The 144,179-nt window shown below is 32.2% G+C and overlaps 1 protein-coding gene across 1 annotated transcript; it reads left to right on the top strand.

Moving 5' to 3' along the window:
• Positions 1-48,398: 48,398 nt before the first annotated feature.
• Positions 48,399-130,735, top strand: LOC125065809. The gene is made up of 9 exons (XM_047673643.1): positions 48,399-48,457; positions 60,246-60,434; positions 99,002-99,219; positions 107,458-107,596; positions 109,063-109,212; positions 110,121-110,264; positions 119,220-119,312; positions 128,430-128,582; positions 129,710-130,735. The coding sequence occupies exons 2-9, from the start codon at positions 60,362-60,364 to the stop codon at positions 130,231-130,233; spliced, it is 1,494 nt and encodes a 497-aa protein (XP_047529599.1). The 5' UTR covers positions 48,399-48,457; positions 60,246-60,361; the 3' UTR covers positions 130,234-130,735.
• Positions 130,736-144,179: the final 13,444 nt, after the last annotated feature.

Below are 144,179 nucleotides of genomic sequence, written 5' to 3'. Positions count from 1 at the left end.
TTAAGACTTGCTACATTGGATCTTTCATTCTCCAAATCAAAACACAATACTACTAAGTATAGTTGCATTTGTTCTTCATCCAATCAAATAGTTGATGTAAAAAAGACAATTTTCTTTATGGTGACTATTTAAAATCTATATTTATATATTTTATCAATTGTCTATAATGTGACAATACGGCAGCTCCTTATTTAACCATAGGAGAATTTTCTCGAAGAAAGAACTTAATCTTACCTACCTACCTATAACAATTTAAAAAAATCAACGAATACTAACTCCATATTCTTTATCAGCTAAAATTTATTAAGGCATGTTAGCCTTAGTTGTTCAGAAGAATTCAAATCTGAGCCTAAAATTTTAGGTGAAAACCTGTGCAAGGAACTGATTTTCATACGCTTAATCTATGTTGATAATATATCTCACGCCTTGTTATGAAATAAATATCGTGAGGTAGCCTGCGTTATTGGATTGAAATCTACCACGTATGTATACACCAATAAGAATTGGTGCAGCATGGTGGAACAGTTACTAAATCTCCTCTAATGAAGAAGACGCCTCAACTCGGTATTAGGATATTTACAACGTGTTACTTCTTTTTAATTATAATATATGTATATAATATGTGGTAGGCCTCTGTGCAAGTCCGCATGGTTAAGTACCATCTACGTACGAGGTATTCTACCGCCAAAAAACACCTTGTATTTGAATATATGGAAAATATAAGTAATATTTTCCTGGAATATCAAATGTTTGTTTTGTAATAATCAGATATATTTCGAACTCCACAAACAGCTTCCGTAACATTATCCACCCTAAAGTGTTACTAGGATCAGTTTTCGTATATCAGGACATTAATGGCCTTCCTCCTGTGACTGTTACGTCAATCAGACATATTTTATTTTATATGTATAATATAATCCTTGTTTCGTATTGTATTAGTATAATTAATGACCATCTGATAGTAGTTGTTTGTTAATTTTATATCAAATCAATGATCGATGCCATACTTGAATTAAAATTAGCTTATCGCTCAAAATAGTCGTCTACATAAATATTTACTACTACAATAATTCGTAAAGAATAATGGCATATTCCTATCAACCCATCAACATTTTTTGTTCGAGATAACTATAAAAATATACATTTAATGACACACAGAAACACGCAATTCACTTATATCAAGTCAATAGTTTAAATTTAAAGCGAAAAAATCTACTATTATCCACCTACATAACGGTCTTCTCCGTGACGCGTTTAACGCAATATTTTAGTTAGACATAACAAAAAATATCACCAAACTTATAAGGATGGCTTTTATTATTCTGATATATTATTACTGTCAGAGGTATCCAATCAAAGCCAGCCTTATGTTAATATTCCATTATATTCTCATTCATATAAAATATGTTGAGATTTGCATCAATGTTCTACGTTGTCTGATGTACCAGTTCTATACAAATTACTTGGTTATATGGTTTTGTGCAAGGCCATCAGGGTATCACTCAATTATAAAATATTCTACCGCTAAACAGTAATACTTAGAAATGTTGTATTTTAAGAGTGAGTAAGCACAAGGGACATAACATCATGGTTCCCAAGGGTTGTGACGCATTGGTGATGTAAGGAATGGCTAATATTTATTACTTCAACGTAAATAGGCGATAGTGACCACTTACCATCAGGTAGCCCATTTGCTCGTCCGCCTAGCTATATCGTAAATATATATACGTATATTACGTCTATACTAGTATTTAAAGTTAATAATTCTTACGTAAATTCTAAAATTATACCATTCGATTAAGTGATTGAAGCCGCGAAAATTCAATTCCGTAAGTACGTCCATTACCAATCATTAAACTTCGTCAGTTAAACTCTCAACTAAGTGAATTATACGTTAAAGCCTCACGCGTTCTAAATGCCATCTTGTCTTAGGCTCCCAAATCTATTCCAACGAAGTTTGATTAATAGCATTGAATGGGAATTTTTAAATATTACAAGAAACGCTTATAACGAACATTATGAAGTAAGTATAACAATCTTATTTTGTAGATGGAGGGTAAATAATAATAAATGTTATTTAGTCAATTTTAAAATTTCGTCAAAATTCGTTCGTTTTTCAAATTTCGTCGTTAACTACGAGATTGAAGATGTAGTGTCCTTCTTGCCATTAGTTCACTCTCATTTCAAATCGAAACAAGTATGTTTTGCTCTTAGGCGGTAGAACAAATTACGAGTAAAATGTATCTACTTTTTATTAGTAATAAGTTAAGTTTTATTGTATGCAAAAACCCAGTAGAACACCTAAATCTTAATCGAAGATTTTGGGTTCAAATTGAATTTTTAAGTAATTAATTTGGCGCTAAAAGAAATTGCACGTGTAGCATAAAATCTGCCACAAACGTATCCATCAAATCACAATCAGCATTGTAGATACGTTCCACAATTTCTACTCAAAATGAGAGTAGGCCTTAGGCCAGCAGTGGAATATTAAACAGATTTATGTCGAATGGATATTATTCAATACCTTAAATACTTAATCAGCCGATTTTTTTTTTAGTTTTTTATCATAAGTTTAGATAACTTTTAAAGAGTTAATTTTATCAGTTTATTACAATTATTAATTAATTAATATAAAAATTTTACAAAGCCAATATTTATATGTATAGTTGTGAATATAAGGCAAACTATTTTCATCACCATTGGTTTGTCTATTAATACAATAATATCCTGTACGTATGTATGTATGTATGTACGTATGTATGGATATTGTGTAAGAAAAGCCGAAACTCAACGCTGGAGACGATTGTGAAATGTCAGAAAGTGTAATGGGACACCAACGATAGCAATCTATACTAATAATATAAATACAAAAGTAACTCTGCCTGTCTATCTATCTATCTATGTGATACTCCATCACAGCCAAATAAAATATTCATGAAATTTGGTATTAAACAAGTTTGAACCTCAAGAATATATATAGAACGACTAGGCCCTAACACGCAAGCAAAGCGGCGGGCGATAACTAGTTTTAGATAAAATAATACTAAAATAAATAAACGTAACTTTAAGCCGCTTGAATGAATTACAAAGAGAGCTCTTACGTAACAGCACTATTGTATCCATAATAAACAAACACAAATGCAACATTGATTGTGAGAGACTAGCAATAATATTAATAAAAGTGTAATTTTTATATATTGACTTTATTAGATTTAGGGTTATCTATTTCAAATAGCACCATCAACAAAGCATTTAACGTAACTCTACAACACTATTAATGGACATATAAACGACATTAATGGTGTTAAAATAAACATTTCGAAACGCCCCTCACAGGTACGCCAAGTCAACGGTGAGACTTAAAAATTCCAAAATGTCCAAATTATATATGGGCATCTTAGGGAGTGTCATCAGTCAGCCTCGAGTATTTTATTTCAGTAAAAGAAGCTTCGCATCGTCTCTTCTCTTAATTATTTCTATCCATTTTGTCAGAAAAAAACACCGACGCGTTTAAGCATCAGATTTTTGTGATAAATTTAGCACCCCTCTGACTTTTTGACTACTAAAAAAGATCGAAGCTCTATAATTAACGCCTGTCTTTGGTCATACAAAGGAATACATTTTAAAAGATAAAAATAACTTTTCGCTTGAATCTATTGGCCTTATTTAAAAATAGAATCATTTTAAAAAATGTTTTTGTCTTTTCCAGATCGATAATTTTATAAAGGTAAAATTAACTAACCAGTTTTAATTCAATCCGATAATGTTTAATGTTGTAATTTGATTTTGTTGTATTGTTTGGGAATTTTGTTTTATACCTTTTTTTGAGTGCAAAAATTATTATAGATTTTCAAAAGTGTGATATTTGCTTTAAGTTTCTTTGAATTTGGGTTCAGTATGAATTGCTGTTGCGTAGTAGCATGAAGTATTTCGAGTTTTTAAAGATGTAGAAAGTTATAAAATTTTCGCGACCGTAATTATTTCAAGAGAATGTTTTTTTTTTCAAGTATTTATGAACAGATCGACGTATTTACTCCAAAATCTAATCTAATTATTTCGTGGTAGATCGTATGACTTGATAAAAAATATATTTACACACACATACACACGGCTGGAAGCCAGATGTAAATAGTTAAAGTGCCTTGATTTTTGGATATAGAGATGAAAACAATAACTAACTAATAATATAATAATATTAACTCTTTTGAACTCGGTTATAAACCGCGCATACGTTGTAATTTCAAAGCACACCAAAATGAATCATTCAGTGTCACAATGCAATTCATTCATTTAATTTTAACAAAAATAATTTATTTATATTGATCAAATGTATCCAAATAAATTCACGTTCGGTATAAATCTAATAATTCAAATGACCGAAACGTTGCGCCACCTGTGTACAGTGTAACAATAAAGAGTATTAGGTGAAGCATTTGGTATTTCGGTTATGGATTGCCTTGGATTTTGTGTATTACATGATTTTTTACTAACTACCCACATACTTTATCATATTAAAAACGTAGACGGTTTTAGCAACTTAATTTCTTACTTAAAATAGCGGTGGTATTGAAATATTACGGTTATTTGTCATTATTTCAGAGATTATTATGACAGAGAGCCGAGATGGCCCAATGGTTAGAACGCGTGCATCTTAACCGATGATTTCGGGTTCAAACCCAGGCAGGCACCACTGAATTTTCATGTGCTTAATTTGTGTTTATAATTCATGTCGTGCTCGGCGGTGAAGGAAAACATCGTGAGGAAACCTGCATTTGTTTAATTTCAACGAAATTCTGCTACATGTGTATTCCACCAACCCGTATTGGAGCAGCGTGAATATGCTCCAAACCTTCTCCTCAAAGGGAGAGGAGGCCTTTAGTCCAGCAGTGGGAAAATTTACAGGCTGATAATGCTAAAAATTTCATTATTTATATAAATATTACTACTTTGTTTTGTTGTAGATATTTACATTTACAGTTCGAATGCCGTTCACGACAATCCATAATATTTATTTATGAAAACATCTTGCACAATAGGAGGGCTTAATGCCTTTCCATTCTCTTAGGTACAAGAAAATATTTATAGTAGGTTAGTAGGCGGTGGAACGAAAGAAATATATTTTATTTTGCTGTTTAAAGATCACACAAGTCATAATTTTCATACGATATACAAAATTTAATTAAATTTTTAAAAAATAACAAAACATTTATCTCATTGGTTAAAAATCTCTTAATTTTGTTGATATAATTAAACAGATGGGAATTCGTAAAATTATTTGTATTCGTAAATGATAGTTATGTTAAATTCCAATTATAAAAAGTACTTTTTAATATTTGTTCGGTTCAGTAATTGTATTTAATTTCAAGCTATGTTGTAACAATAACTGTTTATGAATTACGAGTACAAATTTATTGAAACACTCATTAATATTATTAACGGTTCGAACAATTGTTGGACATTCGTATGACTATTGGTTTTAGTTAATAAATTACATAAATACGTTTTAGTTACACTGAGTTGATTCGTTCAATAAAAAGTATTTTATGTGATGTCATTGACCTTTCCTTAATTAGGTGTACTGAGCTGAATTTGCTCTTCTTTTGTTTTGAGGAGATGGTTTCGAGCTTCTTCCAGCATGCTACACCATTGTGTTATTGATTACACATACATAAAGGAGATATATACCTTGCCCAGATTTGAACTCGCGTTCTTCGGTTCTGATTCACACATTCTAACTGAACCACCTCGATTTATGCCTCGCCTTAATTATCTATGTATACATACATTAGCAGCCTGTAAATTTCCCACTGCTGGGCTAAGGCCTCCTCTCCCTTTGAGGAGAAGGTTTGGAGCATATTCACGCTGCTCCAATACGGGTTGGTGGAATACACATGTAGCAGAATTTCGTTGAAATTAAACAAATGCAGGTTTCCTCACGATGTTTTCCTTCACCGCCGAGCACGACATGAATTATAAACACAAATTAAGCACATGAAAATTCAGTGGTGGCTGCTTGGGTTTGAACCCGAAATCATCTGTTAAGTTGCACGCGTGCAACCCAGCATGCAAACCCAGTGGAAAGAATGAGTGGTGCTCAACTGGGTTCTAGCAAGAATTGCTAAGTAATCATGTTTCTAATTTATGTATGCAAAATTATAAATAATGTCGACCGACAATGTAAACGTCGCGAAGAAACCTTGTGCCTTTGAACAAACAAATAATTTCCTCTTTCTTTTGAAGTCAGTCAAAACCTGTCACTCTTGTGCACTATTCCTGGTTGAAAAGCCGGCTCACACCCCGGCCCATATATTATTTCGTGGCGATAAATTACTTCGATCCGTTTCTCCTTTGTGGCGTGAAAAAAGACTTACCAATAACCACATTATCACATTTTTAATATTTGAAAAGTAAGATATTTATCCCATATTTTATTTATAAACATTGTAAACAATGATGTATAAGCATTCGCCCGTCATGTACTGACGTACAGAGCCAGGGCTTATTTTCTCATGCGTTATTGACGAAATATTTTTCTGTTTTTTTGATGATAGTTTGGGCAGCATTCATTTCTATAGAGCCCCAACCGACAATTTTCCCCGCAACTATGTTGACATAATGAGCTATAATCATATACTATATGTAGCCTGTATCCACCCTAAATCTATAAAATTAAATATATTAATAAAATAATATTGAAATTCCATACCAATCGGAGTAGTATTTTATCGTGGAAACGAAAAAAAAAAAATTTGACTGGTAATAATATGAGTACAAGAAGAGTTTAGCGTATTCAGACATACAGACAGACGCGGCCGGGGATAACGATTAAATATACATAGTGATATTTAATACATTTGAAAAAGATTATACAAATTAAAACGAACAATCGTTTTGTCGGCAATAATAAAAAAAAATGTTAATTCTGTACAGTGATGAAACTGATTTAATAAAAGCCATCGTTCATTCGATGTCAAATCCGATTCATCGGAAGCATTTCGACTCATTACCATAACGCTTTCGTTAGTAACGCATAATATTAAAAACAAAAAACAATATCTTTACATAAAGATTAATTAAAAATATAATCATTTGTTTTGAAAATTTTATTAATTCAAATTTTGTAGTTTATTCGGATATGTATTTACTTTCCAAACTAACCAAGATATAAAGTTAATTTTACTTACATTTTCCCCATGAGAAAATTCTTCAATTACTTTACGTAGAAGGTATATGTGTGTGGCACGTGACTGTGCCTTTTTTCTGACGTTTCTAAAAATGACAACATTTTCATAATGTCCGCTTTGAGCCAATTTCATTTGACGCTTAATCCTGTTACAAACATTTGATTATGTTGTCACCAAATTCAATTAAACAGTTCTCTTTAAAGTTTTAGGAGGCAAATATAAATCAATTATGTTTTTTTTAACTTGTTTTCATAGTTAGTTTCTGTGGAATGGGCCACCTGAGGGTCACAGTCACTACTGTCCATAGCAATTGGTACTGTTCGTTCGTTCGTTACACTGGCTCACTCATCCTTCAAAACGGAACACAACAATAGTAAGTACTGTTGTTTGGCGGAAGAATATCTGATGAATGGGTAGTACCTATCCACACGGACTTGCACAAAGCCCTACCACCAAGAAACTTATTTATCGTAACAACATAATAAAATAAATTTAGCGTCTAATATTTTTGGTAATAGGATAAAAAATGTATAGGTCTGAAACAAATTATTATAATATATCCTCTTTCATAATATTCAGAAAATTTGCTTTGAAATTCAACGTGGCCAAAAATATAACTGATAAGCTGTACTTAAGTTAATTAAATTCAAAATCGCTGTCTAATTTAGTACCCTCATAAAGTTTGGGTCACGCTGACTTATTGCTGAGGCCACACCTCGCGAAATTCCCAATATCGTTAAGAATGGTCGGTCATTATATTCCCTTTGTTTCACGCCCCAGGATATTACTTCCGGTCATGCCATGCTGAAATATTATCATTTTATCGCGCTAATAAAATTAATAGGAGAAACCTTTCCCGTCGCATTACACCTGCTGTAATTGATGACTTTTGTCTCGATAATATTTTTATCTCTAACGTTTCTTTTGCTTCGTATAAAATGCGTACAGCGAGAATTTTACTTCGTTTTTAATCTACAAGACAGTAAGATATAATTTGTATTTGTACTCAAAGTAATTATTTTGTATCACGTATGAGAAATCTTGCTCGCTTGGGAAGCTTGCCTTAACTTGTTGGCACATAAATAACAGGTCCTCGAGGAATTAAAAGAGACTGATGCCCAAAAAGTTACATAAAGCTTCTCATAACATGGCAACTCATAGCGTCGCCTAGCATACGCCGCCTGGTGTACACGCGGTGCAGTGCTCTTTAACCTACACTGCCATTTGTCAGATGTGCGCTGAACTTAGAGAAATATAATACGTAAGTCATGGACCAAAGCTGTTAAATAAATTACATTAGAACAACAACAACTTTATAACGCAAATCATTTAATTTACGTCATAAATTGTTATTGATTTCTTCAACTTCTCAATGTAAGAATGACTCATTCATTGTTTTAAAATTAATTGAAATATGAATACAGAGTATTTATGATCTGTCATGAATCGAATTTTATCACCTATTGACATCCCTTAAAAGGTTGACTAGATTTCGTCGGCCAGATTAAATTGGATTTAGATGGGCCAATGTCGCTTCAAAAGATACGGGCCCTATTGAACAAAGTTTGTATGTGAAACGGTGTGTTTGAATTTACTCGGTTTGCTTCATATTATAATATAATATAATTATGCGTGATCTTCTTGATTTGTTTATTATTATTTAAACATCAATTATTATATAAATGACAAATATGTTTTTAATCAGTAGATAGATAAACGTTAAATTTGTTTTAATATTTATACGAACAAAATGCTTGACAGTAGTATAAATTGACGATATACAAGTTTTTGTTTTTGTTATGATATTATTTTTTCACTTTAAGAAAAGTAGTTTACATTTTTTATTGTACTTTTATATTCTCAAAACATCACTCGTTTATATTTTTTGTTTTATTTATATGCTCCAAGCCTTCTCCTCAAAGAAAGAGGAGGCCTTAGCCCAGCAGTGGGAAATTTTACAGGCAGTTAATGTAAAATGTAATGTTATAAACTTTACGTAAACGCAAATAGTTCTATATATTTTAAGCGAGTTACGGAACCCTAATCCCACGAATATGCTGACGTACCAAACTGATGGAAGCTTCCCAGCCGACCACCTCACGAGTGTCCCGTATTGGCTGACTTTTGTTTTAAATTCAAATTTTATTAATTGTAATATTATTTTAATCACTCTTTATTCCCGCTTCGAATAAAGCCGTCGTTAGTTATAAGACAATTATTGTATTAATATAATATTAATAATACCTAATTAATAAATTAATAAAGACCTCCTGACCGCTGCGAACGTAATTAGCGCCTACACTTCTTCAAATCAAACTATACCAAAACATAAAATATAACAATACAACTATACTATATACTACACGGAAACGTTTTCCTGGTCAACTAGTTTACTCATATAAATATATGTATAAATAAATAAAATAAATAAATAAATAAATAAATATTGGACAACATCACATACATTAATCTGATCCCAATGTAAGTAGCTAAAGCACTTGTTTATGGAAAATCAGAAGTAACGACGGTACCACAAACACCCAGACCCAAGGCAATATAAAATTAATGAACTTTTTCTACATCGACTCGGCCGAGTGGCGTACCCATGAAATCCGGTGTACACACTACTCGACCACGGAGGTCGTCAAATAGGACGACCTCCGTGGTCGAGTGTATAAATCTATGTTATGTTAAATAAATTTACACAGATAAAATATTTTTATGGCGACGTTAATGTACACAAAAATATAATAAAATATTTACGTTAATAAGTTTAAAAATGTCTGCCATATTTTTGTTATTATGAATCGGTTGATAAATAATTAGCACACGTGTTTTAATATCGCATATAAAATATATTTTCAATAAAATCATTTGTTTGGTGTTGTAATGTAATATTTAATTAATAATGGCACGAAAATCAATTAATGCAGTTTACTCATATAATATTTTATGTGTTTTTATTTAAAGGACTTTTTCAATGTTGAATAATTATTTGTTTACTTGAAATTGATAGGCTGATTGGAATATAGCTATTGATAAGTGGACACTACTGCTAATGGGCATAATGGAAATATTAAGCTTATCATACATTGCCAATGTGGTACCAATCTTGAGAAATGGTTCTAGGTAAAATCTGGGTAGGTACTAACCAATCATCAAAATCAAAATATACTTTATTCAAGAAGGCTTTTACAAGCACTTTTGAATCGTCATTTAACAAACTATTTTAAGGACAGCTACCACCGGTTCGGTATGTAGATATCGAGAAGAACCGGCAAGAAACTCAGTAGTTACTCTTTTTCAACATCTAAAAATACAGCCATATTAGTTAAATAGAATTATATATGTATGTTTTGTCTCCTGCCTGGAAGTCAACAAGCATTAACTCCACGCTTTTTTATCATAAATTTTACCGCCAATCAGCTGTACTCAGTATTGCTGTGATCTGGTTCGAAGGCTGAGTGAATAGTAAGCCCGCATAACTACAGGCACAAAGGACATCTTAGTTCCCAAGGTTGGTGGCGATGTTAGGAATGGTTAAGTCTATAGGCGGTGGTGACCACTTACCATCAGATGGTCCGCCTCACTAAATTATAAAAAAACCTGTGTAAAATAAAAGAGTTTGTATATAATCTTTGATTTATTATCTTTAGACATAATTCATATATTTCCAGAGGCTTGATTAAGTTTACTATATTAATCTCTACTTAGTATAAAACTAATAATAACAGTGAAAAAGTAGTAGCTTCCGTCCGTCTGTACGCTTAGCTTTCTTACCTTTTAAGCAACGCAAGGGATTTTAATGCGGTTTTCATCAATGAACAAAGGAATTCAAGAGGAAGGCCTATATAACAATGCATGTATATTATTTAATTAATTTAAATTTTCATCATATCTAATTAAAAAACTTCTTTATACGCATCATATAATATATATATATATATATATACAGAAATTCAAATTGGTATTTTCGAAACTTTTTTTTAAATGTGCCATATTTGTCCAGTCCATAAATTAAAATATTATAAATAAAAAAATAAACATAAATCGAATTTTTCGAATCGAAATTTAAGTCAATACAGAAATTCGAATATATTCGAAATTCAAAATGTAACCGAATATTCCTATTTCAAGTAACTGCAGGCGATGATAGAGTAGTACGGATTTCGTGTGGTAACTAAACGCATAATACGTCGTGCGATTTCTATATTTGAGGTCGAATACGAAACATTTTAGGATATGTTTAATGGTCATATCGTAAAAATATTCTTTCCTTTTAATTTACGAAACGAAGTGGGATAACCGACTGCAACTTTTTTTTTTAAATTATGTATTAAATTAATGAAGTAGATTAACATTTGGATACCAAACGTTAACGAAAATGAAAATGAAGGAATAGCCTTTTATTATTAAACAAACTTAACCAGTAGTACAGTATTCAATCTTAGACATGATTGGCTTGTGGTAACTAAAGTAGGACACATATTATGTTTGTGGTTAATGCTGAAACACAGGAAACATTACAGCGAAAGTGTCGTGAAGATCAAAATCTAGCACGTATATAATGTCTAATCAAGAAATAGAATAATGAATAAACTCATGGAGGATATAAAACCTTACTAGCCTTTGTGGAAGAGGCTATCTTTGCTTAAGATCCATGTTCAAACGGCTGGATAATATCAGACTATAAGCTCATAGCAGCAGTAATAGTATTCATTACGATCAATGGTCATACAGATATTTACGGTCTTGACAAAATTTTTGAATCAATGAGCATATCTTCAGCTCGGGTTTTGACTTTAGTTCTGAGCCGCCATTTACCGCCATTCTACCGCCAAATAACAGTACTCTGTGTTGTTGTGTTCCGGTTGGAAGGGTGAGTGAGCCAGTGTAATCACAGGCACAAGGGACATAACATCTCAGTTCCCAAGGTTGGTGGCGCAAAGCTGGTGTAAGGAATGGTTAATATTTTTTACAGCGCCTTTGTCTATGGGCGGTGGTGACCACTTACCATTAAGTGGCCCATGCGCTCGTCCGCCAAGCAATGCCATAAAAAAAGCTTTCGTTCTACACAAATGTTTTTATTTGAATTAAATTTAACATGACAATAGTCATATTTATATAAATATACTGGCGTATACTAATCAGAAGTAAAATTGAACTAGTATAATAATGCTAGATGACCTTTTAGACAAGATCACGTCATGAATATAAAGTAAGGTTTGGGTTTTTGTATATTAGTAAATATCGTGCAGAAATATTTTTGTGCAAAATAGTGCAAATTGAAATATTATATTTTTATTGATTACGACATCAATAAAAATACGTAATAAATTTTCGTCTTATCTATTTTTATTGACTTGATTTTACAAATAAAGAAGCGCTTTAAAGCGCTATATTTTTGACGACTGAATAGAGACAAATTATATTTAAATGGAAATAAGTTAAAATAAAATAAATACAAAGAGTTAAAGAGGTTAATGAACTTCTGTTAGATACTTATTGATTTTTATATTCGTTCTGCTAATTGAATTAGATCGGAAAGCCAGTAGTCTCCATTAAACAAAAGATAAATTGCGAAGATTCACGCTTTACACCAGTAAATTCTTCTACAAGTTATGAGCTGTAAATTATTGGAGTTGTTCTTTTGAAAATTACTGTTAATTTCCTTTCAGAAGTCGAGTAGCTCCTTCGTTAATTGGATCGACTTATCGACTGTAGCTAATTTCTGGCGTTGTTTTGTTATTTCTAGTAAATTTTACAATAAGATTAAAGAATCGCAAGGTTATGTACCATATTATATCGCTTAGTATAACTTTATGGTATTTTATTTAGTTAATCAAACATTATTGCTTTAAGGAACCCTCGTTTAGTTTGAAATATAATTGCCGGGCCAATGTGACAACTCTGATCTCATAGTTGGCGGTGAATTGATAGAATTAACTTATGTATGCATCAGAGGCAGCTCTTGATCGAGGAACACCTACATTCATGGAACACCTTTGAGAAACTCTCAAAGGCTAAGGCGCGCGCCTCGTTTAATTTACATATGTATTCGATCATAAATTTATCTCTGTATTAGCAGATATTTCCATGTATCAACGCTACTAAAAAAATCAATTCATTAGTTACTTTCGAATGTTTTAGAATTTGAAACACCGTTATTATTGATATTTTTCTATATAGTTCAAAATTTGGCTGTTTATGTTTCTTTTTAACTAAATTGTGTATAAGAATAAAGGCACTAGCTTTTGTTACATTTGACGCCATATTGGGTGGCGTATAAAATGGCGAGCAAATAGGTTGAACAGCCTCAGACGTCGGCCGTGCGTGGCGAGTCGGTTCAACCTCGAGCAGACTCTTAACCTTACAAACCCTGAGGAATATTTGAATTTGGAAATTACTCAACGATTCCGTTTATGGTTATATATAAAGCAGACAGATGCGAATTAAATGGTAACGTTAGCATTTTATTTTATTATTTAGGCATTATAGAAATGAGCCTTGGATTTAATATCACCATCTTCTCATTATATGGCACACAAAAAAAAAATACAAACATTATATCAATTTTATAAACTCAGCACACACATGTGGTTTTTCCATATTTTGAATTTAGAAATGATTGAATATGGGGTGCATGGCATCAAGATTTTTAAATTGTATAAAGAAAATTCAATACTAGACATAATATTATATTTCCTGTATTACGTGTATTCGTTTTACCATATCTTCGATTCATATTGGCCGTAGCGTGTATCAGGACGAGCAATATTCCCAAATACTCAACCATTTGGTTACACCACCTGCAATATTATCTAATCCCAAATTATATACAATAAAATAATGTTTACCTTTCGTTTGTATTTTCCATTTGAAGAGAATATTCCATATCGGATTGAAGAGCTCTCATTTCGGGTGGTACGTTTTATTTCCAGTATTTGTCTCTTCTGATTTAAATATGTTTAAGTTTTTATATCAGATGTTTGGTAATACTTTAGATTATGGTGACACAAAATGCTTCAATAACTAAAAATCGAAGGCATACAAACGACAGTGTACTTCTAGTATGTTTTCTTATAGTGGTTCGGTATGTTGTATAATAATTATCGTCTGTCTTTTGTCTCTTTAGAATTACTTATAATAACGAAAAAAAAAAAACGATAAGCCACTTATGTGGATTATCGTTTTTCTTTTCGTTTTCATTTACACTTTTGATATGCATTTTTTTCGGTTTCAATAAATGATTTCGAATTGAATGGACCATATTTTTTTATATAGTTTTGTAGTGTTTATTTGTATTGAATAGTTGCGAAACTATGTACTGCGATAATACTGTCAGCGTCATGATTAATTTTTAATTACTATCCACTAGACTAAGAAATACACAAGATAGATTAAAAAGACTTTGGCCAGAGTTGTTATTATTATAGTTATCTGTTATTTCTTAATGCTGAACCGATTATGATAAAATTTTGTTCGAAGATAGTTTGAGTCCCGGAGAAGGATATAGGTTACATTTTTTTTAATTCACCTCTCGAGGGTAAAAAGGCGGTTACGGTTTGTTTAGATAGCACAAAATATTTTTAATAAGTTTACCTTTCGATATGAATTACGGTAAACTCGACACTGGTTTAATTTCTGCTATATTTGAACTAAAGCTGTGTTGTAAACAGGTCCTTTTTGGTTTATAAAGGTTCACGGTAAATTATACATTATTGCAGGCATATAAATATTAAAATCCTTTCAACAGAGCGTCCTCTGAAGCCCGTGCTGCTTAACAGGCACATTTTATAATAAGTCCGTGCTTTATTACCATGAGAAAGTTATTCCGGTAATGGACACGTCGAGTTTGCATCTTATGTACTAAGAACATGAACAATATTACAAGTGACGTAAATACATTTTAATAACCTTATATTGTTTCTATACAAAAGAAAAAAAAATATTTATGACTTTTTTTAAATATTATATAAAATATATTGAAGAGGCCGTGAAGAGGAGGTCGTGCTATGTTCTTCTTTAGACTGATTGATATAGTTTTTTTTATACAATAATTTATATTGATGTTAGTTAGGTTTCAATTTGTTGTTGTTACAAGCTTAGAAAACACGTAGTAAAAAAATAAAGGCGAATTATGACACTTCATTTTTAAAGGATAATAATTTATTAAGACTAAAGAGATGTTACTTGTTTTTTAAATGAGTACTGCGTATTAGTATTATTCACTTAAAAGAAAATATTTAGTCTGAAATATTAATTACTTAAAACCTTCTCCTTAACACGAATATTATTCTTACTTTTTTTTTATTTAAATAACGTTTAATAGGAATCCCCCAAATTAATAAAGGAATTACTAATATTCATTATCACACTTGTGTTAGAAGTGGGGACGATACTAGCCCAAGAGGTCAGGATCGATCCTGAGACCTTCATACTGACCCGTAAAACATCGCGCTATTGAGGCTTCCAAAAAAATATTAATTCCAAAACAATCTATAAATTGATTAATAAATTATTAATAAAGAAGATTTACTTTGTAAATTTCGTAATAAAATGGAAAAGATTTATTACAAAGAATTTCTTTTTAAAATGAACAATTTTTCTTTTTGGAACATTTAACTCAGATATTGAAAACCTCTCGTACCGCACGTATGAGGGATATAAAGGTATTCAGTAGGTAAATGCATTCTTGATAGTATTCCTATCCTCCTTCAAGCTCACGTTGTTGGTTTAGTACACACGGAGTTATTACTGAATTGATGCGCTCGCATTAAGAGATTAGTAGTTAGGCAAGTAAATTAAATATATTAACATCTTATATTTCTATAAATTTTAAAAAATATGTAAAATATACAGTAATAAATAAGTTTATTATTTAATAAAGATATAAATATATCGAGTTGGTTAGTACATGTTTAGTGAATCTTAACTGACGATGGCAGGCTAATTGTCTTATAGTAATATTTAGTATTGTTGTGTTGTGAAGGACTTCTTTTTAATGGCGCCGGTAGGTGGACGAGCAAATGGGTCACCTGATGGTAAGTGGTCACCAACGCCCATAGACAATGGCGCTGTAAGAAATATTAACCATTCCTAACATCACCAATGCGTCACCAACCTCGGGAACTAAGATGTTATGTCCCTTGTGCCTGTAGTTACACTGGCTTACTCACCCTACAAACGGAATGGGCGAATGAAGCATTATGATTACAGGTACAGGGAAATGACATCTTAGTTGGTGGCACATTGGTGTTATGAATGGTGATTGATATCTCTTATAGCACTAATGTATAATCAGGTCATTAATTTGCTAGTACACCTAAAAATGACAAAAATAGTACAGATTTTTAAAGTGTTTAATTTATTTTTGTAATTCCTTCATGCTCTTAAAATTTTATGTGTCGGATGGAAATCTGCCACAAGTATATCTACCAATTCATTGCCCAACAGTGAGACATTTACAGTCCACTTTTTTAAATACTTTACTGACCACCACAAAGTACATGGAACAAAAGGCGGACTTAATGCCTGAAGGCATTCTCTGTCAGTCAACCTGTAGGTCAAACAGAAAACCATGAAGGAGGTTATTAATAATTCATTAACAATACATAACAATATAATATGTACATATAAATATATATATATATAACTATTAAAATAACATATACATACATACCCATATAGTATCTACAAAATAAATATTGATCTATACTGTATTTATAGTAATAGTTTTTTGCTTCTAAAGATATTTTATGCATTATTTTTTAATTTAAATCTAAATTTTCTTTATTAAATTAGGCTCTTATAAGAATGTTTAAATAATTATGTAACTGGATTGAATCACCGGCAAGAAAATTAATAGTTACTAATTCACAACGATCAAATTAAATGAATAAATAAAAAGAAAAACGTTTTCGAATTCGATTGAAATGTCATCGCATTTCAAACAACCGTTGCCGGAAGCTTGGAAATTAATTGCTTATGTTCTATAACCGTTGTAAAAATACTGATGACTTTTTTTATCCTATCTGATATACCCGGTGTGGAATAGAATGAATAAATCGGAATTTGTATATTTTGACAAAGATGAAAATGTTTTTCATTTTCTATATATTGAAAAAGAAGCCAATTGGTTTAAATGGTGGTTTCGTAATCAGTCAATCAATTTATATAAAATAAAAGTTATATGGAACGCCCGCAACATTAAAATTAATCAATAAAAGCTACTATAAAATCAAAAGCGAATACGTCATACCCCAAAACTGTGCACACAAACAAAACCTTTTCCAAATTCATATAACTTTACATATTATTCTTATAACTATGATTTTATTCTTTAAAGAGTGGCGTTGTTCTTATCAAAAATATGTCATTCTCATGAAATTATTGTATTTCTGGTTAGCAACGTATTTTATGTCAAATATTTCTGGCTGTATCTGGCTTGACAGCGATTTATAGACTTTAATAATAGTAATAAAACAACTTATATCCCAGAAAATGATCAGAAATGAAGTTTTTTTATTTCCGTGTATATTTTTATATAAGTATTTTGTTTGTTCGTTATATAACTTTACTATAACATATGATTTTGTATTGCTGATTGTAGCCCGATTAATTAAAATGACAATAAAAATAATGGTGATTGGTCATTGGTCATTAAAAGCCGATAAAACAATAGACGACCAATGGGTGTTTAGTATTTAATGAGAATAGTGAATCTAACTTATTTCATAAGTATAGATATAGATAATTGTATATGTACGTATAGTAACGTACATAGAGAAAAACAATCAAAAGTCGGACTGTCCATGAAATATTTATTAGTCAGTAGGTACAATCCGCCACAGCATTTTTTTAATCTAAAACGGTTAGAGGTTTATTTTTGTGAGAAATAGTTGGATCAGAATAGATTCGGGGACGAATCGTTATCGTTAAATATTAGTAGATTTTATGTTTTTATACATTTCACAAATAATAATAATTAGTTTTTAATAACAATAATCATCGCTACGTCCACATAAGTTATGTTATATACAATGACAGAATTAAATAAACATTAGCCGAGGTGACCCAGTGGTTAGAAGGAGTAAATTTAAACATGCAAGTATCACTGAATTTCCATGTGCTTAATTTGAGTTTATAATTCATCTCGTGGGCGGTGGTGAAGGAAAAGATCTGGACGAAACCTGGATGTGTCTAATTACAATGAAATTTTGCCACATACGTATCCACTAATCCCCCATACGATGTATCCACCAATAGCAACAGCGTGATGGAATAATCTCCAAACCGTCTCCTGAAAGGAGGCCTTATTCCAGCAGTGGAACACTCACAGGCCGTTACTTTAGTATTTATTTTAGACTAAAAACAGAAATAATTAACTATGCGGCAGGAACGGCATCTTGCGGGCCGGCATGGCGAGGGCAGCTAGTGCAGTTCATTCTTCCTGATTGTACTGGCCGTCTTCGCGTTTGAAATCCACTGCCACTTACCATCAGGTGGTGTGAAGTCATATTATGCCCACCCGTAAAATATAAAAAAATAAATGAGAAGTAAAATTAATAAAAACTTATTTAACCCTTCGAAGTCTGCACTGGGAGCTGGTATTATATAAACAAGTGATCATACAATACTAGCCTTCCGTCCGATAATTGGGTGCGGTTGGAAAATTTCTGAACATTCATCCTCTTAAATAAACTTGGTGTAAATATAATGTTTCTAGATATTATGCTTGTATGGGTATGACGATGTTTATCAAAATGAACAATGCTGTAATATTGTTTGATTTACTACTAATACAGTGGGCGATACAAATGATTCCGACTGACAGTGATTGAGCGATTTTAATGCTAGTCATCTATTCGGTATTAATTTCTACAATAACACATTACCACTCGGATAAATTTCATGGAAATGGGAATTAGGACGTCCTATAAATATTTAACTACGATTTAATATTGTGCTTTGTACGCGACTATTATTCTTAATTATTTTAGTATATATTTTTTTTAATCTACTTATGCGTATATATTTAACTCTATCAAAAAGTTTTCTATCTGTGGCAAAGAAAAAAGGAAACGATACTTTCACTGATGTAATTATAAGCAGAAGTTGGTCAAATCCTTACAAATTCCGAAAAAAAAATATCTTTAGTCAATATAGAACCTAATAAAACATAAACCTCATAAGCGAAGAGAAGCGATAGCTTGCTTTGATTTAAAATAGTAATATATTTTTGATCTAAGCGATCATTTAAAAATTATATCATTTATATTTGATAGTTTTGGAATAGAGTTTAGTAAAAAATAAATAATAATTGTAAACAATTTTAAAGCTATAAGCTGATAAAAGGCCTATTATGGTGTTGTAAATTCAGTCATACAAATTTGGTGGAGTTTTTAGGCTTTTATGAATGATAATTACCGTTCAACATTATACAAATTTTATCGAAGCCTGGAAAAAAATCAATTATTTTATAAAACATCATCAAATTAAATCTGTCCGTTTTACTCACAACCGTCACAACTAATTATTCATGGCTACCGTTACCATTGGCTATTTTGTATGATTTCTATTGATTTTGTTTATATATCCCCTTAACCGAGGGCTGCTATGTACTTATGAAAATTGTTCACATAACTTATTTCCAAGGGATTCGTATCATATGATCTGCTGTTTACGACGACAATTTCGGGATACGATTCATTTATTTACCACACTGGGAAGACCCACAAGCATAATGTTTGTCGTCTGCAACATGTGATGCCAATACGACGACTCGCGTTCTTACAATGAAATTTTTCACGGTAAATACAAGATTGAAATATTCAGGTTTGATTTGTATATCGAAACTGGTGACCAAGCCGATAAGGTCGCCAAAATTGTACGCTTCTTTTATTTGGACTGTATCCATATTTTAATTATTAATTTTCACTTTGTGGGGTACAGTAAAGTAGAAAGTAAAGTAAAGCATTTAGAAGTAAATAAATACATGTCGAGAAGACAATATGATGTAATAGTAAATAATGTACATTTACGTAAACAAGAATTTAGAATAAAACTAGTTTTTTAACGGATTTAATCGCGTATATTAATTATTTTATTTTAACATCCCGACGTTTCGAGCACTTTGCAGTGTTCGTGACCACGAACACTGCTAGTTTTATTTCAATGTGTAATAATCGCGAAAATCTAAGACAACATTAAGAATTTAGAAGATTCTTAACCAGAGATTGAGGGTTCAATCCGGTCAAACATCACTAAATTTTTTTGTTCTTGATTTGTGCTTATAATATCCATCTCGTGGTCGGCGATGAATCTTTGACGTGAGGAACAACTTATTTGCCTTAGAGCAATGTGGAATTAGCTGTTGGATATTTACAGGCGGTTGCTTAATACATTGCGTTCACTATACTGTTTAGTTACTCAATACTCAACGCAGATATGATTGCAAATACACCAGAAAATTTTCAACGACATAAAAAACAGAAAATTTTCAGTTAAAAAAATATAACTAATCTGAGTAACATTTCACGGAAACAAAGTTAAATAAAACGGAATAAAAAATGATGGAATTCATTAAGGGAATTGAAAGAAAAATATTATTAAAGCTATTTGTCTACTTAGCCGTTACTCGGACGAAAACATTCCTTGAATAAAAATATCCGAGAAACTCGCTGAGATAAGCTTTGGAAGAGATGCATCGAGTTCATTCATTATATTTTCAAAGGGGAGTGAGGTTTGATCTTGCTATTACAAACCCATTATGATTTGACAGTTTCATGAATACATATCTCGGTATAAATTAATTAGTTCGCTTCGGGTATTTATATTACGGATCGGAGGTGAATCATTTGTATGTTTTCGAGTGATTCTTGAGCCATTTCGCCAACGACAGCCATTCTCAAGGGAGTAGCTTCTGCGTAGAAAATATTATAGTGTACAAATATTTGTGCAAATACCAGCTCATAGTTCATTCTCTATTCCCCTTATTCTCATAATACCATAGAAAGGCAAAACTGATGCGACTAGATAGGGTTAAGGTGCAAGGTTTTAAGCATTTTCCGAAGCACGGGAGTGTAAACACTGCCAATTTTCAGACTCCGAGCTATTTCTGAGAATTTTTCAACAGAAAATGCGAAAAATTTTTACTGGTCCGATTCAAAGTTTGTTGCATAAACTCGCCATCTTTTTTTCAATGGAAACTATCAGAGAGTGAGTTTTCGAGGAGAAACTGGATTTCTGTGGAATTCTTGTCTAATACATTCAATACAATGGCCATCTTCAGCAAGGTAGAGAGGGTACGGAATCGCGTTGATCACAAACTAACCACTAGATCAACGAGGCAGTCAATACACCTACACAAATTGGTACATAATATATTCATATAAATAATCATTATTAAATTTGATTAAATTTGTTAAGCGAACTAAGCCTATCTAATCATTTGAAGCACTAAAATATACTGTGCCCTGAAGCCATTTTCATATCAAATATTAAGCCCAACGGCATTATCGTTTAGCACTAGAATAATAACTGATTAGTATATTTATTATGCATCACCATTATGATATAATCTCTCTCTTCAACAATATTTAAAAAAAAAAATGATAATTTTCCATATCAAAATGCAACATGTAAATACTTTTATCAAACGAGGTTAAATATGATATTTTATCAAATATGACGGCAACGAACTCCTTACACAGTGAACTGTTATCAAGTGCGGATGATGGATGATGTACGATCCTTGCAAATGTGTGCTGATACATTATTTATCGAAACTGCTTCGTTTAACACTTAACACATTCGCCCTGCATTTTGTTTTGTTTATTTTTTACATGAATACATTTTAAAAAAGCATTTTCATTTTATATATTTTATTATTTCAAAAAACGCTTGACTTAGTCATAAAGAAATTGACTGTCCTCTGATAGTCTTCAAGACGTTCTTTTAGGTGCGGTGTGGTGGAAATATTCTATTAAACGTAATTAATATACAAGTTATCCATAACACATAAAGTAGAAAATATAAATTGTATGAAAAAGCGGGCTTATCACTAATAGCTGTCTCTTACAAGCAATAAACAAAAACCACCCGAGATTTAGATATTAAGTTAACGTAAATGAGAAACTCTGATTTATATTATATCTATTTGAATATATTAACATGCCAAGTATATAAATATTTTTTGTATTTATTATAAAAAGGGAGAAAATTATCTCAAGATAAGTGGAAAATTAACATACCATTGACGGACACAAAAAATTGTATTTCGTTCAATAGAAAACGGAAAATGGTAATGGTTTTTTATTACAAATTGACTCTGGATTTCAGACATCAAAATAAAATTAAATGGTAGGCGCAGGTCATCAACGATCATAATTCAGAAGTATGCTGGTAAGTATATCACGTATTAAATCTAACTGATATTATTAAAGATATGACAATGATTTAAAGTCATGTTAATCTTGAAAAACATTTATAATAAAAATGTCACTTATTTCTGATTTTCCCCTTTCTTCCTGGAAGGCAAATTTGAACTTCCTAGGTCACCTGGGAGTGGGTTAGGTTTATGATCTATACGTCAGTCAGTCTTATAAAATGCAGACATGAATACCTCATTAACCGTTTGAACTATATTTATAAAATTTGATATTCTAGATTCAAGAAGTTTTGAAAATAAATCAATTTTCATGTATTTATGTTAAATAGATTTTGAGTTATTAATGTGTATTTTTTTTACATGTTTTTAACTAGATTTTCTTTTCTTGTTTTGAACTTGGCTTGACCCACTGCTGCGTTTATATTATATTTTATTCCAAAAAAATATAAAAAATAAGTGATCTTTCGTAATACTGATGTTTTTATTAACTCTTTTGTTTTGAAAATATTTTAAGCTACATTCAGTTATGATTGCCACCTTATTTAGAAAAGAAGTATAACAGATACCACAAGAATGAACACCCTAAAAATATTAAGTTCAATAACTAAAACAAATATGATTATTCACAACTATATTATTTAGGTAATACAAGTCATATTATGTCATTAAAAGATAAAACAAATGCAGCTCGTATTGATTGTTTTGCAATCACACTAGTATCACAAGACAATTGCTCTTAGCACAGATTTCTCAGGACCCACTTTGTTTTCTAAGTTCAACGCCCTGTCTATCTGCCATTCTCTTAACGTCTTAACTTGAGTACCGGGCACGATATTATCATCAATATACTTCGCTTTATATAATTCTGTTCTGAAAGTATCGAGCTGTTCCTTAATGTAGGTAACTGGTACTTTTGATATTGCGAGTAATCTCGGTTTATTGCTGTTAACCTTTTCGTTATTCGCCTCGTATAGTTCGTATATCAGAAACTTGGCGTGTGGACTGGGTTTTCTGAGGAATACTGCGTAGTCGTTACCCACGTGGAGGAAACCTTCCAAATCGTGTTCAGATTTGAATCCGTCCAAGAACAGGAATAATTTATGCAAGCGTACTGCATTATTCTGCCCGATGTATATTAAAAAAATAACGAAATATACTTCCTGAAATTTGAAACTTAATTAATATATTATCGACTATCCATTTTATACATAATATATATTTTGGTTTGACGTTATATTAAATCACGTCTACACCTCCTTATGTACCTATCTATACCTCTGTATACCAATACAAGTGGATCAATGATGGCTCAGGAGCATTGACTGTCAATGGATTGTCAACAATTAGATTAAGGTGGTTACGTCCCTTATGTCTTTAAATAACTGCCTGATTCGATGCAATCCACAATGGTATCAAAAAATTTGATAAATACCTACCTATCGTCTACTGTAAGAAGTACTGATTGTAAAAAATCACTTTTACTCAATATCCCGAACGACTTTATAATTAAGATTTTTTTATTATTATTCTGTAATTTGCCTTTTAAAATTATTACTTTTTACGTAATTCTGTCTGTGCTCGAATTAAAATTAAAATACTTGGTGAAATATTACCTTAACACGTGCCTTTGAGTATGGACGTGGAAGTTGTGTCAAATGACTAAATTAAGCCTAACATTTTTGTAAGAAAGAATTTCAATTTGCCTCAATAGCAAGAACAAGTCGATCGTACACCAAACTCGTGTGTTGAAATCCGAACAAGTGTCAATCAAGATGAAAAAAACACCTTGAGGAAACTCTTCCTGTGCGAAGGAACATCTTCATGTGTTGAACGATTATGTGCATCCAACCAACACGCACTGGGCGAGTGATCAAATTACCTCTAAGCCTTAAGATAAGTGCCCTTATCCCAGAAGTGGTATAGACGGCTGCTCGGCCTTAATATGTATTAGTAGGTGAACAGATTTCGATTTTGGCTAAACTCAAATTGCACATCGTAACTCCATATCAGATGGGAACGATGCCAAATGCTATAAGATCGTAAAATCTGTAATTTCGAAGGTATTTTCTTCAAATTCATGTTTCAAAGTAATTTATGATACTTCACATATTACGTTCAGTCTATCGGAACGTATTGAAATATTATGTACGATCATTTAAAGACGCTTCTAAAACATTACTCATGTGTGTAAACGATGTTTATCTATAGTAATAAATAAGTTTACTGTGAATGACGACTAAACCAATATACGTAAAATTTATACAGAAGATGTAGAGCATTTTGAGGAAGGCTTCAGTAATAATATAATAGGAATCTGCGTTTTGCAATTTCATTCGCTTTAAATTTTGACTATTAACGTTTTTTTTTTTATGATATCGGTAGGCGGACGAGCAAATGGGCCACCTGATGGTAAGTGTTAATCATCGCCCATCGACAATGGTGCTGTAAGAAATATTAACCATTCCTTACATCACCAATGCGTCATCAACCTTGTAAACTAAGATGTAATGGACATTACAGGACTTTTGCCTGTAGTTACACTGGCCTACCCAGGCGGACTTGCACAATACCCTACCACCAAGTACAAATTAACGTGACAAGCGTGAGTTTGTTTTCCTTGAATCATTCGTCAGATTACAATCTCTCGAGATAGATAATCTAACGATATTTACAATACTTTTTTTTAAAGAATACTAGCAATGCCCCAAATAATTAGAAAATTACTCCTATTTACTATTTACCCCACCTTTTAGGCTTTATCATTTGTGCTAGGAGTGGTTACGACAATAGCCCAAGGGGTCAGGATCGATCCTGCGACTTCGACATCGCTAGGCGGCCCGTAAACCACTGCGCTATTGACGCTTATATTATATTACGGAGACATTTATACAGTATTAGCTGAACGCACCGCTTTTCCCGCGTGAAATATATAAAAATTTACTTATAGCACTCTGTTAAATCAATTTTACTTCTCGAGGGGTAAGTTAAATAAATTAGCCTATGCCTTTAGACTTTTACTATCCCAATACAAAATTTCAACTAAATCTTTTCAGCCGTTTAAGTGTGGAGAGGTAACAGACAGGGTTTCTGTCGCATTTATAATATTAACATAGATTTGTATAATGCCATAACTATATTTAGATTTCATACAATACTCATTGTAATTGAAATCGGTAATGGAGTATCATAAGTATGAGAAAACAGTATAATACGTTATACGAATATATATAGTGCTTTAATTTATATGCTAGAGTTATCGTTTTCATATATATATTTTTTATTATATTACGTATTATATTTTTTAATAACAATATATAGTAACATATTAATTATTTCGTTTGATAGAAATATCATAATACGAAAAGAAATTAATATTAGATACGAATTGTTAAACATATGTAAATAATTTTATAAAACGAAGTCATTGACCTGAATAATGAAAACCAACGTTAAAATCTATTGCCTTTTAAAATGTAGCTTCCACACAAAATATTAAACGTATTTGATAAAATTTTAACAAAACCAAAGAGTCGTATTTCCTTGTATATTATGTGGTACGCACGTCACTATTCACTAACGTTAGTTCTTTAAAAATGTATCGTTTAAAACATCAATTTTCACTGTCCGATAGTCATGTTAAAATACTAACGTGGACATACCCAATTCATGACGTCACGTTACAAAATTAACTTTTAATAAAATATTATTTCGGCCGTTGAATTGTGTAGCCGTGCATCAAACCGCTTATGAATATTCAGCGTTTAACTCCGCGCCAAATAAAAATCAGCCGATATTCGTTTATTTTTACGAGGCTCTAAAAATTTAATGTGTCAAACTCGCAATTTTATTGTTGAATGCAATACACGGAGAGAAACTATGCATTCCGAATGTTTGCTTTATACGTTTACGGATTTCATTTCGAAAACTAAACATTTGTTTCATTGTATTTTATGACAGTTGAGTATACCGTAATAAATAACTTTGTATAAGTAGATTCTGATTGGTTAATCGTATATTATAGTTGTCTACAATTTCAATTAAATGAAAACTATATTACACAAGTAAATGTTGACCACCTGATGGTAGGTGGTAACCACCGCCTATACACTTGTGTAAGAAATCTTACCAATTCCTTATAATATAAATTTATTAACATAAGAATTGATAACATAATAACTTAACTATATATACAAATATGAATTAAAAATAGTTACTGTATAAATCTTGACCGCGTGGAACGTTGGCAAGAATGCTAGCAGCATCTATATAGTAGATGTGCCTGCAGTTACACTGGAGTGGAATATGAGTTTATTGGTTGATATTTAACGTATATAATATATGAAGTATTGTTTAATATATATTTTGACGTGAAATATTTATTTGGGCTCCTTTCGTCGTAGGTCGTACGTAACTTGTATACCGTGTCAGCAAACGGAATGACGTTATGTTGTCACGCTCCTTCTCCGCTCTCTTCTCCCCTGAGGGCGACGCGCGTATACTAAATACTTATAATACTGTAAAATATATTTATTTTATTAACACATTCAACGCGACAGCGCTAGAAGAAAACTTATTTCGAGCGCTTCACGAGTCATATACTACCCGTATTATGAAAGCCAGATTTGCGTTAAGGCTTCCATTTTCCCGTATTTATTCCTGAAACGCACTTAAAAAGGAATAATTTTCTATCTAAGCAATAGATTAGACAATTGTGTACACGTAGTGTCGTCTTTCGTATATTTATCGATAATTTACTAATAAATAAAGTAAAATACTCATTAAATATGTGATATATTTTTAATTTCAAGGATTATTTATCAAAATCGTGTGAGTAATAGTAATATATTTAATTTATTATACAGTAAATATACGCATGTCACTTAAGCTCTTCATATAATAAAACAAAGTCGCTTGCGCCGTTTGTCGCTTAGATCTTTAAAGCCACACAACGGATTTTAATGCGGTTTTCAAGTTATCAAAGTAGAGAAAAGCCGAGAATGTCGACTTATGTTTCTTCTTCAAATTAAAATGTATATAATGAGCTTTATTGTACTTGTGTGAAGCCTGGATGGGTCGCTAGTGATTAATACAACTCATTAAGAGAAACAATTGTTAGTAATTTTCTTAAGGTTCGAAGGAAATTAATATTGCGCTGGTAACATATTACTCATGAAAATGTTGTCGAGGGATATCGAATCAGGACCGGCGTCTTAATTAAAGCCTGAGCCAATAATCAAATCCCTTCTTGTTGAAGGTCTTAAGATAACTCCTGTTTTCGAATTAGTTATACCCGAACCACTACGTACTCTGGACTATGTTAATATTTCAAGCCAACTTTATTATCTCGGTGTGCATGACGGATACGCATTACTATCGCCAGACGTCATACTATTTTACTAGTGCGCGTGTTATTGGCCAACCGTTGGCTACTACTTTTAAACGCGATCTCCGCTTTGACAGTCTATTTGGACTTATAAACAATAATCGAAGGTTTCTAGCATCTTCATCGTATTTTGTTTTCATAGCTTTGCCCATTTCCATTTCGTAGCGTGACAACAAACATGGAAACGTTAGAAGTGCGTACAGTACAGGCTAACTAAAGTCCATCGGCACGAACAGTCGGAGCGGTACGGGGTTGGGTATACAGCCGAATAAAACCCGTACAGTAACAGAGATAAATGATTACAGCTCTGTGCGTTACGCAAAATTACTTCCCGTACATTTTTTGTGTTAATTTAAATACACTTGAAGTGAGAATATCAGGAATATAGATATCTCTTTTTTTTTTCGTATAGTAAAGTAGAGAAAAATAGCTGCCGTAATGTCCAAGACTCAAATAAGACTAAATAATTCTCGTAACGCAGTAGATTTATTAAATAAACTATTATACATCATGTTTATTGGTAGTTATGCTAGAATTAGTAATTTATTACATAACCATCAATTTATATGTTATACAGTAATGTCGGGCATGTCATGGGGGTAACTTTTTAATAAGACAGGTAAACTAATGAGCCTGATGGCAAGCGGTCGCATCCACCCACATAAATCTGTGCCGAAAGACATAAACCAATCCTGACATCACAGGATCCAAGTCGCTATATATCTCGGTCCTGAAATAACATTGGACGCCTTGCCCTTTAAACTAGAATCAATACAAAGTATTAATAAAGGATTGATGCCTGTTTATTTGTTGGTGCCTAACGTAGACTTGCACAAATATCGACTATATGTAAGTGTTGAGCCGAGATGGCCCAGTGGTTAGAACGCGTGCATCTTAACCGACGATTTCGGGTTCAAACCCAGGCAGGCACCACTGAATTTTCATGTGCTTAATTTGTGTTTATAATTAATCTCGTGTTCGGCGGTGAAGGAAAGCATCGTGAGGAAACTTGCATGTGTCTAATTTCAACGAAATTCTGCCAAATGTGTATTCCGCCAACCCGCATCGGAGCAGCGTGTTGGAATATGCTCCAAACCTTCTCCTCAAAGGAAAACGAGGCCTTTAGCCCAGCAGTGGGAAAATTTACAGGCTGCTAATGCTAAAAATGTAAATGTTTAAGTCTAAGTGTGAAATTATCATGCGTAGTTTTACTAATCAATGTAAAATACTGTTATAATCATGACTAAAGCGGGTATAAGAGAAGTGTTTATATTAATAGTTGTCCTACATAATAATAATATAACAGAACTGTTATTTTATAAATAATTAATTGAATATATTTAATAATCGCTTTGATTGTACTTAAATATCAGCAATGAAAATTAAACCACAAAGTAAAGTTATTATACCAGCATAGATAGATATTACTTACTCCTATCCTTCATACCCCCAAATAGTATCTAACCCTTGAGTATCAAAGACAAAAATTAGACCACGTGACGTCACATAACACTTTTCCGCTCATTTGAAAAGTTGACGTTACAATTCCTCACAATATACTTTTTTTTAATCATTTTTATTTTAAGTAAAAGCTTGTAAATTTCTAACTGCTGAAGATGGAGAAGGTTCGGAGCTCATTCCAACACGCTGCTTCAATGGTTTGTTTCTGGTGAATTTATTTTTACGAAACACTTATTTAAAAATCTTGTTTTGAAATAAATAATCGAAGCGAAGTCGTATTAATGAACTAATTAATATTTTCATAAATCATGATGATGTCAAAGGAATTACTAATTAAATTGAAACTAAGCTTTTTACGTAAATCAACAGAATTACGTAAACATTAAAATTAAAATAATTAACAGGAGATATATAATTGTCGCGACGACATAAATTAATTATTCTACTAAATTAAGTTGGGACCTTATTTCCTTAAAAAGGAACACGTTAGCTAAATTAAAAAATCGGTGGTGATGACCACTTTCGATCAAGTGTGTTATTTGACCGCCCGCCGAGCTACATTATAAAAAAAAATCTGTTGCTTATAACGAAATCTGTGTCACTAGAGAGTATTTGTCGAAAATTAATATATGAGAGAAAAAAAAAAAAAACCTAACAAAAACATTATCTTGAAGATAAATAAATAAAAAATTAATTGTGTTAATACTTATTCATAATTCTCATATCTTTTTTTGTGTAATGTGATAGTGCGTGGTGAGACTACCTGTAAATAAAAAATAGTAGAACATTCGCAAAGAAAATTTTTCAATTAAATTTTTTTCATGTTTTATTGTATCTACTGAAAAATAAAATAAAATATTTGCGTTATAGAAGATCATTCATTGTTTATAGAACATGAATTCTACATGAGCTGAATATTACATGAGTTTCTAAAATAACAGTAAAAACAAGGAAACGAGTAACCCGCATTACCGAAATGAATAATAAATTATTTCACTAAAACAATACCTTACAATAGTGATCTGACGTATAAAATAAAAATAAATATTCATTGGGGTAAATAAAACCGAAAATAATGGCGCTAGGATTTGTAACGCATCTGCAATATTGCCTAAGTTTGATTCAATCACGATGCCTGATCTTGACCGTTGCATCTATTCTTGAGACTAGCCATATACATTTTATAACGTAAATGCACTTACACAGACACAAATTCGACTGTATTACCTCAGTTCTGTTGTCCAGTAGGTCATGGTAGAAGAGAAAAGACAGGCCCAAAACAACCAGTTTAACGTGTTTACCCACTGTCAACTTCCTCACTGGAGGCAGCAACTGAGAATTAACTTACGCCAACAAACCAGTAAATCCGTATCCAATAATATCGACTGAACCAATAATTGAACCCATTAATAAATAAATAATAAATAAATATTGGACAACATCACATACATTACTCCGATCCCAATATAAGTAGCTAAAGCACTTGTGTTAAGGAAATCAGAAGTAACAACGGTACCACAAACACCCAGGCCCAAGACAATATAGAAAACGAATGAACTTTTTCTACATCGACTTGGCCGGGAATCGAACAGCAGCATTTTCCCGTTTAATCACATTTCGAATCCTCTGACAGGAGGGGTGCCACCAGTTATACTTTTCAACAAGGGGCTCAGTGAATTAAATTGAGCTAACGAAACTAGCGAAAGGCAGGCACGAAACCTTTAAACGCGATCTCATTTAAAACGATGTATTTAAGTGCAGCCACTACATCCATTGTACGCAATTAACTCACTACTTAAAATAGAAATAACTTTTGACGGAGTAATACCTACACGTAGCCGCAGACCTGTGGCATTTTAATGACGGCGCAGGTGTACACTTACACTAATAATAACGTAAGCACAGATGTAGCAGTAGCATAACTAGAGCATATATATAATTAGCCTTTAGTGTATGAGCGTATATCACAAAACTATAAATTGTCATAAAAATGTTCCTTAAAATCCTGGCGCAAGTTCTTTCGTCAAGAATTTCTCATTAAGAACCCAAATTTTGGAAGTTAACAGAGTTCACACGCACGGTTTAAAGTCGCTGGTCCAACGCATAACTTCCTTTAGTTATGTTGGATTGGATTTTGATTTGGAGAGTAAGAGATTTAAATACATACATCATACATAACATAAGCAGCCTGTAAATTGCCCACTGCTGGGCTAAGTCCTCCTCTCCCTCTAGGAAAAGGTTTGGAGCATATTCCACCACGCTGCTCCAATGCGGGTTGGTGGAATACACATGTGGCAGAATTTCGTTGAAATTAGACACATGCAGGTTTTCTCACGATTTTTTCCTTCACCGCCGAGCACGAGATGAATTATGAACACAAATTAAGCACCTGTAAAATCAGTGGTGCTTGCCTGGGTTTGAACCCGAAATCATCGGTTAAGATGCACGCGTTCTAACCACTGGGTCATCTCGGCTCATTTAATTACATTAATTGGTTATTTTAATAAAAATCGAGGCTACGAAAATACCTATATTAGAAGAAAGCTCAGATAAAAGTGTTTGACATATTTAAATTTTGTTTTAGAAGCTGTCATCTCCCAGTAAAATATCTCTTATCACCATAGAACCTTACCATCCGTTATTCGGATCCTTTTTATATTCAAGCAGCAAGCAATAATAATAAAAATAACGCCTCGTTTACGTAATTTACATCGCATTACGTAAACAAACGAATCGTTTCTTGAATATATGTACGTATAAGTCATCTTTGTTTAATAGTTGTTGAATATTTAACTAGTTATTACCTACTCTAATATTCTTCATTAACAGAGGAACGGAATGGATGTAGTGCATTTTTTATACAACGATTATGATGCTGCTAATGCATAAAACTCCACATTTAAAGTAATATCACTCTTATTGCCAAAACGATAAGCACTATTTGTGTTTCAACTTCATATAAACTTTTCAGTCAAATACAAAAGTCAATAACTCTTATAGTTATATATATAAGGTCCATTATTGCGTTGTTCATATACCTGTGGTCCCTAGTACATAAACTCCAGCTTGTTCTACATACAAGCGATTAAGCTTTGGTAACATAATAAATTACTCTCGCTATTGTAATTAATAACAGGGCTATTAATATTTTTACTCATTAGGGCGAGCGTATGGAACCAAATGGGTTTTTAGGGCTGGATCAGACGTGGTTATTATAATAAAAGTACTTTACGGTGTGTGAAAAAATTGATTGGCTTTAATTGCGTTTCACACATACCTGATTTTAGTACAGGTTATCCTTCAGTTTTTTCAATACAGTTATTAGGAAGATGATGTTCTCCTGACAGATTTTGTTTGCGGTGGATAATCTCAATGGAGACCAGTCAACTATGCAGGATATACTACAGACCAGTCTCTTTTTCCTCACTGTCATAATAAAAATGGGCCGGCAAATCTCATACGATCGGAGTGAGTTCAATTGCAGGACCTTGCTTTGCTTTACGTGCTTTCCGAGGTACGGGAGTGTACATACTTGCAACTTCCCCCCGCACTGTTACTAAGAATTCTTCGACAGAGAAACCCATTAACCTTATATCGGGGTCCAACCTAGGATTTGAACCCATAATCTCGGATTTTGTTGCTATATACGAGGCAGTCAATTGTGATACGATACTTAAAAAATAATGTTTTTTTTAAATTATTATTATTAGATCTTCACAAAGCATTCATGTTCACGCGTTTGTTTTACTTAATTGCGTAATTAATTATGTTAATAAGCTTCATATAGGAACATCAAGTGTAGTAATAGATACTATATCTTATAGTATCGTTTTCTGCATTGAATTTTTCCCAAGCACTTCTATTACGGGAACAATATACGTACTTCTTATTTGATATTGTAATGACCAACACCCATTGAAGCAGCCTGGTGGAATATGCTCCAAATCTTTCTCCTCAAAGGTAGAGGAGGATTTACCCTAGCAATGGGACATTTACAGGCTGTTGATGTTAAAATGTTTAAGTGTAATCATTAACATTTCGTGTATGCAAAACAAGTGGTAAAGAAAATGAGTATTAAACATATTTTTATTTTCGTTATTTAATTAAATCATATTATTTTATGGTAAAGGATGTAATATTCAGGCGGATGGGCAAATGGACCACACCGCCCATAGACATTGGCTGTAAGAAATATTAAAAATTATTACATCGTGCATCGCCAATGCGCCCTTTTGCTTGTTACACTGGCTTACTCACTCGGAACACAACAATACAGAGTATTTATGATTGGTGGAAGACTACCAGATGAGTGGGTAGCCTACCCAGAAGAGTCTGCACACCATGTATCCATTATGACTTAGTAAAATATAGTAACAAATAGATTCGAATATCAATTCTTCTTATAACCAAAAATTAAATGTCCTGTTGATGTGCTCTATACTTAACTAATACGGATTAGATACACACACAGCAGTATGTTTCAAAAACGTATCCGCACGATGTTTTCCTATAGTTAGATTAATTATTAACAAAAAATACATACGATTTCTCAATCCTGCTTGCTCGAATTTGAACCTAATTTGCGATCTGTGGTTTCGACTAGTGTTCTAACAACAGCACCATCTGAGAAAATGTACAAGAAATAAATTAAATCTTGTATTTAATTTTTTTTTTTTTAATTAAATCTTGCACGTATTGTTGTATTTTGAGCATTCGTGTCGCGCTTGAAGTTGCACGTGTCTTCAGTTTTGTAACGTTATTTAAAAATTTTCTACTTGGAATACTTTTTCCGTCATCTGTTTTATTTTCATTCATAATAGTATGAAATCTCTATCATCCGAGTTCTTCCATACATAGAATAGTTTCTTATCTCTTGATAGAAGTAGATATAATCGTGGCTCTTTAGAATAATGCGTATAACTCAGACCACACGTAAAAGAAGTAACACTTTTATTACCAATCCATAAAATTAACGCTTCCATATCGAATAAGTATCCACAATTTCATCATACTATGCCGCAGTCAAACTTCATCTTGTCGGCCTCTTTGTTTTAAGCTACGTCAAAAATACTTTACAACGAATAAGGTCCTGTTAATAGTAATATACATAGGTATTCTGAATCGCTTGGCTTACCAAATAATAAAATTTGTAGCATTTTAAAGCGCTTCAATATCAAAGGCGACACGATGCCCTCCGCTTGACACGGCCAGATACAATTTTATGAAAACATGACGTATAACAGGAATTTCATAACTCCAAAAAGTAACGCTTCATTGAAAGCAATTTCACAACTAAAATGTATTAATAAATTCATATTATATTATTAGTACAGGTTGATATAATATTATTATTACTACAGGCTTACTATTAACAGACAGCAACACTGTACGGATAAATTAGTCGTGCTTAATTAATGCCATGACGCTCGAGGCTTAAAAGATAGGGCGTGACCCTTTGAGCCCTCGGAAAAATCGGTACCTGTAGACGCGTACATCACACAATTCGTCAGGGATCTGGTTATATTTTAAAGGTCCTATAAAGAAAAGTTCTCATCTAATTTCGCTTACCAGACACTTTCAGACTTTTTCACGTCTCAGATGGGATACTCCTCCAACTCCAAATCCAACATAATGCTCTTCATTGTACACCGATAAACACATACATAAGTCACATTCAAGAAAGATGTATAGGAGGCGGCGTTATCGCTAAAACGGTGATAACTTCCAGGCAACCTTCAGACAGAGGAAAGAGTCAGAGGTAAAAAGAGGTAGAGGTATACATAGCAGAGATAAACATAGTATATAACTACAGTATAGACTAGTCATTACATGTGACGGAAAAAGTTGCAAGGCTTCGACAGACGCCAGAATGCTTCAACGACGCGAGCAGGCTTACCGTTCTTCGTGCAGATGGTCGAGGTACGACACTAAAGTCTCCAGTGCTTCCGTTGCTTTAACACTTCGGGCGCACTTTAGACAGGGCTTGCTTTCATTTACTGATGAATGAAACTTTTTCTTTATGAAATAGGAGCCAAGCAAGCAGAAACCTTACCCGAAGGAAAATGACTAAAACCGACCGTGGACATTTGCAACAACATTGTATATTTAGGATTATTATATTGGATATATAAACGACAATATTATTTATAAAATAGTTAGTAATTGTACAAAGAATAAAACATAGAACTAAAGAAAGCCGTCCTTGAATTAATAATCTGCTACACATAGAAAAATAAAATGAAAATGACTTATTTCAATTCAGAAATATAATTGGCACATGGCAAGTGCGTACTCATCTCTTTTATTTTTTAATATAAGCTTATCAAATCTTTAAAAACAAAAGTAATGTAACATTACAAGTGTGCACTCATCCCTTACTTCGAGTACCAAGATAAGGGTCGACATCCCCGAGCCACAAAATTTATACCCGTAACGTTAAAGCACAGAAGAATATCTTTAAAATATGACTGTTTCGGTAAATCAGGTTTTGTACAATATTTGATGAAAGATAAATTAAGATTATATATTTTAATAAATGATTGATTCAAATGTTTTTGGTTAATATTTTATTTTCTAAATACTGTATCAGTAATTTATAGATTTTATGCTGTATGTTCACGTCTAAGTAAAAAGAAACTTACTCTTAACGCTTGCGTTTAAAGAACCAAGACAGTTTTTGTTGAACATATAAGCCCCTCAGTCACTTATTCGATTATAGGACATTTCCAAGACAAGTCCGGGCATATTTAAAGTCGGTACAACCCCGAATTTCTGCCACATTATTATTTCGAGTTAACGACGACTTCCTTCTCCGTATATACGAATTAACCGGGTTATTAATAAGCATTCGTGTAAACTGTTGTAGGTATATATCAGGGTAAATAGTACTACTGCAGAAAAACAATACTTAGATTATTTTCTAGCTTGCATAATCAACCTAGTGTATTATAGATTTAGTGAAGATGCGAAATTATTATAAAAATATAGGTTATTTTTAAACAGTTAAAAAAAATGATGTTATGATGGTATTTAAAAAACAACATCCTCAAATCCAACGTTCAATGAACGAGCTAGTGCGGAAGAGCTCGTTAACGCTTGAAATATAATGATTTTTAAGCTTTAATTATTGAAAAAAAACATTGATTAATTCATTAAAGCTCTTCGCAGTGCTTCCAAGTACTATAGAGAAAAATATGTGTCTGAATATTTTTGTTCTAATTATTAAAAATTTCATCTCATATCGTATAAGTACGTTTATCCAAAGAAATTCGTAATTCTAGCAATAGTAACAAGTTATAAATGACAAATATATCCCAGATAAACTTGTCTGTTGTCTAAAAAAACGTTCTTAAATGACAACAAGTGTTGATTTGAGAATTTTAAATGTATTATTAAAGTTTTAAAGTACAATGAATGTTTAGAAATCGCTTTTGTCTATTGTTTTAAAGAGTGCTAATATTTTAGTATATATCAAGACATATTTTTATTAAGTTCTTGCTTTCAGTTAAAAAAAAATGAGTATATATCTCAAGTCCTATTTATAGTATGTCTTATTAGAGATACATCAATAATAATATCACAAATACATAACAGTGGATTACTATCTAATTTTAAATACACTATACGAGAATTATACGCAAAGAATTATTATTTTTTTATACTGAAAGTTTTAAGTATATTCCATAACATAAAATCCTTTCAAGAAATGTTTATCAAAATTGTGAGGTACCAAATTATGGAAAACATGCTGATTACGAGTATTGTATACTTTAAAATATTTTGTTTCGAATTTGAAATTCATTTGTTCCATTAAAGTTAGACGTCATTTAAGTTTGAAGAAAAATCAGGGCAAAAGGTTATTTTGACAGCATGCTTTTATCGACCATATAAAAAATCCACCAGCTATTTCTGGTCCAAAATTAAACAATAAATCAAGGAAAATCTGAAAATAATGTATAATTATAATTCAATCAGCACAATTATACAATCGGTTCCCATAAGAATAATAATTATTAACTATAATCTCTGAGTTTGTTAGGTTGGGTTAGATTTTCATCACACGATCCCGCAGTCTCAAAGATCCGTGCCGAGGACGGCCATCGCAGAAGTTTAAGTGGGTAGGAATCCTACATAACCCGGTATCTCCCAGGGGGTTACCTTTCTGAAGGTTCCACTACGTGAAAAAATGAGTTAGATTATTATTTGATGAACAAAATTAATTATTTCGTATACCTACCAATAATTGGGTACACGAAATATTTATTTGAATAAAATTTAATTTTGTATGTAATCATTTTTAAGGCTACCCCATATTACTTTACTCGCTGATCAATAAAGTTATTTTTGCTATTTAGAAGCAGTTTCAGATATTTGCTTAGAAAATAAAATTTGAAGCTAACTAAAACTGCTTAAATTAGATGACCGCTTAAATGATAGCCTTAAAGATTAGGTACGAGTAAATATATTTTTCTGTTCAGTCTTTAACACTTAATTAAAACTTTAGTAACGCGAGTCAGAGATCGTCAAACAAAAAGATATCAGTGTAATTCAGCTATGGGCACTCATTAAGCTGGCTCATTAAAACTCACTTAGGCGGGGAAACTTTAACAAAAGAAATTTATACCACCCGTAACTCGAGTGTATGAACTCTGAGTATGCAATGTAGGTGAAGTGTGTTCAAATATGCATAAGCATTTAAAATTGCGATCCTCAACGAAAGCTATGCTGAATGTAATGATTTATAAATACGATTTTAAAGTATATACATATATAAGTATAGTGTAAATATCAGCAGTGATACGCGTTTTTCGGTACGATTTTTTCATGCGCCACAGGCATGACATGATAAATTAAATTACGAACTAAAATATAATTGGCATATGTTCAACAAGGTTTGTCCTCAAATTGTGTCCTTAATTTTATACCGTTAGCGACGTCACACAGTAATACGACGTGTACCATCATCGTCTTGTTTATTTTACTGAGCGTCATTGCTTACGCAGGTATATTATGTTTTAGGGAATATGAGTACGTTATTAATGGATACATAAATAAAGTTAATAAAAATAAACAGTCTGTAAGTATCTGCTGAGCTAAGGTCTCCTTTCGTTTTTGAAGATAAGTTTTGGAGCTTACTACATGCTGCTTAAATAAAGGATTAGAGCAGCGTATGCACCCGGTCGATACCCATAGCAATTTATCAGGTTTCTTCACAATATTTTTCTTGTAGGCCTTTGTGCAAGCCCATCTGTGTAGGTACAACCCACTCATTAGATCTTCTACCACCGATCAGCAATACTTAGTGTTCTAGTTCCAAAGGTTAGCCAGTATAACTACAGATACAATGGACATGATATATTTGCTCCCAAGATGCATTGGCGTTTAGCCTATGGACGGTTGTAACCACTTGCCATCAGGTGGCCCATTTGCATGTCTGCCTAACTTTATCATAAGAAAATACTTTTCATTAACCACCGAGCCCTAGATGAATTATAAATACCAGTAAACCCATGAAAATTCGGTAGTACTTGGTTGCTTGCTAAAACGTGTATTTTCCTCAATGGATTACAGTGACTTCTAAGTAGACGTGTTTTATCTGAATCTGTATTCAAATAAATGAATTGTGAATTTTTCAGATATCTTCTGGATGTTTTATATAAAATCTAACCGCATTTTAAAGCAGAAGAACAAAATCCGTTTAAAAGCAATTTGTCGTTCTACAAACGGTTGATGCACTCGGTCAATCAAATGTCCCCAGTTACAGATCGAGTTTCATTCGAGTTTTAGGTCAATGAGATCTTGTAGATCTTTATCCAATAGCAATTTATAAAGTAAACAATACATTAAACATCAGCACTCAGTTTTGTATCTATGCCATTATATTTGAAGGTAAACCTCTTATATTTAAAAGATTATTTCAAATTCACAAACCAATCTAGGTGGTGAATTTCTTATAAATTAGTTGTTTTGATGAACGTTGCCCATAATTTGCCTTGAAATTTAAGCTTTATAATAAAGTAAGAGTCAGTAAATGTCCCCTGGCTGGGCTAAGATCTCTTCTCTATTTCAGGAGAAGGATTGGATCAAATTCCATTACGCTGCTCCATTGTGATTTATCCAATTTTATTGTAATAAGCATACATGAACCGTTTAACTTCTATTATTGCAACAAAACAACAAAAAAAGTAACAAATATACAGTTATATACTTATTTTTATTATCAAAGAGAGAGAGAGCGAGAGAAATATTGAAAACTTTTAGGTATAAAAAGTAACGTATGTCCTTACTTGGATTTAAAACTTGTTTTATACCAAAGTTCATCAAATTTGGGCTTAGCAGTCAACGAGCAACAGATATACAGACAGAGTTACTTTCGCATTTATAATATTAGTTTAGCAATAAATTGTTTGAAAATGTATAATTAGTGCTTTTAACCCAATTGGTAGTAACTAAAATATCTACAAACTTATTGATTTGATAGAATAGTAATCGTTATATACTGAAATTTTTATTAGGCAAATGGGGTTTGCAAGGGGAAATGAGTTTACCCAGCAAATATAACATGTAGATATTTTCACACATATGCTTAACATGAAATTATACCTCATGTATATTCACAATCATCCAACCCACAGACTAAATTAATAAGCTCCAAGACTCATCCTTATCAAAAGGCTTTTGGCCATCTTTGAGCCATTTACAGGCTGTTACTAAGCTATTGCATTGTTATAGACATTAACATACTTTAGAAACAATATAATCTAAGATAACGTAGCATTACGTAATAAATTACTAGCAGATGATATCGTCCTGACCGAGTTCGGCCAAGGTGGATAATCTCAAGGTAGACCAACGAACTACGCACGCCATATTATAGAACAGAAGTATCGGTTTTGAGACGGCAAATCTGACACGACCATAAAGAAATCAGGTGCAGGACTAACGGCTTTACGTGCTCTCCGAGGCACGAGTATACACATTCAGAAACCGGGTTGTTGTTGATTTTTTTTTTTCGATGTAAGAACCCAATAAATATTTATCGGCCCATGAGGTTGAACCCAAAATGTTGGGTTCTGTGGACTAATATTAAGCAACTAGACCGAACGCCTCGTCGTTAGGTCGGAACTAACAGTTTTGGAAAATAGCAATCGTCTTCCTTAAAATGTTAAATATCTGATATATTGACGAAATACAGCAGGAATGTTATTAATGACAATAATTTATATTAAATTGCTATTAAATTGTTACACTCTATAAAGAGCGGCCGTGGTCAAAATGCTGAAACATCTTTAGTAGCAGATATGATTACTCTATTTGCTATTTCCCTCTACTGCTCGAACACCTCATCCTTCAAGGAATTGCCCACAGCAGAATTAATAGGGTCCATCGCATGACTGTTCTCGACGTCTGGTGCGAGCAACGACATCATTATCACGCTTAAAGTTGTTTTCAAATAACTAAGTCTGCTGATATGTAGACATTGTTAAAACAGTAACCAGTGAATTACTAATATAAACAAAATAAAAATAAAAACGTACCGATGTTTTCAGTTAACGAAACTCGATAGCATTATTAAGAATGTGTAATTAAACAATGAGGTTGGACATTACCTTCGAAATGAAGTCATTACATAATTGTGTGAACAGAATTAATTTCCGGTTGTAATATTCGGATGAAACGCGTTTTAATTTCAGCGAATCGTGCGAGCGTCCGGTAACAGAGGATTAATGTAATGAGTGTATGTTTATTTACACACCGTAATAAATTGGTCATCGGATATCGAGAATTGAATTAGCAAAGCGACAATTCATTATTTTAACAAGACAATAAAGGAATGGTTGTGTGCTGAAGGTTTTTCAATTAGAGATTTTATTGATAACATAACAAGGGAATTAAATCAATTGGTAAATTGCGAGTCGTTTTAAATTAATAATACTTTTCTAAAATGTAAGCTTTATTTTGACTGAGAAATACTAAGAAACATTGCAAAAGTTAAAATGATATTGTCACTGCAAAATACCTACAATGAAAATAGTTTAATCGTTAACAAATACAAATTATTATTCATTTTGTTTTGTTTTAAATAGTAGTAAATAGAATTTAAACTAAAGAAATATCATTAAACGATAAAATTTCAAATAACGATAAACGACTCAATCTTGTAAAATGATATTAAGTGTTCATTAATCTGCTTCCTGAGAATCTAGCACAAAAACAATCCATACATTTTTACAACACTTTTTCGGACAAGCAAATGGGTCACTCTACGTAAAGGTCACGATCACCATAGACGCTTGGTCACCATAAATATTGGAGCGCAAAGAAAAATTAACCATTCCTTACAAAACCAGTGTGCCTGTAGTTGCTCTAGCTAACTCATGCTTCAAAGCAAAACAATATTGTTGTTTGGTGGTGGAATATGGAGATGTGGCACACACACACCAAGTAAATTATCAATCCTTCTTCAGAAGATTATATTACCTTAGACATTTAATATAATACTAAAATTGTCTCGTAAACTATATTAGTCGTATTAATACTTTAGAAGGTACCCATTCCAACCAACCAAAGTAATCAAAATAATCGAGTATGTATGAGATGAACAAATTTTGATCTTGGCATTTGAAGTTACCAAAATTAAATCTAGCCGTGGACAAATTTTGATTTGTTTCAAATAAAATTACGATTCATCCAATTTTGATAAGACTCATATTACTCATAAACGTTATTAAATAAACATACTTAACTTAATATTTTATTCTTAGGCGGCCCATACATACATAGTTTTTTTAGTAATAAAGTGTACCCGTGCAAAACCGGGACAAGTTATCTACCTGTATGAAAATAAAACGCGTCAAATTAAATCAAAGTTTGTATTACATTAAAAGCGTACATAATTCACGCCTAAAATAAATAAACATCTGAATTTATTAAGAAATTCCAGCCATTACGGAAAAAAGTTTCATAATGATATCCATTACAAAACGTATTATTTACCGTCTGTTTAAACTACGGAACATCGGATATTTTAATAGCAAATTCTGAAACGAATAGTATGTTGGAATATTGAATTAACTCCATCAACTTTTAATTACCGTTATTTTTAATTACGGCTTGAACATTCTTGATCTTAAAGTTAGTGCAGTTACGTCAGCCTTTCCCTAATTAGTCCCAATGTCTATAGGCAAAACTTTCTATTAGTATTTAGATGCCAGTGCATTTTTTAAATTAGTTAACGTTTCAAATAGAACAACTACTGGTCTCACTTTGAAATATATTTGTCTTAACTATATATATCCGACCCGGCAAACGTTGTTCTGTCAATGATAATGATCATTATTACATAGTAGTCGCTTACCGCTGTCTGTCCCTATGTATGCTTAGATCTTTATAATTACTCAACGGATTTTGATGCGGTTTTTATAATAGATCAGTAGTTTTGCCTATAGACATTGGGACTAATTAGGGAAAGGCTGATACATACCTACCGGTGATTGATAGGTTTATATGTAGGTTAGAGTTATTTTTTTACACATTGTATAACTATAATTTATTAGAATAATTTAATTAATAATATGTCGATTGACTATTTTTAGAATATGTTGTAATGTAATATTTTAATTATTCACGATTAATACTGGCCGAATGGCTGATACTGGCCGGTAAGAAAAAGGATGTCAAGAAATCGAACGCGGCGGCAGTGTTTTGTTATAATGCTGATTATTGAATAATAAGAATATAAGGGAGATTTGGAGATTACGAGATATACTGTGAAACACGGATTAGTGGGTAAAATAAATGTGAAAATAGTGTTAATAAATGAATCTGGAAAAATATCGTTGTTTAAACTTGCGACCATCCTAAGATTTATAACATGTGCTCAATATAGTATAGAAGCACTGATAACTTTAGGGTTTCTAAAGTTATGTCAGCACCCGTACGATGCTGTGGCAGGTCGCTAGCTTATATTATAAATAAAAAATAACGAATCTATTATAAGGGTTTATGGATGAGATCTATGATAGAAAGAAGAATGGGATGTTGTAGACAATGACTACCGATTAAAAGCCAATATACATATTTAATTAACGTTACGGACTTATCCATAGTTTGATCTCTTAAAAGTTAAATGTAATATATTAAATGTTTCTGCACACCACCTTGTCCCTTCCAGAAAACTAGCGGATATTGGAGTGTCGTATGAACTGTGTGGATCTGTGATGAACTCGAGAATATTATTTCTTCTTTGTATCACGATATCTCGTATCAGTGTACGATCGCCAACCATGATTCCAGTAACGACGTCAACGAGAGGTGCATTGAATCCAAGCATGTGCTCTCCCGATGATGTTTTGTTACGATTTATAGTAGTAGCGTGATTGTCACTTTGCTATTCGTGTATGAATTTTGAAATTTCAATTACTAATTGTAATCATTTAATAAGGTGTTCTGTTCGAAGAAAATGCGACTAGTTTTAGGAAAAATAAACTGTAGCCTTACGGCTACGATACATCCACACGATTGATATTCTCAACGTCCTATGGAGTAGATCTGTAAAAATGTATGTAATGCTTTAGTGTGGAGAGCAATGACCCTACTTTTTGGTCTTTGATTTTAAACGGTAAATTTAATTCTTGATTATTATCCGCAGTATTGGAAAATATTTCTGTTGTTTTGAACGAAGTCATTATGCGTGAATTGAATGTGCGAATGGACTTCAGGAATAGTTGATGCCGATGAGCAATGCCGTTCGATATCTCTGGTAATATCAGAATTTTTGGTAATTGCACTTTTCATGATGCGCAACAATTTCCGGCTAACTCGTGTTGAGAGCATGACAATTGGGATATTATTTGTCCATAGCACTAATTTTTTCTGCGAGCCTAGATGGCCCAGTGGTTAGAACGCGTGCATCTTAACCGATGATTTCGGGTTCAAACCCAGGCAAGCACCACTGATTTTACAGGTGCTTAATTTGTGTTCATAATTCATCTCGTGCTCGGCGGTGAAGGAAAAAATCGTGAGAAAACCTGCATGTGTCTAATTTCAACGAAATTCAGCCACATGTGTATTCCGCCAACCCGCATTGGAGCAGCGTGGTGGAATATGCTCCAAACCTTCTCCTCGAAGGGAGAGGAGGCCTTTATCCCAGCAGTGGGACATTTACGGGCTGCTTATGTATGTATGTATGTTATCTGCGAACCGGCACACTTGTCTTATAAAAATAATTAGCAGGAAGCACGGTGTTTAGCCAATATGGCTGCGGTACGGATGGTATTATTGGTTTAAAGTATTAAAAAGTTGTTGTTAATTTTCTTGTTTATTCCAAATAAATATTCTTAAAATGCTAATTAACAATAAAAATTATATAAGATTCAAATATTTCATATCTGATATTCATTTTTTTTGCTTCACTTTATCCCTTTAAATACATTAGATTTTTTCTTATAATCAAGTCGCGAGTGCATTACGCTCTCTGGCTAGCATGATTCGTCAGACACGCGATAAATGTGAAAGTTTTGTGTGAGTAAGGGTGGTCCCTTATCTGTTTTGTTAGTTCAGATTCGAGAATTTCATAAGTGTGTGCAAATGACTGACCATTACAGTGTGTAACCTCGCAACTATCGTCGATTTAAAAAATGTTGTGATCACGATATCGATTTTTTTTTAATAATTATATATAATTTGACGACCTCCGTGGTCGAGTAGTATATACACCGGTTTTCATGGGTACGCCACTCCGAGGTCCCAGGTTCGATTCCCGGCCGAGTCGATGTAGAAAAAGTTTATTAGTTTTCTACGTTGTCTTGGGTCTAGGTGTATGTGATACCGTCGCTCCTTCTGATTTTCCATAACACAAGTGCTTTAGCTACTTACATTGGTATTAGAGTGATGTATGTGATGTTGTCCAAAATTTATTTATTTATTTAAATAAACTCATTCAAATAAATACTACCGCACGCTATGGTCACTTCGAACGACATATTAAAACTAACTGATTCGACTGCAAGTAAATTCTTAAATTAAAATAATAACGTTCTTTATTCAAGTAAGCTTTTACAAAGACTTTTGTATCGTCAATTTACAGAACTATGACAGTGAACTGGAACTGAAAGTCAACAAATATTATCTCCAAGTGTTTTATCATTCATATAATCTTGTGCTGAATAATATGCTCTATTTATTAATGTTTTTTTTTTTGTTTTTTAAATGATTTAAATTTTTATATCTGAAAAGATAATAATATATGCGGAATTTTATTATAGAAAAGAATACCTTGCCGCAAGAAGGATTCACTGACTTTGCGGAGTCGGAAACTTGCTATAAGCTTATCCTTACGTCTCGTGTTCAAATAATAAATATCAATAATTCTATCAAAGTAATCAATTCTACTATAAATATGCATAACATTGATGTAAATATATTGTAAAGAAACTGTGTGTATTCTTACTTTGTTAGAAATATCCCGAAACGGGTCTCAAACGGAGCTCCAAGATTATAAATAGCATGGACAGCTCTCTTTTATAAAATAAAAACAGATCCGTAATCTAAAATCGAATCTGAGTGTTACGTTACCGTTGAATGCTCGTCAGTCAGTGAGGTAGTACTGTAACGTAATGTTCAAAATCAACTCTTACATTAATACAATATTCAAAATCGAATTATTTAAAATTACAATATAGGTGAGTGCTGTCGGAGAACCATAGGTTGAGAGATCATCCCTCAAGATAAATGAAATACGGATCAAAATTCATTTGGATGCAGATAAGGATGCTACAATGATAAAGACGATTGATTGATTGAAGTAAGCAGGTGAAATAATTTTCTCGTACTTAATATGTTATTTGCGCGTACACCTTAACCGATGATTGCGGGTTCAAACCCAAGCAAGCACCAATGAATTTTCATGTGTTTAATTTGTGTTTATAATTCATTCCGTGCTCGGCGGTAAAGGAAAAAATCGTGAGGAAACCTGCATGTGTCTAATTTCAACTAAACTCTGCTACATGTATATCTACAAACCCGCATTGGAGTAGCGTGTTGGACTATGCTCCAAAACTTCTCCTCAAAGGGAGAGGCCTTAGCCCACCAGTGGGAAATTTACAGGCTGCTAATGTAATAGTAATTGGCGACCTCCGTGGTCGAGTAGTGTGTACATCGGTTTTCATGGGTACGCCACTCCGAGGTCCCGGGTTCGATTCCCGGCCAAGTCGATGTAGAAAAAGTTCATTAGTTTTCTATGTTTTCTTGGGTCTGGGTGTTTGTGGTACCGTCGTTACTTCTGATTTCCATTACATAAGTGCTTTAGCTACTTACATTGGGATCAGAGTAATGTATGTGATGTTGTCCAATATTTATTTTTATTGTAATATGTTTATTAGATTGCTTTGATGGAATCAATTTGCTGGTTCTATTGGTTTCGATAGCGGCACCAGTTGGGGAGCCAAATGGTAAAACTTAGACAAGAAAAGGAGAACTCACGCGAGGGTTAAGTGAAAGTACTGTCCTAAGGATCTCTCCTGTGAGAACGCAAATCTTATAAGGACGTTGATGCAACCGACAATAACAGCATGAAGACAAGAAGTGAAGGTTGGTCTATAACACCATTTTTCAGATTATTTATATACATTTTGTACAATAATATCTTTTAATACTGGAGCGAGAAATTCTTTTCTATTTTACCGCAAATATATTAATAAAAAAAAAAATAACTGTTCTGTGTAAATCGTATGATAATACAATTTTAGTAATAAAACAGACTTAATTTTTTTTTCTTTAAATTTAAATGTCACCAAATGACAGCTGTTTTTAAGTAAAATAAATGATTTATAAAACTTTACCTATAGCACACAAATTATCACCCAACCTCAAAGTTTAACCTCTCGAGAGGCGAATTAAGATTGTCTTTCCTTAGCCAGGATACAAACTATCTCCATACAAAATCTTCATCTAAATCGGGTCTCCGGTTTAGACGTGAAGACAGAGTTACTTTCGTTTTTATAATATTAGTATAGATTTATCAACTGTTGATTTTCCTTACCTTAGTTAAAAATATCTCCTTAAACACGTAAAAAGATAATACGTTAAAAGAAACGAATTTTCACGTTTCTCGTAAACATGATTTACTAGAACAGATATTGAACATACAGGCAATACGAAAACTTTATTTAATGTGTTTTATCTTAAGATATTTGTAGTAAAAATTGTAACTTTGTTATTTCGATAAGTAGTGTAAGTAATCAAATGATGTATATTGGAAAAATAGGGCAAACGCTACGACGTATTACCGTAGGGTAATACAGACTCGGCGAAAGCGATGTTCGCTTGACGCGGTCGTATTTGATTTACAGTACTTGTACGTGCTATAAAATTTACAAGGATTTATTATGACAAAAACCAATCTCATGTTTTTTGCACCGTTCTCGTTATGAAGCTATTTATTTATAGTTTTGAATGATCATCGGCTTGAAAATAAATTGGAATTAAATCAAATTAACCTAAAAGGCCAGTGAATTTATATTCCAAGGATTCTAAATATACTCATTGTTTCAATGAAAACGACTTTTCATTCAAACGATATATTTACAGTATATTAATACTTGTGGAATATAATTATAGATCTGTATGTAACGCTTATTAACTTATATGATAAACATTTATCATAAAAAATAAACGTTTAATTATGATTATTAAAGGTGTACAGACAAGGGTATAGTTTTAATAAAGTTATATTTATAACAATGTTAGCTGCGAGCGTTGCGCATCTAGGCGGGCGGGATTCCGCCGAAAGCTTACTGAATTCATCCCAGCGTCAGTCGTCTGCGCGCTGTCGTCGTTGCACGTTGCTCCGACCGCTCGTTGGGACCGGATAAAAACTTACGTTCGTAATAGTGCAAGTGATATGTAAAGTGAAAAGATTTTTATATGTTATAATTCTGATATTATCTGTGTTTCTTGGTGTACAAAAATGAATTTAGTTTAAAAAAAGAACTGTTTTATTTTTTATTTGTGTTCAGGATTGGAATTGATTTTTCTTAAGTAAGTACTCTTCGTCACGTTTTAAGCCGTGTGTTACTTTTAAGATAATACATTTATTTCTTTTTTAATTAATTTTGTATCTTTTTGAGTGAACATTATTTTAATTAAATGCAACTATATTTAATAGTGATTAATACTTCTACTTAAAATCTATTTAATATTCCAGATCATATAGAGACGTTATTTTTTCTGAAAAAAAAAAATCGGACTGCGAATTAAAATAAAGTGATAAAAAATACATTTAAAGTAATTATTATTGAGAGTCATGTAAAAAAAATATTTAAAAATGTTCGATATAATTGCTTCGGGAGATAAAAATACATGAATTACATAAATCAATACGTGTATTTGTGCTATAAATATTTAAATATATATATGGCTAACTATGATTGCTATCGTTGTATATATCAATTCTCTTGGTATCGGTTATATGGTAATCGGGTTATTTACATAATTCGGCGTGCTTGTCAGTCGCGAAGATGATTAATCATCCCTCAGTTTCTCTTCCTCGTCCTTCGTTTATTTATTATGTATATAATGTACATACTGTGTATATACTTTACATAATATATAAGCAATCGGTGAACTTAGATTTGATCGGTTTAACATGAACGTCTTTGAATATTTGAGCTAAACATAAAGTCTCTATGAAATAATATTTTTTTTTTTACAAATAATTTTATGTATTTTTTAAATATAAATCATAATAATCAAGTGGTTTATATATTATTAATATTTAGTATTAATTACATTTAGAAGCGTCTCCGTGCGGTTAACCCACACTTAACGTAACTGCTACGCCTCCGTTGATATATGCAATAAGGATTTCATATTAAACGAATTGTCCATTTTATTTTAATTTAACTATTAAAAACAAACAAAAATCATTTATTAAATAATTAACACGTAACTTATTTATAATAATATCATGTAAATAGGAGTATCTCTCTGTCCGTTTCTCTTTCACGCCCAAACCACCGAACTAAGTCTGATGAAATATGGTTTTGGGTAATCTTGAATTCCAAAGATATATTCCAAAGGTGACAACTGACAACTGAAAAGTGAAGGTTTGGGCAACAACTAGTTAGCAATAAATAAATGGTCTAAAATGTATACACGTCCAAAGAATAACTATGTAGGCTTAGTTCATGTATGTGGGCGTTAGAATACGTTATATCTAATGTGCGTTTTAATACAAAATTACTTCACAACAATCCGTTAATATTAGTTACAACTATGCTGATTTCAGGTTACGTTTATTTAGAACTGGTCGCCCGTGGTTTCGCTCCGCTTTCAATTGTTGGTTGCTAGTTTTTAGCTATAATGAAACTCAATATTCTTTCATACAAAATTTTATTTCATTCAGTTTGTTGACTAGGCCGTATAAGAGCAACAGAGACAGATAGAGTTATTTTCGAAATTATAATATTAGTATAGACGAATTATAGTGTTATTGACTTCGTAACAACGACTATATTTGCATATAATAATTATACATTTAATATATTTAGTTTTCAATGTTGTATTTAAATTTAGTTACTAACTTTCTCTTGCGTTTTAATCGTTACTGATCCGCCCCTATGGATGATAGCGTGATCTTTATGAAGATATTCTACAGCTAAACAACGTATCATCTAAGATATATTTAATTCTGTCAAATATATCATGAGATCAGTGCGCCCGAACAAACGAATCATTAGTTTTATGGAATATTTTAGATATTGGGGGTAGAGTTCTGTGTGAGCCTGTATATAGGTATCACCCACTCATTAGATATTCTTCTGCCAAACAGTAATTCTTAGTGTTTTTGTATTACGGTTCGAAAAGCGATTGAGTCAGTGTTACTACAAACACAAACCTTTGTTCCCAGGATTGGTGGCATATTGGCGACGTAAGGCATTTTAAATATATCTTACAGCGCCAATGTATGTGGCGGTACTGACATACCACCAGATGGACCATTTGCCAGTCCACCTGGCTACAACATAAAAAAAATACAATATAGTACCCTTTAACTAGCGATATTGAAACCTATCTGGTAAGCCTTGTAAGGTTCAAAGGGACCAAAATAAATTCCAGACACTATTTTCTCTTATACTTCCTATTCAGAAAAGACGTTTCAATAATACCAAGTAATTAAATACCACAGATGTAACACAGTAGAAATTATTTAAAATAATAAGTAATTATAAAAATAGATAGATAGATATGTTGAATTTAATTTAAATTGCAGCTCAAGACCGTGTCATTATCACTGTTTAGGTTACAGTAATATTAAATTGTTGCTTGAAGTAAATTGCTTTGTAATGTAATAATTCCATTTTGAGGAAATGAAAATTAAATATAATAATCAGGAACTGAGCGTTTGTTAGCTTCACGTTTAAGTGATTAAGATTTAAGCTAGTGTCTGAGTGGAACAGAGGGTTTCGTTTCTTAATTGAATGTTCCTCATCATCCGTCCTTCCTCTCTGCGGTACAGAAACAACACCTATCAGTACAGATGCAAAATAATTACATTTTTACATTAGCAGCCTGTAAATTTTTCACTGCTGGGCTAAGGCCACCTCTCCCTTTGAGGAGTAGGTTTGGAGCATATTCCACCACGCTGCTCTAATGCGGATTGGTGGAATACACTTGTGGCAGAATTTCGTTGAAATTAGACACATGCAGGTTTGTCTCACGATGTTTTCCTTTATCGCCGAGCACAAGATGAATTATAATAAACACATGAAAATTCAGTGATGCTTGCCTGGGTTTGAACCCGAAATCATCTGTTAAGAATCACGCGTTCTAACCACTGGGCCATCTCGGCTCGGAAAACTAATTATAATTGTAAAATTAACGACGTCATTGTAGATTTAAATTGTAAATGTATTGTGTATTGTTGCGTTAGTTTATAATAAATCTAGTCGGGACGCTGTCGAATATTTGTAAACGGAACATGAATTTACAATAAAAAAAATAAGGTATACGATATTTTCTTTTTTTTTTGTATTTATTGTTTAAGTGAAATTATCTGTTCATGTTTAAAAACGACTTTGGCATTGAAATAAATATGTCTATTGTGCCTATGTTACATAGGCTCACTCACCCATCGAACCGAAATACAACAATACTAAGTCTTAACTACTTTTTGGTAGATCTGATTAGTGAATGGTTTCTACCAAGAATTGCACAAAGCCCTACCACCAAGTACACATTATTTTATAGCACATTTTTTTTATTTTTAGTATTCTTAACGTTATTTGCGTGTTCTTAAATAGGTATTTAAATTAATAAAATGTATTTGGTAAGTATTGCTTGAATATGAATTGAGTCGAGATGGCCCAGTGGCTAGAACGAGTGCATCTTAACCGATGATTTCGGGTTAAAACCCAGGCAGGCACCACTGAAATTTCATGTGCTTAATTTGTGTTTATAATTCATCTCGTGCTCGGCGGTGAAGGAAAACATCGTGAGGAAACCTGCATGTGTCTAATTTCAACGAAATTCTGCCACATGTGTATTCCGCCAACCCGCATTGGAGCAGCGTGGTGGAATATGCTCCAAACCTTCTCCTCAAAGGAGAGGAGGCCTTTATCCCAGCAGTGGGACATTTACGGGCTGCTAATGCTAATAAATAAAATGCTTGAATATCTGACGAGTGGGTGGTACCAACCAAAATGGGCTTGCACAAATTCTACCTTTAAGTATATGCACCATTCACTATTTCTACGGTTAACTATCTGATTAGATTTATTATAAGCTGACGGTCCTTACAATTAACCCGTAACGAATATAATGCATCGCAAATAAAAGAGATACTTAAAAAACTAGCATCACGCGCATCTAGCGTCTTTGGACGAATTAGCAAGAAACATTAAATAGGTATATTTTAATGTAATATTTATTGATTGAAATTATATTCCAATTCTCTTGGTTTTTCTAATTTAAAAATATAATCTAAATTTTTATAAAGTATGTTTCTTAATTTTTTTGAACAAAGTTTTCCAAAAGGATTTTTTTTTTAATTATAACAGATTTTACTAAATGTCGAGAAAATTTTAAAGTTAATATTTCGTAAAATTTCACAACTCGGATTTTAGAAACGGTGCCCTGGATACATAAATTCTTAAACGTTCTCTCTAAGAAGCGGATAACAAAAGTTAAAACGATAATAAACAGGACAAAATATTTGAGATAACTACTTCGAGCAACGAAAGATATCAAGCGAAATGCGCGCCATACTAAGGCGTACATACAAAAAAATATTAAATGATTCATTTAATTTACCCGTGAATAGATTATCCATCTCAATCGATTCCCGGTGACTTTGTAAAGATTCCATATTTCCTATTTAAATTTTTAAGTGTTCATCAAGCCCTAGTGTAGTAGAATTCTCCATAAAGGAACTTGGTATTTAACCAGCCGTAGAAAATAATGAGATGTGTGTTATAAAAGGCTTCATAAATCCAAAGCTTGTTATATAAGTAATTTCAACCGCAGATTAAATAATACTCAGTATCATGAATTAGACTAACTCTTAGACAATTAGTGGGAATAAAATAAAATAAAAAACGGATCTCACTTACAAAAAGCCGAACAATATTATAAATGAAATCGAAGTCATTATAAACCTATAATAACTGGGAACGTCGCATAAATTACCGATAGATAAGGCGAGGGTACTAAATTAGGGCATAATTAAGGCGGTCAACCCAAAAATTAAATCGCTGAAAGGGTAATTCAGAATGTTAGTTTACTCTGCCAATTACGTATTCAATTAGAAAATAGCCGTTTCGTGCTTTGATTATAAATGAGTGAGGCAAACGGAATTTTGAGTGACACAAAAATGGAGCTGAGATATCCGAGTGGTGGGAACACCTGAATCGATCCCGAGATAATTAATTAATTTGTGTTTGTAATTTGTGCATTTATTTATTTATTCATACTTTATTGCACCAATACTTAAAACTAAATATTACACATGGATTAAACAAAAGTAGCATGAATGCAACAGGCGGCCTTATCGCTAAAACAGCGATCTCTTCCAGGCAACGTTTGGGCAGAGGACTGGTTGTTGTATAACAAATGTAGGAAGAGGTATAAGCGTTTGTTGGATTAAAAATGACCACAAGTGTACTTGGTACATACTATATTTTTATCGTCCATACATATTGTTTATATTGAAAAATCTAAACGATTAAAAATATCATTGTCTTTATTAAAGGATAGTTAAATATTTCAAGATATAATAATTATTTTTATTTTACTTGTATAAAGTGGCTTAAATATTGCAATAAAATTTTAAACCAGTTCTATAAAATCGATTCAGAAGAAATTTAAAACAAAATATAATACTGTACTATTTTTCGAAATTAGTCACAGACTTAACTTTTGAGCGTGACGATTGAAACCTAACTTTATTTTAGAATATTTTTGAAGTCAAAGTTTCTTCACTCTTTCAAAGTTCGTCCAAAGATAGGTATTTGAAGAGCAAGTACATGTCCGCTGCCTGTTATAACGAGAACGAAAAATGTTTTATGAATTTATAAAGAATATGTAAATCAAATTGTAAGCTCTAGAAAACTACAAGTGAGTTAGCCAAGTTTGAATTTGTTACGCATGAATTTTCTGAAAGAAAGGCTTAGGACGTATCATTTTATATTCACATGCGACAAAACTTTTATCTAAATATAGTCAGTACATTATAATAAAAGCGTTAGTACTAAATTGTTATATTTAGAACTGGAAATTTTGTATAGGAAAACTGAAGGCCTGATAGGATGATGACAGAGCCAACTTATGGTAAGTGGCCCATAGAAAAGGGGCACTGTGGGACATTTCAACTGTCAATCCGATACTAATCTTTGAAACTAAGACAAAAGATAAATTTAGATTTTTTTCCTAATTATTATAAAAACTCGAAGACAAATATCCCGTGAGTGCTAAGCTCAAAACAAATGTACTTATGAAATTACACAAATCAGTCATCAGGTTGATTTAACACAGTAACGCTCGCAATCCGCTTTATCCGTACTTACAATCATTTTTTTGTATTTTTGGAATAAGTAAATATATAAGTAGCTTTATTTTTAATCAACAACGCAATTATAATAATTCGCTATTTCCTCTAAATTTTTTAAAGAATGTTTTGTTTGCACAGTTTCGTGCCATTCTTAATGATGACAAAAACACTAGCTACAGAAAACAGCTTGCCGTTTTCTGTAGCTCGTGTTGAAGAAATCTTAATGATAGAATGTAACAGCCGTAAAACAACTCCACCGGCTCCGATACTTGTAATTTAGGAAAATGTTGCGCTTTAAGGAAATAGACGCTAATTTCTTTCTTCCCTAAGGATGAAGACATGCTTTTTCTTAAAAATGTTTAGAATAAATGAAGTAATTTCGGTAGGAATGGTGTTTTTATTTTACAAGGCGAGGTTTTTTTTTTAAATAAAATTTACTCTTTAAATTTTGAGGATGTTATTTCGGAACGTCGAGTTTATAAATCACGTTAAAATTTGTTTTGATTGCCGACTTCTTTAGATTAAATAAGGATTCAGGAAGTAATGAAAATATAAAATTTATGATTTATGAGAATGCAAATTATTATTTGCATTTTCATAAATTAATAATTGAATTAGACGAAGTGGACGTAAGTAGTATATAAATAGGCAGATTTATTTATTTAGCATTAATATCACAACTCAATATGCTCAAATGAAACAATATTTTATAATATACTTAAACTAAAGAATTGCGGAACTGAAGAAATAGTGGCACACCACTCGTAAATACAAAGGCAGTTGAAGCAGAAAAATTCTTGATTGGCGACTACAAACCAGAAAATGCAGCGTGAATAGGCCTCATAAGTTGGTCAAACGATCTTGCATCGATCGCAGGAAACCACTGGATGCGGGTAGCTCAAGACTGGCATTGTGTTCAGTAGTAACTGTACCGGCTGAAATTATGATGATAATGGTATTTAACCTTTCTTGATTTACTCTGGATTAGTCATACTTGTTAAAAATTTTGATTGTTGTTGACTTGTGTCAATCTTTCTTGGAAATGCTATTGTATGAGGAGACAAAAAGCCCTGGAGGAGACAAAATTAGGAGCAGGATTTCCTTTCCTTTGTAGTTTCCTCGGATAATTTTGAAACTTACTTTTTAAGATAAACCAAAGAGACCCTAATCCTGATTAAGATAATGATATCATAATAATATTTTATTTAATAAACAGGAATCTTGTACTCTCTTTATCTCTGGGCCAAACTTTTTCTCTTCATTCTGATGAAGTATTCGTAGAGAGATTCTGCAGAGAATTCTAATTAAAATAATAATTCTGCACGTAAAGGGTATCATATAACTTTTGCTTGAACGAATTTTGTAAAACGAATAACGTGTATATAGTAAACTTACTTGGTGGCACCAACTACTCATCAGGTATCTACCGCCAAACTGCAATACTTACTATTAGTGTGTTCCAAAATGGACAATACTCATACAGAGGTAGTGTAACTAGAGACACAAGACACATAACATTTTAGGTCCCAAGTTTGGTGGTGCATTGACGATGTAAGGAATGGTAGGAATATGGTTGTTGACAACTTACCACCAGATGGCATATATGTCCGTCCGTCTACGTATTACATAAAAGTATCTCATCAGTATTAGTACCTGGCAACGACATATCCCATAACTCGTACGTAGATAACAAAACCCCTAATCACTTATCCTTTCAAATAATACCCCAAGTTCTACCTCGAATATATTTTTGTATATTTAACTCATAACACGATTGTCTGTTGAATTTTATGCGTACTAATGAGTTGATATGTTTATTACAGACAGTGTATTTTTTATATATCTTATGATTTAGGTACTATATGACGTTTGTGTGTGTGTGTGTGTGTTTGAATAAATATGTGGAAAACATTGTATTGACGTATTGGGTGAAAGGAATTTTCATTTAATTCATTGCTGATAAACACAAATGTAAATGGATGAATATTAACACGTTATCTTCGGTTTTGTCGGTAAGTGTAAACGTAAGTAGTGAAGAAAATATGTCAATTTTAGAACTTTCCCCACGAATAGAGGCAAAACTTTTACAATCATATCCCAACTTACTTTGGGGATTAAAAATATTAACGATTTCTGAATATTTTTTTAAATAAAGTGAATTTATCCTTTTCCAAATTCTGTAACGAATATTTGTTCTCTGTAATTAAAATTCAGTTTCAGATAAATCAAACTAAGCTTCAATAGTTGAGTTGTATACGCATCACGTAGCGATGATAATGTTTTCAGGTTCAATCCCATTTGACTATTGTCGTACCCACTCCTAGCACAAGCTCTATGCTTACCGTGTGAGAGACATTTGCACCGTAAAATAAAATAAAATAAATCAAAAATTATATTGATTTAAAAAAAAATATATTTTACGTAAAATGTATATAATTACTGTAAATGTATTAATATCCGCTTATTACAACTATAAGGTTTTCAAAGTTGGGAGTGCTTGGCCTGAGAATCGTATGGTTGATCGTAATCGTGAGGGTTTCATTTAAAGAAATATGTATATGGAATTCCTATTATGCTTTCGAATGGTATTTATTTAGCATTGGTTCACCGGTATAACATTAGTACTTTTTTTTATTAAAATTTTAGTACAATATAAAATCCGGAAGTAAATCAAAGTTTTATCAGAATGCATTGCTTTTAAACTTCCAGGAACGCTAAAACATAGAGCACCCGTCTTATTGCCGCCTCACTGGTGACACGGAGCTTCATTCTAGTCCCAGAGAGTCAGAATTACTGTTCAACGGAGAATAGAAACAAGCATTCTTGCCACCATTCATAATTTGCACACTTTAGAGTTTTGATTGAAATTAAATGAAAATCTTAAAAAATTGCCGTGAGAGGAAAGTTGTTTAAGAAAAAAATATATTGAGTCCTCAAATATATTTCACGTTTCATACAGTTGCATACAAACGAAAAAAAAAACAATACAAGAAAAACGACTGAACAAAACATTTAAAAGGAATATTTATATAACTTTTCCTGTTACGTGATTAAGTTTTTTATTTACGTCCCTAATCTTAAATTGAATGAAAGCAAAACAACATACCGTGTTACATTCCATCCGTATTGGGTGTGGTCGAAATAAAAGATTTACAGTTGTATAGTATTTTTCGTTTGTTCCTAGCGAAGGCCGTTCGAAAATAGACAAGCGCGGATAGAGGGCGGTCGTTTGAAGTTTTACCGCTATTTGTATTGGCGCGTATTGTTATCTCTCTCGGTTTCAGTAAACCCGATTTATTCTAAGTCCTTTGAAAGCAATGCTATAAATTATTACACTTACATATATTGTACGAATGTATGTGGCAGGTACACTTGGTGGTAGGGTTTTGAACAAGCCCGTCTGGGTTGGTACCACCCATTATTTTTTTTCCATTAGCAGCCCGTAAATGTCCCACTGCTGGGATAAAGGCTTGGGGTTGGCGGAATACACATGTGGTAGAATTTCGTTGAAATTAGACACATGCAGGTTTCCTCACGATGTTTTCCTTCACCGCCGAGCACGAGATGAATTATAAACACAAATTAATCACATGAAATTTCAGTGGTGCCTGCCTGGGTTTGAACCCGAAATCATCGGTTAAGATGCACGCGTTCTAGCCATTGGGCCATCTCGGCTCGGAATATTTGATAAGTGGTACCACCCACTCATCAAATATTATACGGCTTAAAAGCAATACATAGAATTATTTCGTTCCGGTTTAAAAGGGTTAAAATCGTAATTTTCATGATTGGTAATTTAAGAATTGGTAAATATCAATGACTATAGGTGGTGGTGACCATATACCATCAGGTAGCCCATTCGTCCACCAAACTTTTTTTATTAATTTCAAATTACTAATATAAAAATTAAAAAGGTCCAAAAAGATTAAAGGTTAACCTATTTGGTTACCCGAATGTTATAATAATAATAAATTATTATTATAACATTCGGAATATATTCATAACAGTTTAGTTAAAAGCAACTAAACAATAGGTTTTAATTAAAATCAGATCTATCATTTAGGCAGTTGAATAGTTGTTTTTTAAAAGTTGGAGCGGAGCCAAATTAAAAAGTAATGTTAGAAAATTTCTTATAAAAATGATTATAACAACACAAGAACACAAATATTTTCTTTAACTAATGAACAATTATTAAATGAAACAAAATTAATTAATTTTACTGATGATTTTCTTTTATTTATGAGTATTTAATAAAAATATAATACATAATTTAAGCACTAATGACCAGATTATAATGAAGCAGTTTAATGATATATTGGAATATTTTGTTGATGTTTGATAAATCATAAATTTTATAAGAAAAAACTTCAACGTCGGTCGTCGTCTTCGGTAAAGCTTACGTCATATCTGACACCAAGCGATAACACGATCAAGAGATAATATTAAAATAAATACTAGCTTAGACAAAATGCAAATAACAAATAAATAATTTTAATAATTTTATATAATACCTGTATGTATATAAGACAGAAACAGGGGTGAAAAAGAGAGGGAAAGGTCGCTTGGACGTAATGTTTACGTGAGTATTTCGGCTAGTGCACTCTACTGTAAGCTGCTGAAATGAACTTAGTTCAAAAAATAGGTAGCATATTCCTCTATTTATACTTCTTTACTAATATCATAAATGTAAAATAACTCTGTCTGTCTGTCTGTCTGCCGCTCTTTTGATTGTCGAAATTTGGTATGAAGCAAACTTGAGCTCCAAGGAAGGACATGGGGTACTTTTTTGCCCAATACATGATAACCAACCCCTAAAGCGTGAGCGAAGCTACCGGCGACAACTAGTGTTAACATAATAAGACCCATAAGTACATTATTCTCCTGTATTATAGTATGCACAGAGTTTGCGTCAATGTTACAAACGACTCATAAAAACTAAGCTTAAAAACTAACACGATTTGATACTATTCAATGCTTCATTCGAACAATCTTCATGATATGAAAATTATAAGCTATGATCGCAATGGCTTACAAATACGACCGTACCCTTATATTTTTGCTTCTACGTTAAACGTTTGCCGGTCAGCATTTTTGTTATTAAAACTAAAAGCTGTACGATTGCTAGGATTTACCAGTACGACCGTATCCTTTAGAGTATAGCACGGTGCAATCTCTCACGATTCACTTGGTCTCAAGCGACTACGATTCTTGATTGTTGCAAGATTTTCTCAGAAGTTTACTGTATTTATCACAATACTAACTTTTTGACCCGTTGCTTGCCCTCTAGATGGAAGAGTTCAACTGTCTCTTTGTATATGTCTGAACCCGCAGCTTTACTCTCGAAGAATTCATTTTGTAACTAAAATGCTTTTGAAGCATTTTTTGATGTGAAACATCGTTTGGAGCGTCTTTGATGTAAGACCGCGTCGAGTGCAGTAACGGCAAACGGTGTGACGCTCTCTTATGACGTAATTCCTTCCCACTGCTGCTCTAAAATGTATTGATATTATATGAGTATTAATAATGAAACTATATTTTTATTATGTTGGTATATTGATTTTCTATTATTAAAAATAATTTCAACAATTAACATTAGTGATGGTGATGATTTGTATGTCGGTATCCCGAGGCAGTCACTTTCTATGACGGCAAAATAAAATAATTTAAAATTTAAACTAAGAATAAGAACCTTTGTTAACTGCAAAGCAAAATTTAACCGAAAGAAAAAAAAAAAATTAAATACGATTGAAGTAATGTTAAATAATCTTTATTTATTTTCAGATCCCAATCGCTTGCAATGAGATTATATGGACCGTGAAAATGGTGTAGAAACATTGAATCAGTGAAATGTGAAAATAATAAACGATGTTTTAAGTGACGGACGTGAATTGGACACGATGGCTTTAACGATTTGTTATCTAATAGTGATGTGGATCTCAATAATCCCGCTGCATCGAGCTGACAATTTAGGTAAGAACTATCTAGTAATCAATGAACTTTGATAGAACCGGTTATGTTAAAATCAAAGTCAAAATATTCTTTATTCGATTAGGCTCAGAAAAATACTTTTGAATTGTGATTGAATTGTAGATTCCTGTGAGACGAACCACCAAGTAACTCATTAGTTACTTTTTTCCATGTCAATAAAGATTTTATAATAAATAAAGAGTTTTTATATAAATTTATAACTCTTAACAACATTTGTCAATACAGTAGTTTTTATTTTTTTATTTTTTTGCGTTCTAATGCATACTGTAATATAGTTGTAGGAACAGAACATAATATATATTTTTTTTATTTTTATAATTATATAGAATAACGTCATTTAAGCGATTTTTATTAATTACTTGGAGAAATAAAGGTCTTGAGGCATATAGTTATAATAAATAAAAATGTATCATAGTAAATTATAAAATTTCAGCATACGTAAGTTTCATAAGGACGTACCTACTCTTTCACGGTTAAATAAGGGATGAATAATAAACACACATTAAGTATAGGAAACTAAGTGGTGCTTACTCGGATTGAACTTGCGATCATAATGTAAGATTTATGAATTCTAATCACTAGACTATTTCGTATTGTACGAAGTAAAATATTCGATTATTTTATGAAATTTCAATTTGTACGAATCCTTAATAGATTGAGGTGTATGACCTCAATATCGTCCATATTTTGTTTTAGACGAAACTGATAATACCTATCAAATTGGATGTTAATTTAATAAAGTTGCATCAACGCATTAAACACTCTAAACCGCAATGCGTCGAACGTTTTTTTCCGTACGAAGGCTGAGTGAGCTAGTGTAATTAAAGGCACAAGTTAGGTCTCATGGTTGGCAGCAAATGGACAATGTAGGTAACGATCATTGTATTTTACGATGGTTAATGTACGCATTGTGGTAAAGGTAAGGTTTAGGTATATATCATCATGTGGCCGATTAAATTCTTTGAATTTTAACAACAGAAAAATAGTTCAGTTACCTTGTCATTAGGAAGTTTGATGTTTAAATATATACTTGGTGATATACGATATACTTACGGAAATACGTAGATTATTTAAATTTTCATAATAGTAAATTTAGTTTAAAATAACCTTTGGTACGTTTACATTTAATATGATCATTTAACTTAACGTTCAAATCCTAGTAATACTAATAAGTTAACTTGAAAAAAAAAACTATACAACGACCAATTTTTATGTTATCAAAAGTACAGTATCCTTTATACAATATGTATCGTGGCATACTTGTTAGTTTTATCGAAACTGCACTTGTCGTTATCATCGGGCATTGGTGCTCCGTACAACCAGTCAACTGTCAAAGCTTCTAGTATGCTACGTTTCAGGGTGTGTAAGAGTTTTCACGTCGTATTTTATACCGAATATGCCGATAATACTAGTTTATGTTACTGAAAACAAAAGATACGACTACAGTGTTGCCATTAGTCAGATAAAATTGAACGTTAAAAAATTTGAAGTCCGGTTAACACTGGATTAAACTAGTAAAGTAAAGTCAGCGGCTAGTGTGTGAGATAAAACATCTTTAAGTTTTTTTATTCATATAATTATTCTGTAAAACTTATTAGTAATATCGATAGTGTTAATGTAATGTAAGGTATTAAATATTATTTAACGTCACTTGTGTAACAGCCCTTATAAATGTCAATAGTATGTCACAATCACGAAGCATTGTTACGACATCGATCGTCAGAGGATGAGATGGTAACAATAGAATATCTATAGTACATCACGTCGCAAGACCAAATATAATAAATGTCAAGTATTATACAACTGTCTAATTAGTTTTAGCATACATACAATTCGAACATTCTAGAACTATTCAAATATTTATTGGGTTATTATTTTGTATTAAGAGCGCTTATTCCAATTATCGTTTGTCAATTTAAGTCATTTTTAAGCTCGTGTGCGTGTTATTGCGTATGTGTGAATAATAACAACTACTATAGTCAAGCCAGTCGATATGAAGTATCGTGATGCTATTAAAGTATTTATTCCGTATATTATAAGTAGTTTCTATGGGTTTTATTTTCCATTGCATATGAATGATACTAAATCACGGAAATTATTATAATATATTGGACGGATTGGTTAATATATAAAAATAAAGACTGTAAAATATTAAAATCGATTGTCATTCACAGTAACTGTAAATTATAATGTGCATACGATTTCTTGAGTAATTTATTATCAAATTTAAAAATATCAATTTCATATCAAATAATATATATCAAATTAAAAAATATCTAAGAAGAAATGGATGGAGTGTGTGAGGAGGGAGTCAGATAAACTTGAAGGATCAGTTGACGAATAAAATAAGGGAATGGCAGGAAAAGACATGCTGCGCCGACCCCAAATAGATTGAGACACGAGCAGGGATAAAAATACGCTAATTCTACAAAAAAAATGATTACCCCAACCTTTAAAGACACTGTTAGTAGAATTATAAATGGCAATTAAATTATGGGTTTATAAATAAATACAATGCATTAAAGACGTTAAGTTTTTTTTTTTAAATAATGGTAGTTGAAAATAACTAATAAAGGAATCCAGTTCTGAACTAATAATAATAAAAATGAATTACAATTGAATAGAGCATCTCCTTTTTTTAAGTCAGTTAAAATGTATTGTTATCAGAAAAATGTATATTTTTTTTAAAACTTAAAAAGTTTATTTAAGTAAATAAAGTTAAATACTTTAGATCAAAACGTTTTAGCTGCGCTATATCTATAGCGAGAGACTATACGTAGAACATACCTGTGTGTATGTGTGAATGTGTCACGCGACGACGAGCGGTACGTCCTCACTTTGTGAGCGCTCGGTGCGGAATGCCAATCTGTTCGTTGCGTTTCAAAGTTAGTCAGTTATTTAAAAAATAATAATAATAATAATATTAATCATAACTTAATTAAAACAAATCCGTGACTATGACTAACTTTATAATTGCATTTGTTATTATATAAGTTATTCGGTTGACGATGTACTTTTGTAGAAATATCTTGAAGTAAGCTAAATATTTAGCTTGGTTTTATTCCCTTATTTCTTCTCCAAAATAAAATAAGACATTTGGTCCATAGTCACTTAATTTAATAATCGAATCGGCTAATCCGGCATAAACTCTTAATTTAAAATATATACTCGGTAGTTACAGTAGGGCTGCGTTTAAGTCCTTTGTGTATGGTATATAATATATACTACAGAATGTCTTTATATAGAACGTTCACAGCTTTTTTCTCATTAGACTATATAAACCGCTATGTCCGTGCATTATAAATCATTAATATCTTCGAAAATATCCATTTAAATTTTATGCTGTAAAGGGTTATATTAATCTTTATTAAATGCACAATATTATAGTACTTAATTGGATAAGATTTATTTATTTTTTATTTATGTTTATAACATCGAAAGGCTCATAGTAGCCCGTGCCTTATTTTACATTTTACTTTAATGAACATCAGCAGATCTTCGCTGGACTTCGAGCTTGTCTTCTTCTTGGAAGACGTAGCCCACACTGACTTTAAATACATTTTTTATAATAAATATATCATTTTAAATTGTATTTGATATAAATTAAGACAATATAATATACATTTGGTCCCACATTTTAAAAATTTTACTGCAATCCAGCGGGTCCTGGATTAATGCTGTATTGCTTAAAATCACTTCGTAAATAAACCATTATTTCTCGTAAGCAGTAAAGGATACAGAATGTTTATTGTGGGTTATCCCTAAGAGATAGATTTATACCAGTGTGGACATCACGACATCACATTAGAAACCTCTAAAATTATCAGTGTTTCTCTACTTTATACATGTATTATACATATAAACCTTCCTCTTGAATCACTCCATTTATTAAAAAACCCGCATCAAAATCGGTTGCGTAGTTTTAAAGATACACAGGGACAGACATACAGTGGGAAGGTACTTTGTTTTATACTATGTAGAAGTAGTAGTATTAACGGTAAGTATTGTTTAAATTCACAGATAAAATACTGCAGTGCTGAATTTGCAAATGGCATAAATACATATCTAACTTGGATTAAAATTAATAATTATTGCATGTTTTATATTCGTGTAATATGCTTCTCAAAACTGCGTCGTTGGTTTAGTCGCTGGCTTATGTAATTGCAGACAGGTTCGAGTCATGACTCGGCTAGTAAATGTTATCAAGTTTATGTACTGTATCCTTCGAAAAGCACATAAAAAATCCATTGGGTGCATCTGCTCTATTTCCGTTCGTGTTGATTTGCCTTCTTTGGGTTGTGAGGAAATAGAGAGAGCACTGCTGATTGAAAGTACATTTGTGTTCGATTTAATCTTATCTTAGTACGTTATCAACAATGCACATATTAATGGTTTTTTGAAGCTTCTTTTGGTGTATTTATGATGCGCGCGCATAGGGTGACATATAAACTATATCATGAAGCTGCTCGCTAAGCCGCCAAGTTATGTGTCGAATTTACAATGTGCGTTTTATTAAAAAATTAAGTTGTTAATGTTTAAATTTATGTGTAAGTGTTACATGAGTGGTGACAGAAGAATAAAATAATAATTATATGTTTTATTGTGATCACTATTTTCATACGTAAAAACTATTTTGAATTACGTCGAAGAAGTAGAACTTGTCACACGCGTATAGAAGTACGCGATCCTTTTTTTGTTACGATTAGTTTTAATTCATATAAAGCGAACAAGGTAAACCTTATTTTATAAAAGGCTTTTATAAAGATAGGCTAGTAGGTAATGGGAATATGCCTATTTGATCCAAATTCCACAGTTGAATTTAAAATTGATTGATTTTATTGAGATTGTTCAAGTAAAATGTGCCGAATATATATTCGAATTCTCTTATAGATGCAGTTGAAAAAAAAAAAAAATCTATACCATTTTAGTAGTTTCGAAGAAAAATTATTCAAATTTTCTTCGAAACATTTCTACGTTTGAGAGAAATTGTTGTTATTTTTGTTATTTTTAATTAAAAACTCGTTCATAATACACATACTTTTTAGTTAATTCAAATTATTTTTCAAGTTCCTATGTCCTCAAATAAAAACTAAAATTATTAATAATAGTTTACATTCCACTACGACCTCGGTGGTCGAGTAGTGTGTAAACCGGTTTTCATGGGTATACCACTTCAAGGTCCCGGGTTCGATTCCCGGCCGAGTCGATGTAGAAAAAGTTCATTAGTTTTCTATGTTGTCTTGGGTCTGGGTGTTTGTGGTACCGTCGCTACTTCTGATTTTCCATAACACAAGTGCTTTAGCTACTTACAATGGGATCAGAGTAATGTATGTGATGTTGTCCAATATTTATTATTAATTATATAACAAATGACCTTAACTCTCATGTAAAAAAAAAACATTGATAAATAAGGCATATTACTAGGCAAGATTTATAAAAAAATTAGTTACTGGCATCCTCTGTAATTAAAATGGTGAAATCTACTGAGTTTCTTGTCGGTTCTTCTCGGTAGAATTTACTTTCCAAACCGGTGTTAGCTATATATTTTATTCAACATTGTAACATGACAATTATAATCTTGTATAATAAATATATTGATTTTGATAATTATATTTGAACACAATAGTGCTATAAACATATAATGCGTTATTTTTGCTAAGAAACACAAATGATAAACGCGATTATTAAACGTCACAACTGAGGTGATCCAAGATTTAACAAAGCTCACCGACGATCCAGAATTCACCAAAATGGTCGAACAAATAAAAAAGTTAAACTCGAACGTTTTCTCCGGAGATTTCGGTTCAATAATAAAACTTTCGTCGTTGACATGGTTTTGCTCCGTTCTTGGATGACACGATAAAATATTTTAGAATTCTCTTATCATTCAACCGATTTAAAATTTGATAAAAGAAGCTTGATAAAAGATCGATGTTTTAAAATCTCATAAATTTTTCGCAATCTATAATTTATTGATGAATATTTATACATAAGAAATGAATAAGAGTATAATTATTAATCATTTTTTCACAGCAGTCTTTAAAGCGCTTTTTACAAATAAGTAATAAAAAGTACCACCGTTTTAATATGGCCCTTTTAGACACCGGTTTGGATATTGTTCTATCACACGGCCCGAATCTATCTATGCAAGCGGGAGGATATATTTTATGTGTCAGATTTTTTCCTACGCATGCAGGTTTCTTATCGACCTTTCTACAACTGCAGAGGTCATGATGAATTGTTATACCAACAAATTAGGTTGTTTAAAGTTTAGTGATACTTGAACCGGTTTTCATTATAATTTGACTCGTCATCGTAATTTCACTGTCTTGGTGTTCTCACAAATAAACCATGTCAAAAAAGAGAGAGAAATTGTATTACAAAAAAAAAAAATCCTGTACGTCAGTCGATACTTTTTTATGATAGAGGTAGGCGGACGACCATATGTACCACCTAATGGTCAGCACCATCTATAGACAATATCGCCAATATGCCACCAAATATGGAAACTAAGCTGTTATGTCCCTTGTGCCTGTAGTAACACTGGCTCACTCACCCTTCAAACCGGAACACAACAACTGGGTATTGTTGTTTGGCGGTAGAATATCTGATGTGTGGATGGTACCTTACCAGACGGGCTCGCACAAAGCCCTGCCACAAAGTACTAAAAGTGGATGTTCGGAAAAGTCTGTTCTAGTCCTGCTATACATAATTCTCAAAGCTAATTTCATGAAACATGTGTTAACATACACACACGTTCATAAATTAATACCGCTTAGATAAAATAATGTATAGTTCTAAGCCAATCAACAAACTCGTTTATAGAAAATGGTTTAAAAGTAACTTTTCTAAACTAATGTCTTTGGTGATGCCTCAAATCTCTTTGTTAACAGCTATCCTAACAATTAATCTTAATTTGATTTATACAACGATCAAGATGTTTGATCACAAGTTTGAAGATTACTCTTACTTCAGGCGTACAAATTAATAATAATGGTTAATCGGTATTTTAATATAAGTTATAACAGACCTTTGCCATTCCATTTTTAAATTTATTAATATGTTTATTCTTAAACAATGTATGTTCGATTTAGAATGAATAATTGGGATTCCATTTTTAAATTTTATTCTAGTACTATATCGAACCCATATAGGAACTTTTTATTACCTGTCTTAATAACAATGAAGGTAAAATATTAAAGTACTTTAAAGCGTATTTAAACGCAAGTCCTTAATCAGTGACCATTAGAATTAAAATCTTTGCTAATTCGAGAACATAATATTTCGCATGAAAATCATATAACAAAATAAAGTAATTATCAATTTCAAATTGTGTGATCGTTCTGACTATGTTTCAACGAAGGTGGCTAATATCACCCGCGCCACCTAGAAGTCTGAAAATCCACAACAGCGCGATTTTTAAGACATTTACTGCCTCGCACAACCACTCTGTGGAACCAGCTTTCGCCGTCGGTTTTTTCGAACCGAAACGACTTGGGAACCTTCAAGAAAAGAGTGTACTCATTCCTTAAAAGCCGGCAAATCATCTGCAAGCCCCCCGGAGTTGCAGATGTCCATGGGCGGTGGTAATCACTTTCCAGCCTGCTGCTCGTTTGCCCCCTATAACATAAAAATATATATATATATATATATATGTATAAGAGTAGATAGATTTCAGGCAAAGAATGGAATGAAGTGCTTTCAAGGGGGATCGGGCGAGTAAAATCTCTTAATTATGGGTTGTTACTTAAATAATACTAACTGAAAATAAAATATTCATTTATATAGCTAAGCCTAGATTAGAGCACAGGATATCAGGATCTACTGACTTATAATTAATGATGGTGATGTCGTTCCGTCCGATTTTGGTCAATCTTAACTACGCAGGGGACATTATAGTGCACATATGTATGCTAACACAGGTGCACTCTTTATGTCCTCACTCTTATACATATGATGGGACAGTTAATCCGACAACACCGAAAATTGTTTATGTTCAGGGTCAAGAGGTTTGAGTGCTTCCCGAGGCACAGGAGTTTACTTATTATTAGCTATTTATAATTAGCTATAGTTGGTATACCGACGAAGCAGTCGAAATAATGTTTTAATAATTATAATATACTAGCTGTTGTCCGCAGCTTTGCTTGCGTGGAAGAATATATTTAGAGATTAATTTTTAATATTAGGTTAATTTAAGACCTCATTGTATACCACATTGATGTGAATTTCTCCCCTTAGGGAAAGAATATCCAGACACGCTTTAAATACGTATGTTATACTTTTTTAACAGTAGCCCAAAAATAAAAATTTCATGCTTCAAAAATGACGGTTTCTAGACTAACCTATATATACGATATTTCGACCACTTTTACACCAACCCTTAGGGTAGAATATGTAGAGACCCTTAAATACGTATTTAATAATTTATAAACAGTATTCCAAACATTAAGTTTCATGTTCTTAGCTTAAAAAACGTCGGACTTACATACAAACTTTCGACCCTTATTTCATCCCCTTAGGGGTAGAAATTTTAAAATATCTTCCATAATGGGTGTCCAGTAAAACCTACTCACCAAATTAACTATTAAACTTAGGGCTTCATTTGTTATGATGAATCAGTCAGCCATGACATGTAATTTTATAATTATAGAAAACGTCGTGATAACTTAAGGTCCCCGCGCGAATTGAAGCGCGACTCATCCCATCATTAAAAGTGTTTTTGTAGAAACCAAAACGCGGTTTATTTCTTGCGCATTTCGTACGAAGATTAAGCGCTAATCTTCTTCCCGGTAGAGTAAAATGTTACAGTAATTATTATCACTCCCAATAGAGTTGCAAGACTTTTAAACTTTGTCAAGTTTTGTTTCAAAATGTATTTAATTAAACATTATCTGTTCTACTAAAGATAATCTGTGTTTTAATATTATAAATCCAAATTCTTCTATGAATTCTGTTGTTATTTGAAATCTTAGTTACTGATGTTGGTAGGAAAATATAAAGTATGCACAATATCGTAATACAGTTCTAATTAAAATACTGGCTAATGATAATGATCTTCAAAATTACTGAATTTATCAGAACCAAATGAAAAGTTCAGTTTATTTAATGAAAAATCAAAGGATTTTTCATACTGGTAAAGATGTTGAAAAAATTGAGTTCAGAACATGACGTTTCATAAATTTGTGTCCAAGTTACGTTTCTGAATTAAAAAAAAAAAAATCCTTATTCCTACAGGAAACCCGGGGTCGCTTGTATTTTCTTATTTTCTATTTAAATAAGAAACAATTTTTAATTCATTTCTACAAGGATAACACGACATTAAAGGAAGTTGCTAGATATATAAGTATACATATAATAGCATACCAGCGGGCCGCCCGCGACATTTCGCGTTTAATCCACAGATTTTTTGGAATTTCGAAACCTATGAAAGTTTTTTTTTTATTTAATTTAATTTAATTTTTTTATACAGCCAGTGAATTTTCGGCTGTCTAAAATTAATTATTTGTTAAATCGTAGCAATTTATTCAATTGCAATCAAGAAGCATCTTCAGTTTTCTGCACATCAACATTCATAACATCTTAGTTCCCAAGGTTGGTGTCGTATAGGTGATGTAAGGAATGGTTAATATTTCTTACAGCGCCTTTGTCTATGGGCGGTGGTGACCACTTACCATCAGGTGGTCCATATGCTCGTCCGCCAACCAATGCCATTAAAAAAAATTAAAAAAAATAAAAATGCTTTGCAGCGATAATGATATCGTTCTCATTTAATATTTAGCTTTGAGTTTAATTTCATCATATTAAATTACTTTAGTGATACAAAAGTGCTCGCAAGAGCCTACTTAGATGAGATATACTTTGATTTGAATATTAATTTCGGTCGTTATCAAGAAAAGAAAAAAAATATCAATAACATTTCAGAAAATGCCGTTATTAAGGTTTGAACTTAAAAAAATCCTCTAGTCATACATTTCGTATATGAATTTTGTTATTAATTTGAAATTCATTCAAAAACGTACTTTGACAAAGAGCTCTCGCGAACACGAAGTATATGTATTTATATATTATTTATAGGACCATATCTTTATTTAACCCTATAACACGACCAGTGATCCTGAAAACCCATTTAGGTGTTAGCTTAGGACAAGTTTAATTGTTAATATCCGTGAGGTATTCGGGTACATCTCGACCTTTATTCACAAAATTGATTAAATTTATTTATCTCCACCTAAAATCAGGTTGGTTAATATTCGATTAATATCTTCGTAGAGTAATTGTCCTAAATCAACATTTTATATGTATTCCTTTATTGTATAGTATAGTTATTCTTCATTATGAATTTTATATAAATAAATATTATTTTAAATTATTCAAATTATTAATTGATTTAATTTAATATGAAATAAATTTTAAAAGTTTATACATTACATGAAATAAATCCTATTACTTATTTATACTTTGTACAATCCAATAATTGTATATTCTACTGCCAAGTAGATACTTAGCATTGTTGTGTACCGGATTGAAAGGTGTGTGAGTCAGTGTTACAACAATCACAAGGGATTTAACATACCATTAGTTATATAAGAATCGGTTACAATTTCATACGGTGCTAATGTATATGTCTTAATGTAAGGTAGTGACCGCTTACCATCAGGTGGCTAGTCCATGTAACGATACAAGAAAAATAATTATATGATATTATGTAACGAAACTTACATTACATTAACTGCCTGTAAATTTCCCATTGCTGGGCTAAGGCCTCCTCTCCCTTTGATGGGAAGGGAAGGTTTTTGGAACATATTCCACTACTCTGCTCCAATGCGGATTGGTGGATACACATGTGGCAGAATTTCATTAAAATTAAACACATGCAGGTTTCCTTACGAGATTTTCCTTCACTGCAGAGCACGAGATGAATTATAAACCTAGGTTGGACCCGCAATCATAGGTAAAGATGCACGTGTTCTAACCAATGGACCATCTCGGCTTGCTCGGCAACGCAACATAAATTTACGTAAATAAGTAAGCAAGCTGATAAATGGACCACCGGATGGTAAATGATCAACACTGATCATGGACATTTAGAGATCCCAAATATAGAATAGGATTTAAAAAAAATCAACATCGTGTATTTCTCAAAAACAGTTAACATTGCATACCGATAATGTGTACGAAATATATTTAAATGATTGCAATTAATAATAAAAATGAATAAAATGTACTTTTATCATACGAAATTATATTAATTGAACATTGCTGAAAACGAATTACCAACCAATAATTGAATGAAACGCGAGCTACACGCAATCATTACTTTGACAAATTGCCATTTAAGCAGCTAAATTAGCCGGGAATCGTACATGATTTCCGACATCCACTTATGAATATTTATAAATTAATTAATTACTTTTGGTAATTTGAAATATAACATATTTGTTATTCTATTACGTTAAAGGACTCTACCCACTTAATCGTCTCATACCTTAACCGTGCTAAGGACGTGTCAGAAGTTTCTTAGTGATAGAATTGTACAAGCCCGTCGCGATAGGTACCAGGCACTTATCAGATATTCAACCGCCAAATATCGGTACTCAGTATTTTTGTGTTTGGCACGATGGACATACCATCTTAGTTCTCAAGGCTGATAGCGCATCAGCGATGTAAGTAATGGTTAATATTTCTTAAAGCGAAATTGTCTGTGAGCGTGTGGATACTTACCGTCCTATGTGGTCCATTTAAAATAAACACACCAGAAACACGTTCAGCTAAGGTATGGATGTGAATACTACATTCCACAATTTGGCTGAATGCATTAAAAGTTAGAAATTTATTGACTATGTAATGATTCGTCGAGCTGATATTCACCGGAATCATTGAACAAAGACTGAAGTAATCTATACATAAATTAACCTGAGCTTGTTATAGAATGTAAAGCTTGATATAGATCATGAGAGAACTTCACCTTATTTACTATGCAAATATTTTTAGCTGTGGTTCTGTCATTTAAAATTGATACTGGATGAAATGGTAAGGCCGCAGAGTAGAGATTAATGTGAAGACTCTACTCGGCAGCGACCAGACAATAGTGTCTTTTGGTAATATTAAATGGCGCTAGAAGGTTAGAGATACAATATCGAAAGATAACGCTAGGGCGTCTGTGCATTTTTCAATAAATGACCTAAATATGCGAGGCACATACTAAGAGGAGCCATTGGAAGCATATTATGGAAATCGTATTTGTTACTGACGGCTATTTAGGTCTTTTTTCTTGCTGATGAACGCTGTTATACGAGTTTCCCCCACGTTGAGGGGGGGGGGGGGGGTTATGTGCCCAGACTACCTACTGAAAAACTCTCCGTATCTTCGGTGGGCGCCACGGTACCGCTTTTGCATACTACTGTGACGTAAACCAAAGCGTGTTTGATCCGAAAGAAAGAAAGAAAAATAGAATCACCCAAAAAAAAAAATTCTCAAACATCTTGGTTGATTCTGAAAAATACAGAATACATTTGAAGTATTATATCTCTTATGGAATCTTCTATATTCGAATGCTCAATACGATCCCCTGATATATACACTCAAGTATTTCCTAAAGCTCTCCCGTACACTAGATCGAGCTGTCCTGACTGTTTCTGAATCTTGTACGTGACAAGAACTTGATATAATCCTCTCCGAACAAAGGCCCACTCTACTAAATAATGGGCCGAATTTATCCAACCGACCACGTATCCTCCGGGCAGTTAGATGACGCCGATAAGTGTGCTTAGCATTATTTAGATTCGAATTTCTGGTCCCTTTTATGTTGTATAGATGAAATCATCAACTGTATATTTTAATACATATGTATAATAAACAATATATCTGTTTACACACTTAAAGTAGTATCCAGGAAATATCTTCGTCCTGGATCAGAATCTCATTTTCTTTTAAGGGGATTTGGAATCCATTGCTGCTTTAGTATGGGTCGGCGGAAACACGAGATACAGAATTTCGTCCGGGCAATTTTGCCGACATATGCTATTTTCTTGACTACCGAGAATGAAATATGTATACATGAATATAAACACAAAAAAAACTAGATACTTGTATAGGTTTTCTGTATATTAGTAACTAAGCTATCTCAGCCTGATTTTACCATGTATAGACCCAGCATCTTTTATTGGCACGACCTATGTCTTGATCCCAGGGCCTCTGTATTTGCAACCTTCGTAACTGTCTAAACGAGACAGTCTGAACTATGATAAGTTTTTAGTTATTAGATAAAATGAATTTACTTTAATAAAGATAATATCGAGAAAAATATATTCGATAGTAAGGTGAATGTTACATTTCGAAATGTCAAATCTATAAATAAATTGATTTAAACATGAATACATAGTAATTATTTAACTAAGACGATTGAGTCCAAAATTAAATTACCCTTTAATTACGGCGTCTTTACTAGTTGATTAGTGGCTGGTAAGGTATAATAATAACTAAAGATGTTTGCGAGAATTGAGTATACTTGATTTGTACTAGTAGATTTGATTTGCACTTCGGAATCTCGCTCGGTCTCATCAATTGTAACAATGTATGTATGTCGAATAGTGTGTCTATTTAAATTAACGCTGAGCGACTAATTCTATTATTACTCTCTCTTTATATTGCGAAGCTTATTAATAGACGTTTATTATTATTTTTTAACTCCACATGCATTACTCTGATCCCAATGTAAGTAGCTAAAGCATTTGTTATATGGAAAATCAGAAGTAACGACGGCACCACAAACACCCAGACCCAAGACAACATAGAAAACTAGTGAACTTTTTCTACATTGACTCGGTCGGGAATCGATCCCGGGACCTCGGAGTGGCGTACCCATGAAAACCAGTGTACACACTACTTGACCACGGAGGTTTTAAGCAAGTATTTTAAAAAATATGTCATGACAATCTCTGTAAGAAAACATTATATTGCAACTAATACACGCTTTTTTGGGCTTTTATATTTGTGCAACCTATCGGTATTTTGGTTCACCACAATTAACTACAACATAGGTCGCGGGTGCCACGTCTGCACATGAAAAGTATTTATGTTAGCTATACGATATTTAAAATATCTTTAGGTTTTAGTAAAGGGCTTATATTTAAGTGGAAACCGTTGGATGACAAAAATGATTATGTTAAATGGTATTCATAAAATTCTTTAACACGACTCCATTAAATTCTTGTCTCGTTTTTATTACGGGTCAGTAACCCTTTCTAACATTGGTCAAACTGATTTATGAACTCATATAAAAATGTGCTAAATGTATAAACGTCAACTATATGGGTGGTAAAAATAATAATATGTGGTTTTTATACTTCAGAGTAAATACAACAATATTTGTTTGCTTCGTCTTCGTCTACGTCTTGAATCATTATATAAGTAAGAAATGGGCCAGGAGTTAGAAAACAGGAATCTTAATCGGAGTTTTGTTAATTCGAATCCGGGCAAGTACAATTAAATATGCACTTTAACTATGTTTATAATTTATTTTGTACTTGGCGATAAATGAAAAATCGTGAACAAAACTGCAAAACGAATTCAATTCAAGAATGAAATCTGAAATACGTGAATCCATCAATCCGCATTGGAGCAGCGTGATGTTATAAGCACCGAGCCTTCTTCTCTAAATGAAAGGTCTTGGCTGAGCTGAGTAAGATTTACAATAATTTAAAAAATAAAGTTAAAGTAACATATGAAAACAGAAACATACTCATAGCGTATGAAACCTTTGAGCGTGGACGGCTGCAATTTTCTCGCTGAATGCATCTTTTATCCAGCTGGTGTTGCTCCAGGGATGCAGAGAGCTTTCTTTAATTTTTGCTTAAAATATTCAAGTATAATCAGAGATTTCATATCCTTTTTTGTTTTTATAAATTGCGAAATTTGCAAATTTAGTTCAGCTTGGTGATCTTGGATCTAAATATTTAAAAACTCAATTATATATAAAGTCAGCCGCCTTGGTGTACATTTAAAATATACGTTTAAATATAGTTTTTTTTAGTATTATATTATAGTTTACTGAAAATTAGGTTATAAATAAACTAAACTGTCCCGTAAGGGTAACAGATTGATATTAAATTAGACTAACTCGAATTTGTTGTTATAAAAAAAATACTTATTTTAGTACTGAAATAAACAGTTTTTTTCATTAATTATTACCAAATAAATCAACTTAGTGGCAGAGCTTTATGGAAGCCGTCCTTTTAGGTACCACCCACTCATCAGATATTCTACCGCCAAACAACAGTACTTAGTATTGCTGTGTTCCGGTTTGAAGGGTATCACTCACCCTCTGGCCAATAAAGCTGCACGCATAAAGGGCATAACATCTTAGTTCCCAAGGTCGATATTAGTGTGACGTAAGGAAAGGATATTTATTAAAGCGACCAATATCTACCCGTAAAGTAAAAAATAATAATTCAGGCGAACCTACGAAATGACGTACAAAAAATAATAAACCAAATTGAAATGACTCAAGTCCACACCTACAATATTTTCCAAAAGGTATGTCGCCATAATGTCGACTTAAACGAATATTTATTCCATTTATCCGTACGTGACGTAAATCTGGCTTTTGAAGAAATAAAATGCGTAAAAAGGAAAAGAAATAACCGACTTGGCAGTTGACAAAGCAACTATTCCTACTTTATCAATTTTTTTCCATTACGACCCCTTTCAGTACGTCACTCGCAGATGTAGAAAGTGTGTGATGTGTTATCTTTAATAAAAGTGTGACAGTATACAGTTGAGTATTACAATAACCTTAATTCAGATTATTTAGAATATTTTAAAACGATTGATTGCAGCGCCTAACACGAACTAACAAATACAATACTGAAAAATAGCCGCGAATTTTCTGCGTTTCAAGATGTCTGAAATTTTCTGAAAGCGAACGTTTGTTTAAAGTCTAAAAGTCCATTACATTACATTAGCAGCCTGTAAATTACCCACTGCTGGGTTAAAGGCCTCCTCTCCCTCTGAGGAGAAGGTTTGGAGCATATTCCACCACGCTGCTCCAATGCGGGTTGGTGGAATACACATGTGGCAGAATTTCGTTGAAATTAGACACATGCAGGTTTCTTCACGATGTTTTCCTTCACCGCCGAGCACGAGATGAATTATAAACACAAATTAAGCACATGAAAATTCAGTAGTGCCTGTCTGGGTTTGAATCCGAAATCATCGGTTAAGATGCACGCGTTCTAACCACTAGGCCATCTCGGCCCTTAAAAGTCCATAAAATTATTTTCTTAAATAACATCATATAAAAATAGTAAAGAAATTTTAGAAAAAGAAAATTAGCAGTGACTTTCTTTAAGAAATGTTTTCGTATAATGTTGTCTTAGATTTTCGCGATTATTACACATTGAAATAAAACTAGTTTTTAACGGATTTAATCGCGTATATTAATTATTTTAACATCCCGACGTTTCGAGCACTTTGCAGTGTTCGTGGTCACGGGCAGACTGACCTGCCCGTTAAAAACTAGTTTTATTTCAATGTTTTCGTATTTTAATCGTGAAAGTTGAAAACTGACTTACGGTAGTAAATTATTTCGTGTGCATTGATGTGTGTATAGTTTTAATGGATAATAATGATGTAATATTTATTAAAGTTTATGTCGCATTTAACTATCTGACGTTTCACGAATTTCGGTTTATTATAGAATAGCTCAGCAAACTTAAAATTATAATAAAATGATATCACTGTTCAGTGTTCTCCACTTAAAAGAAATACAAAGTTTGGTAGTAAAATAACTGTGGACAACCTTGTACAAATTATAATATATTTTTTCTTTTAAGATTTTATTGAAATAGAAAATTAAAATATTCGGCCAGCGGTTTCTGTGTACGTAAGTGGTTGTGTTATTTATTCATTTATAATAATTATTATTATTATATTAAAGTGGATTAAATCGACAACGATATTGCAAAATGGTGTACGATCGAAAGAGGATCATAATGTTCTTCTTTTGCGGCCTACAGACCAGAAATGCAAATGTTCGTGCTAATCATTTTCATTAGACCTTTGCACTGAACATTGTCCGTGTAAGAACATCGTAGGTTAATATCATATAGCAAATGTCCGGAGAAAAATTAGCTTTTCGTGGTTTTCGCAGTAATTCAACTACACCGATATTGGAGCCTATTGTTAACATATGAGATTCTACAAATAATACGATCTGTAATATAAAACTATTACATGTTAAAGAAGGGATCCAAAAAGAAGTATGATTTGATTTGATGCCAAATTTATACGATGCGATTCGTCTTATACCATCATAATACGATTTTATTTAACTTTAACTCATATGTATACTAAAGTTGCAATATTTTTTTCTGTACGACAAAAGCCTTAAATATTCTAAGACTGCCAGCTATTAACTCGTCCTATCGTCCGACTATCACGGCGATAAATGAAAAAGTTCTCCCATCACTCGTAGAATCAATCAAACGAAGTGTTAAATGTTTTATTGCAGTTTTACGAAAGTCATATTTCGACTTCAAATACATTGAATTAATATATTGACTATGTTACCTCTCCCATTTCCCCTTTAAAGTTAATATTTCCAGAAATCTTTTCTTATCGAATGCTTACGTGATAAAATAAATCAATGCTCTAAATTTTAGTTTTCTAAGTACAATAGTTTTGGCTGTGTATTGCTAGTGAGACAAGTAAGTATAGATTCAACTTAAATTAAGTAACAAAGCCCCTGTCCAGTTTAATTAAAGTATATGAACAAATATTTTAAGCCATTTCATCTCAAGACAAACTTGACTTAAGTAGAAAGAACTATACAATTGAACCGAGGTTTATCTTCACCTTTAAGCCCGTAGTGGAAGTTTCGAGAGTGACTGAAGTTTCCTCTAACTTCCGGTTTACAAACAATGAACTGTTAGCTCCCAAATGGTTCTTTGTTAGCTCAATAAACACGTGAAGTCATTCTTAACGAACTGTGTATGCGAAGGGGAAAGATTAGGGTTCAACACGGTGGTTAAGAAACTCATTCTAGTTTAGTATATTCGTAGATGTAACAAAATGGTTCTCTGTGACAATCTGTTTGAGATTAGGAGATTTCAACACTGTTTGATCGATCACCGTGATAGTTGACATAAATATGTATTTTTTCACTAAGTGGTAGCTTATGCTATCTATTGCAACTCTTAACTCTTTACTTAGTCATCTCTGTTCAAGCCCGTCCTGTTAGGTACCACCCATCCTCAGATATTCTACGTTTTTATGTGATAGGTGGCAAACGAGCAGAAGGCTCATCTGATGGAAAGTGACTACCATCGCCCATGGACATCTGCAACACCGGGACCATAAAATTGTTTTGTTTCGGTTTAAAGGTTGAGTGAGCCAGTATAATCACAAGAGATATAATATCTCAGTCCCCAATGTTGGTGGCGCATTGGCGATGTAAGGAATGGTTAAAATTTCTTACGGCGCCAATGTCTATAGGCAGTGGTGACCGCTTAACATCAAGTGGCTCATTCTCCAGTCTGTCTGTCTACCTATAAAATAAAAATAAAAAATAACTCGTCGCTGGATGGCGCTAGAAAACATAAACTTCAATATTTTGGTAAAAATCTGAGCACGGAGGTTATCGCATAATAGCTTAAAATAAAAGAAGATCATTGTTTTCCGATCGCTGTAAAAATGAACCAATATTTATTTGTATAACAATATCTCTTAATACTTACATAACCAATTACTTATTAATATAAATAGTAATAGAAATAAATAAAATGGTATCGATCACCTATTTTAGGATGCGTTAGATATTCTACTTATATTCATTCTGTATGCGGAAACTCCTACTGGGGATTCGCCTTCAAACATATAATTCTAATATTTATATTTTTTAATATTTTTGAAATAACGTCATATATTCATAATATTGAGTTCAATGAAATTTGAAGAAGGACATAGACTATTTTTTTGTTTAACACGTGATCACCAAGGACCTCCTCCAAGGACTTCCATCGTTCTTTCGTCTAGCCACGGTTACCCAATTTTTCTCCTGCTACCTTAATCAGTTCATCGGTCCATCTAGCGCCCGGTACTACATTTACCTAGTGGGTTGAATAGTTTGCTATAATTGACACATCTTTGTCATCATTATCACCCCGTAAACTTCTATCGATGGTTACAAAGCTCTCTCAAAATTCCCTATTAATAATCTTCTGCTATATTTAACCATCACTGGCTAATTTGCATATATGGTCCCTCCACTTAGCCTAAGGATGACCACTCGTAAATTTTCCATATTATGATCATTCGCTAAAATGTTTGAAAAGTAAGTTTAGTAACAAGATATAAATAGTTTTTAAAGTTAGCTCTTAAACGGTTAACCATAACGATTCATTGCTTGCCAATAAAATCGTTACCTTATGTTTATGTTTACTTTTAGAAGCAATAAAACTTGTTCAGAACTGATTACGAAAACACGTTATATGAGAGCGATAAAATTTAAAATAAATATGTTATGTAACGTGTCTTAAATGTTTTGTGAAACGCAATGTTGTTGTTGTATAATTGATTTCATTTAAATACTATCTGCGTTGCAATAACAGGCGCCAAACTGAAATACCAACGTTGGTGCCGCATTGGTTTTATAAGGAATAGTTAATATTTCTTACAGTTCCAATATCATGACACACACACACACATCAGCCCGCATTCGTCCACTGCTGGACATAGGCCTCTCCAAATGCACGCCACTGTGGTCTTTCTTCGGCAACTCGCATCCAGCTCCTGCCAGCCGTCTTGCGCAAATCGTCACTCCACCGAGCCTGAGGACGTCCTACACTACGTTTGCCGAGACGCGGTCTCCACTCTAGAACACGTTTTCCCCAACGGTTATCGGTTCTACGACAAATATGGCCAGCCCACTGCCACTTCAGCTTACTAATCCGGTGGGCTATGTCGATGACCTTGGTTCTCTGACGGATCACCTCATTTCTGATGCGATCCCTCAGAGATACTCCAAGCATAGCCCTTTCCATAGCACGCTGAGCGACTTTAGCCCGGTGGACCAGCTTTGTCGTGAGTGTCTACGTTTCGGCTCCGTATGTCATGACGGGTAGGACGCACTGGTTGAAGACTTTCGTCTTAAGGCACTGTGGGATCGACGATGTGAAGATTCGTCGTAACTTCCCAAATGCTGCCCAAACTAGCTGAATTCTTCTATTCAACTCGTCCTCAAAGTTGTTTCTACCTAATCGCAATGTCTGCCCGAGGTAGACATATTTTTGAACAACTTCGAGGACGGTACCGTGTATCGCAATCGGTTCCGGTAGAACATGTTCATTGAACATGACCTTGGTTTTATCCAAGTTCATCCGTAGGCCGATGCGCATAGAAGAATCAGCCAGCTCATTCAGCATCTGTTGTAGGTCTTGCAGCGTTTCTGCCATGATGACGATGTCATCTGCGAATCTCAAGTGAGAGATGTACTCGCCATTGATGTTGATGCCACGCCCTTTCCAGTTCAGCGTCTTGAACATGTCCTCCATTGCATTAGTGAACAATTTGGGGGAAATAACGTCCCCTTGTCTCACTCCTCGATGCAATGGTATGGGATTCGTTTGCCGACTCTGTACTTGGACGGACATGGTGGTGGCCTTGTAGAGACATCTCATCACTTGGATGTATCGCCAATCAACTTGGCAACGCTGCAGGGACTCCAGAACAGCCCAGATTTCAACCGAGTCAAAGGCCTTCTCATAGTCCACGAATGCGAGACACAGGGGCCGATTATACTCATGGGACTTCTGTATAATCTGCCGCACTGTGTGGATGTGGTCTATGGTGCCGTATCCGCTCCGAAATCCGGCCTGTTCCGGGGGTTGGAATTCGTCGAATCTTCGCGCAAGACGGTTCGTGATCACTCAATATCATGACAATATGATTATATAGCCAAGATTGATGATGATGAATATGGCCGAGATGGCCTAGTGGTTGGAATGCGTGCTTCTTAACCGATGATTCCGGGTTCAAACCCAGGTAAGCACCGCTGAATTTTCATGTGCTTAATTTGTATTTATCATTCATCTCGTGCTCGGCGGCGAAGGAAAACATCGTGAGGAAACCTTCATGTGTCTAATTTCAACGAAATTTTGCCACATGTTAATCCACCAATCCGCATTGGAGCAGCGTAGTGGGCTATGCTCCAAAAACCTTCTCCTTAAAGAGAGAGGAGGCCTTAGCCCAGCAGTGGGAAATTTACTGTCTGTTAATGTAATGTAAAAAAAAATGATGATAAGGAACCACCACGACCAGCACATGGACCATTTCTCAGTATACTTAATTATTAAAAAATATTTAATTTAGACTGTTGTTTGATATTGAAAAAAATAAACGAGGATAAATATTATTTTTATCTTGTATTTTTTTACGGTTAAGTAAAAATATTTGTCCGGCGTTTTCGTTCGTTCATACATATTATACCTTAGAATTAATTCGTCACGTAACTTCGATATAATATGATATTTTATTTCATTAAGAACATAAAAAATATTTCACGATATTACTATTACTAATTTAATCTAACTAACTACACTGTTACCGTCGCTTTGCTTAATAACTTTATTCGAGTATTTATTAACGTGTATAATTAAAAAAAAAAAAAAAACAGTTTTTCTCACCGCATTGTTAATCACATTCTTGCCTACGCAAAAAAAAGTCTTATACTTGATTAACTTATTAATAAAATATTAATATAGAAAAAAAAATCATTTAAACTACAAAATTTATTTCATTTTTTACAATATCCCAGTAGAACGTTTGAAAACATTTTTTTTTTTTCATAAATTTAAGGGTACTGGGCACTTGAAAACATTTATAAATCCCACGCTCATTCCCCATACTTCAGTTAACGATATTTGAATATAAAATAGTAAACTTTGTTTTGAAGTTTTACAATCTAAGCAAGGGCGGACATATGTGTTGTACAGGGTTAATAAAAACATCACCCAAGTGCTCTGGGGGCTGTAAAAATTTAATGGCAGAGCCGAATGTTAGTTTTTACGTTCATAAATTTCTCTGTGTGAGTTACTGAACAGAATATCGGACAAGAATTTTTTGTTGTCTTTTTTTTAATAAAAACGAAAGTTAATATTTTAAACTTTTTTACGATTTTGTATTTATTTATTAGAAATTTTATTACGAATGCTGAAAACTTTTCTAGGATAACACTATTTCTAGCACTTTTAAGAAATTTGTTTTAGTTAGTACTAGGGCCTTTTGTAAGCACATCTGGGTAGGAACCACGCAACCATCAGATATTATACCCCGAAACAACAATGTATAGTATTGTTGTGTTCCAGTTACGTTAAGTAAAATGTAAGTGACCCAGTGTAACTGCGGGCGCGAGGGACATAACAACTTAGCTGAAATTGTTGGCGCATGCAATGGAAGTGTTTGGAATGTTTAATATTTCTTACAACATATATACATACATACATACATACATACATACACACATACATACATACATACATACATACATACATACATACATACATACACACATACATACATACATACATACATACATACATAGATACACACACACACACATACATACATACATACATACATACATACATACATACACACACACATACATACATACATACATACATACATACATACATACATACATACATACATACATACATACATACATACATACATACATACATACATACATACATATATACATACATACATACAGTAAATTTCCCATTTATGTGCTAAGGCCTCTCTCACTACGCTGCTCCAAAGCGGGTTGGTGGATACACATGCAGGTTTCCTCACGATGTTTTCCTTCATCGCCGAATACGAGATGAGTTATAAACATAAATTAAGCACATGATAATTTAGTGCTTGCCTGGGTTTAGATGCACGCGTTCTAACCACTGGGCCATCTCGGCTTACCATTTCTTACAATGGCAATGTCTATTTCATCTCGGTATACATGTACGGCGGTAGTGATCACTTACCATTAAGTGGTTAATTTGCCCTTCTTTGAAATAAAAAGTGACAACAACTAGAAAACAAAATTAAATAAATAATAATCGGTACCTTATTAATATACTTTAATGTTTGTAATTTTTTATGTTGATCTATTTATATTTAAGGCCTAACAAGGCCTTAATGTATATTAATATATATATATATATAAGTCCTTTGTACGTTATATGTAACTGAACTACTCCTTAACAGTTGAACCCAGGATGGTTACAGTTGGACCCAGTAGGTTGCACAACGATAATAAATGTAATTTAAATGAAAAAAAGAAAGTAGCTAAAATAAGAACATAAATTATATATTTATTTTATATCACGGAAATTACCTGTAAAACCAAACCAATTTTAAAGGTCAGGTGAAATTCGTTTTCTGTAATAACTTTTCCCCTTGTTATAAATATTTAAGTATTAAAACAGGGGATCAAAATTCGTTAAAAACGACAAAGATTTCTTGATACCAAAATAGCAATTATAGTTAATAATGGAATTTCTTAATTCCAAGTTTCAGGCAACAGTATTAACTACAAAGCCTAATAATAAACATGTTCACAAAGACCGAAAGTATAATTACTGGCGCTTGTAATATCTTATCTAACTTAGCAAAACGCTTTCGGGAATCACCCTTTGATAATATATCGAGGTGATATGCGTGTGACCTCCAAGGCTCCACAGAGCGATACCCTTGTCAAATGTTCAGCTGCGCGTAACACATAAGCTGAAGCTGGTTGTAGCACATGTACCGACTAAGTTTGATGTTCCTTGTCAGTATTAATCCCCATTGAAATTACTTATTACTTTCTAATTAATTAGTAAAAGATTATAACAGCCTTTATATCTTACTACACCACAATTTTGCTTCAATAAGTATATAGATATGGTTGATAATGACTCGTATCATATAGATTTACAATGTTTTCATTCAACACTAGATTCATTATAATAAAAACTAGGCACTGGTTTGGTCCACTTTGTTTTCAAGTGATATTATTGTTTAAGCGTTAAGTTAAAAGGGTTATAACAAACACATTCAAGACTGAACTTTAATATCGTCCATCTATTAAGGCTTTATAACTTAGACCATAACCTAAATAAATAGCATTATATGTGGGTGTAGAACTTTACCTACTTTAATGTTTGAACGTGTTCGAGTGTCTTATAGTAAGCGTCGTTACTTCAAATTTTAATTGCTTCGATCATGATTTATACAGTAACAATTATTTATTTTGATTCACTATTCACACTAATGATGTAATGTAATATGTAAATAATTCTTAATGTAAATTATTATCTAAACATATATTTGGGTATAAAGTAACACTCTCTAAATAATTCACTGTTGAACAAAGACTTGGAGATTAAACCATGATGTTACAAAATAGGTGAGTATAAGTGTGATGAGGAGACCTTTGCCGAATATAGGCATATTCACGGAATGTCACACATTTTTATAACTGATGAACTAACTCTCGTTGAACGATATCTGTGAAGGTAGATTTTTTTAATTGATTTTTAATATAGACATTTGAAATTTAAATATGTTCCTCCTGTTCCTTTATTTTCTTAATATAGAACATTAAAATTACGATTTACAAATAAAATTTCAAATTTGTGATTGAAATATTAAAATGTTTAAATGATAAATAAAATTAGCCCCCGATGTGAGGCTGCCTAGCGATGTGAATATCCCAGGCTTAAATGTAGCAGAAGGATACTCCAAAGGATACACTTGGCCCCACACGGCAACGTGATGTTATAAAAAGATATACATTTTATTCAACGTAGTAATCGGGGTCATATTTTACTATTTCTTTGAGATGACAGCTTTGCGCCCGTCGTGGTCACGTGCTGAGTTGGCTCCACTTGGCCTCCGCCGTCGACTGCATCTACCTTTAACTCTTCAACTCTTTGTACTTTATTTTTTTTTTCTATATATATAGTAAAGGTCCGAATGAAATGACTCAATAAATGACGAATGATGGATTATTCTCGAATTAATAGGAAGGCTCAAATGTTCTGCTTAATTTTAAGGTACATTCGCATTTAAACATTGAAAGCTGTAAGACACTTTACAAAGCCTTCTGTAGTGGTTATGATTGCGTATGTCTAAGGTGATATGTCCCTCGTGCCTGTAATTATACATGCCTACACATTGTTTAAAATACAAAGCAAAAAAAATATTCTGTTTGTCGGCAGGATATTTGGTAATTAGCGAATGAGAGCATAAATACAAATTGCTACCACAATTACTTTTATTTAATCTGTGAAACGCATAATCACAATAATATAATTTGTTTAATTTTTTTTTTATTTATTTGTTTTAATTGTATTTACTTATTCCAAGAGCAGTATTGGACGTTACTAAAAATATTTTACAAGAATTGTTAATTATTTTAAAACGTACTTGGTAGTAGGACTTTTTGCAGGATTGTCGCCAAACAACAAAACCTCTTTGTATTGATGTATACCGGTTTGAAGGGTGAGAGAGCCAATGTGACAACAAATATAACATCTTAGTTGCCAAAATGTTTGTTTGCTTTTGCCGTCCGCCTACCTATACATATACCCTTAACAATTGAATTAACACTGACTTAACTAATTGTTAAAATCTAAGCATATTATTTTTTAATCAATAAAGAGTGAATCGGAATACTTTTAATATAACGTATTTACAAATATAATTAAATACACATTAGAAATAAATCACGACCGTGTAAAATTTTCTCAAGAATGCTAGAAGCATTTACCCGTTAAATTGCATTTTGATTCTATGAGTGAGAAATGAACGAATTACGTTGAAAGTCAGTAAGACGAAGTGTTCATTTTTTTAGATATATCTCAGCCTTTTTATTTGAAGAATCCACCTTTAAAGTTATAATCACTTCATATTATAAAGTCTTCCTCGCGTCTGTTTGCGATAAACTCAAAAACTTTTTAAGCGGTTTTCACTCATGGTTAAAGTGCTTCATGAGGTACGTATAGCGGGCCAGTAAAGAATAATAACGGTTTTAATAAAATGCACTTTACTGTATGTGTAATTAATAAAATTAATCAACAATTGAGATAACTTAAACAAACAATTAAATCATATAAGAGGCGTAAGAGCGCACGCCATTGTTGTATTCGCGCGCATACCGACGTCTTGTTGTGGTCTTCCTCGTTGCCCGGGCTTGTCCTCAACGATAGCTGTAACTACCGTGTCAATGAATTTTGACCCAGTGTGTCAGGGTGTAAATGACCCAGTGGTGCGTCCAGTCCTTCATCCCGTTCACGGTAACGTGTCGGCTTTTGGCGCACGCGGCGACTTGCTGAATCGTTTAGAAATCCGTTCGCTATAGAACTTTATAATTCGTTAAAGTTAACTAGCTCAAATTTTATGATAATTATTGAAGATGTCGAAAAAATTATGCAGACCAATAAATATGTATATAATATGATATAAACGGTTTATGTAGACCCTTATTCTGGTGCGAAGTCGGATCTGGTAGTCTAGTCTATAGTGTTAAATTGGATTTTTTTTAACCTAATTTTTTTTTCGATTTTGTGGATGTTGCTTTTTCTAGTTGCTGCAATGTATACATGGAAATAGAACATTAAACACTTTTACATTTATAATAATAAATAGATAGATTAAAACAATACTATAAATGTTCACAAATGTCTAAAGTACCCAGAAATTATTCATTTCAAACATACAACTACTGAAACTGTGAAATTCATTGCGCTAGTAGATGGAATATAATTGTTATTAGTTCCGCTAACATGTATCTTGTTGAGAGGAATTGATACAATGCACTGCTCACGATGCCCCCAGGACCATCAAAATTGCAACAACGGACATCGTTGCACTTTGCAAAACATCGAGCGATATGATCGACAGATTATATTGAGATTAAATGTAAGCGAAGTCCCTCATCGGGAGCATTCGCCTATATTGCAACAGTTTAGATGCAAACATTACATAATTAAGTTGTTGTTACATAAAATGCGCAACTTGTAACGTTACGTCAATGATAGACTGTAACCACAACTCGACTGCAGGCGAATTCTCAAAATCTGATCTTAGACTGTTACATTATTACAGGCCAGTGTCATTTATTTTTTTTGGAACGTTGAACCTTGTACTCTTTGGATAATCTCTAGCTAGTTATTATCGACATTGAAACCAATGCTTTGGTATTCATAATGGTAATTAGTATGGCATTATATTTTTAGGGGTAAAGCAACTGATATTTATACGAAATTTATGATGCAGAAAACAGCTTTTCGTACAATCTGCAAACCTAAACGGTAAAGAATGTCATTTACATTTAAAATATTAATGATTTTGTGAGAAATGTGATACTCATAACATTGGTGCAAGGAATAAACACAAACTAATTACTGCTGTTTTTCGACTGCATGAGTTAGTAACTCTTTTGTGACGCAATGTATACGTTTTTACAGCAGGATTCCAGAAAGCATTCAAAATTCCTTTGTTGCCAAATTAAAAAAAAAAGATCAGACTTGTATGCACAATTAGTGAGTTCACTGTTCATAGTACACCTTGGCTATATCATAACATCTTTGCTATATGAAATATATTACATTAGCAATCCCAAACTGACAAACGAACCAACAAAATAATAAATAAACAGTCAATCAATAAATTGATGTTGCACTATATTGAGTAAAGTATTTTGATTTCAACTGATTTATAACAAAAGGCAGATGTCGCGCGTAACATTAAACTGAAGCAACAAAAACGAATACAAGTTTCCGGTAGTTCGAAACGACGTGACTTTTTGACGTAACTTTCATTAGTAATCATTGACGTTTTAAAAATAATTTATAATCTGATATTAAATAAAACAATGTCACAATTATTTAGTATATTGCTGGCTTTCTATTTAAATAAATAAATAATTGTAAAACTTCGTCACAATAATTCTGCTTCAGTATGCGTGTTGAGCGTTTACATATGTGTGGCTATTTATAGGTATAGTAATGCAGTTAGACGTGTGGCGTGCACACGTGTTGCTCTTGAAACCGCCATGTAATCTCTGTAGTCAGAGAATTGAATGATACTTGTAAGAGCATGAATTAACACGAAGTGCAAAGCAAAATAACTATTTAAGGCAATATTTATATTTTTAAGTAAAATGTATGTAAACTTGAATTTATTATTTTTAATCTAGCTTTGTCAAACTACATTTTTTATTTTTATTTAATATTTTAGTCGGTCTCATAATTAGAAACTTCCACTATAAGCCTTATATTTCAGTCATAAAACTGGAAAAAATATATAAAACTATAAAACCTCTTTTGCGAGCTGACCTCAATGGATATCAGACAAAAAACACAAAAATAGCGAACGCTCGGTAACCATTATTCACGAGTAGAGAAATAAGCCTACTCTCTGTTTGAGTACAAAAGTTGCTCTCCACTAACCGTACAATAGTTCCAAGAATATTTAACCGTGACTTACTCGTACGTAGTAGATTAAACATTGAATAGTACGTTGGAATAGAATTTATTTGGTTTCTATTGTCTATAAATTCAAATTACAATAAGAATTGTGATGTTAAAATTTATTTGCATAATACTTTAATAGTAAAAGTGTTTATTTTGATTTAAAATTTTAAATTCAGACTATATATTACTTCGATTTTTTTGTTAAATATGTGGTTATCGTGACGCACTCTTGGCCGATTTCGGTCATTGTTCCATTCCAGAATCAAAGTGCAGTCCTTATAGTTACATTCTCAGAACGAGATAGGACGGCAATCTGATGTGACCAAAAAAAGTTTCGGCGCTGCACTTTACAGTTTACTGATATAAAGTCATGTAAGCACAGCTAAATTCCATTCCAAAAAAAAAAAATGTTAGATCCGACGAGGTTTAAACGCCTATTTGAATTTTGAAGCCTAATAAGCTAGCCACAAGAATGTATAAGTCATTCGAGTATAATGGATCAGTAATGTTTGACTGACAAAAAACCAAAAGTTCCAAGCTCGCTTTTAAAATTTTAGATGACAAAATTAGTCAGCAACTTCATTGTTAACAGAGACATAAATCACTGTGACATAATTCCTAAAATAATACAATTCGTGTCGTAAATTTATTAACATTGTACACGAGACAAGCTAAAGCTATCTTAGTATGAGGACAAACCATATTATATAGATACATGAAATCGCCTTTAGCGTTTGTAAATCCGAACAAGCCATTAAACAAGATACACACATATGTCCTCAGCTGCGTTCTTTATACTTTTCAACGGTATAGCATTAAATCAGTCACCGGAGGCTGTTTCCAGTATTGACCGTATACGGCATAGTCGTAAAATGTTTTGATGGCGGGATACGAACGTTAATGTCAAACCATACTTGCACTGTCACTTTTTTTTTCTCAAAGCGTAAAACGATCCCGTTTGAGTGATTCCTGGGAACATAAATAATACGGTTCACCACGCCCGACTTCAAAGACGTATTGTTCGTTTGGAAAACACGATTTTGAGGGGCTTATTCTAACTACAGTCGCTTTGATCTTCTAAGTGTTTTTACGAATACAATTAAATAATCGTTTATTGTACACCTGTATCATGAAATTCTAAACAAATGAATGGATAATAAATAATAATTGTAAATGGTAATAACTTTCCATTTAAATGATTGTTTTTCTCACGTTGATTCTAATTCGTTTTCAAAGAATGTACGTTCATTTAAAATGTATGGGATTTTGGTCTTTATTTACAGTCAGAAACTTAAGAAATGTACTTAGTAAAGTAAATAAAAAGTTTGTAAATGTATTTTTAAAAGAAGGTTCGAGTTTATTCCACCATACTGTTCCAATACGGGTGATTCGTGATATAAATATGGGTTTATATACGACATTTTTCTTTAACAATATGAAGTGAATTCATCAGGGTTTGAATCCTGAATCTTCGGTTAGGTTTCACATGTTCCACTGTGCATAGTGGGCGTAATGGTGACGTTATGGCGGTATTAATTATATATTAAAAAAAAAAGTAGAAAATTTCACTTGAATTTTATTTTAGATTTTTTTTTTAATTTTATGCTACTACCTTTTCGGAATATTGAATCTACCGAGAAGCACCGACAAGAAACACAGTACCTAATTAATTAAAAATGATTTACATATAGTAATCATTTACGATTAGGTTTGTGTAATGCTTGTGCAATATTGGTATATTTATTTACAACTTGTTACTCAATATAATATTGAGTAAAAACTACTTCAATGAAATTAATAATTCTATTAATAATTTCAATAAAATACTTAAAGAGATTTTCTTATAGTCAGTGAGTTCAAATTTATTGAAATAAATGGAAGACTTAGATACCTTACGCGCGATGTTTAAGGCAATATATTTATTTTTATTTAAATGTAAAAGCAACTGCTTATAAAACATTTTTAGTGTAACTAATTAAAAAAAAAAAAAACGTTTATATTGTACCCGTAAAAATATTCTAGAAATTTCCATTTATTGTTCAAATATTAATTAAAGATTATGTTTCTGTACATATAAAATTCAATGAAATTTAATATTATGAATACAACTATTTAAGTACTTGATCACATATCGTCAAGTAGATGATATATTAAACCTAAATAATTTATTCTTGTAATTATTACTGACTTGATATTTGAAAAGCTTTAATAATCATTTTACTTTAAAATTCTTTGAAAACGTTACAGGGTGTTATAAAAGTGAGTTGCTATTTTCTTTTAAAACCGCAATTTCATCGCCTTCATGCCTCCTTTATTAATACTCGGGACTTGAATGAAATATCCTTGTAAAGACGATTCTTGATTTTCAAGAATCACTTTTAGCGTGAAATTAAAAAATAGTTTCAGCGTACTTTATATACATATAACAAACTTCTTTCGTGTATTCTCCATTTATCAATAAAGCAAGATATGGAAGATTTAATATTAAAAATATTTTAATTAATGTTAAATTTATCAAAAACAAAGTACACTTTATTCAGGTAGGATTTTGCAAGCACTTTTGAATTGTCATTTAACAGAATTGAATTAAACGTATAGCTCCAGCTGCGTACCTCCTTGGAATGTAGATTGTACCGAAAAGAACCTGTAAGAAAATCAGTAGTTACACCACAACCAATACAGACAAATTTTTATATGACAAATGCTTTGTTTCCTAATAAACTTTCCCTCAGTTTCCAAGTACAAGATGTATTGAATATACAAACGAAAAAATATCCCATATAATATTTAATATATGACTTTTATATATACAATTTCAGGTCAACTTGATATATTAAGAATTCCATTTATGAAGTAGACTAAATATTATTGAAACAGTATTTAAAAAAAAGAAACACGATTGATTTTGACAAAAAAAGTATTTATGTAACAGCATTTGAAGCGAATAGTTTACACTTTTTTTTAGACTGAATAGACCTATAGTAAGCAATTAACTTCACCAATAGATAGATTGGCTCTCTTAATAATAATAATAAATATCACTTATTTGTCTATGCGACGCCAATCGTGGGAACTAAGACGTTGACATCCATTGTGTTCGTAATTACATTAGCCCACTCAATCTGGCAGAATAATTGAATGATACCTATTGTGTGGTACTCAATCAGACTTGTAGAAAGATCTACCACCAAATTTATTTAAAAAATAAAAACTTAATTAAAGATTACTCACTGTTTTCAAATCATTTGTAAAAAATACATATTTTATATAGACGATAAAAAAGCATGGAAATAATTCTCGTTGACTTCCAGGTATAATATCTTATAAACATATAATTGTATTTAACTAACATAAGATTTTATTTTAAATATTGTAAATTAGTAACTACTGAACTTCTTGGCGGTTCTTCTCGGTAGAATCTACATTTCGAACCGGTGGTAGCTTCACTTAACATAGTTTTGTAAAATGATAATTCAAAAGTGCTTGTAAAAGCCTACTTGAATAAAGTATATTTTAATTTTGATTTTTAATGGTTCTGGTCAGCTACACTGTGTTACTTTTAAATGGTAAATATATTCACGATTCTTATATTGTTTTGATGATGGAGACTTAATTCATACTATCGTAACTGATTTGGTTACGGCAGATATTCATGCTCAAGTGCGTGAGCAAACGTACGTCCACCATCAATTTCTTCTCTCATAATCTGATGGGACGGCAATCTGGCACGACTGGATCACGATCACGTGATCACTAGCTGGACCAATCGCATCACGTGCTAGGCACGAGAATGTCAAAATTGCTAACTTTTACACCAAGATTAAAGAGAATATTTAGCGAAAACTAAATTTGTCAACCATAGGCCTGAATTCAGAATCTCAGAATTTATAGCATTATGTGCTAACCTAGTGGTTGGTCTAGTGACCAACAGCACATTTAATAATGATGTAAGAAATAATGTTGCTGTGTGTGTAAACTGACTTTTTACATTATTAAAACTGTCTTAATGTTTTCACCTAATACGGTAATATTTATACTAAGATTAAAACCAGCCAATAGAGTATGAATTATGAACGATGTATGAAGTACTCTATATGTAGTAAAATCTAAAACTATTGATAATAAAAAAACGAATACAGTTTATATTAAATAAATTCAAAAGTAACACCTTCTGTCTGCCTGTCTGCTACGCTTTCACGGCTAAACAATTGAACTGGTGGTACTGGTTACTTGGTGATAGAGCTTTGTGCAAGCCCTTCTGAGTAGCTGCCAACCATTCGTCACATATTCTACCGCTAAACAACATTACTCTGTATTGTTATCTTCCGGTTTGAAGGGTGAGTGAGCCAGTGTAACTACAGGTACAAGGGACATAAGATCTTAGTTCTAAAGGTTGGTGGCGCTTTGGCGATGTAAGAAATGCTTAATATTTTTGCAGCGCCATTGTCTATGGGCAATGGTGACCACTTACCATCAGGTTGCCGATAAGCTCATCCGCCAAGACATAGGTACCGTACATTGGTACCATAAAAAAAACTGAATTTGAAATTTCATATGAAGCAAGCTGAACCTCATGGAAAAACAATAGTTACTTGATAACATTTTAGAAATTTATTTATATCTAACATTGTTCGATATTCCGACGTTATTCGATAAACAAGATGAATAAAAATAACACATGAGCAGTTAAATTGAAATACCACTAATATTTGTGTTTCTTTAGACGCACCTATGTATCGTATAACTTTTATACTTAGATAAAACTTTTATATTTAGACGAACATCTCAATATAAATAATGATTTATTTCATAAATTAAACTAAAGATTTTCAACTATGTTAAACATTTCACAAGATGGTGAGGTGGCATAGTGCATGAATTGCGACAATTTTAACCGCAGATCGTGAGTTCAAATATGACTAAGCAAGAATGAGTTTTAAGTGTTGAAAACATTGTTATAAAATCGGTCATGTGTCGGATGAAATTCTATCAATTATGAATTTAATGAGTAAACTTCAAGTATTCTCTTAAAAAGGATCTCAGGCCAACAGTTTTTATTATTATACAAATGACCAAAGCGCCAACAATTTTAGCAATGTTATGTCCATTGGCTGCTAATGTATGTATGTATGTATGGATGTATGTCCATTGTGCCTGTAGTTACACTGCCTCACTCATCCTTCCTACCGGACAAAGCTCTACCACAAAGTAAACAGTGGGACATTAAACGGCTTCTCCTTTATAATTCACTACAAACTTTATATCAACTAAAATATTATTAAAAATTGAGTGTTTGCTTAAAGAAGCCACACATGAAATTTTAGTTATACATAGAAATAAAAACAGAGCTCATCTTAACTCATTATTTCAATTAGTTTTAAATACATTGTCAAGGTGGAGCAGGGTTCGAATACAGAGCACAGAAATACGTCACATTCACGTGACAAAGACGAATAATGTGCTAACTATGTATACCATTACGTTAAATTTTAATTATTCTCGAGAGTTTCCCCTTAAGTAGGAGCATGCTAGCCGCAAAACAGATGCTCACAGTTTGGTACAAGTGCTGTTAAAATATAAAAAATTGATTGATATTTTCGGAACACTTAAATGTATCCTGTATAAGTTACGCGGATCGTAAAATTAAAAAAATAATAGAACATTCCTTCATTTTAATATTGAAATCATTTGAAAAAATAATTACCGATTTTATTTAATAATTACAATATTTAAAAATATTTTTTTTATAGTAATCCTGCGTGTCCTTACAAGTAAAGCACAATAAATTCCTGTAACGCTGTTCATAACAAATAAATAATAAAACATATGAAAGAGTGAACTTTAATTAATTATACACCTAAATCTTCGTCGCGAACTTCTTTGATAAAAAAAAATGTACGAAAATCAGTTTAGTACGCTTTGAGTTCAGACAGTCAGGCTAACAGGCGCGGAGGGGGAGGGGGGTGTTAGTGATTGGTCGATTACCTGATATAAAATATATAATAATTATTTCTTTTTGAAATTTATAATACAAGCGTGAGTGAAACCGCAGGCACAGTTAGTATTAGAATATAAAGTAAAGTATTTTTGCAATGTATACGTTCTATCTGAAAACCAATATTGTTTGTGCATATTTTGTTTTTAGCTCGAACACGTAAAAATTGGTTTCATTTTTTAGTATAGAGTCGACGAGTAGTCAATAGCTTCGATAATTCAATAGTTTATAAGCAGTTATAATATGTCATGTAATGGTCAATAGACTTAAATATTGTTTCACCGATTACTATGAAAGTTGCACATAACATTTTTTTAAGAAAAACTTGTTTTTAATTATTCTTTGTAGTTTTTTACATGTAGATTACACACAACAATTTGAACTTAAAATATCCCTTTAAACAAGTATTCTGTAAGCTATCCACTATCCACTATATTATAAGCTATCCACTTTTGACTAGATACCTCTGCAATATTTAGGAAGGCGCGCCCCTCCAGTTTTAATAGTTCTAGTAAGTGGCTTTCAAGACTGCTTAATTTGTATTTAAATTGCGAAGGAAAACATTGGGAGAGGAAGTCTTAGCCCAGCAGTGGAAAATTTACAGGCTGTTAATGTGTGCTTACAACAAGTCTAAGTATGCATGAGATAACTAATTGTAGTAATGCTCTAATTTAAGGAATTACTAATATTCCTATTTGCCCTTAAAATTAATCTAAAAGCTAGAATATGTTAGGAATGGGGACGGCAATATCTCAAAGGGACAGGATCAATACAGCGACCTTTTGTAGTAGACCATGGCGATATTAACGCTACATTGTTGTTACATAATAATTAAAAAAAAAAAACAAACAAAATCAACAATCAAGTTATATTTGTGAATAAACGCCGATGATTTAAAGTGGAGGGAAATAACTTCGTAAGTACTATACCGTTTTGGAAAACAACATTTATTAATACGTGAATGAGATATTGAAGTTCAATCCAAAAATATATGTAGAAATATATGTAATAATAGCAACATCTTATAACTTAAGCCGCTTTCCAAAAGCGTGGCCGATCATTCGCCACGTGCGCCCTATTACGCCTCTCGCCGAGTATGAAATACGAGTAGGTATATTCCGCTATAAATAGATGACATCCCTTAATGACCCGTTGTCTAAACGACTTAAGTTCAGAGGGTTCCAACAGTTGGCTCTTGTAAATATTTTTATCCTAGTTTTATTATCGTACATGTGCATGTGTGTGGTCACTAACACGTGATAGAGACAGTTAACTTTGATATAAACATGCTCTTGATTTATAAACAATTTTTTAATAATGATATACGATATGTGGGAATGAGAAGATGGGAATTAAGTATTGAATGTGAATTTTATTACTTCGTTTTATGGGTTTTTTTTTTAATATAACTAAGCAGGCACCGGTATTCATTTTGAATGAAATATGGTATTAAAATTCTCATCTTATATTCATTTGATTTGTTTGTTTTTGTTATACGGTTTTTAAAGTTCGAATTTTCATTGAATTTTATAAAAATATTTTTCGTTGATTAAACATGGTAATTGACTTAACATTTTTAACCGGACTTGGAGAATGTTCCACAACTCTGTTCCATGGATATGAATGTAGCAGAATTTTATACAACAGATACAGACTAATTATGATGACCTTCACCACTGAGTATGAGTTTTAAAAATACAAACACACGAAATCTTAGTAACTAGGTTTGAACATTATGTTATAAATTACGTGTCCTGAATGAGCGATCTCGGCTAAATATAATTATTGGATACATATAAAGGTTTTATTTCTACAAAAGTAAGTCAGCCGTCAATTATAAATAAATTTTGAACAGGACATCGATTCCTTATTATAAAACACGGAAAATGCGCAACATTGTCATAAATTTTAAATGATCCATCGCAGGTCTGACCTCTCACGGGACCCATATATTATTATGAAGCAAAACACAACGATAAATTCTTTTATCGATTTCGTTGCGTTTCAAACTAACTAGCAACTAAATAGCGATTCGTTATGATTAGTCAAAGTTATTTTCCGAGATGGCTCTGAGGATCATCACGTACATCAAGTCAAATCACACTTGAAATTTTTGTAGGTGCATTGTGCACGTAAATATTATATTTTTTTTAATTATGAAACAATTTATTATTACAATGATACAATCAGGAACTTTTTGTATTACCGAGTCGTTTATTTTGTATTCAACGAATACTACCTACTATATATATACTATACCAATTCGAAATGTGCTTAAAGATTTCTTTAGAAGTCATATTGTGGTTTGTTAGATTTTCAGTTTTTGTTTTCAATGACGCGTATCCAAGATTATTCTACATAAGTATAAAGAGAAAATAATTAGAGTTGTTAAATGATGAATTAGTAATTTTTCTATTAATTAAAAGTAATTTGTATAAACATTATCGTTTTTGACGATCGGTAATTGTTTAGGACGTTTTTTTTTTTAAATATTACAAAAGTCACTACCGATTTTTAACTTAGACCACGTGCTAAAAGTCTCAGAACACGTGACAGAATTTATAAAAATAGCTCCATCTTAAGATACCTTCATTTTTGTAATGAAGTCGAAAATAAAAATGATTAAGACACAATTTTTGGAGTCTTTTCATTCAAAAGACCCAAAAAACTTAACACGCACCGAAAGCGTGTTGAAGAAGACCAAAACTATTAACAATTAAAGTGTAGATCTTTACAATAAGGTTTATCTCGAATCCAGCATGTTAATCAGAATGGTCGAACGTGATCTGTTTCAGTCAGACGTGATTAGCACCACGATGCTAGATTTGCATAATTTCTATTGGCTTTCCACAATCCTGTCTCACAGGTAAAGGCATATTTGCGTAACTGCGACGTTCGGACGTTGTAATGAGACATTATGACATCGAAGGCGACGTTCGCCTTTGAGATAAAGCTAACGTTATGTTTGTTATTGTTATATGCGAGACGCTGGATCGTAGGATTGATATGGACGTGTTATAGAACTAGTTTAAAGGTGTATCACACTGATTTTTAATTAGTGCTCTACATCTTTGCGGACTAACGATAAATGTTGCTCAGTTGGTTATTAGTTAAACTATCAATCTGAACAATGATGTGTCTTTGTCTTTCGACTGTAAAATCATTGAAGATAGAAAGAGAGGAATTATTGTTTAACTAAATACCTACTAAGCAATGATTATAAGTAAGGCCCGTAATAGATATTGGTAATCACCATATAATATGGTTATAAGAAAAGTAACTTAGAGACATTGAATTGTGTGACAAATTAACACCATATAATTCGTGAGCTTAATTTTCTATGTTCTTTGATACAAAAGTTTTGTTTATAGAATCGAAAACATTTTACCTTTAATTTAGAATAAAAAATCTATAAAAGTATTTAGTTAAACATAACAATCTCTGACTATACAATAAGTACAACAAAGCAATAAAGATTAGGATTCAAAAAAATTTATCCATTATTTTATCGAAGTAGGTCAAGGACGAAATTAAGACTTATCGAAGGTATTAAATAAATCCATTATCTTATACATCTAATTACTAATTTACTACTATAGAACTACTTATAATAATATTTTATTTATGTTATCAGCAAATTAATAGTTCTTCTAGTGCTAGCGTATTATTATTATTATTCGGCCATTATACCGCATAGCGGTCTGGTTTCACTTTACTCTTTACGATTTCGACCCCGAACTATACAATTCTGTAGATACGAATCAAGGTCAAAGCCACAATGCTTCTTATTATTAAGTAGAGGCCATTTCCAAAAGCCTTATTAAGTAAATAGTATCCATTTATATATAGTATCATTATAGTAACATTCTATGATGGTTTCTCGCTGCGATAATGACTATGGGCAGTGGTGACCAAATAAAATCAGGTGGCCTATATCAAAGGCCAATAACTTATTTCATGTACAAAAAATCTTGATTCGTGATTCTATTTGTATTCTTGGTATCAGTTTTTTATATTATGTATATAATTGTCCCCAGAATTACTACTTGGGACACTCCGAACTCATCAAAAGGCCGCTTGTGACGAAGAAATGGTGACCCTCATATGTCCAAGGGGAACCACTATTAGTATACAAGTGGCTCAGTATGGGGCCTCTGCTTCTCAATCATCCTGCGCCTCTGAGCTGACGGAATACCAGCCGGTTGCTGTCGAAGTTGTTGGAGACACATCGTGTGTCTGGCCTAGTGCATTGCAGGTGAGAAGGAAATTTTTTTTTTTTTAATAAAATTATGGCTATGCTATAAGCCATTTGATTTGTGTATATTTATGATTATTAAACTAGGAGGAGCGTGGTTTCTTGAATGAATCTTTAAGTGACTATGTTAATAATAAATGTATCGCTATTAATTTGAAACATATGTGAGTTATTAATCATTTTCAACGGTACTATTCTGTGACTTCATATCTCACTCGCGAAATGTTCAAAATCCAATTACGGTATTATGCTATTTTGTTAAATATATGCAATATTGACGCGCCACTCATTCACATTCACATCCTATTTTTTCTCGATCCTGTTCTACGTTAAGTTTCGACTTTCTTCTTATAGATTCCAAGTATACCAAGAAACGTTAAAATACTGATTTTCATATTTAACGCCAACGCGTTTCCAAATATAAATTGAGCATATCAGCCTAACAGGATAAGAAATGAAATCGGCTTACGTTCAATGTTTTATTTTTATATTAATTTAAAAAGCCATAATAATATATAAGTAAAATATAATATTCCTTTGAATCTGCCTTGAGTTCTATACAAGCACAAATACTGGCAATTTACTTAAAAAGTCGAACACAGTCTCTTAATTTCCCATTGCTGGGCAAAGGCCTTCTCTCACTTTTAAGGAAAAGATTTCAATTAATTCGAAAAACTTCATACAATCATTGAATAAAATTTCACTAGAATGATCATTTATTATTATAAAAGATACTAGACGTCAGTCCCGAGTTCGTAGAAGTAAAATTCAGACATAGTCACTCATCCCATTTCCCTCGTGAAGTCGAAATTTCCAAGATAACTTTTTATTAAATGCTTTCTTTACTAAACAAATATAATACACGCTGTAGTTTTGTTTGTGCGTTAGAAGTCAGTCCGAATAAACCCTTTTTTAATTTTAGATCAGCTAGTGTTTTATTTATGGTATAGTGCTGTTTATAATGACTGAAAACCTATAAATATCTCATTCATTTAATCCACGTGATACAATATATTTCTCGGCCCAATCACCGACAAAATTTTTGTCCAATTATATTGTCATAACCGGGGATAAAATAATAATTTGCCCTTGTGTCAATAAGATTATATATACTATACGCCTAAGTATCATAATGTTTACACTATGCTAATATCGTTTGCATGAACTAAACTTTGTCTAAACGAAGCTCCCAAACCGAGCCTTATTAATAAGGACAATGTTTACTTAAACAGCGGAGTTCGTTGGAAACTGTTAATAATATTCTCGGAGCCTACTTTACAGAAAATTTTGCATTTATAACAACCTCTTGGCTTGTCTTGTTCTAGTTTTGACCTCTTTTGTATTTAATTTTGAAAAGAATATCCAACGAGGTAATTTATTTTCTGACTGAATGGAAATGTAGTTTTAAATTGCATTAATATGAGCGAATAGTGACGTATTTGTGTGTGTGTGTTTTTTATGGCATTGGTTGGCGGACGAGCATATGGGCCACCTGATAAGTGGTCACCACCGCCCATAGACAAAGGCGCTGTAAGAAATATTAACCATTCCTTACATCACCTATGCGCCACCTACCTTGGGCACTACGGTGTTATGTCCCTTGTTCCTGTGATTACACTGGCTCACTCACCCTTCCGGACACAACAATACAGAGTACTGTTATTTGGCGGTAGAATATCTGATGAGTGGGTGGTACCTACCCAGACGGGCTTGCACAAAGCCCTACCAGCAAGTTTGTATGTTTGTCTGTACATACATAATGTACATACAAGCATATACGTAGTAATAGTTCCAGTTTGACGGTCGAGTAAATCAGTGTCATAACAGCCACAGCGGACATAGTTTCCAAGGTTGTGGCACACGATTGGTGATTTTTGAATTATTAATATTTACTACTTGCCAGTCCTACTAATGTCAATATTAAAAAAAACAACAGCGCGTTTGATATTTTGTTAAAATTAAAGATATTTCATTGAAATTTCCCGATTCTTTCAGAGCATCGAAGACTTACTCGTAATTTTCGGCTGGCCTGTCAGCAACTATTAAAGTAGGTCATTCATGAGGCTTTTAGCCGTCAATTGAACGGTTTCTGGCATGTCGCTGCGCTGGTTCGTTTTTTAGCAAGGCTTTTATGACTCATTCCCTTACATTCCGCAATACCAAAGGTTTGTAGCAAGTCAGCATTTTACGCGTTAATGGTTTTCAATGGTTTTCTCCGATTCTTGATATTATCGTTTGTATGACAATCGTTGATTTTGAAAGTAAATTTATTAGAGTTGTTATAACATACTTATTACAATTGATTTCTGTAACGGAATCTTATAAATATCGGAAAATTATAAATATCTTCCAATCAGAATACTTAATTGTATTTCTTAATTAAGCATTACACAATTTTTAGCCAAATCTTGAATTCCCAACTACAGATTTTCTGCAGATATTTTTAACTTTGCCGATTCATAAATTCAAATCATTGTAAACAATACATTGATAAAAAATGCATATTATTATATTAAATACAAGATTATAAACATGAATAAAAAGCGTGGAGCTTATATTTGTTGACTTTTAAGTACGACAGGCAGATTATATACATAAATAGTTGTATTTAACTTGCATAAATTTGTATTTTAAATGATAAAAAATAGTAACTAATGAGTTTCTTGGCGGTTCTTCTCGGGAGAATCTACGTTCTGAAACGGTGGTACCTGCACTTAATATAAAAGTACTTGAATAAAGAATATTTTGATTTAGATTTTGACAAAAAATCGTATTATTAGTCGTTAAGTTAAGTAAGAACCGGTAAGTGTCTCGCTGCTGGGCTCATCTTTTTGGGTTAACCGCGTCTTGGTCCAATACAATTTTTTCTGAGCTAAGATCTTCCTTCTTTTAAGACGGTTTGGAACTTCCATTACATTTCCATGAAATTCCATTCCAATATGGGCTGTTGAATGTGGCAATAAATACATATCCCAAATTTGCATCAGACACATGCAGCCTTCCTCACGATTCTATATGCTTAAACTCTAAACTCAATTTAAGAACCCCAATGTTACTAATTCAGTTAAAAACTCACAATATTTAACCACTAAGACACCACGTTCACTCGCATGTCATATTAATCTTGATACCTTAATGTAAGTAAGATCTAATTAAAACTACGAGATGCAACCTCTTAATTATAATTAATTTAAAAGTACATCTTACTTCGGATCCTGTTAAGTAGGTAGGTACTGTCATGGTACATAAATTAAAGTAACTTTTGCTATCACGAAGTGTTTTTAATTAGTTCTAAATCTGGAAATCTGAATATTTGTAAAAACAATAGTTGTGTTAAAGACTATATAAGCTGGAAAGAAATCTATTTTTTTTTGTTGTCAGATTATACTATTTAATTTGAAGTGCAGTTTTATTTAAGAATAGACACAGCGCACTTATAGCTTTCCACGCATTCAATACATGAACAGAACACGAAAAAAAAAAATGGAATGGAAGCTGGCAATGTTTGACAGCCATAGCCGGAATCGGTCATGAGCAACTCATCTTCCTACATTATGCTTTAGTCATGATGAAATCGAAAGATATAAGTTTTCAATTAAAACATATTTAGTTAAATATAATAGCAGGTCAGTGGAAAATTAAAAGCTATGTACCTATACCCAATAGGTAAGTTTAATTTTATGTAACCTTTTTTAATATTTTACAGTAAGTATAATTTTAATTAATTTCTTCATGGAAACGATAATTTTAAAAATAAAACGCTTCAATATTTAAAGATAGAATGAAATTTCCGCTGTAATGTTCCTTTTTTTAAACGTTAAGGTATTTCTGAACTGTTGGCCGTTTAATTTTGTCCTTCATCTATAAAGTTTAATAATAAAAACATATTTTATTTGATACTTCCAGGGGAGGTCCAGGACAGCTCAGGAGTTTCCATGCTGCGTATATTATTATAAGCATAATGGCTGGCTTACTTTACTGAACTTTTTATAATAAATACACCGATTGATCACAGTCAAGATAGGAATATATATATTTTTTTTTATATAAGCTTGGGCTGTTTTTTATCTAGCCTAATAACCTACTTGTATTCAAATCAAGCCAGGGTTAGGGGTTGTGAAATAACGCGGTCTCATAACAAGTTTCCCGAAATGATTTGTCGTTTTCTATTTATATATGGTAAATTTTTGTTTGGATACTGTATATAACGATTACATAAATAGATAATTTATTTATATCTGTGTTTCGTGCTATAATTAATTTGAGAAAAACAGTACTTTATAATATCCTAATTAATTTCACAAGTGTTTCTAAGAATTCTAGTTAAATCATTCAACAAGGATTCTTATGTTACGATATTTTATATAAGTTTATATATGGTATGATAGTTTAACAAGTATTTTGTGTAACGAAAAATTTATGGAATTTTTTGAATTTTATACCTATTTAAAATTTCGATACGCTGACGTTTTAATATGTTTTTCGTTTGAACTTATAATGAAATATTTGCTTTGTAAGGTACGATTTTAAATATTCCAATATAATACATTGTGTTATATTAATGCTTGTTTTGTAGAATCTTGCATACTTAACCCGAGTTTGCACGTGTTATAAGGGATGAACTCGTGTGTTTTTTTTCTTAAATATCACTTGTACATAAGTTGTTCTAAAAATTAAACCTGGACAAAAAGACCCCTTGAAGTTTCACTTATAATGAGAATTAATTGATACTTACACGCACAGTTGTAACCAAATTGTTTTTTTTTAACCACGCTATCCTCAGGATATATGAGGCTGGTTTGAAGTAATGTTTATGCATTGAATAATGAGGTATTAATAAATAAATATTCACTGTCCATTTATTGAAGAATATTATAACATCACGGTGGGATCCACGGTTGTTCAAGGGTGGAACCACGCTAAACATCTAGTACTATTAATATAGTTGGAAACTGAAAATTCTTCAGCTGAAATCTTTTCTAAAACAAAAATCGCAACACAAAAAAGTTTATTATTAAATAGTTGTCAATAAACCAAAAATTGATAATAAAATAATGAAAAGTATTACACGAAACAATTACACTTTTGACGTATTGGTCGTTTCCCGCGTCGTTCGAATTTCAAACTTAAATCAACCTGCTATCATTTTGACATTCACTTGGACGTTTGTTACTAGTGTTATCTATCAAATACATGCACGTTGTTTCGTTTAATTCACAAACAGAGCACTTGCACCTACAAGTTCTATATTGTTATGAAATTTTGCTCCCAAAATCAAATAATTTAGGATACAGTTCATTTATTATATGTCGTTATGTCAACGAAACCAAAATTAAGAACTTAAAACTTTCTAAACGTTAAAACTTTCTATTTTTTACAAACTATTCGTTAGCATATGACTCCACTCCACTTGATGGTAAGTGGTAGTGGATCAAACGCGAGGACTGAGGATTTATTATATTCGTTTTTTTTTTCATTTTTAACTTCTTAGTATTATTTTATACTTTAATAAATTACACACTTTATCGAAAAATATATTTATCGCGTAACGTAACGTTGTTCTAACTATTGGTATTCTCTATATTTAGCTACTTCTAAGCATTTTTTTTCCAAGCGTTGTCGCTTCTGGACATCGATATAATTATAAATCTTGTCGTGTCACTTCACTTTTTCCTTCTCTAAACGTCTCTTTCTTTGTATAGTAGTTTCTTCTCAACAGGGTTCGCCCCGGTACCCTGAGGCACAACGTTAGCAATATGATATGTTTATAAGTCCTCATACCATTACTCGTCAATAGAAATCAAACAAGCCCATACTCGATGGACTTATATCGTTCAATTACTGAGTTCCTGTGGTCATCTTCCAGTTCCATCATCAGACCCTGGTCACTATCTAGTTTCAAAATAATTGTCAAGACGAACCAAAAGAACCGAGGCTCGATGGGGTTGCGTCGTTTCATTACAAAGTTCCTATGAGAACCTTTCAGACTCATCATCAGACCCTGGTTATCACTTAAAGACAAACTACTCGTAAAGACGAATCAAACGAGCCGAAACTCGATGGGGTTGTGTCATTTCATTGCGAAGTTCCTATGGCTACCTTCAAGCTCCATAGTCCGATCAGTACCATGTCATAATATTCATAATATTGCATTATCACGCGATTTACATATGTATGCAAAATTTCAGCTCAATTGGTAAGCGGGAACAAATATAATTTGTAAGATTTGATGACATACATCGAGACAGAGGAAGCTAAATAAAAGCTTATAAAAACTGACTACAAATACGAACTACTGATAAATTATTGTTATGAACTATGCTACGCCCGTAAGTTAGTAGAATACTATTAATCTTCTTTTGTTTTTCATTGTATCCTCGTAAATGTCATTTATTTAATTGTTTTTTATGTTTAATTCAAATATTTTTTTACGTATGTATGCTTAGGAATGGGTAAAATAATAGCCCCTTAATTTAACTGCTTGACAAAAGCGTATTCTCCATGTAAGCCCCAAACCTTTTCCAGATTTGGGGCTTAATACACCACGCTGCTCTAATTTGAAACGAAGGGTATAAATGTGCAAATTTCAATCAAAGCGTGCAGGTTCCTTACTAGTGTTTTTTAAACATAAATGAATACGATGAAAGCTTCATGGTATTTGCCTGGACCTGATATCTCAATCATGAGTTGAGATCCATGTTCTCTACCCATTTATCATATCCATCCAACCATATTATTGTGCATAAAACTTTTAAAGGAAATTGTAGGATGACGCATTATCGATTGGATACAATTCTTTGCTCAGTAGCTTTTATTCGTGCTAAGAAAACACAGATTATTTCATCAATGTCACGTAGTCTGCGGAAGACAGGAAGGAGATGAATCGAAGCGGCCGAGATTAAAAAATCGATTTAATTTCCCAGAAAATACTCAGACTGAACTTCTTAGCTAATTCTAAACTTTAAGCTGCAATAATGGCAAAATTAATTATTCCTTAAATATATTTATAGAAATAATGATCGAGCTCTTTTTTTATGGGTCACAATTGTTATATTATGAACCAAAGTTGAGTGTGATTTTGAAACAAAAATTAAGAAACACAAAATATTGAATTAGAAAATTTGTAATGATTTTTATTTATCTTAGGTAGGCAGACTATCAATTGGACGACCTGATTATAAGTAGTCACTAGCGCCCACAGACATTGGACCGTGATAAATAAAACTATCCCTTAGCTAAAACATTGGCTCACTTACCCCTCTAAATGAAACATAACAATACTAAGCATTGGTGGTAAGATGATGAATGGGTGGTACCTACCAAGAAGAACTTGAACAAACTCTAACACTACCTCAAGTTATATTATTAAGATTTATAAATAAAACGTTAGGATACAATGACAAAGTGATTATAAAAGATTTAGTAAGCTCCTATTATAACCAACCGAGATTTCACAAGGGCAGTACGATTAGCAGAACCTCATTAGTCATTTGGTAAGTTGCCTGCATCTGACAGAAACACATAAGTTCAGCAAATCCTAATTATAGTTACTGTATATTATGTGGTTATTCAATTTCTACTATGTATTTACAATAAAATATATATAATACTAAAATTCAAATTTTCTATTTATAAAATGTTAGTATAAAAATTATATATAAATTTTGAATACAAGAATTAATACAGCCATCGTTCTTTCATATACAAATTATTTACAGTAATAATCTTATAAATAACCTATAAAATATTAATTACACTACTCGTCCCATAATACTTTGTGCAGAACGTCTTAGTGCATTCCAATCATAATTTTATTCCATCGCTATTTTAAATTGCTATGTTCCGGTTTGAATGGTGATTGATCCAGTTTAATTGCAGGAATAAGGACAGGGATTGTGAATATGGTAAAAAAGCCATTTTTGGGCTTATAATATACTAACAACCTGTAAATGTTCCAATGCTGGGCCTTCTGACCCATCGAGAAGAAGCTGTAGAACTTATTTCGACACGCTGTTCCAATGCGAGGTCAATATATATGTGGCAGAATTTCATTGAAATCAGACACATGCATACTTCCTAATCATGTTTTCACCTTCACCACCGAGCACAATAAGAATTATGAACCCAATTTAAGCACATGTAAATTCAAATGGGCTTAGATGTTCATTGATTACCGGATAAAATTAATGAATTAAATTCATATATGACAAGATCGGCATACTAACTAATATGAGATAGTATTCTTTGTTGCAGACGGTGGTGGAAGCGTGTCAGAAGAAGCGTCAGTGTAAATTCCATACCAGCCCTAAAGCTTTTGGAGTGGACCCGTGTCCAGGATCCCGCAGATTCGTCGAGGTAGCCTACAAGTGCCGTCCATGTAAGTAGTGAAACTTTTGATATTTAACGCTTAATCTTTAAGCCTCGGTTATCCAAACTTTGAATATGTACAAATTCAATATTATGACCTATCATTAGTTATAGTAGCCTGATTGTTTGTATGTATTTATTTTTTCCAACGTATGAGATTTTTATTAAATTTTTATCAATATATAGATTGTTCAGAAAACTTTATTATTTGATAATATTTATCAATTTATTCCAAAAAACATTTCTCAAGAGATGGTTTATAAAAATATATTTGATCAAATTTTTGCCCCTTAAACAGTTTAATAGTCATTCACCATAATATGTCTATCCTTAAAGAGCTGGTTAGTAGTATTAAAAATAGTATATTCAGAAGAATTTTCCAAGTAGTTAGGTAGTCAGTTCGTATAAGATTTAACTTCGTATGACCTAAAAATAACAAAATCAATCAAGTCGTGTTTAACAAGAACTGTTCACCATTCAAACTAGCGTCTACGTGATTGGCAAAATTCCCAACAGGTCACAGGTTCCTTGGCACAAATAATCTTTAGATGGTAACGTTCGCTTTAAAATATGCAAAACTATTTTCTCCATGAAAAGAGGAATCATTCGAACTACCGAATTCACATGAATATCTAACCCCAATGCCATCTTAACAATTCAGTATTCACTGCACCGTGATAGAATTCCTGCCTCCAGCTCTCAACTCTTGAAACACTTTTGGGAATTGCCAATAAAATTCTATGCAAGTCTAAAAGAGCCAAGAGAAGCTATAATGATAACACAAAGAGATTGTGGTGATTTTATTTGCATTTTTGTATTATGCAATTTATTTACGTATTGTATTAGAATGACCTCTTTTGTATTGGCTGCACACTGAGCATCTAATATCACTTTATTTGCATTTTATTCGACCATGGGTTCAATATTTTTATACGAATTAATGTTTATGCAAATAATAAATCCAGTTAATTTAAATATTTTGTATATATTTATTAAATTAAATTCGTGCTGAAATAAATATAAAGTTAACTATATATCATTTTGTGTTTAAGAAAAAATAGCGAGAATTGGATATCGTGTCGTATAAATTTTGACGGCTTGACGTCATGATGATACTACCATACGCCCGCAATTGAGCAGCGTGATTAAATAAACTCTAGGCCTTAAGAGGGTTAAGGACTGCTAATATAAATTAATTTGAATTTTGAAGTACAGACAGCAACAAAATATAACGTAAAAATCAACTACATTGTTCAATCTTATAGCTTTTATAGCATTGCATCTGTCTGCATATTTAAAATCTCATTATGGATGTCACACAAAAGTAATACAGTTGAGTGCTGAGTTTTAATTCTTTAAAACAGTGTTGAAACGTACAGAAAAGACTAAGTCGCTAAAAGCTTTTAAGATAACAATGTATTTGTAATTGAATTTGAGACTAGATACTGTGTTTTAAGATAACATTTCGTTTGGCAGATGAATTCCGGAGTAAAGTGGGCTGTGAGAACGACGTGCTTCATTTAAGCTGTAACCCACACTCGAGAGTAGCCATATATTCAGCGCAGTACGGGCGGACCGAGTACGATTCAATACAATGCCCGCAGCCGCGGGGAATGAAAGAAGAAAGTGAGTACCGATCCCTAGAGTTATAACGTTGTCTATAAAAGAACATCAGATAAAATTGCGTACCATGGTATCGTCGGATCTTTTTCGGGATCGTACAAAACTCAGCCGCACGATTGTGTACTGGAATATGTTTGGATTCTTATAGCGATAGCGGTAGGGAAAAGGTTCTCTTATCTTGTCGAACAATTTCAAGCTGCGTTTATTTGAATTCCACTACATTGGTTTCGTATTACATTAATATTTACAAATACAGTTCCTCTAATATATTATATATCCCCAAAAGTATCAAGATACTATTCCATGTATGAACTAAGCTGCATTAGAATTGCGTAATGGAATATACTCGAAAACTTCTCATCGAGAGGAGACACCTTTGTCCAGTCGAGATATTAATAGGCGGATACTTTTTACTTGTAATGTAAGATTGGACGGAATTAAAATTGCTAATGTATATGATAAGAGATTTTTTAATATTATATTTTTTTATATAAATTAATTTTTCAATAATTTTTTTTTATATAAAATGGTATGGCTAGGCTGATGAGGTAATGGGTCATCTGATGTTAGATCACCGATGACCATAGACACTCTTTTTTAAAATTATTTACATCGCCAATGCGCCACCGGTTTTGGGAACTGAAATGTTTTATAAGTTATGCATAAAGGAATGCTAGTACATAGTACTAGTTACACTGTACTTGTACTTTTCACACAACAATTCTAAGTATTGATTGGCGGTAGAATATATGATGAATGGGTGGTACCTGGTTAGGTACCACCAATTTACGTTTATAATGTGTTTAAATTATTTGGTTGTAGACATGTCTCCCAAGCAGGAAAGCAATTGTTACAGCTATAAAAAAGTTATAATTTCAAAAACTGAATTAATAAATATTCATATTTTATAGCATGCTTGGAGCCCTACGCAACGGAAACAGCGATGAGAGAGTGTCACGGAAAACGGCGCTGCGTTCTGTCTGCGGACAGTAAAATGTTCGGGAAACCTTGCAGGACTGGAAGCCGTACTTACTTGAAAGTTGTTTACACCTGTGGTAAGTTGAAGTTTGTCAACTTTATAGTAATTAATAAGTTCTCATAGCTTACTTAGTTAGTTTAAATTTACGTTAGTTCATTCGACTCTAGACAGTTTACTCGTAGTTTAAATTTAAGATACAAATATACATATATGTACTAGTTATAAATGTCTCGGAATTTATCATATCGGAGTAGTAATTAGCTAGGTAACGATTTTCTAATCGAAATATATCGAAATATTTGATTACAAGTAAGAATTAGTAACATAATCTGTTTTGGGTTTATAAAATTGTGTATGACACTTTTTTGATGAAATATTTAGGTGGACGAGCAAATGGCCACCTGATGGTAAGTGGCTACCAAATGGTTACATCTCTAATGCGCCACCAACTTTGGGAACTAAGATATTATGTCCCTTGTGCCTGGCGTCTGTAGTTACATTTGACACCTTTGGGATATTAGACATAATTTCTAAATGAATAATTTAAACGAGAAATTACAAACAAAAATGTATATGCCTTGTTTAAAAGAACAAAAATATCTCATATATTAAAAAGGAAAAAAAAAATTTTTTTTTTTGCACATCAAATTCCAAATAGGAGTATAATACCCCAAGATTATTCGGCAATTTATAAAATTATGATCGACGTGAGATTTATTAATGCGACATATTGAAATTTCATTGGTCGAGTATTACGTCATCACCTGCCAAGTTTCAATTATAATTCAGATAAAAGTAGAACTAGTTGATATATCTTTAGCCAGCGAGACCTAACTAAAGGTGAATGCTTCAGATCGTATTTAAAAAAAATTGGGAGGCTTTCTACAATTGATACCAAAAACTAGAGCTATATTTTTCAAAATGATTTTATAATAAAAACAGAGAGCGAGGAATAAACTTGTAAAAATATTTTTCTATGTTCATATACGTCACGCCTAGCCCCTTGATTTTTTTATAAAATCTTCAAATATTTATAAAACTCGAAACGAAAATGCAACCCGGGAATAGTCGAAAAACTGTACCTTCGCGTTTGGTTTCCGTTGGCACGGTCGTCGTGATTTTTGTACTCGGAACGCTCGAAACAAATAGATACGCAGTATATTTTGTATGTATGAAAAATTTTAAAAAATATATATTTGGATATTTCGTGTTTCTTGAATGATTAAAGACAATCATTATAAAGAAACTTAACAAACACGTCATCAGAGGTAAAGGAATGCAAAATACCGAACACCGAGTTGCGACTTTTTGTGTCGTCGAGGTTTTTATCAAGGACCCAGATATCTTGCAGCAGTTCAACCTAGAAACTAACCCAATGAGGAAGTTATTTTATTTGGAAATAATAATGAATCAAATGCTTAGATTTATTCGTATTCGTTTATGAAAACTTATTCAATATAAACACAATAAATCTATACAAAAAACAATTTCTTTCTCGCTGTTATTTTGATATAATTATTTTAACCGAAGGAGAATTTATACAAAGCAATCCATTCTTGTTTTGACATGGAAGAAGTTTTTTTTTTTTTTGTTTCAATATTCCGTACCGAGAGTAGACCGATCACTCAAAAAGTTTGTCATTTTTTATTATTTTTTTTATTATTTTGTTTTCCCCTGATTCTCAAACATTTGTTCATTGAGTATTGATGTTTGGAAAAATTGTTTGTGAATTCGAAATATTTGGGAGTTCGGTTTGAAATTGACCGTACTGGGCAGGGTTTTATCATGCTTTTGTTTAAAAATATAACAGAACATGAAGTTAAATGTTATTTTTTTATGATTGATATGATTATTTTTATTTCCATCATACTCTATTTTCTTTATGGTATCAGTTTTATAAAGGACTAGTCCTCCCCGTCCTCGTTCATTTTTTAGGGATTGATTGTCAAAAAAGTAGCCTGTCATGCCAAATCTCATCAACATCAGTTCAATGATTTGGCCGTGAAAGAGCAACTGACAGACCGATAGACAGAGCTACTTTCGCATTTAAAATATTAATATAGATTGATGGTTGATGTAAAATCTTTGTCACAAAACTGAATAGAACATTATATTTTTTAATCTTCCGTGGGTCATAAATTAATCTCTGTTCGCGACAGAGTCGAGTCCAGTTGTCGAGAGATTTTAACTAATTATCACGGGCTCAAATTCAGTCAAACGCCACTGAATTTTAGTGTGCCTTGTTTGCCTTTATAATTCATTCTCGTGTTTTCGGATTGAAGGTCAGCAGCCGAATGAAATTTTGATGAGTATTCTTGGTTGATATACATAAAGACGTATTTTTTATCGAAATTGCTTCAGTAGATTCTTACTTATATAGTAAAACAGCTCAAGGCTTATGCACACTTGATACTTACATTGTTGACGTTCGTCTAATTTTCGATAACATCGATTCGTCAAAAATAATTATTTGTACAAAAAAATCACAAGTAATGAATGTACGACAGATTTCATAACTTAGCCAAAAAATCAACGTTTGAATCATAAATGTACACTATTGACGGTGACGTCACTCAATTTGACTCGAATTAATTTTACTGCAATGAATTTACAAATATTTTTTATGTTGAAAATATTGTAAGCTTATAATAGATACACGCATGGTACTAGGCGTTTTCTATTGACCCCGAAACTAACATTATTAAATACGACGTACAAAATAAATCATTATAATAATAATTATTTAAAAAAAAAAAATTCAGTACTTTGCAAATTATCTTAAAATAAAAATTAATAGCTACTTTGCATATCGCGAAATCAAATTAATATAAAGATAAAATAGATAGATATAAAATAATCTTAAGTGAAAGAACAACATATCAAATAACTTAACAAGGTATTTAAGTATGTAGTTATGTTTTAATAGTCAATTATAATTTACGACCTTTGCTATTCTCAAAAATATGTGTAATAAAAAAAAAGATTATTAATAGATGAATTAGAACTAAGTCATTTTAGTTTACTATCGGCGTAGAAAACTAACAAATAAACCTTATTCCGCGATATACAATTAAATAAAAAGCATAAACAAAATCGTAATTTTAATTGGTGTAAAGGCGTGATTTCTTCGTTACTTGTCAGTCTGCCAAAGCGAATTTTCAAAACGGCGGTATCTTTACATTTACTTTCTGCCTGCAAGTGAATCGTTAATTTCAAAATTGCTTAGAAGATCCTTGGAAGTATATTTTGACTGATTATAGAAATTTCTTAACTTGTAAAATTTAAATGGCTTTCAAATTTGTATTGTATTCGATTTGAATTTATAAATTTAATTTATTTCTTGTTCGTAGACTGATAAAATACTCTGCAACTGTTTTCTATTACTCGCTCGAGTTGCTTCCGTCTATCTTCATTATTTACATGGAATGATATTTATATCTGTCCGTATATATGTTTAAACATTGCAAGAGAATGATTTTACTTCGTATAAAAAAAAAACGTACCGAATCGACTGTCCTTGTGTATTAATCAGTAAGTATTTCCAGTCTCACATATAAAACCATATTAGTAAATAAAATTTTATATTTCGACATCAATGTCTGTAACGTTAGTGTCTGTTTGAAATCTTAAACATCTTCAGTTACGCAGCGCTTACGAAATTACACGTGATCAATTTTTAAAGACAAGCGACTGATTGACGTATATTATGTGCTTAAATTTAAAAATCACTTTAATAAGAAACCCTTAGGAGGCCTTAGCCCAGCAGTGGGAAATTAACAGGCTGTTTATGTATGTATGTATGTATGTAGGTGTGTGTGTGTGTGTGTGTGTGTATGTATGTATGTATGTATGCTTATTTATAATAAGAAACATTAATAAAAAGCATGAGAAATTAAAAAAAACATACAAAACATACCAGTCGTAGGATAGATACTATTTATATTTCTAGATGGAGGATTGTACTACCACTGAACTAAAATAAACGAGCCAACTTTGCTATTTTGGTGTGCGTGACAGCGACGCTTGACACACACCAAACGTCATATAATTTTACTAGTGTGAACATACTTAGTGGCCAATGATTGGCCACAATTTTTTTTCGACTTAAACATAAACAAAGCCAGAAACTATTTATACATTTACACAGATGTTTTTATGTAACTATAGCCAAAAAAAATTTCTTAGATTTATCTCGGACTCCAATATATATCTTTTATTTTTGAATCATAATGCTTTGTCAGTATGAGATATAGCGTTATTTTATGTTAAGTTACGTCGCTACTTACTTGAATGCGGAGATTTGCCATTGTAAGTCTCATCCTGATCTTCCCATCAATTATTCTGCCGGCAAACATCAATATCCTTTGTGTATTGTTGTGTTCCGGTATGAAGTGTTAGTGAGGCAGTTATTAGAGGTAGAAGAAATTTAATATTTCGGAGCCCTTGGTTAACAGCGTATTGACGGTGTTTAAAATTCTTAATACTCTACGAATTGACATTGATAAAAGCGACAGTATCTACTTACCTTACTTAAAATGTTAACTCATTTTAAAATTTATTATATTACCTATAAACTACTTATTATATACCTAGATGTAACTATTTATAAAATTTACCGTTTTAAATGATTTACAGTTACTTTTAATATGTGATAATGCATTTTTGTATATAATTAAATAATTCTTATATTCTCGTGGCTATAATGGGCGAAGAGAAAGTTTATGACAAATTGTTACTCGTAATTCAAAAAAAAAAAAACAAAAAAATGTTGACGTACATTATTTATTAGTTAAGTATTGTAATTGGATATTAGTCGCACAAAGTTTACTTTTTCTACATTTAGTGTAGGTAGGCTGTAAAAACATCCACGTGATATTGAATGCATAGCACCGCCAAAAAATTTACAGTAAGAAATAGTGATCATGGGTTGCATCGCCAATGGGCAACCAGTCTTGTGAACGAAGATGACCTATATCGTAGCTTACATAATAAAATAAGAATCAAAATAACGTACGGAACATTTCGTAAATCAGTGAATACAGAACGAATTATTAACGAAGGGAATTCTGATTACATCTATAAACGTTAGACCAAATCTCTAAGTCTATTACGATTCGTATTTGCATCAAATGCCCATACTCAATTTAACGATACGATTCAGTTTGACAAACCAACCGTTAGTAATTCGAAATGCCTGCAAAACCTTCGTTCTGGATCGAGCCATGATCCGCTGTTGGACGGAGCCTGCACAATGGCATCTCATTAAATAGAACACACTACGTTCTATCGCTGTTATATTAATTAAGCGTATGTGAACTCAATCTATTATTATTACTCAACGCAATCTTAACAGACAAAGAAAATGATATATTAACTCGGTTCTTAAAACGATCGATATTTTTTTTTAGATTATAAATATCGACAGAAATCAATATTTTATTTTTAATTTTGACGTGTACTTTTAACACACGGGATAATCATTATTAAATAATTATATAATTGCAACACGCCAGAGAAAAGGAAAAAGGAAAAAGGAAAACTTTTTATAGGTTTGCGTTCGAGCAATTAAGCCATCTGATGGTAAGTGGTCACCACCGCCCATAGACAATGGTGCTGTAATAAATATTAACCATTCCTTACAACGCCAATGCGCTACCAACCTTGAGAAATAAGATGTTATGTCAATTGTGCCTGTAGTTACACTGGCTTACTCACCCTTTAAACTAGAACACTACAATACTGAGACTGCTGTTAGGCGGTAGAATATCTGATGATATTCAAGCCCGTCTGGCCTACCCAGACGGTAGGCCAGACGGGCTTGCACAAAGCCACTAGCACCAGGAAACTAGTAACATTTGATAACTGTTTACAAAGGATCAATAATAATATTTTGGAATATTGTTAGAAAAATGCTCTTAGAATAATTTAAATAAATAAATTAACGCTGTATGTTTCTGTGCTACATAACAACGACTTAATAGATGATGCACTCCTTGGGAAATAAATAATCGCCTCTAGGCTGTTTACAGCGATTTTTGTACATTATTATTTAAAATAAAAATTGATGAAAGTTTTTTTCGTGTATGCTTGTGTGAATATTAAATAAAATTTTCGCATTTAAATTTGAATGATTATTTTTCAAAGAGGTGTGACAATAATTCATATTTTTTATAAAAATAAAACGATAAGCGCAAAAATGATTAATATCTCAAATTTTATATTATATAATTATATAAGGATCGTAACATTTTAATCCTATTATTTTTTCTTTTCAAAGTTATCAGTAATGTTTATGACTGTAATCTTAATTATTTAGTACCTATAAATAATTAATTATAAATTTGAAAACCGTGCTAAAAGTTATGAACCCCGAAGCGATTTGAATGTTCACCCTTAAGCGTCAAAGATGCTCAAGTTTATAATTTTGATTTGAAGAATAAATTGTATTCACTGTAATTGTAAATACAATGTCGAATAATTTAATTTATTATATTAAATATAATGAATACCAATAGCATTATTAGTTTCGGCGGTGAAGGAAAACATTCTGAGGAATATAAGATTTTAAATTAACATGGCTATTTTTATTACTATCATTATTTAAAACGGGATATTTACCATGTTTTTTATTTTTATTTGGTGGAGCTCAATATCGGAGCTCAATATCGGATCCTTTCTCGTATGCACTGCGTGGACACTTCTAAAGCCGTCAACATCTACCCGCAAACTTCAGTCTCGTGAACAAGACATTCGCAGAAAATGTCGAAATATCGAGCTCCACCAATTAAAAATAAAAAACATGGTAAATATCCCGTTTTAAATACTCATAGTAATTCTGAGGAATATAGCTCTGATAAAAATAATCCACATTTGTATCTGACCCGTGTTCTCAAAAAGAGGGGTGACTTTAACCCAGCCGTGGCTTGTGAACAAGTTTTGTTTCATCTTGAATTTTTACTTTGGTACAACAGTATAAAATGATTACCGCTAAGGTTAGTTTGTTCCAAATGGTCATAAAGTCATATTTTTGGTATAGTTCTTATCTATTGGACAGGTTGAATTTCTGAAACCCAAGTTAGTTTTTAGGGTCAACGTTATCCTTGTGCATTTAAAGTAACATCATTATACCGAAATCTATAATAATATTATAAGCAGCTAAAATTTGTTTGTATGTATGGGGATAATCTCCGGAACAGAAAATCGATTTCTATATTATATCTATTTATTATAAATAATAATAAATAACCACACTCTGTGCTAGTGTGAAAATATATCTAATGTTGCTATAGCAAGGGATGAGTAACTTTAAGCAGAAGTTCTGAATAATTCCAGTTCCATTGTTCCACAGTTTCGATTCCAGGAAAGGTATCGAGAAAGGAATTCCTTTAGCTTATTCATTGTTACCAAGATTCTGAGGTGTAAAATTAATATAAAGTAGTTAATTATTTATTAAAGTTATTTCAATGTTACTAATATTATTAATATTTCCGAGCTTGGACATTTAAAATGGGAGAAAGCTACTAGTTGGAAGCTGCTAGGGGAAGTTTGACAATCAGTGACGATAATGATATTTGGTTTCAATTTAGTATTTAAACCTTCAATTAACGATGTAGATTCTACTAAGAATAATAATACTAAAAAGTTAATTGGAGGTTTAAATACGGTTCTATAAAATAAAGATTTCACAGCGATTAAATTAATCGATTATGAAATTTATTAAAAGTAATTTATTTAAAATGAGGATCTATATAAAAGACACGCACAGTTAACAAAACAAAAACACGTCTGAGATTCCAGAGCAAGAGTCAAGAGACATATTCAAGGCAAGCCTATTCCATCTTAAACTGCATCAGGTCTGACTTTGATCAAACTTAAGCTTATATTTCGCCAAAAATTTTCAAAAATCGAACGAAATTCCAAAAAGTTTTATTTTTATTTCTTTGCTTTCACGGATATACCCTCCAAAATTATATAAGTATTTAAGTGACGTCATAAAGCCACTAGATAACTTTAACTATTGTAATAAATTGTCTTACGTTTTGACTTGTTATTGTCCATAAATCTAAATTTTATAACGTGCTCTGTTTTTAAATTGCGGTATTTTAAGGTAATTTCCATTTATATGTTTCGTATATCTGATGAAAAAACGGCTACAGGATCGTTCTTGTATCCATCTGTTCTCCGTCCGTACACGTCAGTCGCATGCTATTTTTAACGTTAACGAACGTCAAAGTTATGGCATTGAAGATTTATTATTTAAACTATAAATAGATATTAGTTAATAATACAAATCAGTCTACCATCAAGCATTATTTAATATATTCCGGTTTGACGGGTGAGTGAGCCATTGTAACTACAAGTACAAGGGACATGACATCTTAGCTCGAAAGGTTAGCGGCGCATCGGTGATGTAATTAATGTCTTTGGGCGGTAATGACTTACCAACAGGAGTCTCAATTGCTCGTCCGCCTACCTATACTATAAGTAAATATATTATAACACAAACAAATTAAGAATAACAAATATAAGAATATAAAAAAAAAATCAGATAGCACGGTATTCGTTTCTACAAAAAGATTTCGCTTAGCCTATTAAAAAAAAACTCATGTCAAATAACACATTGATAAATAAGGTACATTATTCAATATAAGAAAGCGTGGATACAGTACTAAATTTTTTATTGTTCTTTACTGTAATTAAAATGGTAGGAAAGATAACTACTGAGTTTTTTTTCCGGTTTTCTCGGTAGAATCTACTTTCCGGATCAAATAATCAATAAAAAATATAATTGAAAATTAAACGTTTCATAATAAAACACATACAAAGCCAATCGCTCATAATATCTTACGCTTAGAAAACTTTTTCTATAAAAACGTTCTCATGCGAGGAACGTCTCATAATTTTAATCTTTAGAATCTAAAATTAACGTCTTACATTACTTTTAATAAAGCATCTGAGTTTGCCACTTCTGTCTATTGTCAAAGGACTTGTTATCTTAAGCACTTGTGTTAAAGTGGTGATTATCTTGCAGTTCCTCGGACGGTACTGAAGGAGCGGTACGAAAGTGCTCCTGAAGAGGATGAAGTCGCTCACGATGCTTCCGATCTTGAACACGATGATGTTGGTAAGTGATTTTTAAATATTATAAATATATATGAAGGCAAAATGATCGTTATTTTTATTTCTGGATCACGTTGAAATATTAGAAGAATAGCTGATTCCATTTTTAAATTTATTTATTTAAATTATGTTATTTTAAAAGGATCGTGGGCGATAAACACTAATAGTTTTAGTTCCTTTCTTATCACAAGACCGTATTGGTGCAAGTATGTGTGTTAAATGTATAAGTGCGGTTAAAATCTGGAAATTATGGATTATGAGAGTTAGGTAACAGTGAGAGCTCCTGTATTCCGGTATAATCAGCTGCCCCGATGACAATTCTCCGCTAAGAATGACGCCGTGGCTGAAATCGGTCTAGAGTACGTAACCATACTACATACATAATACATAAAGTCTTATTATTTATACTATTTCTGCTTAAATAATATAAAATTATTCGATTCTATTTTTAGAGTGCTCGTGAAATTTTTTTTTTTGATATTATTTAAGAAAAATGGCAAATACAATTCATATAATTACTTTGAATATATTTATAATTTTAAAAATAAATTAAATTTGAAAATAGAACAGGGCTTTTAACAGTCATTTCTTATTCTTTGTTTCATCCATATCACCGGGTGAAAGCAAGGAGTTTGTAATTATCGCGGGCTTAACATCACTCCCTAGCCAACTGAACCCTATGAATGAGATATGAACACACGATGTATTCATGCGATAATTACCGTCCTCTTATCCAATTACCCCGCCTAAAATTTTAATTGAAATTTCGCGAGCTAACGCAAAATATAACTAAATTTATAATGAAGTCTCAGAGAATCCCGATCCAAGAGATAATTACTCATCTCAAAAGTCTGAAAAGGTGTCATTAAGAATTTTTTTAATAAAAACTCTTGCGAAAATAATTACATTCGAAAACACAATTTATAAAATTAACAGTACTCGACTTAAATATTTGATTTAATATGTAAGAGAATCACAGTATAAATTGTGTTCATTTGTGTACACATGTAAAAAATGTATACGGTAAGTTGTGATTGTTACAAAAGCGCTTTACGCTTTATGTTACAAGCGATATTAATCGTAATTTATTCATCAGAAATTAATATCGTAACAACTACTTTCATTTAAACATCAATGTTTAATAGAAATTTATCGCTGGCAGATCAATTCCACTACGTAACATCAGCCGCATTGTTTACTTAGAACTGAAATAGAAATAATATATCGTATACTATAATATATTAGTGCCTTAGTTATAATTACTAGCTTTTGTTTAATCTCAGGTATAGATCTATTCACTTACGAATGCGGGCTTCTGCAAGTTAAATTATTGGCATGCGTTGGTACGAGTGAGTGAATCTAGGGCTTACAAGACGTCTTAGTGTGTGTGAGATGACTGAGTGTAGAGATAGCAAAAAAATTAAAATTTTCATATTTTTATAGTTTATTTCATGGAATTATACGCTCAATTCAGATGTAAATCTGATGTGGTTATATGTATATATTGTAAATGTATACGTCTTTACAACGATATCCCGGAAAACCTCTCAATATTTCTATTGTAAGATTATCAAAATCCGTCAAAGAACATCTGCGTGCGAACATCATCCCACGAAAGACTTTATATATAATATTACATCTTGGAAATGAAATGATTGTCTCCAGACCATTTTAAATATAAACAATTTATCATTGTAAACACACATTTCTGAACTAAAATATCTCTCAAAGTTCTCAGGCCTAAGAATTTCTTGCAAGCCGGTGATAGAACTTGACAATAAATAAATAAAAGTGTTATGTCGAATGATATTTGAATTTGAATATAACTTATAAATGTTAAATTTTTGACCATCAATGTAACGTTTGTATATTATTAAATAAAGATTTTTGACTTTAGTAACGTTACTTAGCAATATAAGTAACATATTTTTTCAGATTGATACTTTTAAAAAAATATTTATACCTATTTTCTATCTATATTTATCGTGTATCTTAAAAAAACCTGCTCAGTCGCCATATTATTTCTCCAGTCTTACGAAAATATCGTCCCATCAGTTTATAAGTGTAAGGGAGAAAGGAGACTGCATCTGTATTAGCGTACCCACTTGTCCACTGTAATAGGATCATTGTTTATGTGGACCAAGCATTTCATCAGTTTCATTTCAGAGAACCATGATTAAACCTTTTTTTTTTTTCTCGTTGGAAAAACCCATTACGCGTTTCCCCCTCGTGATGTTGGGAGGGGGGGGGGAATATGTGGGACTCGCCGGTGCCCAGGACGACACTTTTGCGCCTTAGTACACCGGAATACCCATTAAGAAACCAGCGGTACCCTCTCCGTCTTTTCAGTGGGCGCCACAGGATCGCTTTCGCATGCTACCGTGGCGTTATGGTTGCAAAGCCTACCTGAATCCTTGGACAAGAAAGACAGTCTTAGTCGAAAGCGTCCACCTCCTTTCCACACTCTTCAGTCATGTTCCTCATAGCACAGCACAGAAGCGTTCCAAGTCAGAGATTTACTGCTGTATGAAATATGAATTGTCAGAGAGTGTCCCAAGATTTTTGATAAGAAGGTATTTAGTTTATAAAAATAGTTTATTGCAGACATTTTCAATTGTTTTGTGAGCCAAAGTATGCTGCTTAAAATGAACCAATATTGCACCCCAAAGATATTGTCTAAGGAACAGGGTTTGGGGGTTACATCATTGGAATACTTTAATTGTTAGTTTTCTAAATTTGTATCTTCTATTTGAAATCGGGACATATACATAAGATTTAGGTAAAACTTTAACAGCGAAATCTAAATTTGTTACTTAAATATCTATGTATAATTTGTTTTTGTCTTTGTCAAATTTTGAGATAACGCTTGAGTAAAATTAAATATGAATTCGTTCTTTGAACATCAAATACGTTCCAAAGGTACATTATTCCTAAAATTACTTTTTTAAATCTATCACATCTCTAAAATATTCCGTTAGAAGTTTTTCAATAGAATTTCTAACGTCTTTGATCTTACATTTATGAGTTACTAGCGACCCGCCCTGACTTCGCACGGGATCAATACTGATACTAAATATACTACAGAATATAATTATATACAAAGTACATAGCTTTTTGTCATTAGACAATACAAACCGCTAAGCCCCTACATTTTAAATCTGTAATATCTTCGAAAATATTCATTTAAATTACATGCTGTAAAAAGCCATATTGATCTATATTAAATGCACAATGTATTTAAGGTACCTAATTGTATAATATAGGTAATACTGTATTACTTAAAATCGCTTTATTTCTCGAAAAAAGAAAAGGATAAAAATGGTTATTGTGTGATATCCTACCCTCTTAAAGTGTACAATATTGTAGTACATTATTTTCATCTATCTTATAGGGTTCAGCCAGCGTTTGCAGTGTTAGTGCAAAAATGTGTTTATTTACGTCATTACATTAAAAACCTCTAAAATTATCAGTGTATAAAATATAAATAAATATTGGACAACAACACATACATTACTCTGATCCCAATGTAAGTAGCTAAAGCACTTGTGTTATGGAAATCAGAAGTAACGACGGTACCACAAACACCCAGACCCAAGAAAATATAGAAAACTAATGAACTTTTTCTATATCGACTCGGCCGGGTATCGAACCAGGGATCTCGAAGTAGCGTACCCATGAAAACCGGTGTACATACTACTCGACCACAGAGGTCGTCAAATGTATCTCTACTATATAGCTAGAAAATTCTTGAATCACTCTATCTATTAAAAAAACACATAATAATCCGTGTTTTAAATATACACAGGGGCAGACAGACAGTGGGATGTGACTTTGTTTTATACTATGATGATACCTGTACCAAAGATTTATTGAATGATTATTAAACTAAACTAAATGCATTGAAGTAATAACTTTTTGTATTAACCAACATTCATAATTATAAACGTGTTAGTAATTTTTTGTTTTTCCCCTATTATATTTCTTTACTTAAAATAATCCCTTAATATCGAGTTCTATTCACTAAGCCATCTTGGCTTTCATTCAAATAATAAACCTAAAGGCAGACAATTTTACAATTCCCGATATGCATTATGATTCCAAGAACGTTTTGAAAGCAAAATACAAATATTTGTAATCGAGACTGTAGCCTCGTCGCCACCAAAGAGCCCGGTTATTACCTATCGTTACAGTAAACATAAAAAATAACATTGTCATCCGTTCTAAAATAGTCGAAGTCTTTGGAATTTCTTTTTTTTTATATTCATGTTAAAGTCGCAGCCAATAACATCTCCGAAATGCAAAGCAACGAAATAATTATAACTAAATATTGTATAGCAGAACTTAATATGAATGCGGTTCAAAGACTGCAATTTCTTTTATGATATTTTATAAGGGGCTAAGATAAGCTTTTGTGTGAAATAAGAACCGAATAAACATTTCAACTTTTATAATGTTTTGAATAATATATTGTAATTAAATTCGTTCTTAACTATGTGAATGGTACGTTTCATGCCAAAAGTAAAGGAAAAGAAATGACAGTACCATTCCTGTATTTACTACTGATTGTCCATCTGAATTAACCAATATACATTCGCCAATCAATAAATTCACCCGTACATAACAGTGCTAATGCATTGCCCAATATCCTTCTTACGTCATAAAATGATATACGATTTAGTTTTACCTTTATCGATGAATAAAGCCTGAAGTGAACAAGGTAAATAAATTAAAGATGTAACACTTATTATTACGTGGTGGTAGTGCTTTATGCAAGCTACCCACTTGTAGGTACCACCCACTCAACATATATTCTACCGCCAAGCAGCAACACTTTAGATTGTTGTCTTCTGACTTAAAGGATGCACCCATCCTCTACTATAACGGTCATATGAGATATCACATCCCAGTTTTCAAGGTTGGTGATGCATTGGTAATACAATATATCGTTAAAATTTGTTACGGTGTCAATGTTTATGGGTCTAACCATTTACCACCAGGTGCTTCATATGCTAGACCTACCTACGATATAAAAAAGACAACAAATACTTTAATTTAGTTTAAATTATGATAAACTTAAATTAAAACTACAAATACCAGCTCTCAGTCATTACTGTGACATCTTGTCACACAGCAAATGTTTTGTTAGTAATATTCATAAGGAAATACTCTTAAACATTTTGGAAAGATAACCGAATACAAACCTTTAATAAACCTTTGCGTGATACGATACAAATTCGTTATTGTATACGAGTACATAATATTTAAAATAGGAAAAAGAATTGTACTCTCAACAATCTACATACAACATAATTTCTAATTAGAATAAAATGAACAAGAGAAAATAATCCGATAAGTTATTAACTTACAAAAGTAAAAAGTTAGCAGACCTCAAAAGAGATGCATGAAGTACAATGAAAAACGACAGAGGAAAAGACTAAGCAAATCAATAAAAAATCGTCTAGATATCAAAGGCAGCAAAGATTAAAATTACAAGTTGCATCAAAGGAGAATAAAGACAGAGGAAAAGTCATAAAATAAATCAAATTAAAATACGAGAGATAGTATTAATTAAACCAAGCAACCAAGAACATAAAAGTCATGTCAATATATTCTGCAGCAAAAATACCTTTAAGATTATATTCTAGTTTCAACATTACATAATAAAAATACTTACTTGATACGTATAACCAAAAAATGAACGAGATTATTAAAAATTATATAAAATGTAATAAAGGATAAAGAAAGACTGTAAAGGGACTTAAGTTTAATTGAAGTGACTTTAAAAGAAAAACAAGAGAAACGTAAGATAAAATGATTAAACGAAGTTAAAAGTTCGCATTCAAGACCAAAAATGAGTAACATTTATAATAAAATGCAACGAATAAAACTCAAATTGTACAGTTTTTATGCTTGAAAATAATATAGTGCACGAATGAAAACGACAGCATGAACTAAAAAATTAAAAAGCAGCAAAAGGAAAAAATGATTTAATATATAGTAAAATAATAATTGAAATATTAGACGTTATTGAAATTAAACATTTTCATTGACGTAAGAATACTTGTTGACGCTACTGCAAAAATAATTCGACAATAATTAAAAATTATTCTCAACAATCAAAATACATTTAATCACCCAATACGACATACAAACTTTTTTGTTGCCAAACTTGTTAAAATACAATCTGTGTGCGGGCTTTCTTTTTGCTCATTATGAGTTCCCTAAGAAGTAACACTTAAGCTCCCAATCCCTTAATATTTAGATACGCATAAAGATATGCTGAGATTATCTATATTCTAAGCTTAGCTATAAAGTTGTTCAGGTGTTTATTGAATCTTTTATTAATAAAATTTATTAGACAGTATTTTTTATGGCTTATAAGCTATTAAGTCATATTTTAACTTGTTTATTCATTATCCTACTGGCTTAAAGACTCGGTTTAAGTCCGTAATCATTATAGATTTAGTATTGTTTGCTATAAGAAATGTTGCTTAAAATATATTTAAAACTTTCTGGGACACTAAGCGCCTATAGACGTCATAAAAATTACTTGGGTACTGTCTCTAATGTACTGTTCCTTAAAGTTTAAATATTTGCAACTACAATTTTAAATCAACTCATTTCATGAAATATAAGATATAAATATGGAAATCATTTGTACTTTACTGTTGTGGTAGGGCTTTGTGCAAACCCATCTGGTCTGGCAACACACACTCTACAGATATTCTAACGCAAAACAGCAGTACTCAGTATTGTTGTATTCCGGTTTGAAGGGTGAGTCAACCAGTGTAACTACAGGCAAAAGGGACTAACATCTTAGTTCCCAAGGTTGGTGGCGCATTATTTATTACAGCGCCGCTGTCTCTGGGTGGTGGCGACTTAACCATTGGAAGCCGATTTGCTCGTCCACTTACTTACTTACTTTAAAAAAAAGATACTAATCTGAAACGAATTTCTTTTTTTTTAATTTACCAATCTTTGAAACTTAGTATTACTGTTTGGCGATAGAATATACAATGAGAGGGTAGTAACTACCCAAGTAGAATTGGTATTTTAGGAGTACATTACTTTCATTGTCACCAATGTGATTACGTTGACCACAAACGTGAGAATAATTTGAAATTCGCGTGGATATTATATTATCTTGTAAGCTACTGTGCGACCACTAAAACTTCATTAGAAGCCAACAATAAAATCGATAGAAATGTCGGTGAACGTAAGAAAAAAGAAAAGTCGTCTCAAGTAATTAGAATCTTATAATACGTAATTAATCCTGACACAATTCTTCTTCCTTCTTGTGACATGGTTAACAATTTGTAATCCCTGACATTACTATTAAGGCGTTACGAAGATACGATCTAGGAAATTTGCTTAATCCTCTCTTAATTTGAACTCGTGCAATTTACTGGGATTTGTTTGTAGACGTCGGTTTCTTTGCTTTGACCGTGTAAAAACGGATTAAGGCCCTTTGAGCAAGCTTGGGAGCGTTCGTGTTCTTAAGCTAGTCTTTGAAAGTACACAGAACGCTGCGACGCGCAGTTTTACTATGGGTTTTTTTTCTTTTGGTTTACAATTCCTACAGTTAATCTACGTTATTTATTTGTATCTTAGTAACGCTTTCGTTAGTTTCAACTACCTCACCGATGATTATATTATATCGGAAATCATCATGACTTTATTCTTCTATTCAATTTTTAGTGGTCAGTGAGTTAGTGTAACTATAAGCAAAGGTCTGTTCATACATCATTCCTTGGGATATTATCTAACATTTTGGAATCAGTGTGTCCAACCAGTAGGTAGGATAATATACAAAGTTATTACTAATATTCTGCCAAAATAAAGGTTCATCTTCTTACTATACGAACTAATGACCATAGTGATACGTAAGTCTATCCACAAAATATATAATACATATAGAATAACCTCTAACCTCCTTCCGTCGTAATAACTTACCTTACCTATGATTTCAATAAATACAATAATACAAACATACTGAATGGCTGTATGTGAAGTTTTAATGTTTTTTTTTGCGTAAGTAGTGAGTGCTAATAATAAAAATAAATATTATATTTAAGTAAACGATTAGTAGTTGTACTGTTTTTGATTGGTTGTTTTCATAAAGACTACTCACGAAAACTATGTCAACTTTACCGTTCACTTTGACTTAGGTAAAATACGTGGTTTTTATAAGCGATATTGTCCAATAGAGACATTTTTAACATTAAATTCGAATTTTATATCGCACTCTATCCAGTCAACGAGCACCCCGACTTGAGCAGCTGAAGCAGCTTGTTCGCATTTTTCATTTATTAGTTCCTTAATAATTTACGACAGCTCTAGTCATCAACTTCGATTCTTAAACGAACATCGTTTTTATTGCAAAATTGAACTTACATTTTTTATAATTAAATCTTTATGAGAATATTTTAAATTTATATACGTTCTTTGTGTTGTTTTTTACATTTTATCACATTATACATTCGTTATAGTAATTGTTGTTTTCGACATCAACATAACTAAATGTACGATTCGTCACATTATCTTTTATATAATATGATATAACTAACGATAACAATATGTTTTCAATAGTTGTGTATATATGTTACTGTAAAAGCTCGAACTGCGGTAAATCTTAAGATTTTCCAGTAAAACCTAAGATTTACCGATTATAAATAGTAAATGTCCATAAAACTTTGGGAATCGATCTTTTACCATAATTCACTTGGTAAATCTTAGGATTTACATGTTAGGTTACGTTAGGTTGGAATGGTAAAAGTCCGAAAAAGTCGTCCCTTTATAATAAATACTTACATTTACCAACTCATGTCGGTAAATCTTGGGTTTTACTGGAAAATCTTAAGATTTACCTTAGTTCGAGCTTTTACAGTAACATATACACAACAACTATAATATGTTCAGTTATTGCTCAATGCTCACCATTAAGATTTGATGTTTTTTTATTTACCATTGGAAAATTATTAGCGTAGATTTAAATTTCATGTAGTGTTCTTTTTCTCTTGGTTATGTCAAAATTTAAGATAAATTTATATGTACATACATTTTATTATCAGTTCTTATCTAATAAAATTATTAGATGCTTCATTATGTATATTTGTTGCAGACGAGTCGAATGATCGATGGTGGGGGGAATCAGCAGTGCCACCAGCACCCGCAGTTGCTGCTGTTCCACCACAAAGACCTTCAATATCTACAAACACAACAAGCAGAGATGAGCCGTCAGCAATACCACCAAGGCAACACTTGTCTAATGATGGTAAATGATAAAATCAAATATTGTATTTGGCTTAAAGAAAAAAAAGCTAAATTTCGTATTTAATTTAGTTTTTGCCTAAAAAATTACAAATCATAATAATTATTTAATAATACGAATACATATTTATATAGATAAGTTGAAATATTGAGTCATTTAATTTAAAATTTTAAGCGCAAGATCCTAAATCAAGTCCCGTAAACGCACAATCGTGGGTCCGTAAAATGCACTCAGACTGATTTATTGGTTAATTTATTAAATTTAAGGATAGGATTTTTTGGATGTATTAAATTACGCATTAAAACTAAAAACTACGCTGAAATATTTGTTTTTACTCTATTCGAGAAAATGTTATGTGAAATCGTTAAATATACATAGACAACTTCTTAACTAAACATGTGTGTATAAACTTTGCGGTCACAATGGTTACCCCTTTTCGAACCGCAAAACATAGCCGTTGAATTTGCTCCGTGGCGCATAAACCAAAACTCGTCTGGAGTTTCACTTTACTTGCTTCAGTTACATTGTATGGAGCATTTTTTAAGTGGAATTTACGTCGACAAACCTTCACTAACATACTTTATAAATAAATTTACTTATGTCACTTTAGTATTTAGTCATTAAATGCTGAATATCATTTACTTGATTAAGCAATATAAACATACTCTATACGGACTACCCGATAGTACACGATCATTACACCCCACAGACTATGAGTTATTTTAACCTTCCCTTGCATCCTCAATTCATGGTCCCTTATACCTGAAGTTTAAGTACAACTATTCATCCTGTACACCGGTATATAGCAATAGTAAAAGGTACCGCTATTTGCGTGTGAGTATGTGATGAGTAGGTGGTTTGTCCCTGGACAGGCTTGCGAAAAGGCAAGAAACTTTTTAACACTTTTTAATTAAATAGTGTTGACTTTACCCTCTATACTATAAATATTTAATATAAAGGACTTAACATATTAGACATTGATTGGCGTTTTATTGAGGGTGCTAAGCCCTGTGTCTTTTTTAGTACCAATGTCAACGGGTAGGGGTTACTAATAGGTGGCCTAGTTACCCATCTATCATCTATAAAAAAATAAAAAGGTAGATAATAAATCGATAATTTTTCTCCAACAGACCAATTCGACATGATGTACGTCTATATCATCGCTGCTGCTGCAGGAGTCTGCTTAATGTGCCTTATAATTGGTGTAATCCGATGCGTAATGCACAAAAATACTACAGAACAAGCTAAAGGACCTGATGTCTCCGCTTCCACAGACATCCCAAACGGCTTCAATGACAGCATATCGGAAGTCGATAACGACATTAACATCACTAGTCTCTCGGGACCAGTCGACGCTGTCGACTCGAGTCTGAAGCAGGAAATGCAAATCTCAAGCATGGTGACGAACCTCAGTCCAAAAATTAATCGATACGTCGGTCGACCAGTGCCTAATACGTATCCTCATGTGAGCACAAACATGTATGGTCAGGTGGCCGAATTCCCCGTCGAAATGCCTCTTCGAACGATGCCTCATGGTACGCTAGGTCGCGGTGTTGCGGTTAAGACCCTACCTCGAATTCAAATGCAAACAGAAACGGATCCGAATACGAGAAGTTTATATCGATATTCAAACGCTCAGTACTACTTCGGGTGACAACAAGACAATGGACAATGTTCGGACGTATCAAGGACTTACTGTTTCTAGTTGGATCGTGTAGTGAAAAGAACTTTATAATGTCCTACTTTTAAATACAGAAACTGTGATATTAATTGAAACTTTCCTATTCTACTGAGAACTGTTTTCAAACTGCTGACATAGAAAGCGCTGTGTTTTTATCAAGATTTAAAATTAAAACTCAGATAGTTTGTCTTTGATTCTATTTTGTTGCTATTGGTTGGGAACTATTGCTGAAAAGAGGTTTTATTGGAAAGGTTTAAGTTGAATCTATGCTTTAGTTGGATTGGATGTATTATATTTTGAGTCGTTATTATTGTAAGTATTTTAAAAGGAACCAATCTGGGTCAACATCTAATTAAAATTGTGAACATACGACGTTCTGATTTGGATGTCTGACTGTGACAAGTCAATTATATTATTTTTGGGATTTCAAAAACATGGTGTAATTGTATTTTCACAGTAATTACAAATTTATCAATATTTATGATTTTCTCTGATAAACTTTTTTGTCGAAAATGGTCTTGTGTATTACAATAATATTCTGAATATGTTTTTTTTACGAATGTAAGTCTGAAATTATTATTTTTTTAATTATGTAATATATGCATAGTATACAATATTTAAATTTATTTAATATACAAATTAAATAAACATAGTTTTTATGTTACTGTTATGTAAATACTAAAAAAAACGTATTGAATACTATAGTTAAATGCTTCAAATGCTTTTGTATAATATTTTAAATTACAGCTGTTTATTGCCACTTTTTGTTTGTATGTTTGTATATATTATTTCTTAAATATTAGTGAATCTTGACAGAGTTTGTCCTGCCCGATCAACATATCTTTTTCTTCTTTTTTGTCTGAGGAATTGGCTGTAGCCTAAGTTACTCCTTAAAATATTTTATCAGTAAAAGTCTCGTTCATCCGTTTCGGAAAGAATAAACACACAGACAAAAAAATTAATGAAAATGCTTTTCGTGTTTGAGTATCATATAAAAATTCAAACGAATTTATTATTTAATATATTTTGATTTTACAAACAGACATTTCAATTCTATTTATTTGTATAGTTTTTGTAATATAATATTTTTATATTAGGGTTTGAATATTATAATTAAACATCATGGTCTATAAAAATATTTAAAAAAAAACACGGCGTATTTCTGAAGTGACGAGAGTTGAGCGGTTGACGATTAAAATGATTTATGAATGTTTGAATAAAATTAAAATTTTCATATAAAATGTGTCTTCTTTATAATATGTTTAATAAATGTAAATTTTAGAAGAATGTAGATTTGGCATAGAGAGGTAAAAGCTATTGCATATTATAAAATTGTATAGATATATTAGGTCAGCTTTTTTTATTAAAATTCTGTTCGTGATACAACTGTATACAGCCTAGTTTTAGAAATAAAATTAGGGTATGTAATATATACCGATGAAATATTAATATTCTATATAACTTTACGAAAACACTCGATAATTGAATTTATTACGAGTGAAAACGATTGTAAAATATTCATGTTGATTTTAATACGCGTGACGTAATTATGTAGAAAATTACTTTATCATTATTTCGTGTTCGTAGATATGGAATTTTGATGTGAATTTTAATATCGAAACGAAAAATGTACATAAAAAAATGTGTCACGAAAAAAACACCGACATAAATACTAAAATATTTTTTTAATTTTCGTTAACAATTTATGGTATGCAACAGCTTGATAATAAATTAAAAAGATGGAAATATAGAAAAATAATATCAAATATATAATAGTAGTTTTATTTCGATTGTTTTTAAAATGACTGACCTCAGAATTGGTTGTTAGTTTTAAGTAATAAAAAAATATGTACAGATACATTTTTATGTGCTACATCGATCTACATTAAATATTATGCACGAAATATTGTACTTCATTAACCTATAAACACATAGAAAACGCTTTAGCGTATATACGCGAATTTATAGATCAATTCACTCACGAAAGCGCCTCAAAGGTAAATTATTATCGGCGTGCATTAGTGTGAGTTACACTCATTCTTAACAGATATGTTAGTGTGCGTGAGATGACTTATGTGAGAATAAAAACAGCAAGAAAATGATTTTTCTTAATCCACGCCAATAATATCTCGTAGAGGAACTTTTGTTTGTTTGTTAAAAGATATTACAAAAGACTTCTTCGATGATAACAGATCTTGGGAATTAAACAATCGCCTTCGGGTCGTTTCAAATATAAAATGTGAATAATTGTTCAATTGTGAATAGCAAATGTTGAAAAAAAAAAGAAATCTCCCGCTGCTTTACTTTCGCCTATTCTTCTGAAGTCTGAAATATATCTTCTCGAAACAAGTAAATAATTGATTTTTGACAACTAATAACTAAATTTTGATACTTCTATATTGAATACAGACTTTGAGTTGACTTTGATTTCATTTAAAGTCGGACTGCCGATGCCGTTCCATCGGATTACGAGAGTGAGATAAATGAGTACATTTTTGTTTGCGCACACATTTGTGCGTTCTGCACAAAGCACTATGGCTGAAATCGTTTAGCTTATATGAATACACTAAATTTTAGCCATCTTATATATCAATAGCGTAAGCCGATTTTTGTCCCGATAATTATGGGACGGTAGCACATACAAATCCGGTTATGGTTTCATTTTGAAGACCTCCTCTGTAGATGTGCAGAAAAATAAAGAGGATTCTTGATTGCTAAAATATAGAATTAATTTTAGAGAGCGGATAAAAGTTACTGGTCGGTTAGAGAGCGGTACTACGGCTGTATAAGAAAAACGTAAACAAAATAAAAGTAAATTGTTATCGACAAACTCCAATTCTAATTGAATTAATGTATACTATTTGACATTTATGTATTATAGATAAATTTATATAAATACTAGAAATTAAAAATAGCTTGTCTTTATGTTTAAGATTAACGGAAAAACTATCAATCCGATTTGTTTACTTTGCTTAAGACATAAATTAGCCATAGAGGCCTTCTTAAGGCTTTCCTGGTTGAAAAATAACTAAATCGTGATTAAAAAACTATCATTAGAAGATAAGAGAGTAACGTGAAAGGACTGACATTTCTATTGAAAGTTATTTTTATAATTGATATCATGCTCAGCCACGACTGGAGAGAAATCTCATAAAAGCATGTACGCGTGTATGCCCTACTACACCACATGTAGGCTCACAAACTGTATAGGATGAAAAGCGTGTGAATAAACCCTAACTGGATCAGCGTGGTGATATAAGATTAAAACATATACTTTTTAACATGAAACTTTCTTTGTCAATCTCCGGAGTATTTTTACTATTAGTAGAACTGTAGTAAGAAATATCTTTTAAAACGTTTATTTTACTATATCACTGCAGCAAATATTAAAAACTGTCGCACTGCGACATGGAAAATCGTAATATGCTGTGTGAAGTCGGTGCGTAGCAATAAAGTAGAATCCAATCTTGAAATATTTATTCAAGAACATCTAAATAATATGCTATTCGAGCCTTTTATGGGATTTATAAAAGTTTATTAACTTAAAACATAATAAACATGTTACTTTAAATTATAAACACAAAAATGATAATCATTTAAAGGTTTTCAGAATCATGTCTATTTAGAGATCAGATAATGTAAGCTTGACTATTCCAGAATTACTATTAACTACAGAAAGGTACCTTTCTTTTTATAAAACGTGAATACTTAAACTAATTATTATGAACCCAAAAAACTTGGATGTTTTTCCTTCTGCATTTCCTATTGTGGCGTACCTTTTGTACATTGATTTATACCATTTAATTTGGATCACGACTAATAGTAGTGGCCTTGTCAAGTCGTAGTTTTAAAACTGGTAGTATGTGTACGCACCTGGATATATCTAACGCTTACTAAGATTCCATTGTTTTATTTCATTTCAGTTTTTATAGATGATTGAGTCAGTGTTACAAACTTGGTGGTCCACTGTTGGTGGCGCATTATGAGAGTTGAGGGATGGCATTACTTGCATTTTCCAAGAGAAATATCCCGAGGAATTGTGTGAAATAATCTCGGCCCCTGTATTTAACCTTCGGCCATCGTGTCAGAATTCCAAATTTCGTCCATACAACCGTGATGTCCAGTAATCTACAACAGCGCGATTTTAAGGCATTTTTGCCTGCAACCTGAACTGATACGGCTTCAAGAAAGAAACCTACTCATTTCTTAAAGCCCGACAATGCACCGGCAAACGTTTGGATGTTGCAGATGTCCATGAGAGATAGTAGTCATTATCCATCAGGTGAGTCTACAGCTCGTTTGCAGCCTATGCCATAAAAAATGTCAACAAAAGATCTTTATTTATTCAAATCTCAAAATACGTGTCGTGTATGATTTTAATGTGCTTTTTGATTTGATTTTAAGCTACAATGTTAATTTTAAAATTATCATAACTGTACAAATTTTAATTAATCTCTAATCTTTTAAAACTTTGTCGGCAGTAAGTAGCCTCACTTCTTTTAGTTGTTTTACTATAAGCAAATTAGGTTAATATTATATGTTTTAAAACCACTTTTGTTACTTTTTTCGATGTACAGGCTTATTTGTTTATAAACTTACAGTATTACAATATATTTATTTAACATTTAGAGAAAGAATGCCGGAAAGAGACAGAGATATAAGCTTTAGTATCTGGCTTATATTAAGGCATGTCAAACGTCTACGTAGATGTTTACATGTTAAAAGAAATTTATTTTAGTAAAGCCCTAAGTTTTCCCATGGAAAGTCGAAGCATGTAACTAGAATCAAAAAAATACCCACTTTAAAACTATTATCAAGCAAACAATATTTGACGACCTCCGTGGTCGAGTAGTGTGTACACCGGTTTTCATGGGTACGCTACTCTGAGGTCCCGGGTTCGATTCCCGGCCGAGTCGATGTAGAAAAATTCCATTAATTTTCTATGTTGTCTTGGGTCTGGGTATTTGTGGTACCGTCGTTACTTCTGATTTTCCATAACACAAGTGCTTTAGCTACTTACATTGGGATCAGAGTAATGTATGTGATGTTGTCCAATATTTATATTATATTTATATTTATAAATTAAAGCCAATCGAATCGAAAATTGTATTAATAAGCATATTTAATTAAATAGATTTTAGAATTGATCATCATAACGTTGAAGCTAAGAGGATTAATTGAACAAAATACTTTGAAATACAGGCATTAATATTAAAAATGGAAATATTATTAATGGCTTAATCTGTTTTAATAAACTAAACTAATAATTATAATTAATTGTATATATTGTGTTTCGTACTGGTACTCGTCAGCAAAAAACCGGTAGAAAATGTTCATTATCAAAATACCTTAAAACAGTCTATTACTACAAACTTAAGATACACCAACGGTACGGATAACGTGTTTGTAGAAATATAAATATTAAAAAAAAAACACTCTTACAGGAAAAAAAAAATGTAATTGTCCTATGTACTTTTAAACAAATACTCAGTAAATATATCTAACATATAGAAAGTTACTTACTAAAATACATAGAATCTTCTTAGATTATTTCTACGACAGAAATAAAACAAAAGTGTCAACTTTATTGTCTTACACCTACCAAACATCATACTACTATGGGTACCAGTGTGCATGAACTTAGTGGCCAACAGTTAGCCTTAATTTTTTCAACGCATTCTCAGCTTTAACATTCTATGTAGACATATAAATAATTAAATATATTTTCTATGGCTTAATTTCCCGCATTTCGTTCGTTCTTTTATTTTTGAGAATTTGATGTATATATGTATGACTGCATAAAAATAGGGACAATATCTATTAATTTTCTATCATAATCTGATATAAAAGTGCAACCCGACACGACTGGAGAGGGATCAGGCCATCATCAGATCACCAAAGGCTTTGTTGAGTTTCAATGAGAGCGTAACTATATAGCTCGGGCTACCACTGGGAATTTCACGCCACAAAAACTCAGTTACTAAAACTTTTCCTAGTCTTTAAAAGCTAGTTGCCAGAGCACTTGACCAACGCGGCCTTGGATTTACTATAATACAAAATTAATTGAAAATTAAATGGCAAGGGAGCAAATAAAAAAAATCTAATTCATTATTACTCAGCCAACAAAAACAGGGTCAATAAGCCTGTAGATGCTAAATAATAAATAATTGAAACAAAAACTCTATTGATTGAATATTCATTGGCTTAATAAAATAAATACGAACAGGGTTATGGTAAATGAACCGTAAATAATAATAACAATAATTTAATCAAAATTATATTTTCTTAAAGTAAACTTTACAATAATCCAATTTTAAATCAATAACGCAATAGCTTATGGGCCGCATGTAAAAAGCCTTTGTGTATAAGTTTGTGTATAAGTATTTTTATTATATTTGAGCCGAGATGGCCCAGTGGTTAGAACGCGTGCATCTTAACCGATGATTTCGGGTTCAAACCCAGGCAGGCACCACTGAAATTTCATGTGCTTAATTTGTGTTTATAATTCATCTCGTGCTCGGCGGTGAAGGAAAACATCGTGAGGAAACCTGCATGTGTCTAATTTCAACGAAATTCTGCCACATGTGTATTCCGCCAACCCGCATTGGAGCAGCGTGGTGGAATATGCTCCAAACCTTCTCCTCAAAGGGAGAGGAGGCCTTTATCCCAGCAGTGGGACATTTACGGGCTGCTAATGTAATGTATGTAATGTATAAGTATTTTAGATAACTATTTAAAAAATATAATTAAAATTCATTGGTTTGAATTTATTATATTTTAATAAAATATTTCAACGATATAATATGCGTTTTATATTGCCTGAAACGATCTCTGTAACGTGTATACCTACGCAGAAGCCAGGGTGATATGTTCGTTTTTAACCAGAGTGATACGTTTATTTTTATTTCTTGTATTAGAACTACTAGAACTAAGGTTATAAATAATTCACACGGCTCTTATCTGTTGATAAAATATCAATATCTGCAACATTACACCGTAACAATATTCCATATTATGACAAAGACTATGAAAATTACAAAATTAAACCATCCTAGTAGTATTGTGTATTGTAGTATGTAGTATAGTACTTTGAATTGCCCAATTATTTTGATCGCATAAATTGCACTACTTCGCTTCCCTGCAGGGCAGACAAATAAATACCCTACTAAAGCTGGAGTCAAGAGTAATACCAAGAAAGACCGTCGATTAAACAAACTTGAGCCTTTCATTATTCAAGATTACCACAGAAGAAATAACTAAACATTTGACAGAAAAAATAACAAATAGAATTAGTCTTTTTTGTATTTAGGACTGAATTATTCATATCTACAAACTTGGAACCTGTGACATAGCAGCGCTCACTGCATTTTGGTTTTTTACCATCCTACCAGTTTAATAATAAGGAGATGTATCATCTGCAAACAGTACAGTGTCGCAATTATTATTAACAAAATAAGGTAAAATGTTTACATGAATTAAAAACAGAAGTCCCAATATTGAACCCTGTGGTACATTCATTTGTACTAGAGATCCTACTGATTTAATAACAACCTTCAAAACTCTTTTAGTAAGATTAATAAGATAGGACCCCCTAGGATTAAAATCCCGTATTAAAATGCCTTTTTAATAAAGTTACTTTAATAAGACAATTTTTTTTTAGATACAATAAAAAGCATTTGTGAGTTTTCGCAAGCATCAAAAAAGATTCTTCAGTCGAACGGTCTTTGATGAATTTGAGGTGCTGAGAATGTTGAGCCTTTTCGCGTTTAAATATATTAATAATTAATTAAGTATGATTTTTTCAAATACTTTACTTAATCCTATCAAATGAGATCGAGGATATTGGAACCATTTTTATTATCGAACTTTTATAACGGAATTAATATACTTAATTTCAATAGATCTGGAAAAGTACCAATTTTACAAATTTATTAAAGGCGACGTTTAAAATAGAGACAATTACGTTGTTTTAAATTTTAACTGACAAATCTCATAAATTCCGTTTTTTTTTTTTTATTATACACGGGTGTCACCAGGTGACGTATTAAGTAAAGAATAAAACAGGTATTTGTTTCCTTTCATTTTAATATTATTTTATATTTCTTTCGACAGAATTCTTGTCATCCCATCAGATTGTAAGAGTGAGGGAATTGAGTGTGCACTCAAGTCTTTGCACACAACTGTTCACTATAATAAATCCACGCAATTAGCTAGTATCTCTCGTAGTCTAATTTTTTTTTTTAATTTCATTATTTAATTAAACAGGAACAATAATTAAAACAGGATAAATATTGTACACAAGGGGAAATACTTAAATTAAAATTAATCTCGTATTGCTAACCCTGAAACGATTATAATTATAATTTAAGTAATACCCCTTTGTACAATATTTATATGCAGGTATGTACTTTATATTATCCAAGATATCATAGAATAAGTTTTATAATTACTAATTAAACTAAATATTGTTTCCATTTTGCCATGTGTGTTTTGTTTTTCGCGCGGTTGAATTTTAGTGTTAGACTATGCGTGAATATATAAAATAGTGGGTGATTAAAATATAAATGAATACCTAAAACTGTTAAAAGATCGCTACTAACCTAACAAGCCGGTATCATGGCGTCATGTGTTATTTTACCAGCACATAGATGTCTGTTATGGTTTCATCTCGAATTCAATTTCCTAGGTCCTAGTCAAAGTGAATACCGACTTGTTATTAGAGACTTGTTACAGTATACAGAGGAGCGTTCAAATTATACATTACCAGCAAATGCACTAGGAATAATTAGCAAAATAAGATGACGATATTATTCGCGAAATTAGTAAATATTTTAAGTGATAGTTATTGAACCACGATGGTCCAGTGGCAGAATACGAATTTTAATCAAAAACAGGTTCAACCTTGCGCTTGTGTGAAAATATCGTGAGATTGTCGGAAAAAAGGTCTACTAATTCGGACCATTGGAGCAGTGTAGTGGCTCCAAACCTTGGAATAAAGAGGATAAAATTCCTTTATCTAGAACTGGGACATTTGCAGGCTTCAGATCAGAATATTACCAATATTATTTCGAAGGTTGATATTACCTACACTGTTTACATTCTAATAAAACTAAATTAGAGTTTGTGTCGAGAGAAGTCGACAATAGCTCAGAGGGATATATATAGATCGTACCTGTGACTTCACGTCGTTAGACCGTTGAGATATTTTCAATACATCCTTGAAGTTCACCTTTACTGGGAGTGTGCATAATAAAACAACTCACGATGCATGGTAATAGTGCCTCTGAATTACATTGTTAACTCTACAGGATCTGCCTTCTTCGTCCCCTTTTTCAACTGTAAGGTGCAGACGACGCGTATGCAGAGGCAGACTTTATTACTATACCCCATTTTTAGAAAAAAAAAATCCAATTCTTGCAGTTTTTGATATTTCTGAAGCTAACCTTTTTTATATCTTATATTATCAGCTGTTTTTCAGCCTAGTTTTAGTAGCATGCGTAGTTATACGTTATGTTTTGCGCAAAATGTCCATCAAACATGTGAATATATCCATCATTAACGCTATTTTGCGTGCAGAAATGCAAATCGCATTTGCGCTGCGTATTAGCAGTCCATAAATCATAAACGTGCTAATGCCAGCTGAACGTATTCACTTTGACTTTAGTGATTTACACAATGGATTTGCGTTTTACGTGAAAACATATTCAAATACACTGTTTGTTAAGAAACATTAATATTACTTTTCTTGCCTTGTTTTGTTTTAGTATTATAATGCTTTGTTCGTAAATATTGTTACGTTTAGGACCTTTGGAATGGAGCGTTACGTCACCGATGCCTTTGAGTACCGCTAGCAATTATATCTATATTAATTTGACCTGCCTCCTCCAGCTCATTTAGAAAAATCTTTAAATCGTTTAATCAATATGGTCTAGAGAAACTGAAACTGAAACTGACAAAAATACAAATTTTAGTTTACATATATATAAAAACATGTAAAAAGATGCAAAACGCGCCTCCAATCGACTCGTGATCTCACCAGAAAACTAGGGTTTCAGTCGATTGGATCATTTAGCTGACATAGCACCCCGTCCAGCATCTTTCTTTTGTTTTGGCTGAATAAACAGAATTTTATTTATTTCCTTTTTTTTCTTCTTTATTTTTAAATGCAATTAATTTTGTTAATAATATTTTATTTGCGTTATATATATGTACTCTATAAATATAAGTACTCTTATTGAATAATTTGTACATTTCTTTAAGTTATACTCCAAATAATAACAGTCGTATTAATTTCAAACAGTTTCAGCTTAACAGATATATTGTTGTAGATATAGATTATAGTTGTATAAAAGAAGGGTTTAATCTCCTATAAGTAGGGATTTCATATTTCCACCGTTTTCATAAGATCTACGACTTCATGCAGAATCGCCCCTCTCAACTTCTATACACAAAAAAAACCATTGTTCTATCTACATAAAATATTAATATTTAATTTTATGCATGCATTATTTATTGATGGTTAGACAACGATGGTTGACTCATTGGACTGGCAAATGGACCACCGGATGGTAGGAGGTTACCACCGTAATTTTTGAGTGTATTTTTTTTACCGTCCTTTACAAAATCATTGCTACACCAACTTGGGAACTCAGATGTTTTGTACTTTGCAGTTACACTAGTTTACCCATACTTCAAACCGGAACACGATATTGATGTTTGGTAATAGAATTCATATCTATTTTAGGTAATCATTTTAAGTTATCTTTCTTATGACCTCATTCAGTCTGTTCTATTCCTTCAAATCTTAAAAGTGTTTCGGAATTTGAGCCGTCTTTACAAAGTTAATCTCAATCCTAAGCGGTCCCGAAAACTTTAAAGCTCTCATGAAAGTTTCATTTATATTGGAAAACGGTATATAAATGGCCAATAAAGTTTCGAATATGCTGAAAATTACGAGTTTTATATTTAATATCAATATCTTATTATCACTCTAAGTTATACAACTTTTTTTTTAATTTCTTTGTTTTTATAAATTGCCCTGATGTATGGTAACATAAATACCGTATGATGTTGTTGCCGTACTGTACTTAATCCATATCCCATAAAAAATAGCCTTCACTTCTTGTAACCAGATGTATACAATGTTGTCTTAGATTTTCGCGATTATTACACATTGAAATAAAACTAGTTTTTTAACGGATTTAATCGCGTATATTAATTATTTTTAACATCCCGACGTTTCAGTCTGCCCGTGACCACGAACACTGCAAAGTGCTCGAAACGTCGGGATGTTAAAAATAATTAATATACGCAATTAAATCCGTTAAAAAACTAGTTTTATTTCAGATGTATACATTTTCTTTACATTACTTATATTTATTTATATATATAGATAAGTTAAACTTTAAAATTAAACATCAGCAATATCAGATCAGGTGACCTATGCTTAAGCTAAACTAAAGAAAACAGAAAATGACGGAACATTTTTTTTACTCTTACATAACTTTTTTAGTATAAACTCTTTGGATCATAACAAAACAAACCATTATTAATTATCAATTATATATTTACATGAATATTTTCATCCTTCCCAGTTCTTGAAGTTTGTCGTCAATCTGTTGACTATAAGCATACAAAAATACATACTCATAGAAAATTGAAACTTGGTGTGATTTTAATACATCTTATGCAATAATGCAATTATAAAAATACTTGATATTTGCTCGGTGATAGGGCTTTATGAAAGTCACTCTGGGTACGTACCACCCACTCATTAGATATTCTACAGCCAAACAGCAATACTTAGTACTGTTGTGTTCCAATTTGAAAAATGAGTGAGCCAATGCAACTCAGTAGTTACACTGGCTTACTCAGATGAGAACTAAGATGTTATGTCATAGCATCTTAGTTCTCAAGGTTGGTAACGCATTGGCAATGTAACGAATGGTTAATATTTCTTACAGTACCAAGATCTATGGGCGGTGGTGACTACTTACGATCAGGTGATCCTTTCGCTGGTCCACCTACCTCTACCAATAAAATCATAATATTGACTTATTCTAAAATTAACTAGTTCGTTATCAAATTTATAAACAAAATCTTTAAAACTAAAGTCTTGGAAAATATTACTTTTATCAATTTCCGTTTTCTAGACTAAGTCGTATTGGCTTTTGAGCGACCCATTCTATAGATAGTACATTTTATTTTAACGTAATATTAAAATTTTATTTTATGTAAGCATAAAAACTGAAATCAAGATTAATCCAATCGTGTTCATAAAAAGTAGTATAATGCAGCGCTACGGTGTCACTAGAGAAAAGCATTTTTGTGATTGTTAATACAGGCTGGTGTTTAAACTCAGATTTAAAATACAAGCCACGACTGCTTTTATCCTTTTTGTTTGAGATACTCTTTTCAAATTCCTTTTTTAATCTGTGAATGTTAAGCTTTCGGGTCGCAGTAAAAATCAAAACTAATCTTTTTTGAACGTGAAGTTTCTGTTTTTTAAATAAATGTTTTTGACAAATGTTTTTATAGTAAATGATACACACATTATAGGACATGTTTTGAAATAAAACTATTTATATTTATAACTCGTAATGAAACATTAATATTGTTTTATTTTATTTTATTTTTTTTAACTTTCCATTTAACATACTTGGTGGCTTTGAGTAAGTGCATCTGGTTAGGTATCATCAAATTTTCTACCACCAAGAAGGATTGTTTAAAATTGTTGTGTTCTGAGTTAAAAAGTAAGTGATCCAGTATAACTGTAGAAACAGGGGACATAAAATTTCAGTTCCCAAAATTAATGGCATATTGTTTATTTAAAAAAAAAAAAAACATACGTTGTATAGTAACCAATTATCAGGTGCCTATTTGCTATTTGCGTAAAATATCATGAAACGTTCTTAAAATATACGAGACGAAAGAAATATTTAAACGCAGAGTAACTTTGATTTTCCAAAATTTCGTTTTGCCTGTATGTGTGTATACAGACCAAATAAAGCCTCATATGGTCTGTGTCGATACGAAGCCCACAACAATTAATCTTATCGGATAACATTTCACGCACAGATGTGGCTATTATAAATTTTTATTATATATAAACAAGATAGACTGTTTTTTACAACGACAAAACAATCACAGTCAACAAGCTAACTTTGTAACTTACCTTTTATTCAGTAAGAAATTAAAGTCTCAATCACTTTAAAACAACGAAAATTTATGACGAATAGTAATAATATCCGTCAACTTTATAAATAAATGAAAAGACAATCTCAGTATCATAAACCGACAATCAAAGAAATTGAGGTCTTATTGACGATAAAACCTTTACTGTGGTCCACTAAGGCATCATTTTATTAGATCACAAAGATAAAAAGATCATAATTCTCAGGTGGATTATATTTTTGCCCTACTTTTGTTTATTCTGATCTCGTTATTAAGAATACGACGTTAAAGAGATTGGATCGCTGCTTATTCTGTAGTATATATTAAGTTATTAAATTTAAATAGAGCCATAGTATTATTAAGGGTGTTTTCGTCTCAAGCTACTTGAGAAAATTGTGTTATTTTAATATAAAAGTAATGGTTCTGTAGAGAGAAACTTATTAAAGACGGGTACGATTTAAACAGAAAAAAAAGTAAATAGACGCTTTTGCTTATATTAAATACTCGTAGCAAGGGTTACAACCGTAGTCGTTTTTTTTTTTTAATTTCAACATTATGGCGTTGATGTAAAAAATTATAAAGATTGGTAAGTTTATTATATAGTTTTCTTTTTTATTATCATATCACCCTGGTATACAATGAGCCTGCAGGGCTTATGGTATACCATTCAGAGAGGCTTAAAATCCTTTACATCGTCAATGCGCCACCAACTATATACCACTCTGAGGTTCTGAGTTAAACCATAA

The sequence above is a fragment of the Vanessa atalanta genome, chromosome 8, assembly GCF_905147765.1.
Source record: "Vanessa atalanta chromosome 8, ilVanAtal1.2, whole genome shotgun sequence".
Taxonomy (NCBI): Eukaryota; Metazoa; Arthropoda; class Insecta; order Lepidoptera; family Nymphalidae; genus Vanessa; species Vanessa atalanta.
Note: the sequence above shows the minus strand (reverse complement) of the source record. Positions and strands in the feature narration are given on the sequence as shown.

Coding starts and splice junctions, on each gene's coding strand:
- LOC125065809 (XM_047673643.1), top strand. CDS start 60,362: ATGGCTTTAACGATTTGTTATCTAATAGTGATGTGGATCTCAATAATC. Junction 107,597..109,062: donor AGCCTACAAGTGCCGTCCAT/GTAAGTAGTGAA, acceptor TTCGTTTGGCAG/ATGAATTCCGGAGTAAAGTG. Junction 128,583..129,709: donor GCAACACTTGTCTAATGATG/GTAAATGATAAA, acceptor TTTCTCCAACAG/ACCAATTCGACATGATGTAC.